At 36.4% G+C, this 144,179-nt stretch overlaps 10 protein-coding genes, 2 long non-coding RNA genes and 1 pseudogene across 25 annotated transcripts; 6 read left to right on the top strand and 7 right to left on the bottom strand.

Moving 5' to 3' along the window:
• Window positions 1-5,067: 5,067 nt before the first annotated feature.
• On the bottom strand, window positions 5,068-8,174 carry LOC112287527 (acireductone dioxygenase 2). The gene is made up of 8 exons (XM_024530573.3): window positions 7,926-8,174; window positions 7,607-7,723; window positions 7,180-7,306; window positions 6,895-6,992; window positions 6,668-6,782; window positions 6,394-6,518; window positions 6,018-6,094; window positions 5,068-5,867 (listed from the first exon to the last, which is right to left on the bottom strand). The coding sequence occupies exons 1-8, from the start codon at window positions 8,049-8,051 to the stop codon at window positions 5,576-5,578; spliced, it is 1,077 nt and encodes a 358-aa protein (XP_024386341.1). The 5' UTR covers window positions 8,052-8,174; the 3' UTR covers window positions 5,068-5,575.
• Window positions 8,175-18,924: 10,750 nt separating this feature from the next.
• Window positions 18,925-20,945, bottom strand: LOC112287424 (uncharacterized). Its single transcript, XM_024530377.3, has 2 exons — window positions 20,703-20,945; window positions 18,925-20,553 (listed from the first exon to the last, which is right to left on the bottom strand). The coding sequence occupies exon 2, from the start codon at window positions 20,178-20,180 to the stop codon at window positions 19,224-19,226; it is 957 nt and encodes a 318-aa protein (XP_024386145.1). The 5' UTR covers window positions 20,181-20,553; window positions 20,703-20,945; the 3' UTR covers window positions 18,925-19,223.
• A 1,295-nt stretch (window positions 20,946-22,240) lies between these two features.
• LOC112287522 (uncharacterized) lies at window positions 22,241-23,179 on the top strand. The gene is made up of 3 exons (XM_073536547.2): window positions 22,241-22,380; window positions 22,540-22,861; window positions 22,950-23,179. Exons 1-3 carry the CDS (start codon window positions 22,372-22,374, stop codon window positions 23,000-23,002), a joined length of 384 nt encoding a protein of 127 aa, XP_073392648.1. The 5' UTR covers window positions 22,241-22,371; the 3' UTR covers window positions 23,003-23,179.
• Window positions 23,180-25,727: 2,548 nt separating this feature from the next.
• Window positions 25,728-29,970, bottom strand: LOC112287903 (4-hydroxy-3-methylbut-2-enyl diphosphate reductase, chloroplastic). Its single transcript, XM_024531510.3, has 11 exons — window positions 29,544-29,970; window positions 28,894-29,268; window positions 28,441-28,637; window positions 27,993-28,172; window positions 27,694-27,825; window positions 27,488-27,562; window positions 27,215-27,320; window positions 26,892-26,986; window positions 26,514-26,699; window positions 26,245-26,331; window positions 25,728-26,103 (listed from the first exon to the last, which is right to left on the bottom strand). The coding sequence occupies exons 1-11, from the start codon at window positions 29,968-29,970 to the stop codon at window positions 26,038-26,040; spliced, it is 1,926 nt and encodes a 641-aa protein (XP_024387278.2). The 3' UTR covers window positions 25,728-26,037.
• A 1,609-nt stretch (window positions 29,971-31,579) lies between these two features.
• On the top strand, window positions 31,580-34,829 carry LOC112287904 (PI-PLC X domain-containing protein At5g67130). Of its 12 annotated transcripts, none has more exons than XR_016505249.1 (8): window positions 31,580-31,966; window positions 32,302-32,502; window positions 32,645-32,839; window positions 32,970-33,068; window positions 33,194-33,497; window positions 33,614-33,837; window positions 33,979-34,125; window positions 34,333-34,392. XR_016505249.1 is itself a non-coding variant. In XM_073536865.2 (8 exons), the coding sequence occupies exons 2-8, from the start codon at window positions 32,275-32,277 to the stop codon at window positions 34,474-34,476; spliced, it is 1,284 nt and encodes a 427-aa protein (XP_073392966.1). In that variant the 5' UTR covers window positions 31,584-31,966; window positions 32,048-32,274; the 3' UTR covers window positions 34,477-34,829. The 12 variants fall into 12 exon arrangements, 10 of the variants coding, with proteins under 10 accessions (XP_073392966.1, XP_073392970.1, XP_073392965.1 ...); XR_016505248.1 differs by having other exon boundaries at window positions 34,323-34,382; XM_073536865.2 differs by having other exon boundaries at window positions 31,584-31,966; window positions 32,048-32,502; window positions 34,036-34,125; window positions 34,333-34,829.
• A 4,521-nt stretch (window positions 34,830-39,350) lies between these two features.
• Window positions 39,351-44,803, top strand: LOC112287647 (uncharacterized). 2 transcript variants are annotated; one of them, XM_024530871.3, is made up of 9 exons: window positions 39,397-39,528; window positions 39,660-39,746; window positions 40,068-40,378; window positions 40,663-40,771; window positions 41,172-42,091; window positions 42,283-42,532; window positions 42,726-43,314; window positions 43,528-43,744; window positions 44,364-44,803. In XM_024530871.3, exons 3-6 carry the CDS (start codon window positions 40,100-40,102, stop codon window positions 42,316-42,318), a joined length of 1,344 nt encoding a protein of 447 aa, XP_024386639.1. In that variant the 5' UTR covers window positions 39,397-39,528; window positions 39,660-39,746; window positions 40,068-40,099; the 3' UTR covers window positions 42,319-42,532; window positions 42,726-43,314; window positions 43,528-43,744; window positions 44,364-44,803. The 2 variants fall into 2 exon arrangements, with proteins under 2 accessions (XP_090110004.1, XP_024386639.1); XM_090253878.1 differs by having other exon boundaries at window positions 39,351-39,746.
• A 487-nt stretch (window positions 44,804-45,290) lies between these two features.
• On the bottom strand, window positions 45,291-48,378 carry LOC112287649 (glycosyltransferase BC10). Its single transcript, XM_024530874.2, has 10 exons — window positions 48,236-48,378; window positions 47,475-48,014; window positions 47,116-47,232; window positions 46,798-46,970; window positions 46,541-46,622; window positions 46,325-46,405; window positions 46,157-46,192; window positions 45,983-46,039; window positions 45,703-45,852; window positions 45,291-45,602 (listed from the first exon to the last, which is right to left on the bottom strand). Exons 2-10 carry the CDS (start codon window positions 47,742-47,744, stop codon window positions 45,438-45,440), a joined length of 1,131 nt encoding a protein of 376 aa, XP_024386642.1. The 5' UTR covers window positions 47,745-48,014; window positions 48,236-48,378; the 3' UTR covers window positions 45,291-45,437.
• A 7,708-nt stretch (window positions 48,379-56,086) lies between these two features.
• LOC149988305 (uncharacterized) lies at window positions 56,087-57,965 on the top strand. The gene is made up of 5 exons (XR_016505251.1): window positions 56,087-56,595; window positions 56,778-56,832; window positions 57,045-57,140; window positions 57,297-57,355; window positions 57,469-57,965. It is a non-coding gene; the product is annotated as an uncharacterized LOC149988305 (long non-coding RNA).
• Window positions 57,966-80,818: 22,853 nt separating this feature from the next.
• LOC112287388 (ABC transporter G family member 11-like) lies at window positions 80,819-84,935 on the top strand (annotated as a pseudogene). Its single transcript, XR_016505252.1, has 10 exons — window positions 80,819-81,445; window positions 81,634-81,714; window positions 81,847-81,929; window positions 82,059-82,348; window positions 82,515-82,686; window positions 82,853-82,975; window positions 83,108-83,431; window positions 83,552-83,638; window positions 83,774-84,154; window positions 84,248-84,935. The product of XR_016505252.1 is annotated as an ABC transporter G family member 11-like (transcript).
• A 46,203-nt stretch (window positions 84,936-131,138) lies between these two features.
• LOC112287269 (ribosomal RNA small subunit methyltransferase, chloroplastic) lies at window positions 131,139-135,085 on the top strand. The gene is made up of 10 exons (XM_024530126.3): window positions 131,139-131,947; window positions 132,348-132,497; window positions 132,717-132,773; window positions 132,858-132,956; window positions 133,090-133,185; window positions 133,369-133,453; window positions 133,742-133,794; window positions 134,021-134,104; window positions 134,246-134,356; window positions 134,615-135,085. The coding sequence occupies exons 1-10, from the start codon at window positions 131,759-131,761 to the stop codon at window positions 134,687-134,689; spliced, it is 999 nt and encodes a 332-aa protein (XP_024385894.1). The 5' UTR covers window positions 131,139-131,758; the 3' UTR covers window positions 134,690-135,085.
• LOC149988306 (uncharacterized) lies at window positions 132,924-134,315 on the bottom strand. The gene is made up of 2 exons (XR_016505253.1): window positions 134,225-134,315; window positions 132,924-133,847 (listed from the first exon to the last, which is right to left on the bottom strand). It is a non-coding gene; the product is annotated as an uncharacterized LOC149988306 (long non-coding RNA).
• LOC112287389 (uncharacterized) lies at window positions 134,348-136,846 on the bottom strand. The gene is made up of 2 exons (XM_024530326.3): window positions 135,818-136,846; window positions 134,348-135,716 (listed from the first exon to the last, which is right to left on the bottom strand). The coding sequence occupies exons 1-2, from the start codon at window positions 136,709-136,711 to the stop codon at window positions 135,300-135,302; spliced, it is 1,311 nt and encodes a 436-aa protein (XP_024386094.1). The 5' UTR covers window positions 136,712-136,846; the 3' UTR covers window positions 134,348-135,299.
• On the bottom strand, window positions 136,760-138,751 carry LOC112287270 (B3 domain-containing protein Os01g0905400-like). The gene is made up of 3 exons (XM_024530127.3): window positions 138,130-138,751; window positions 137,511-137,684; window positions 136,760-137,410 (listed from the first exon to the last, which is right to left on the bottom strand). The coding sequence occupies exons 1-3, from the start codon at window positions 138,190-138,192 to the stop codon at window positions 136,760-136,762; spliced, it is 888 nt and encodes a 295-aa protein (XP_024385895.1). The 5' UTR covers window positions 138,193-138,751.
• Between the last annotated feature and the right edge of the window lie 5,428 nt (window positions 138,752-144,179).

Consider the following 144,179-nt stretch of genomic DNA (forward strand, 5'->3'; position numbering starts at 1 on the left):
TGGTGTTGCTGCAACTACCATTCACATAATTATGTTAAATAAATTTCAATAAAATGCACTTTTAGAATAATATGCATACTTGTAAACTTTCTCTTGTTGATTTCTGATTGACGTGCTTATAGAAGAAACGTGTAAACTTGTTCCTTTTTGAAATTCACATGACAATCATTTGTTATCAAGTATCCATTCACATTTCAAGAGCTTGGAATTTGTCTTGTGGAAGAATATATTTCTTTTTTTAGTAAAAATTATTTTCACATTTAAATATATGATTTTTTAAGAATAAAAATAAAACTCAATCTTTTGTAAAGTCCAATACACAATACAAGCAGTAAAGTTTTTTTTTAGCAAGTGCCTGTTTCCTTCTTCATTTTATCTATCATTCTTCCTTCTTGCTCCTTTTATGTGTTTATTTTATTTTATTTTCCCTTTTATTTATTTATTATTATCCTTGTTGTTCTTTTCTCTATGTATATATTCAGCCTTTTGTGATGGGCTCTGTCCTCTTTATGAATAGAAAACTAGCATTTGTCACACCTCTACTCCAGCCAACATCCCATTGTAACAACCCTATGCATGCCAAAATAGGCTTTTAAGGGAAGAGAATCTAATGATATGCCATGTGGGGCTGCAATGTGTGATCTTCTCTACAGTTGCAAATTCAAATGAAGAAAACACAAACAAAGTGTAACAAAAACAAAAACAAAAAAACAAAAACAAAAAAATCCAACCAACTTTGACATGGATGTTGCATACAAGAATTACATAACATTTGCTTACATTCTCTTTTGCTCTTAGAACCAAACACCCAACCATTTTCTATGAGAGCAAGTAAACAAGAGCTTCCAAAAATATTGAAGCTTCAAAGCTTCAATATTTACACACTTACATTCATGTGTGTATATATCTATCTATCTATCTATCTATCTATCTGTACACACATACATACACATACATATATATATATATATATTTATACACACTCACACACATATAATTACAGATATATATATATATATATATATAACATATTCTTTTGGGTAGCAGACCAACTGTTGAAGAAGAGGCATTGCTTTGTCTTGTCATGGGCAGAAGAGGAAGAAGGAAACATTTGTTATTGTTGCTCTCATTCTCTATTATAAAATGCACACTGTTCCTGTTTTGTACTAAGTCCTTGTGTTGAATATGTGTGGGCAACTATAATCTGCACTTCATGGCTAACTAACTTTGTACCTATTCAGCCATTGTAGCATTTTGGCATTTAGCACGTTTGCATTGGATTTTGAACCACAATTGCCCTTCTGGTGTTACATGCCCTACAAATGTAAAATGGGTCTTTCTTTCTACCCATGTCAACAAGTCTTGTAGGGAATACAGATGAGAAATGAAAAGAAAAGAATAAGTGCAACTAAAACATGTTTACATGGAAAATGGTCAAAAAACTCTAGTTTCTTAAACCTATGTGTTTGTGTGTTTGTGTGTGTGTGTATCTATATATATATATGTATATATAATTTTCTCAAAGACAAGTTTACGACTGAGTTTTAAAAGCCAATCAGAATTGTGCTTACAGATTGCTTATCAATTGGGAATACTTGTTGAGATAGTTTCTAGCATCTGAACAAATTTGCAAAGTTGAAGCCATTAGTTTTTAAATCAGGTGATAGTAGCAAAAAACTCTAGTTTCTTAAATCTATGTGTTTTTGTGTATATATATATATATATATATATATATAATTTTCTCAATTGTTAATTGCTTATCAATTGATGTACAAAAAATTGCACCTGTTAACTGAAACCCTGTCTTTTGCAAGAAATCTCTTGGGTAGTTTGTCATGACAACATTTTCAACACAAACAAAGATCTTCAACCAATTGTTTATATTTTTCAAAAATATCATATCCATTGATAGTTGCAAATCCTTTTCAAACAAAATCTAACAAGATTTATAGTCCTAAGCCTTGCTAAGTTGAACACTAATTGCTCCAAGTACAAAACTAGTCACATAAAGAGTAGTTGCACAAGAAATTCTCTTGCTTCAGCAAATAAAGTAAAATGAAACAGTTTTTAATTTTTAATTATTTTTTCTAATTTAGGTTATTTGGGATGTGCTCCTTTTGAAGTCCTTTTTGACAATATGAGAGAGATCAGTCCTGGCCTCACACTTTTAGGATTTGCAGTGAAGTGGCCAAAGTCAAAAAGGCTACATAATTTTAGATGCTTTGAAGCAGCCCATAGGCCATTTCTATGCATTGGATGCAAAGCCAATTACGCCACCAATTGCAATGTCCCAACACAGATTCGGCAATAGAATCCTGTAACAACCCTACTGCTTCTTTGCAGCAGTGCCTTGTCAGCCATGCTGATGTGGCACTGTGGGGTGGTAAAAGAAAGTTGAATTATTAAAAAAAAAAATTAAATTTAAAAATAAATCATGAGATTTTGGAGAGCATAAAAACTCTCCATTCAAAAGGTTGCAAATGCATGCAAATTTCATGACTTTCTTTAAATTTCGCTGCAATATAGAATTGTCACAATTCTTTTGTACATAAATGTAGCATTACCAAAAAAAAAAAAAAAAAAAAAAAAAAAATTGAAGAAATATGAAGCATTTTCTTTTTTGAAAAGTAATTGATAATTGAGGACCAATGTTTTCAATACTTACAACATTCTTTTAAGCAATTTTTGTGTAGCAATTGAAGTTTTTATTTTTGGTTTTTATTTATTTTTGATATTTCAAAATATTTAAACTAATACATAAATTGTTAAAATAAGTGGCATAATAATTTGTAAATATTTATATTATTAAATGAGTTTTTAAAGCTTTGTCACTTTAGTGGTGACTCTTAGTTCCATTGCAATCACTTGTTTCACTCTCGCAACAACTTCTAGTTCCATTGCAACTCCTACTTCTATTGCAAATCCTTTTCATATTACACACTTTATTAAAGGAAGTTGGAACTTAGGACCTAATGTGAATCTTAACCTAGTTTTAAGTAGACAAAATTATTTTTATTAAAAAAATAGTATAATTATTAAGCAATCAATGTATTTTTTAAATTAAGAAAATAATATAATCTGTACTAGTATATTTTTACAATATTATGTACTCAAAATAAAAATAGTTCATATACAATTACAACTAAACATATTAATACATGTTTTTTTTTAATAAAAATCAAATATAAGATTTATTATATTTTTATTTCTAAAAAATACTGAATATAGAGTCAAAGATATAGAATTTAATAAGATTTTAGAATTATATATATATTAATATTTTAAACCAAAAAGTTAAGTCTATGTCATAAATTCTAAAATATTTAATCCCTAAAGCTCCTTAAAAGCCAAAATGGCTTTTGGGCATTCTACATGAAGTATCAAACTTTGGTGTTTTTATCATTTCTTTTTTTTAAGAGTAGAGAATCTTATGAGGTTTATGCCCTACTAATGTTTTTAAAAATATATGTTTCTGGAATTAATTATGGTGTTTTTTAGATTTAGAATCCAACTGGAGCAATTTGTATAGGGACTTGCATCAATCACATGATAACTATAATTGTGAATAGATTTGGAGGCTATATAAAAATAATATTATAAATCAATTAGTCTAATATTAGGTTTTATTGTGGTAGATGGCTACTACAATATGAATAGGCCAATTACAAAGATTTACTATTAAAACAAGGATGTCATCTTTGTTGGCAAGAGAGACCCTATATTAGAAAGCTGCCTAGTGCATTTTAGAGCTAATAGTTGTATATGACCTTCTAAAATTCATATAAATTAAATTTTTAATATTTACATATGTATATTTTTTTTACTCCCTTTAAAACCTATAAGAGTGTCTTCTATTAATTTTTTTGAATAAAGTTATTTTTCAAATAATATGATTTTTAAAACAACTTTTTTGTTACTATTGTTTTAACTACTTATTTCTTGAAAAAACTTAGTTGAAGGTGCTATATATATCTCTTTGCTCCAAGATTTTGTGTGCATGTGCTTAAATTGAGGACATATTTGGAAAAAATTCCCTCAAAAATTTTGAAGTTACATGTATGAATTGTGCCTAAAGCAAGTTTCACTATGCCTTAAGGGCAACACCAAAAAAAACCTCTTCTCTCAACTTTAAATGTGATGATCTTCTACATGCAATGACTTCAACTCTTAAGATTTGGTGGACTAATCCCAACATAAGTTAAAAACAAGATCTTATGATTGAAAATATTGAAAATGCTAAAAAATATATATTTTGAAGTTATTTTTCTAGAAAGGGGTGTTTTTTTGGTAGTTTTGGAGTTTAGAAGGCAAGATAACATAAAAAAACTTTGGAGATTAAAATGATTTTATGTTTAAAAAAAATTCAAAAATCTATCATTTTTGTTAAAAATAATCACTTTAATAATTAATAAAATATTTTTAATATTTTAATGTATATATATATATATATATATATATATGATTTTTTAAAGAAAAAAAGACACTCAAGAATCTATGTATGTGTATATATAAAAATAAGTAACCATGTTCTATTAAATTTTATTCTTGAAAATTTTAAAATTGGATGTATTTATATTGTTTGGTTTAAATGCACACATAAAATAATTTTTATCCTATGTTTTGATTTAGTTGAATGTAATCTATTTTTAGAATAAAATACACACAACATAATTTTAGTTACAATCATTTATTTAAAGTGTGTCCAATATTGCAATCACCTTAAAGTCATCAAAGAACCAGATCATATCTTTTAAGATCTTAAAAAAAAAAAAAAAAAAAAAAAACAATATACATTGCAGAACTATTCAAATTAACACAAATTTTCCATTATTGTCAATTTCAAAATTTCAACATATTGGCTCAGACCATACCATAAAGGCTAAAAACGTTACTTTATTTTCTCAATTAAAATTTAGAAAGTTAGTTATGATAGCATGCAATTTTTTACATATCTATGTTTTCATAATTTATTTTTCTATTATCAATGTTTTGAAAAATAACTCCAGTACCAGTGATCACCCAAAATAGCAAGACATAAAAACACAACGATAAGTATGAACACTGATATCATCATATATAACCTTACACAAATTCACTTTATATAAAACTCACAGAACATTGATTTGAATTACAGAGTATATTCCACTAAAGTAAACTGTAAAACAAACGCAGGAGGTTGCATCCAAACTCTATGCTGCCTCAAATCTAATCACTAACTAAAACAACGACGAATACAGTCGATTTTTTTTTGTTTTGTTTTTGTCTTTGTAGATTTTTTTTTGGTTTACAATGTTCAATGTGCTTGTCGGTAGTTCAATTCTCAAACCCTTGAACAACACAAACACACAAACGCTGTGTTTATTATAACACACACGCACACATCTATATATATATATATATATATAGTATTCTAGACGTAGAATTAGCTTAGATATGGTTATATCATCTTAACGTAGCGCTCAGAGCGGTGAGACTATTGTCGTAGAACTCGTGGAAAGCTTCAACAGACATGCTTGGAACTTGGGCAGTAGTGATTCAGGGGTGTCGAGATGATGGCTGATGCGGCATCTCTCCGTCACTGGACAACAGTCATGTGGTGCTTCAAATTGACAGAGTCGAGCTCCATGGAATCAGCCTCGTAGGGGTCCATGCAGTCCTTCACCACTTCGGGACCACACTGAGTTTGCTTCTGCGTTGCAACTGAACCTGCACACAGATCTGCTTCACTCAGTGTCGCGTCCACCATATCTTGCCGAGCTCTTATCATCTCGACCTCGTCGTCCAGCCCCTCCAGCATGCTATTCAGGTCGCTGCTGGTTAGTTTCAGGCTGGTGTCCCGGTTCAGTATGTTCGCTTTGTATCGCAGCCTGCAAGTTGGTGCCGCCACCAATACGGTGCAAATCAGAGATGGTTGTGTTGTCTTGTTAACCAATGACTGATATGTGTGAGATAGGTTACAATGAGTTCAAAACTGAATGGTGCTCAGTTCATTATGTGATCGAAATTGGGTTGATCACCTGACTTCCATGATGTCGGTCCCATCGTTGCGATCGAATTGTATCCGAATTGGATTCTCCTGGTAGAGCAGGACTGCCTGCAAGTTTTGAAAGAGTTTTAAGAGCATCCGGTTAGTGATTCAAAAAGCATGATGTTGATGTCTCAGCTGTGACGTTAAATTCAAGCTACATGGGAAAACTGGGACGAAGAAGCTGTAGGAAAAAAGCAAGTCGGATGGAACTTGAATGATGCAGTGAGTTAGAGGGAGTCTCGTCTTTCAGTTCAACAAGATTGAAGTATACCACATCCGAAACTGCCAAGTTCCATGATCATTAAAGTTCAGAAGAACGTTTTCTACCTTGTATCCTATGGGTCATGAGATCATCCAAACCAAACCTTGAGGTAGTTGGTGTCGTCAAGAGTGAAACGATGATACATTCCCCTGGGTAGTTCTATGAGAACCCCTTTCGTAATGTGAATCCGAATCCAACGTCCCTCGAAGTCCCGGACGTCCTCATAGCCTGCACCCATAGTTCAGAACATCATTCTCTCTCTCTTTGTATATGTAAGATAGAATTTTCCACACGAAACTCCAGATAACGAGTGGTAATTTTGTCCACGAAGTAGACAACGTGGTAGTAGTTGTCGGATGACTTCAAGAAATGCGTACCACCGCCTTCGAGGATCAAACGGACCTCCTCATGCTCATGCAAATGCTCATTGAAGAATTCTTTCTTCTTGAGGTCATAGTCTGGTAGGGAGCCGGGTGCTACTGTCACCACCTCCTGCAACAGGATACTGGAGTGAGAAGTCCAGTTACACAGATGATTAGAGTTGTCAAGAAATATGGTTACACAGATGATTAAAGTTGTAATTCGCGTAAAAAGAGGTGCAAACCTCGTAATGATATCCACGGTCAGACTTGACCAGGTTAAATAACGGATTCTTCGTGTAGTTGCTGGTCTGAAGGCCTGTCCACACCAGTACACCCAAAGCTACCCACACAAGACAACTATGTTTAGCATCACAAGTGTCTGGAACATCATAAAAACGGATTCACAGGTTTGAAGAATGAGAAGAACTATGTAGTTTCTGTCAACAAGTTCATGAATCTGTGCATGAACTTCATCTTAAATTAAGGTAACCTCAGGAACGTTGATTTTATGAGGCAATGGATTTTACATTGGAGGTGCTCTTGAGTGACGTGTTGATCTGGGTTGAAGTGGTGCGGCAGAGTCGGGTCGTTCTCCTCGGAGTCCTCTTCCGAATTGGGATTGTAGTACCATGCACTCACGGGAGGGATCTTTGCCTGCCACAGCAACAACAACGTCCAAAAACAGTCCGGACCCAATCATGCACTGCAATGAAGCTGGTGCTCAGTGATAGCCATAAAACTAATTAATATGGACGCCCACAGTACTTATCCACATTGACAACAAACTATGCCGCTCCCATAACTACTACGAGGCCACCTCCGACGAAGCCTCGACATCAGCCTAGCTAGTGCGGGACGTTGCACAGTTTTAGCAGCACACACCATCTGTGCTATATCTATAAAACTACCAATACAATTGTATGTAGAGTTAAAGCAAGAAGATAGGCACTGTACTTCTGTGCAGGCATCTCTGTATGCGTTGATAACACCACTTTTACTGAGTTTCTTGACTGGGGAAGTTAAGTCAATGGGTAGAAGCTGTCCGCTGGGAGGCGGAACTCCTGCAACGCCCTGCGACACCGGCAACACCACAAAAACCAGCACAACGTAACTCTAGAATTACTGTACAGTCTAGCTAGGGCACTGTGTGTAGATTTAGCACATGCCCAGACCAAAATGCTGGGTTGGGATCCAGTACCGATACAGAGGCAATAAAGTGAGCATGGAAAAACAAAATCCCATCGATGAGAAGTACGTAGCTACACGCGGGTACCTGGCGTGGTAGCTTTGGCTTGGCTCCCATTGTGATAGTTGCAGACGGCCCCATTGCTACAGTACAGTTGGTTCCTGAAGTGTGTGTTGGAACTGTCAACTCGGAATTGCAGCAAGTTGAGTCCATTGTAGCAGAGGTTTTCGAGACACAGAAGTCGAGGAGCTCGCGATGTAGTACAACGTTGATGGAGGGCTCAAGCTTGGACTCAAGACAAGTAGTTAGCTATAGAAGGTGGCTGATTGCTCATGATTTTATACGTAATGTTGCTAGATAAAGTGGTGCCCATCGGGCCCGACGCAGAATTTCTTGAAAAACATCCAAGATGAAGGAATGGCAGAGAGTGAAGCCACGAGTTTCAGATTTGATTGTGGTGGGAATCTAATGTTGTATTATGGCGCTGCTCACCAGATATCCGAAAACTGCTTCAGGGTACGGAACCCGAGAATATGATGCACCTTTGCAGGCGAAGGAATCTAACTTAGATGATCATCAATGGCACCCACCCAACGGACGACCATAATTTTTTCATGATCTATGGCATGAAATCTTGGAGTTCAATAGCTCAAAAACGACCTTCAAACATGTTTCTGACCTTTCCTTTCGACTTTTTGACAACAATAGAATTGTTAAACGTTCTACCTCCATGGAGCTATCTGTGGCGCGTATCACATTCAGAAAGTCTCAATAGTTCACTTAGGAATACTTATCAATGATAATACTAATAATAACAATAATAACAATTTACAAATCCGAGCATCCGAGTTGTGTACACACTTGCGGTAAGCATTAGCCTGATGGTCAGTCCTGTGCTTCCTCAGAGACCTTGCCTGTGCGAGCTTGGTCTTCGTGCGCATTAGATCCCGTTCAGTCAATACGCTAGTGGACAGTTACATCATCTGGGAGAATATGATGACCGAGCTCTTGGACGAAACTCTGTGGCTCTATACTCGAATGTGGCAAGCCTCTCACGGCTGCCTACGTGTGAACAAATCTTTGGAACAAAATTTCGCATTATCACTCTCATGCGGTTTAGGGTTTAGGGGTGTATAACTGTGAAATGAGTGTATAACTGTGAAATGATAGGACACACCCCCCACATTTTTAACTTGTCTATGTGACCGGCTCTTCCGGATGGAGTGAAAAGGCGCCTCGTCCAAACCAATAGTAAACGCGGCGCACGTGCCCTCGCCCAACGGCCTCTACCCAACCAATATGTACATTTTCTAGCTTTATAGAAATGGGTTTGATATCCACTCTGGTTGGGTTTTTTGTACGTCGGTCGGTCGATCCATCATGCGGCCTCATAAGGAAGGCCTCTGTGCAGAACCACAAACGAACTCAAGCATGCAACAAGAAGAAGAAGAAGAAGAAGAAGAAGCAGCAGAACTCCTCCAGTTGGACTTACTTTTTACTTTTATTTTCCGGTTTTAGATCTGATCAGAAGCGGCTGAATGTGCACACACTCTGCGACGTAACTGCTGAAATGATAATGCGAGGAGCCATGAGCGCTGCCGTATGATGACCACAATGAATCAAATACCAGGGCCCAAGGTCGCAAAGGTTCGGTGCTGATAAAGGATTGCCTGTCATCCACGCGCTTGATGGTCGCTCGCTCGCTCGCCAAGTTGCAAGGCAGATACACACACACATATATTTGTATATATATACAGACACACACATGCATATCCACGAAAGAGCCATCACAACACAACTGATCACAACGGACACCTGGATATCAAACCACTATTTTACCTGCAATAAAAACTGTATTCAAGTAAGGAAGGAGTCATAAAAGCTTGCCAGAGAAGACGGGGAACCCATTCAATCCCACAGCAGTTCAACGAAGAAGACCAAAAACACACTCAACCCAGATGCTTTTTGAACACCCACTCTCTGCCCATGATTGCTGGAGAACTCCAGTCTACTATCATAATCTTAACCTATGTTAAATTTTAATCAAAAAAACGGCTTTTATTCTCCACCCCAAGTTGCAGTAAGTAATAGCATAAAAATCCAGCATCAGGGAACGCCCTAGTTTCGCTTCGCACAGTGTCGACGCCAAGGGATGACTCGGGAGGGACTGCTGCAGGGATTGCATGAGCCCTGAGTTGCAAGATCTAGACCCCCCACAGACACGTCGAATGCTAGGGTTGTTAGACGTGATGATTGTTTTGCAGTGCGGCTCCGACCACTTTACTCACCAGACTCATCTTCTCGCATCGCAATTTTTCACATCTCAGGGTTCGCTTTGATCCACACACCCAGTTTTATGTTGCAAAAGCCAAATCTTTCTCATTCCTCTCGCCGCAAAACCGCAACCAGCTCCATTCACTCACTCACTGCGGACAATATCGTATCATAAGACAGACACCATCTGAATTAGTTGCCTCGGCGGTTTTTTATTGTTGTGTTCTGTTTCACACCTCGCAAGTACTGTTGTGGTCTCATCACACCGTTTGTGTTATGATGTTGTAGGGCATAGTTTCTTTTAGTTAGTTACAGATGTCTTGTTTATACCATCGCCTTTGTCTTAAAGAATGAATGGAGTTTTTGTTTGTTTACAAGTATGAGAATAATATTTTAATAACAACAATAAAAAGCTAATACATAACTGTAATACAAAAAAAAATTCCTTCATGGGAGAAAGTAAAGTAGTAGTAATTATTTAAGAACATTGAGTGGTAAATCTAACATTTTCTTTAATTGCTAAAGACAAAACCTTTTGTTTAAATTATTAATGATGATTATTTTTTTAAATAATAAAATTTTAGTCTTTAGGTTTCACAGATAAATTTTCTTAGTATATATTTTTTCACATCATTTGTTGATATAATTTCAATTTTCTTTTCTTTTTCTTTGTATTTTTAAAATAGCAATTTTGACAGCTAGTGTGTTTTGTAAAATTAAAAAATAGAGCCATTTACATTCTTATTCATTCTATTTTTTATTTTCTTTTTGATTCTATTATAGCTTGTTTCATAAAATCCCAACTTAAAATGAAATTAGCATTGTAATGTATTAAGTACTTAAAAGATCAATTTATAAGGATTGATGTTTTGTTCTATACTAAGTTAATCTTTTGAGTATTTAAATTCAACACATTCTTTAAATTCAATGTTTGTAATGTACCAAATTCTTTAAAAATAAGATTATGTTTTTAAATTTAATATTAAAATCAATAAATATAATAAATTATTAGAAAAACCGATATTTATATCTCTTTTTATTTATTTGGGTAGGTTGAAAAAAATTAGAAAAAAAAAAACAAAACAAAACAAAAACCAAAAACCAAAAACATTTACTTCAGAGTAGTTTTGTGTTGATGCCTACTAAAAGAAACATTTTATATCATCAAAATCAAAAATATTTTTAACTGTTTGTTGTTTCTTACTTAACCAATATTTTGAGTTAATTACATAATTTTTAATTAGTATGTGATTTTTTAAAAATAATACTTAAATTTTACATAAATTAAATAAGATTGTGTGTTAATAAGTTTACTTGCATACCTTTAAAGGTTTTATAACCTCCCAAAAAGAATAATAAATAGATATTTTATAATTTTTAAATTATAATTTTTTTTTCTAAATTTTTTAAATACCATAAGATTTTGATAGAGTAAAGAATATTATAACTTGCTAACTTTGATAAATTAAATATTATAACTTAATTAAATTTGATAAATTAAAAATTATTAATAATATTAAAAATAAGTAAAGTATAAATGCTTTACCTAATAATGGTAAGATAAACACAAAAGCGACTCATCATTTTTTAAAATATTCTAATAACTACTGGATAACAATAGTAGATGCCCTTATATCCAGTAAAAGGTACTATTTTATTAATTTTAGACATCTTAATTACATTCTGCTGCTCAACTTTTCCTACAACAGTTTCAAAAGTGGTAACAATAACTCATCAAGTGGTAATAATCCACAACACAAGTTGTGTGGGTACATTTCAAATCTGAGTTTACAACAATTCACTATTGAAGCAATTTTTCTTCATAAAAACTTTGAAAACCTTCACAGCATCAGACATCGCCGAGGTAAGTTTTTCAGCAGGCCTAGACGTCGCCGACATTGCCTTGCACAGATGAAGCCAGCACAGATCCACATCAAAACAGTACACATTCAACCAACCCTATTAAATCCAAACTCTAACTGGAACAGACTGGAGCTTTTGCTATGGCATGTATTACCGTTTCCTGATGTTGAATTCACGAGAATGGTTCAAGTGAGGAGCTAGAGTGGCATGTTTCTCAATTCCACTAGTTTCTAAGGTACAAGTAGCTATATTAAGCATTGTAGCTTCTTTGGTCTGCAACTCTAAGGTGAGACCACGAAAGGAACTCAATCCTGCTTCATTTTCTAGTCCGCAAGTGAACCCCATCGTCCAGAAAGTGTTGTTGGCAAGTTCCAAAACATGCGTCGTGAGAAGGATCACTAACGGGTACTAGTTGCCAATCAACCAAGGCCTGAATCAGGCTTGCATGCATCGAATCAGAGCTTTTGAATTTTCGATCTGGAAGTACATGGTCCATTGCTGAGAGCTGATTTTTGGCTATCATGCGGGCCCTGAAGTAAGTCGAGTCTGCGAGTTACTAGTCATCCAATTTCTACATAGTTGGAGGCTCCACTAACTGCAGGGACGAAGATGTCGTCCTGTGCATTGATGTTTCGATGTTTAAAGATCCGTTGAATTAAGTAACACTCCAAGGTCTCGTCATGACACTGCAGATCTTGTTGCGTCAACGGAGGATTCCATGACTAACAGTAACATATATTTTCCATGAAGCCAGGAGCTCCAGATGTGGTGAGGTGCACCTGATTTCGAAATTGAAAAAAGCATTCGACAGAGGATTGCGTACCCATTGGCGGCGATGACGATGCGATAACACAAATTATCACAAGTTCCCTAGCAAGTAAACCAATGCCACAAACCTAAAAGATGGGACTTGCATAGCAATTCTAAATCGATGGCTACACTCTCTCTCTCCGATTGGACGACCCCAAGGGCCTTGCTCCTCTTTCCTTTCTTCCTAAAGCGCCAAGTAACAGCACCTTGGATGTCGAACCGAGCACAAAAAGCCGCACAAATGCTCTGTCTCTCTCTTTCTCGCACTGCATATCGTCACAGCAACAGCACTACCAGCGAGATCAGGCTTGCGACAGATGTGATGACAAGCACAGGCGTGAAAACAAAACCGTGTAGGACGTTGACAAGGCTGCCTAGGCCAATGACTACTGACAGTCACGACCATCGCCACATCCCATCTTTCGATGTGAGCGCGAGACTCCGTATCCACAAAACACCCACAAATTCACAACAGTAGACATCACTTGCACATCAACAAATTCTACCGTTGAAGCGCCGTAAATGCACATAAGACTGAACGTGTGACGGATATTGCAGTTGAGATTGAAGAGCAACGGCTGAGGAGCTCATCTACTTCAGTGTTTTTGTCGCAGTTTCGCGACTAGATCGTGATTCGAAGCAGAGAAACTAACATTGTGAAGGATCTCACAATAGACTAAAGCAGCTGTTTCGATGACTTGGAGGTGGAATGTGATGTGTTTCGAAGATTGCGAGATGAAATGCCGCGCGATGTCAGTGATACCGCTGCTTGACGCAGCCAACGCTGCCGCCGCCGCCAGCTTCAATGTTGGGCCGTCAGTAACTTGACTCAGACTTGTTAAATAGCTCTTTTTAAATTTTCTCCATTATGAAGATCTTTACACTGATGCTGATTGAAGTTTGAAATTAATGAGGGTTTTGTGAAATATTTAATTATAAATTAGCTCTAAATATTAGAGATTTGAAGGGTGTTGGCCGCTTGGTTGTTTCATGGTACATTGAATTGTTTTAAGGTAAGAAAGTGGGTTTATTCTTTCATTTATCATCTCCTCCATGTTTTGGTCTTTCTTGGTTTTATTGTTCATTATGTAATTTATAAATTAACATCTTTTTTGATAATACATGAAATTTTTGCACAAAAAGTGTTAAAAAAGATCTCTAAGATATGTAATACTTGCAATTATTATAATTTGAAGCTCTATCAGAAGTTTTTGTATTTTTCTTTCTTTTTATTTAAAAACATCTAAATTTGAAATAAAAAATACTTATTAAATTTATAAATTAGATTAAAGAATGATGATTTGTAAATTCAAAAAAACAAATGATAATTTCTATATAAAAAATAAGAATTTACTTACTTTTAAATAAGATTTAATGAAAGAAACTAAAATAATTGTTTGAAGTTGGGAAATCTACAAAATTTGCACTTATATTTCACAATTAATGGGATAATCTCCTTTCTTTCTAAATATAATGTAAAATTGTACAAAAGCAATAATCTTATCAAAATTATCAAAGATACAAATTTAGAAAAACTTGTAAAAGATAATATATTCATGAATTTCTCAAAAAGAAAAATAATATAAGTATTAAACAAAAGATATAAGATCAATAAGAACTAAAATAGATATTGCAAAATACAAAGAAACTAGAGAGTCTTGAACTAAGATTGAAATACAAGAAAGTCATTTACAAGATTAAAAACAATCTCAATCTTGCTTCTATATATATACTAGCTAATAAAAAGATCTTCTTGAAACTTATTAAGAACTATGAGACTTGTGGCCTAAGTATCAAGTTACAGATTGCTTCCAATAAAAAAATTTAAAAGTAAAAAACTTAAAACATAAGTTTTAGTAGCAACATGGAATATCTAAGGAAGTCAAAAGATCGAATATGTATCTAATAAACTCACTTGAAGTTTTTTAAGAAACATATTATTGACCTAATATGTTTCTATCTACTTTTAGCTACTTCTATATATTTAAGTAATATAGAAATTTATTATAAAATGAGTAGGTGGAAAATATTTTAAAAATATATATATTTAAATTATATTTCTCATATTACTTGGTGTAATATATTCTCATATTTAAAGAAATATTAGAGTAAATTCCAGCAAATCAAACTATATTTATATTAAAGTTTGTATTAAATTATTATCCAATATATTAATAATAATTTAATAATTCTCTTTAGATAAATGAAGTTAATTTATATGATCATATAAACTTTCTAAATATTTTAAGAAGATGGCTACTAATTAGTCTAAATCAAATAATTATAAAAATTACAATTAAAACTTATAACTAGAACAGACCAACTACTAGGAAATAAATTAGACAAAACAAGGAAATATGAATAAACTACTTGGAGTTATATTTGACATCTTTTTTACAACCAATTTATTGATAAATTTTTATTCTATGATATAAATAATAAAAATTAACAAACTAGTGTAATAAAATAAAATATATTATGGTTAATAGTATAAAAATAAATAATATTCTATTGTAAAAATGTTTTATTTTTTATTTATTTAAAATAAAAATAAAATGTATTGATGTGTTTCAAAAACTTGTACATAAGATGCAAAGATGGTGAGCTAAAAATATAATTGATCTAGAGTTACCAAACTTGAGAATAACATGAAATTAATTTAATATAATATATTTATTAATTTGACATTATCATCTATTTATATATGACCAACTTGAGATATATATATATATATATATATATATATATATATATATAAATTTCTAAATAAATTTTCTAAATTTATTAACTTTTTTATATTATATATAAAAGTTAATAAATTTAGAATAGCCTTAGTTTTAGAATAAATTCAAATAAATCTTCTATGTAGAAAAATATGTTAAAGAGTTTTTTTTTTTTTTTTTTTTTTTTTTTTTAATACTAAGAACTAGGATTAATTTGATCAGTTTTTTTTGAAATACTTGGTATTAGAATTATATAAACTTAGTTTATTTACTTACAAAAACTATTTAAATCTTAAATCCTTTTACATGATTGAAACAATATCAAAGTTATTTAAGTTGCTGTCTATTGAGTGCAAAGTATAAAATGTGGCAATTAAATCAATCTGAGATTTTTAATAGAAATGCAGTTTAGCTTAGAAGTGAATTGCAATATTTCTTATAGACATGCAAGTAGGTGGCTATCTACTAAGACAAAAACTCTTTATTTCTAATATAAATTTGTAAAGTATAAAAAAAATTCTAACTAAATACTAAGAAGATATTGTCTAAAATAAACATAATGCATCCATTTGTTTGAAAGTATATTTTATACACATAAATTTTAATTATCCAATAAAAATCTTATAAGGACCATGGTTAGTGTTATGTACAAAAACCAACATAACAAAGACAATATGTATGTATGTATGTGTATATATATATATATATATATATTGACTAAAGAAGGTGTGGATGATCAATGATATTTCAAGTTTAAAGAGATAATATTTTCATCACTTTTATACAAGATTAGATGAAATCAAGAAGAATTTTGACCACTTTATCTTGTCAAAAAGAAACACTTCCTCTATAGATATCTTAATAAAGTTAAAATTCATTATTCTTAAGGAAAAAAATACATATGAATTTCATTAATTTAAAAAAATGATATACCACATCTTTGCCATCTTATAATTTATGATGGATAAACATGTAGAACACAAAAGTGAATAGAAAGATGCATAATTATTTTGGCAATTGTCACACAAAGTGATGGTTATCATTTTTTAACAAAACAGAATTGTGTTAGATGCACACATACATAAAGCCCAATTCAGTGATGTAGGATGTGTCGCATAAAAGCTTAAAAATAAATAAATAAATAAATAAATAAATAAAATCTTTATTATTTTTGGAAATACTTGTCAATACAAATATTATGTTTCAACTTTTTTGTATTATTTAGTCAACAAACCAAAGTTTTAACTTTTAAGATGTAGTTATCTATAAAGTGTAGATTGAAAAAAAAAAAAAAAAAAAACAGAAAAATAGAAAATAAAATAAATTAAAACATGGTGTGAAGTTAAAACATGCAATATGATGCAATGCAAAATTTGACTAGGTATAATCACGTGTAGAGGAAATGTACAGCGTCAATTTACAAAGAAAATACAAAACATATAAAAATTCCCAAAAAATAAGATATATATGCATATAAACATATATATATATATATATATATATAAGACATCTTTGTTGGATGAATTGATGACCAAATACATTAAAGACTAGTAGTCCCTACACAATAAGGTTAGATATTGATGAGGGCTAGCACTCACCTTGAGTTCTAATCCATCTCTTGCAATGCATGCAACTGGTTGATGCATACTCTCGCTTTCTTGTAAAAGAATTCACCTCTGGTAGTATCAAAAAATGCAAAACAGAATCTTATCTTCCAACATCCCACCCTCCCTATCAAAGCCAACCTTTTTATTCACCAAATCATCCGGGATTGTGGGAGCATTTGTCGGTGTTGTCCAAATCTGCGATTGGTGCTCATAAGCAACGGCACGTCGGTGACCAATGGATCAGCTTCGACGCAGCGTCGATTTCACTAGACAATCAACTCTTGTGACTAGAAATCTGATTTACCAGTTTGCAGATCATCATAGTTTCCACTCCACCGACAGATTTTTATCTTTTTATCGATGTGCAATACGTCGCTACTTAACAACTAGGTGAATGTATCGGATTCAATCGATGTAGATCAAGCTGATTTCACGGCAGGATGAAGCCATACATGCGATGGAACTGATACTGTGAGCCTCGCAGGTGCAGCGATAGAAACGAGATGAGTATCTGAGTGTAGGGAGAGAGAGAGGTTTGTGAAGCAAGCCCCGGATTGTTGCGAGATCTGATATCTATGGTAACAAAGCTAAGATTCAATTCGTGTGGGGCACGGGGCGCTGGTCGCGGCGAGAGCGATGCCGTGGGTCATGAACCGAGAGTTTCCTAGGCAACGAGGGGACAGCACGGCGAAAGTAAGACAAGGATCTGGACGAGCAAGCATTAAAGTTTCCACCCGTTTTCATCGGCGGTAGGGAGGCGGGATCGAGCAGTGGTGCCAAATGCCACCGCCTCAGTCATGCTTAACACGCCACAGCCCAATGAGTTGCTCCGAAAGGGGGACACTTCTCGTTCCTTGCACTTCGATGGCACCTTCGCTGCTTGGATAGGATTGCCTGGGATTGTGGATTGGAGAGAGCTGAACACGTTGGGGTGATATTTCTTAGCGCACAAGCTTTTTCGGTGCTTGCAGATGCGCATGATGCGAGAGAGAAACGCGGCTGGGTTGAATGACATTTAAGAGATGTCATTGTGTTTTTGCCGATTGGGGGAAAAATCTACAAATGGAGCGCTCAGGAAGTGCTTGTGGGGTGGAGCATTCCTGAACTCGGAGAAACTAGTTCGGAATGGGATGGAAAATTTGAATGTCACAAGTGCGCTCCGCCCTTCGGAAGGCTGCGCGACATTCTGTTGGTTTTTACTTTCTGGAAAATTATGCCATGCAAGAGGATAATCACCGCAACAGTATTTCTGACAGTAGCAAGAAACGGGTCACATGGCATTACCACGATAGACTGACACAACTAAACCAGCTGGAGCACGGGAAGCAGGGGAGATTTCAGAACGGCACCGACGTGGTCAAATCAGGTAGGTAGGGTTATGGTTGACTAACTCACAGATCGGGGAGTGGCAATTTCGCACGGGATTGTTGAGGGACGGACATTATGGTAGGTTTCAATTGGGCGCGGCAACCTCATAAAGTTTTTGGGAGAGACTTTGTAATCCACTAGATAACAACGAGAAAACGGCAATACCACAAGGTCCTCTTGATTGATTTGTGTAAGACTTACTGTGATTCTGACCATGAACTTGGTCGTCTGCTTACTTCTGACCCACTGACTGCACCCCCACTCAAGCTGATCATACTGCACAGTTCAGACTCAGCTCAGCACTTGTTGTCGATTTCTCAACTTGCAACAGCCGCATGCATCTAAATCCTCAGACAGGGAAATTGTTTATGTAATTAAAAATCGCTTTTTTCTTTTTTTTCTTTCGGGAATCTGGATATACAATGGGCGGCTGACTTGAACTGGAATGTACAACACCCGGGGCGAGTATAACCTTGTTTCTGTATCTGTGATTTACACCGACTGAGCGGAACCAAAAACTCGTATCACTAATCTTTGGAGATGTTAATCCTAAGCTGCACTCGTGCATAATCTACCATGTCCAGACGACGTCGTACAACAGGCAATGTGTGGATTAAAGGACACTTGGGTATCCGTGTAATGATTCACTTATATAACTCTATGTAATTCTAACGGAGACATGCAATAGGAAATATTATAAGGATCAAGCTTGAAAGAAGGAGAAACTATTCTGTTTGTATCTACATGCTAAGCTTCGTTCGACGCTTTGGTCTCATTGTGGAAGAACTATCGTGCGTAACGTGAGTGACCAAGTGCTTGCAACTGCATTTGGTAATGGATCTACCCGTTGCTACATATAGGTCCCAGCTTTTAAACTTAATGTTCTGCTTCACAGTGGTGGTGACCGGATATCGATCTTCTAAATGCCCGTAGCGCATCATCCTCCATTCCTGCTCGTTCAAAATCTCTTCCTCGGGTTGGTGCCAGGCGGATTCTCGAGGACCGTCTAGGAATTCCTCGTCATCTTGAAAGACTGCCTTGCCGTCTTCCTCTAAGAGCTCCTCGTTGTTCAATGCGGTTAAAGAGAGAAGCATGTTGGCCATTATCTGTGAGCCAGATTTCGAAGAGGCAGGAGCTGCCAGTGGTGGAGTGCCGCTCGATGCACTGCAAGAGGTGCTTAAGGCAGCCAACGACTCGAACGATGCGGAACTCATGCTCGACGACGAATTCGGTGTACCTGCTTGATCGCCGACGCTAACAAACCCCGCGCTGTGCTCGTCGGAGTCGTAACAACGCTCCACGTCCACGTCCAATGAGCTGCAACGCCTTCTGTGCTCTTCCATCACGACGCGAGATGTGCACTCTATAGGGAAGCAACCAGACCCGCAGATGACAGACCTCGCCTTCAATTTCATCAGCTTCTTAAAGACCTTCCCAGCCAAGTGCAATCCTGAAGGCCGAAGAACAACATCAGGTGCTGGCTCAAAGCCATTGGACAATGGAGTTGGATTCGCCATCGCGCCTGCGGATACCTGTGAGCTTGAGCAGTCGAGAAGAGGGTGAAGAGGAGCTCTTGACGGAATTCCTGTTCCAGTCACGGAATCCGGATACGCACGACCGGGAGTCGGTTCATAACCGTGTGGGCTTCTTGGGGATGACCTGCTTGGTCGATCTGTGACTCGCGATGATTCCAACATACCCAACGCCCGAGATTTTCCTACGAGTCTATACACGGGCTTCTACAAAGTGGGTCAATAACAGACAATGCCCACGAGTGCGTCTCCACAGTGAACTACAAGTTTACCAGAAATATTTCCAAAATCTAGCTTCGCTAATCTGCTTGGGTTTGCGGTAATCTCTGCAAACACTTCCAGGGAATACTGAAGAGTGATCATGCTAGGAGAGAGGGTAACACTAAGAAATCATGACTTGGGAATCACACGTCTTGCGGCCTGAGGACATTTCGGGATTACCCACAAGACCCGAAATTGCAATGTAGGCAAGGAGTGTAGTTCAGGGTTCCGAACTTGCCAGAGTAACGATCTTCAAATGTTGCGAGAAGGGATTCAACTGGACGACAAGGTAACAATCAATATCGTGCGGAAAAGAGAAAATGGTCACGACGTCCAAGAGTTCCACAAATACGCAGCCCATGTGCAACTATATAAACTTTGTCAGGGGGAAGAGAATCGTGTATGGTTGCCCAAAGATCTCCTTACCGCGGCTTGCGGCTTTCTTTACTCATCTCTACAACTCCTCCACGGTGCCAGTCCGACGGGAAATCGTACCTAAAGTTGCAGATTCAGCTTATATTCGATCCTTCGCAACAAACACTTGGAAACATTCGTATGCACCAAAAATAGCCTGATGACTACACAATTGAGACGCTTCACCTTCGATCAAGAGAACTTGCACAAGAAGCAAGAGAATAAGGGGGCTCCCCAACACAAGATTGCGAGAGGTAGGAGGAGGAATAATAAACAAGTGCTACGCGTTCAAATTTACTGACTGAGGTTGCAGGGCTCATGATCCCATGCATGTAAGGAAGTTTGGATGGCCGAATATTCCAACTCGTTGCGGAGGCTTTTGCAGCAACGGCATGGAGGGCATGATGTGGGTAATGATGAAGCCTGACAATCTCTTCACATATCCGACTCTTGGTGAAAAGGAAAATAAAGCGCGAGTAATTCTGACAAGAAACCCTGATGAATCATGAACCGAGACGACCTGCTAGTAGAGCATAGAATTAGCCAAGCGGTATGTCTAAATGGCTGTTGGGTCTGCAAGTAAAAATCTCAACTACAAATTTTGAAATCTTACTGTGCGGTTTAGTGTTAAAATCTGAGGCAGTAATTGAGAACAAGAAACAGCAGGATACTGGTTGGTTATGGATAGCAAAAGATTTTGTCCGGCACTGCCTTTAATTCTTTATGTTCCCTGCCGAAGAAGGAAGGCTATAAGCAGGCACATCACCCACCTCCGGGCGTTTTTCAGTCACCCCCCATCCGTCAATTCAACAGACAAAGCCCTCAATTATCAACGACCACTATTTCCATCAGTTTGCCATGAATTTGAACTGTATCCTCTTTGCTGCTAAGGCTGGCGCAAACCAGACTTTATGACTCTTTGAACGTAGTTTATGGATGCCCCTGCTGCGATTGTTCTTGCCACATACCGGTCGCCGTGTCACTAGAATTTAATCTTGTGGTCCACACGAGTGAGAAATATTATTCAACCCACCCCCCCAGTTGCCGTAAATTTAAACAATCGGCACGAAGCATCCTATCCGATGACCTAACTTTGTGAGCATTTGTGTTGGTGTTTTTTTTTTCTTTTTCTTTTTTTTCTTACTTCGCTGAGCGACTGTGCGACTGTGTCTCATTTTCCCTTACGGCTTTCTGACTTTTTCAGCGCCTGTCGCCGCCCGATTCAAACTGCCAGACGTTAGCGTTTCGAGGAGTTAACCAGCGTACATTCTCGTGACCAGAAGGTACATCCCCGTTTGGAGCTTCTGAAAAGCTTAAGATTCTGGAAGTAGACTTCTCGGCTACTAAGCAGCAGACAAGGTGAATAGGGTTTGCAGTGCCAGAGAGACACGTGATCGTGTCCTTGCGCTGAGCACCGGACATGGCCTTCGATGCCTGAGCAGATCCTAGGCCCCTATGTCGCACTACTTTCAAGCCATGTACTGCATGGGAAGTTATCCCGAACCTACTAAGATCTTGTGCTCCCCACGGTTAACCTCTGCTACAACCCTCTGTTTAGGATACTGCTTCAGAATGCGCCCCACATTTTTGTTTGTTAAAAACCATTATCAATGCTGCTCTCTAAAAACCCTAGAGAATGGCATTGGAAACAATGTAATTGAGTCTCGATCATTCGCTAAAGATGACTTGGGTATCGCTGCTCTCTTTTCATTATTATTATTATTATTATTATTTATTTTTTTGGCTGTATCAGAGATAACTGCGAAAGCTAGACCGGACAAAAAACTGGAGTTGGCAATTGCAACAGTGGTTGCGTTTTACAACCGAGACCCGTTTGGATTTGTGGCAGTGTGGTGGAAGGCGGACCTCGCCAGCGCTACTCCACCTCATGGCAAAACCCTGGAGATTCTCATTCAATCCACATTGCAGAGGCATATCCGCAAACCACCGCAAGTTGCAAGTGACGATGAATGCTGACGATCTTAAATGTCTTCGGGGTTGTAAGATTGACCAAGTTCACCAAGAGCTTCTTACAAGCGGTGCAATCATCGACTCCGCAGCAAGTAACTCAGATGTAATACCAAGAGGCACTGAAGAGATTGGGCAGCACAGGAGAAGCATCGACACTTTCGGACCAGATATTTCAGCAGAACTTACAGCGGAGCCCATGTGTAAGTTTCGATAGGAGTGAACCATCTTCTTTCATGCCGGTTTTCTTACAGCGCGAGTGCTAAAATCCTTTAATAAATTGATGAACAGGGTTGGTGCGAAAAGCGAGTGTCCATGATCCATTGAATTGCACTGCAGACTGACAATTTTGCTTATGGAATTGGGTGTCTGGAACCGTTGTATCTGGAATTTCAGAAGTAGGTGAACAATGTCGGAAATAATTTTAAAACGAAAAAGCAACAACAACAACAAGGACTTAAATGCCGACTTGATGCGACTGAATATATTTCGCTAACAAGGCTTACCATTTACTCATCAAAGGGGCCTAAACTACAGAAAACAATGCCCGTTGCTACATTAGATAGAGCAACATTTTCTCGACCGCAGCAATGGCTGAAAACAAAGCAAGGTATCCTGTCAGTGTTTGTCACCGTTGCCAGTACAAGTCAGGATACAAAACGTAGGGTTTCCGTAACGGTTTCTTGTCAAGACGCCACGCTCTAGAGGCAACATGGAGCTGCCAGAAGTGATCACAACGTCGAGTTTCTTCTTCGTCTTAGTGTTGGTGCAAGTCCGCATTGTCATAAGAAATCGCGACTAGTTGTTGTTCTTCGCCCCTTCCCACACAGAACCGCTACCCAGCAAATTGCACGACAACTGAGCAATATGAACGGAACTTGCACACATACACACAGACCCACAGACCAAATAATCGAAGACATCAACAGTACTAAAGGGAAGCGACATTTCAGTCGCGAGGAATCACGATGCTCGAGAAAACTGTGAGCTTTAGCGCGTCGAAGGCATGAGCGTCGCGGTTGCCAAGCATAAGCAGGAGTAGTAAGTTGATTAAGTCACTAACTGACTAGTTAGAGTGAGTTTGACGAAGTTACTAACGGACTCGCAATCGTAAGTTAATGAAGTGACTAATCGACTGGTTGTGGTAAGTTTTGTGAAGCGACTACCTGACTAATTGTCGTGGGTTCTGTGTGTGGTGAATAATTAGGGTTAGGATATTATAGCTTGGTTTGTATAGAGAAACATTGTGCTAAATTATAAGCTTTGTGTTGTGGACGTAATGGTATGTGATTATTTTAGGATAGGTGAAGTACATTCATAAACATGTTAATTTTTGTTAATAATTGTTAATTAAACATGCTAATTCTAGTTAGTTGAACATGTTAATTTTTTTTAAAAAAATTGTACATTAAATTACGTGTTAATTTTAAGTTAATTTTTGTTAATTTTTGTAACTTGTGGGTTTTTTATTTTATTTTATTTTAATGTGGGTATGTGTGTGGTGTGTATGTATATACTATTTTATTGTGCTTTTTTTTTGTCACTAAGAGAGATTACCTAAATACCCAATTAACTCCTGGGGTTTTATTACTTTACCATATTAAATAAAAAGCTGCAATTTTTATACAAAAAAATACAAATGAAAGAGTAAATAATGAAAGCTACAATATCATAAGATTTAATCAATGATTAAAATGTTTGGAAGACGACGTCTAATGATTTGCATGTATAAGCATCAATTCATTAAATATTCATTGAATAATTCAATCATGGAGAAATCTTATTATTGTCTCCCTCTAATCACACTTGAATCTATTGTTGTAATTATTTTTCATCTTAAAGTAAAGTAAAGAGGAAGGATTTGTGTGATCATATTATGGACCATATAGTGGCAGATATGCCTGCAGAAACACTTGCAGTTCATTTATTAAAACAATGTAAGAAAATATAGACATTTATATAAAATAGAATAATTTATTTGATGTGAAATCATGCTTGATTATACTGTTCCTTATTTTTCTAGTAAGTCTGGTTATTATTGTTATCTATTATCAGTAATACCTACGCCAGATTATCAAGAGATTTTAATTAAATTTCGCAGTGGGTAAACATGATATTGTTATTTTGAATGTAGGTAAAAAAAATCATACATAGTTGTAGTATATATTGTTTATTAGTAAAACACGAGCTTGTATGTGTATTTATTGATGTTGTGAGTCTACATAGATATTCTAGTAGACATACTGATTATCATAGGGTTTTTAAAAATAAAACATTAAAAAAGGAATAAACAAGGCTTTGAAAATAACATTAAAAACTTGAACAAGTCAGTTGATGATGAGTAAAAAAGATAGAAAAAAAATACAGATTGATTTACATCAATAAACAAATGAGTTAAGGAAGATCATCTTTTCGCTGATTAAATTAAATCTGTGGAAAAATAGTAAGTAAGTAATAATAGTAATAATAATGATAATAAATAAGATATAACAAATGTAAATATCTAGATACGATTGTGTCATTAGAACATTAAGGAGAGAAGTGAAACAATTTAATTCAGTCTTATCATTTCTGTTACTGTTGTTACACCTTGTTGTCGACATTTACTTCTTTGAAGTAGAAAATATAAAATCGTCTTTTGAATTCATTAGCGTGTATGTCCTTTGAGTGATAGAGACACATATTTCTGGTAAGTACGACAGTGAAATTCATTAGCAAAATTCTATCCATTGGATAGACCAGGGATCGCAGTGAGAGTTACATAAAAACATGAAATACATTTCATTTGCATCTATTGTATCCTTAATCTTTAGATTCAACTGCTTCGTTTCTGGCCCTTAATTTGAAGCTCATAACCTAAACTAATCTACGTTCAACAAAATGTCACATTTCAAAATGGGTGTGTCGAATAACAAAAATATACATAGTTGCAAGGACTAATAGGGAAGAAAAAGATCGTTCTCCTCACCACCGCTAGAAGTGTGGCTTATAAATAACTATTGTTGGTTCCATTCAGTATTCATTAGATCCTGGTTTTCATGTTTAGGAGAGTTTTCCTTACACCCTTAGTGAGATTCATGGTCTGTTTATTGCCTTGAAAAATTACAGTCTACATCATGTTTCCTATGTGCTATGTCAGCATCTTAAAGGAACATCAAGTTATAGTGATCTGGAGGAACTTAACATGAGTACTTTACAAATATTGTCAAATCTGTTGGAGGTGATCAAGTTCAATAATGAGGCGATTTTCAGGTCAGATCCTGAAATGCTAGCTAGGCTCTAAATCTCATCTAGGAATACAAGTCCGGAAAGTACCCTCCATTAAGCACTAGAGTTGTCAAGAACAAGTTTCGGACATAGCTTCTACCCTACAGATTACTTAAACAGATTGAAGTACCTCTTCGCGCTTGAATTGGAACAGGCGCTGCAGTACATCCTCCACAACCTGTTCATAAATTGCAAGGAGATCGCATGAGAAACGATAAGATTGTCCAAACAACAACATTACAGTAAGAAGGACGAGGTCTGACAGGACTTAACAATCGGTTCAACAGAAAAAGGAGCAATCAGGAGTAGTAATAAGCACCTTGTCAGGAGTGGAAGCACCAGAGGTGATACCGACTGTAATGGGACCCTCAGGGAGCCAGTCGTCCTTCTCAACGTATTCACCATGCTGTACAGACAATGTAAGTTAATAAAATTTCGTGGAAAAACTAAAATTTCATAAAAATGATAAATAAGAAATAATCCAAACTGAAAGGGGCGTTCTAGACATTCCCAATTGTTTCAGTGTCGGCAGGTCTCACACAATCCCAGACTGGGGGCACTAATGATAATAAGTTGCAAACAGCTTACGTTCAGCTTGAAGGCGATTCTTTTCCCGGATAGCATCCGCTCCTCTGTATCTATCCAGTAGGAGGGAACTCCCTTGAGTTCTGCAATTTCTTGTAAATGAGAAGTGTTGCTGGAGTTCCAACCTCCCACCACCAGAATCAAATCCACTTTGTCTTCTACAAGCTTGAACATGGCATCTTGTCTCTCCTAACATCCAAACAAGATTAAATCATGACAATGAGAGGATAAACTAGAGCGACTTCACATCGACAACCAGCGCAGAAAAAGATAGATGAATCATAAAAAGCATTGCTATGTAATTTTTCCAGCTGCCCTTCTACCTAAGTCAGATTCAAGCTATTTCTGCCAATTCAGTAAGAACAGAACAGGAACACTGACCTGGGTTGCATCACAGATGGTGTTAAAGCTCATGAAATGATTAGTGACATTTTCTACACCATACTTTTGCATCATCGTCTTCTCCAGTAGTTTTCCTGCTCATTGAACGCAAATGCAATGCGCAACACAATTGTTTAAGCTTATCTTTCGCATGATTCCATTGCTAGGTTACAGACTGAACATTGAAAACCCACGGAGAACCCCAGCACAGAAGTCAAATAAGAAAAGGCCACTAATTTTAAAAAGGACATAGAAAAAGATTGAAAAGCTTTGCAGAAATCCTGGCAATTAAAATATGATTGAATACAAGTGAGGGTTCTCACCAATTTCTTCAGTCTCCCCCTTCAGCATTGTTGTTTGATTAGCAATTCCAACTTTCTCCAAATCTGTATCTGGGTCAAAGCCCTTGGAAATGGCATACTTGAATTTCTGGTAAACAAAACAGAACAGTCAGGCATTTATTACAATATCTTTCATTGTAACGTATTCATCCCCAGGAAACACTTGTCATTGGCAACTACAGCACACACACAGTAACCACATTAAACAGAAGACGCTACCAAGAATTTTTCAACAAAGGAGCGGTGAACACGTACTTCAAGAAAATCTTCTTTCGTCCCACTGGAGCCATCTAGCTTTCCACCCAAAATGTAATCGCAAATATAGGTTGCCTACAAAATGCCAAGTGGGTCAGCGCAATACCCCTTTTGAAGAGTCAAGATCTATGAGTCCAACAGTCTACAAAATATGCAATGAACGCGTAGCTTATTGCACGACTGTATCAGCGGCAAATCATGTTCACCTCTTTGATGTTCTTCGCAATGATGTATTTTCCAGCAAAAGAAGCAGTGGCAACAGTCTCCTCGTGAGCATATTTCCCATGAATTACAGACGTGTAGGTGCCCTTTTTGTGCTTCTCCACTGTGTTCCAGACCTATTTTAGAAATAACGCACATGTCATAGCAGCAGGAATTGCAGCTCCACGACTACACTGACCATATAAGCCTTCACAGATACCAACAAAAATACTAGCAAAAGAACCATGTCACTTTTGACACGCATCGAATAAAACGATAGCTCACACAAGTTACTAGAGTTTACCTTCGACACCCACGGGCAGGTCGTGTCTACAATTTGTACTTTTTTGTCGTCAAGAATCTGCATTTCCTGAACCGAGGCACCAAATGCTGGCAGAATAACAACATCACCTTGGTCTACGACAGAGAAGTCCTTTCCATTCTCAGTAACTGACAATTCGCTTATGCCCATATCAGTCATCTTCTGCTCGCAGCTCGCAAAACGGTTTTACCTCAGTTAGTGACAGTTACTATTCAAAGAAAGAATGGGCATTGAAAACAAACATACGACAATCTTTTTAGAACTGTACACGCATGTTCCAGAAATTTCGCTCAACTGGAAAAGTTCTTGCCGGAAAGAAAATGCTCGCAGCATCATAAAACTATGAACATCCACTTTAGATCTGTAGTTATTTTGCAAAATCATGTCCTACCCACGTAACTTAATTCCGGATTGGGGAGAAGGTTCCAACCTGATTGACTGTTGGATTGTGGATGATCTCATTAGTAAGCCACAACTTCTGCTCTGGAAACTGCTTGCGAGCCTCATAGGCGATTTGCACGGCCCTCTCCACTCCCCAACAGAAGCCATATGAGTTGGCCAGCTTCACAGTCACATTCCCCCAAGTATACTCGAAGTTGTTCTCCTTCAGCGTCTTCACGAGGTTGCCTGAGACAAAAACCGAGTCAAATGTTCCATCAAAAACCAACGAATGATAATATCATCCGACAGAATTCACGATATCACAGACTATCCGGACGACTTCCTGTTATTGGTGACTATTTGAAGACCTCGTAGGGATGATCTACTCTGTTCGCCAAATTCAATTCCCCACACTATCTCAAGATCTAAAAAAAGAATAAATTCGTCGCGTTGTTCCAGCTATTGTAAACCCTGATTGCGTTTAGAGATGAAGAGAGCTTACTGGTGTACTCCACGCTCATTTTATCAAGCATCTCCTTCTTGTATCCATATCCAGTCTTGTTGTACTTCTCTCCCCTCGTCAACGCCTTGCGAAACTCTCTCGTATCGATCTCTTGAGCACGCTCTTCGGCTGCATGGGAAGCGTCGCACCGGACACGCTTACATACATGCCTTAATCCGTTCAAGCGTTTTCCCCGAGGATGAGTTCTAAGGGATACCCCACATGCGGACAAGGAAGAATCGACTCGTTTCTCGGACAGACCTCCGGAGAGGGCCAGAGGAGCCGAAACCTTGGCTGCCCCTGTCAAATTACACACCGTCGCCATAGCAGAGTAGGATACCCGGTCTACAAGAAAATCACAAGAATTGTTCCACCCTGCACACCCACAATCCCAATTCAAGCTTCTACTCACTTACATACCAATGTAAATGCTAGTAAAGCGACCAAACCACCAAATAAAAAACCTGATTACGAGAATGAGAAATTGACCCAACCGTGTAAAGCCAATAGAATGTCCTAAAAAGGTATCACACCCCAGGTCTCTGTCACTAAATTACCCAAATTCCCCCTTTCCAACGAGGCCAATCACACACGCAACCATTCCGCGAATCTACACTCCTCAACTACAATGGAAGCGTTGTAACGCTCACCCACAATGCAGAGCAATAGCCACGACAAGCCGGTGCGTAAAACTCGCAAAGCTGAATTGAAACTATACCTGAGAGGACGTTCGTAAAGGTGAAAGAGAAAGGGAGAGCGGAGGACAAAGGCGATGGAATTCTGGAGGCGCTGGACCTGAGGTTGCGCAAAGCCAACGTAGGGGATGGATGGCACGCGCAGAAGCAGAGCCAGGAGAAGGAATCCAGGGGAGGGGGAATGCGGGGTCCGTATGGTGGTGAGATGATGACGAGGAGGAGAGGGGATTGCGAAGGAGATTGCGCATCGAGCCTGGCCATACGACGACGACGACTGCGTGGATTGTCGAGGTAACGCCCCCGTGACTCCGCGCCTCCCCCCTCCCCGAGGCCTCAGCGCCTGGGTCTTGTGGGTTCCGCCGAACGAATGCGTTTCATCCATTCAAATCCCATTCGTCTCGTTCGTTTGTGGATGTTTTCTGTAGGGCGTTCAGGTTTGTGTAATGAATTGTTGCTTTTCCGTTACATGATAACGCGTATTAAGAGATTTATTTTTTAATAAATAAACATATAAAAATATAAATATAAAATATATAGGGGAATTTTAAATAGGCCCATCCTTACCATCATGAAAAAAAATGACCTCTAGATTCATTTCTCTACTACTACTAGATCCAAAACCAATGAAAATTAACCAAATTTATCATGATTATCATATTTTTCATTATGGCTAGATTGATTTTGTAAAACATAGATCTATTTAATATTCATATATATATATATATATATATATGTATATTTTTCATATATTTCACCAAAACGAATAGATATTAATATGAAATTAATCTTTTGTTAATAGATTTGTTCAAAAATATTGGAATTCAAGATTAACAAACTTGGTCCTATATTATGTAGAAAATCAAAACCATATATTCAATAAAGTGTACAAATTTTTTATATTGAGTATATATGTGTTTCTTTTTTGTAATTTGTTTTTCAAGATTAAAATAAGATGCATGTTTACAAAGTGAATTAAGGTTCATTTTGTAAAATTCACAATTACATATTTGGATTCTACAAAAACCACTTCTAAATATCATACATAGAGAGTTTAACATAGAGAGTTTTGTCCCACATATTGTTTAGATGGATGTCTTGAAAAAAATCTTACATTAGTAATTTAATTAAAATTTACCAAGTTTACATTAATTGTAGAGATAAGAGCCAAGGATAGGATCTCTTTACTAAGACCATCAAGTATATGGGACAAATATTAGTGCATGTAACTTCATTTGTTAATTTGTAAATTCACGTCATATAATTTTGAGGCATCAAGTCTTCTATTCTTTTCCTTTACTTTCTTTTGAACTACTCTCCCTCTTCATCTATCTTTAGGTAAGTCTTCTCTACATATTGTCTTTCCTTGAACTATTCTCATCACTTTTAAACTACAAACTTCCAAAGTAAGCAAGCATGTTGAGAACGTTTAGATCTACCTAAATTTTTTTATTAGATAACTATTATTTTCTAATAATTATTCTTTTTAGAGGTAGATTCTAACATTGTTGGCTTTTATAAAGAGTGTAAATTTGATCTTTTTATTGTTAGTTACAAACATCACAATTGCCTTATTTAAGTAGAAGAAGATAATAATATTAACAAGATATTTTTAAAATCACTTAAAAAAAACTCAAATTAGATTATATATATATATATATATATATATATTCATTTCTGCACAGCACCATCAATCAGCTCTCAAACTATCATAGTTTCAGCTTCTAGAACAGTTGATAATCCAGTTTCAAGAGCAACAATCCTGCAATGAATCGATCAGCTGCAAGGCTGTGGGCAGTGTTAGATCAGGCAGTGTTAGATCAGGTACCTTGTTTCCTAGATCAACAAGGAAAAGAAAAGAAAAGAAATGAAAAAGTATTTCTGAGGGAGACGATGGCATGAGTCGACTTAAATCCAAGCTAGTTTTTCCTGTACAAATCTGGGGGGATGTACGTGTTGATGTCTTGTAGCTCCGGAGGAGCTGGTGAGCTCGTGATGCAATGCAGCAGACTCCATGTGCTGCCGGAATACTGTTCATTTGCTCATGAAAAACGGTTGCGAATCGATGCTTGTGGGGGTCCAGAGCGTGTGACAATGTAGCCTACGAGGATGATCACGGCTATTGTCATATGCTAGAAGAAAGTGACGAGAGTGAAGAATGCCATGTGTGAGGCTGATCCAGTCGGGTGGACCTCTTTGCGTCCTTTCAAGGATGCGGTTATGATAAGTTGGTTTGAATAGTTCAAGACCTAGTCCTTAGCTTCTGTTCTGCTGGTAACTGATCGACTGCTAGATCTGTACAAGGGATGATGTTGTCACGAAAGACGCTGTTGGCGCTCCTGCTTCTGGTTTTCTACAATTTGCAAGTTCGTAACCATGAGGCAGGTGGAGCTGCCCCTTCGTTGATTGTTTCTGCTGTTAAATATTTCCAATGCTGATTCTGATCTCACTGGTTTGCGCAGGTGTGTCTGAACTGAGCATTGTTTTGAAGCTCTCCCCGATGACCCTGCTGCCGGTTCAGATGTGTTCTACATTTGCATTTCTAAGGGAATCGTGAAAGAAGCTATCGCTGTGAGCTAAAAGATCGATTACTGTAGATGATTGTCAGCGCAAAAATTGAGTTCTGGGGGTACAGTTTCATAAGGATTCGAAGAGCGTATCGTTTGTCTCGTCGTCAAAGTGTCCTCTAATGATATCCTGTTGTCCTTTGCGCCAGGATCCCACAAGTGCCGCTGCACTTGGCAACCCTCGAGTTTTGTCAAAGCTTCAAGGCAACGGATCACTCCTGAGCACCTGTAATTCAGACTTTGAATGTGGCTCAGGCTTGTATTGCTTCAGTTGTCTAGCGGGAAGAATAATAGAGATTCAATTCAAGTGCATTCGGAGAAGGGTGAAGCCAATCTATGCCTTTCCAAAGGTCAATCAATCTCTACCTACGACTTGCTAATCAGCAACTGGGATCCAAAGCACTCAGCTACTAACCCTCGGCGATAAATTTAATAATGTTCACACTCAACGAGGGACCCACGAATTTGTACTGATCTATGAAGATGATGCAGGGTACGTCTCTGCCGTTCAATAAATACTCGTGGCTCACAACACACAACTCCTTTTCCATTTTCGGATCTTCTCCGCAAACTGGCGCCCCAATTGTCACCTTCTTCAACCAAGAGGACAGCGTGCTAGATCAACTCAATGTACTTACTCACAAGTCTGTGCAGTTGGCCAGTTCCGAACGGAATAGAATGTTTGTGGTAAAGTTTAGAAAGACCAATACGAAACAATACAGTCTCTTTGCAAGTCGAACGCTCTGTGACTGTACTAACAGGTTTGCAAGTCGTATCCCCCAATTACCCTCTAATTCTAGACAGAATGGACTTGCAGAACGGAGTACGAGGGTTGATGCTGGATATGTACGACTTCCGGAACGATGTTTGGCTTTGTCATTCCTTCGGAGGACATTGCCACGAATTCACCGCATTTGTAAGCTAATGTATTGTCGCATAAATGAGAATTCAAGGGTAGGACAAAATCCCTTCAGGATTCAGTGCACAGCTGATGGTAAACTTGACCCCATCTGACTGCCTCAACACCCAAATTGGATGCAGAGGCCGGCAAACGAAACGCTGGCAGAGATCAGGACGTTTCTGGAAGCAAATCCGACAGAAGTTGTCACCATTTTCATAGAAGACTATGTGCTCACTTTAAACGCCATTACAAAGTTGTTCACGAGCGCGGGCCTAACGAAATACTGGATGCCGGTGGCCGTGATGCCATCTAATGGTAGTTTGTGGCCAACCTTGGAAGAGATGATTCAACGAAATCACAGGTTGGTTGTCTTCACACAAAACGAAACGAAGGAAGCAACGGAGGGAGTGGCGTATCAGTGGCGCTACACAACTGAAAATCAGTGTAAGTTCTCGTAATCCTAATGACTTAACTACAGTGATTCATTGTCGTTTGCTCCTTAATGGTGCTAATTAGGAGAAAAAAAGTTGTTAAAGATGATGAATGACTTATTTATGCAGATGGGGATAGCGGGCTTTGGAGCGGCTCGTGTCCAAGACGGATCAATTCCACAGTTCTGAATGATACGAGCCGGTCTCTCATCGTACAAAACTACTTCCCCACCAACCCCAATGCTATCAATGCGTGCCGAGACAACTCCGAGGGACTCTTCAACATGTTGAGAACGTGTTACATTGCCGCTGGCGACAGGTGGTCCAACTACGTCGCTGTGGATTTCTATAAGGTACACACACAAGTTGCTCTAACTCTTCATTGCTATCTTGTTACACATGCTTAAAAGCCTCTTCAAACCTCGAATTAGGGCAGTTACCAATGCACAGAGGTCGCAATGTCAAGCTCAAAAAACACAAAATTGAATATGCAGAAACCCTGACTTGAGTCGATGGATTTAAACCTTCACCGGTCGCTCGTTTCACTGCAGAGGAGCACTGGAGGTGGAGCGTTTCATGCTGTCGATTTCTTGAATGAGCAAATGCAGTGCAGCTGTCAAGATGCTACCAAACCTTGCTCGGTAAGCTTCCACCCTAGTCCGCTTCATAGTTCCTAAACCACACCGTGATTAAAACATCTCGGTTCCTCAGCTTCCAGTACTCTCCGTCGTGCTTCGGGATTATGCAAATCATCTGGGTGGACTGGATCGGGACCCACATTGGTAATATGGTCGTCAGCGGCTCCGCGTCTGACTCTTGTATCTTGTGCGTGACGAAGTGTTTACCAGGCTGATGTTGGGCACGAATTCAAGGGCCAGAACAGGGAACGTTCAACCAAGCTTGCCAACACTATACGCACACATATTCACACACACAAACCAGTGGATGGCTTCCGAGGAGCATTCTTCCTCGTGACCACCATCAGCACTTGAAGCCTTTCTCCGAAGTGTAGATAGCAAATGATAGCTAGAAGAATAACCTTTCCTACAAGGGCTGAGACAAATTGCTTGAAACTGTGCACAAGTACCTCAAAATAGGATCCAGAGAATACACAAGTTCTGTATGTTATACAAAAACTGTTCCAGGGGATCTGTTACAGATTTATGGTGCAACGAGAGAGTAGTAATGTGGAATGCACGAAGCTCAGCAACTTGCACCGATTATTGCAAGAAAGTTACAAAAACAGACAAACAAACATATGAGGGTGCGTACATACAAAAAGAAGTCTTTGCAATTGGGTATCACAGCAGACAATGAGTACAATGAAATGAATGGATTTGATGTAGGAGTGACTTCTTCTGAATGCCATTGCTGATGTGATAACTGTCGTTTTAAAGCCGATATGAAACTGACGTTGGGTTGTGCTTGAATGCTGCTTAGTTCATCTTTGTTGTCTCTTCATGTTAGTTTGCATTGGAGATTTGAAATTGACCACTAGTTTCATGTGCACATCTTGGGTTTGAAACAACATTAAGAGAGTGGTTCTGTATTTGTTTGAAGTGTTTACTTTTTTGAAAAAAAAAACTGATTATGTGAAGAGTGTATTGTGATTTAAGTGAGTTTATTTTATTATTATTATTTTTTTTTTGTCTGTGTGCGTGTGTGTTTTTGTTTGTTTGTTTGTTTGAAAAGTTGATTTTTGTGATTACATTATTCTTTTGTGCGATTTACTCTGACATTGTATTTTGGCAGTTAGTTCTTTTGAGTATTTTTTTAATAATTTATTCTAAATTTCAACTAGAGCAACATTCCTTTGATCTTGAAAAACATGTTAAATAATAAAATTTAAAGTGTCAAAGAAGCAAAATTGAATGTAGTTAAATTGACACAACAATATTTTCTTGGAAACTATCATATTTTATATTTTATTTGTATAAAATTTAACTAAGTATTTAAAAAAATATTGAACAATCAAATCTATGCTACCAAATGTACATTTGTGTATATTTATGAATGTCTACATATCTACTTTATATATAAAAAAATAATATTTGTTTGTATATTCACAAAAAACACTAATTTTTTGAGGTTATTAGCATTGTTTCCATATATATATATATATATATATATATAATTATTTATTTTTGAAAAACCACAACTAATATTGTATATTGTGAAATGCTTCAATAACAACAAATGATTTAGTAGCTAAATGATTTTCACAATCATTTAGCCTTTTAAATAGATTTCTTCCAGTGTATATGTATGTGTATATATATATATATATATATATATATATATTCTTTTTATATATCTGATTTCAAGAATTAAATTTATTTATATAATTTTATTACTTAAATTATGTAAAATTTAGTTATTACATAATTTAATTTGAGCTATATAAATTTTATAAATTTTAAAAAGTGAATAAAGTTTCTTAAAATTTTAATTTTTAATTTAATTTTTAAGTTTTTTGTTTTTTATCTTTTATGCATTCTTTTTGTTTTTTTTTTTGCCTTTTTGTGTATTTTTTATAAATTTTACGTGGAAAATAAATATATAATAAAGTTAATAATTAGTGAATATAATTGCTTAAGGGCTTTGTTTTATATAAAAAAAATTGCATTAATATTAAAATTCTTATTTTTTTGTGTTTTAATAGAACATTACTATCTCAAAAGAATGTTGCATCCAAAAATAAAATAAAATATATAATTTCTATGCATTGGGATACATTTTTTGAAATTTAATCTAGTAGACCTCAATATCAGATTAAAAGCTTTATCAATAAACATTACAATCTACTAGCAAAAGAAATTAATTGCATTATACAACATAATGCATATTCATTTTTTTTTAAAATCAATATAGTTTGTAAAATAAAATATACATTGCTACTATAATTTTTAGTCAATATTTCCACTTCAATAATTTATACACTTATATGTTTCATAACTAGTCAAGTTCTATTACATAAACTATTTGCAACATTACTAGAATATCAATTTTCAAAAGAAGCTAATAAATTAACACTGTGTTCATTTCCAAAAGATTTAGACACTATACAATAACCACTTAAACACCAACTTAATCAATATTATTCATTAAAACACATATATATATATATATATATATATATATATATATTTTTTTTTTTCTAAAGAAAAATCTATCCTTGATCAACAACATAATTATTTATTATTAAGAATTTCTAAATTATTTATTTTTATAAACACAAACTCCCAAATGATCAATATCCAAACTCATATTACATTTTTTATTGTAATTTATATAACTTGGAACAAGATAAAAAAATTATGACATGTTTCTAATGATAATAAATCAATAAAAAAATGAATTTTTATTAATAATACTACAATATCTACTCTAACATTGTTCAAAATCACTTCAAATACTTGTTGAGAAATTAGACTTGAAATTGCACAGATATAAAGAAAACACATACACTTAGGTGATCCTATGATCCAATCAGTGCATTTACCTTCAATTGATTTTATATGCAACATATATAACTTCGATTAATTTTAAATACAAAACATATACTTGTATCATGTCCACTTAATTTTAGCTGAGGCTTTATAGGTTTGCATGTTGTTCAGGATTGCCAAGATAAGACATACCTACAACATTACTTGTCAAAGATTACCTCAAAACATAACAATAATATCCTCAAATGGATTGATTCTTGTTGGTCATATTGCAAAAAATTTGGTCCAAAGTCTTACACAATCCACAGAAATTGGTATCCAAGAGATGGAAAATGACAAAAGCGTGTGGTCTCCGAAGGATCATGAAGCCACCGACAATGAAACTGCCGCTATGAGACACGCAGATTGATGAACAAGGTTTTGATCTTCTTTCCGTTGTCGTCAACTAGGATGCCGTCGATGGAATCGCTCACGTTGTCGACCAGTGCCACAGTCTGGCCATCGTTAAGAAAGAAGGTGATCACGCTGTTGTTCATGCGGTTGGTCACGGTGAACCAGCCACTCCTGCCGTTGCTAGTGCATGTGTGGTGCATCCACTGATTTGGCTGGAGTTCGTCGACGGATTCGTTGGGGGTTCGGCGTCACCACTACCGTGTTGTGCGATGTCCAGTTCCGGATCTTTACGACATAATTGACGTTGGTTAATGTTGAGACGACCAGAGCAAGTCGCAACAGGAATGTGAAGCATGAATGAAGTTGTGGCAGAGATGATTTAGTTTGTGCCATTCCGGTTACGGCCAGTGGCTACGCACCCGCCAACCGTGTGATGTAATCACAGGTGAAAGCTCAAATGGTTTTCGATGCGTCTAGCCGGCTCAGTTTCAGAGATCAGAACAGGAAGTTTGGCGGACTCGGGGCACTTGGAAACACAAATTCCCATGGTTCCTACTAACCATTGACACAAATACAATAGATATATATATATATACACATATGCTTCTATAATCGACTCTACACAGAAAGACAAGAACGCGTCTGATTTCAAGGAAGTCAGATTTTTAGTTCTGCGTTTCTCGATGTCAATCTTTGTCTCAAACTCATCAACGTGGCCACGATCTAAAAAAAACTTCACAGATGTCAAAAAAGAAACTCAGGGTACTACATCCTACCTCAACGAAACCCACGAAATCGTTCTGTACCCGATCGTATCGAGTAGCACAAAGACATCAATCTTCTCGAAACGTTTTTAACGACGAGTGTGGCATAAATGTAATGACCGCGGCCACGTAACTCATCTCCACACCGTTCCTTCTTCGCAGTCCGGTCACAAGCTGGGTACTAAAATGCAATAGAGCAAGCGATTGGATAGATGGACACAAACAAGAAGCACGAGTATGTGAGTGAGTGAGATGAGGCCGTGTGGGTGTGCACGGAGGAGGAGGATTCCGTCCCGTGGAGCCTGGATTGGGGATTTGCAACGCAACGCAAGCTCGGCGAAGTAGTAGTTGTTCCACTACGACCATAACTACTACAATTGCATGCAGATTAGGTGATGTGCGGGTGGGGATATGCTCTTGCCGGACGAGGAATTTGCGTGATGCTTTGTACAGAGGCTCATATACCGGTTCTCTAATGGGGAATCTTCGGGCCTGTTTCGGAGCCCGGCATATTTCCTGACGCTTTTGAAGGAGCCACGTTTCTCTGCCGCTGCTCAAGGGCTCGTGTGCATGTATTCGTTCGTTGGTGGAAATTTATGTTGGTATAGTTCATTTTTAGTTGGTATTGTTTTGTGACGAGATTATTTTATTATTATTATAAAGATCATTGTGTTTTTTTTTTTTTTTTTTTTTTTTTTCAATATTTTTGTTGACAAAGTAAGAGCAAAATTTTGACCAATGAATACGTTTGTTAATATTCTTCGTTGATTATAATTTTTAATTTTTAATTTTTATGTTGTAGCTCTTGTATTTATTTATTTATTTTTTACTTTCTTAATTTACATGATGAAATAAGTAATTTATTTCCCCATCACTGTGAAAAAGTGTAACTTGATTGGTAATTGTATTGGAGAATGAAGAGCACTTTATGACATTGTTGTAGTTTTCTTTTTGTTCTAGTTCCACTAGATCATGTTCATGTGCAAAGACTTGCACATGTCTCTTCTGTCTTTGGATTCAAAGTCTTTGGTTAATGAAAACCAACATAAGTTAATAAAATTCAAATGATTGAATGAGTATTGAATGAGTAATAAGTAAACGAAGAATAAGTTTTCTCAATGAATGGCTCTATGTTCACAACATGTCTCTTTTGTTAGTGAATAGAACAGAGGGGAATTATCTGAAAGTTCACGTCGGCACCGATAAAGTAAAAGGCAAAATGAAAATGGTCGCCGTGGATTAGGGTTTGTGATTTTCCCCGCAATTGATTCGTGAACACCTAGACGCACAATATTTGCTTGTGCACGTGCGGGATTCACGATTGAGGGAATGGAATCGAAATTGCGGTAAACTCGATTCAAAGGATAATAGATTCTGTGTTCCGGAAAGCTTGGTTTTGAAGACAGACGGCGAGCTTTCAAGCGAACGGAAAGAGCAGGTTGAGCGACAGACTAGACCTTGGTCTCGAATTTCGCGGGGTTTGAGTAGGTTCAATTTCGAGCGATGGGAGGTTCGTGCATGCTTGGCGAATCGTATCATTTTTAGGATTCGCTGGATTGAACATGGCAGGTTGCGAGGGGCCTTAAGAAAGTGAGGCGACTTTAGAGAAGACGAATTGTAGGTGAATTGTTTGCTGAGCGTGGGCTTTTCACTCAGGTAGCTTCTCTTTCTCGTGAGTGTGTTGCTTGAATTTGCACGTGAATGAAACTGTCTGGTTACTGTTACGGTCTACTGAATTGTTCTAATTCCTAGGAGAACGGAGAAGCTAAGCATGATTATAAAAATTTGTGTTTTCCAATCGATTGAAATTGCGTGTTCTCCAGGATATGTAAGTAAAGTTGGCCGGAAGAATGTGGCTCTTTCTTTATTAAAGCGTAATCAGTCCTGGAGAGATGGTTTTATCAACTCCGATAACAATCCCAGACTCTTTAGCTCAAGATCATCCTAACTATGTTGGTCCATGGCTTGTGGAAATAGGTTCTGTTGAAGATAAGCTCGCACGTTAAGGGATGGAAGTAAGGCCTGAAGCTGGTGATGCATCTCCTGCGAAGAAAATGAAGAGGGAAGTCTTGGGAGTAGAGATGATTTTGAAGCAGACCGCGGAGATAGGGATGGTATTGGTTGGCATGGCAGCCCTTCGAGACGGTGCTCCGCCTACTTCATTGGAACGCCATTTAGCGATCAAGGCTTATTCGAATTTGGAAGGGCTGGTAGAATGTGTGGCACCTAATGATTTGGTGTCGAAGAAATCCTTGCAATCCTTGATTCAGCAATTTAGCTCGCCACAGGTATTGATGCGTGTGGTACGAACTTTTGTTGTGTATGCCTGTATTTTGTTAATCAATGATTGAATCAATTATATTCCAATCCCTTTTTTGATCTGTTTCTGTGTGTGCACAAATACTGTCCTTGGCAATGCCGAAATTATAAATTATTGAATCTTATTACTGGGAGAGTTTCAAAGTTAATGTTTTCACGGAAGTTTCACTGCACTGATAAGCCTCTACTAGCCCATGTGAGTATATAAACACTGAATGAGTTTATATACTAATTTTCGTCTTTTGTTGTGAAGGATTCCACCTTGCGACCTGTGTCGTTACCAATACCAGCGCAGGATGTTTCGACCCCCGCCTCGGTAACTTTACCAGCACCAGCATCTACGAAGGCTGCAAGTACTTCTGGCAAGTGCCTTCCTAGCTTCTTGTGTTCTAGATTTCTGAGTAACCATTTTAAAGTTTTTGTGTGTTTAACTTTTATATTGTAGTTTATGAATGTGAATATGCACCTTCCCATTCATGAACATTTTTCGTGTGATTGAACTTAATAGAATCTACTCTTCAAGTTTGATCTCAGAATTTCCTTTATGTGAGTCTGCGTCACTTGGCAATTTTACAAGTTGCTCGTTGCTAATTGCAAGGGATTTTGAGTGCTGTCGTTTTCGCCTTGGTTTCCCATTTGCCATATTTATTTCGTATTTATCATATGCATAATGTCAGATCTATTACGGTTGTAGTTTATGTTGTGATCATTTTCTTAGCAGTATTTTATTATCTTATTAATTTATTGCGATTTCTCTCTCAGGAAAAAAATCAAGTACTACCTCTATTACCGCAACATTGAAGCCTGCAGATAAACTAGGTGCCTCCAAAACTCCCATGACTCCCTTAAAAGATTTTTCAAATGTTTCGATTGTTGCCGTAGAAGATAGAGTTGAGAAAGGACCACCAGCCCTTGTCTTTAAAACTCCCTCAAAAGATTCTTCAAATGTTTCAATTATTGCAATGGAAAAAAGTGTTGAGAAAGTACCAACGGGCCTTGTCTTTAAAACCCCTATTTCTCCCTTAAGAGATTCTCCAAATGTTTCAATTACTGCCATGGAAGAAAAAGTTGAGAAAGGACGAACAGCTCTTGTCTCTAAAACTGCTGTGTCTTCCTTAAGAGATTCTTCAAATGTTTCAATTACTGCCATGGAAGAAAAAGTTGAGAAAGGACCAACAGCCCTTGTCTTTACAACTCCCATATCTCCCTCAAAAGATTCTTCAAATGTTTCAATTACTGCCATGAAAGAAAAAGTCGAGGAGGGGCCAACAGCCCCTGAAGCAGAGATTGTGGAACGAGCACGTGAAGTAGAGGCTGTTGAACCTCAAGTTGACCAAAAGAAATATCTCCAGGAGATTGCCCTCGAAGTAGGCTTGTTAGAATCGGAAGTTGTCACGACGGTGTTACCAGAAATGGCGAGTGCATATATGAATTCGCCAATCACATGTGGCATTTGCAAGGTACTGGTAAATGATTCAGCAAGTGTCTTGATTTGTGATGGATGTGAAACTGGGTTCCACTTGATCTGCCTTCAAGCTCAAAAGGTCTTGGATATTCCTGGAAAGGACTGGTATTGCACAAAATGTTTGACGGCTAACGGGGGTCGACCAAGGCAGCCTATATATGGTCCCATACGCCGAGGACCAGGAAGGCCTGGTTCCAGAACTACGTGGATTTTGAAGGTACTACATGTCACGAATATGCTCTCTTATTAATAGATGGTATCATATTGAATTACTGTGTTATATGGTTACTTCGAGCATTGTATGAGAGGATGAGTAAGGATAGAGATGGTCTACAATTTATTCCAGACTTTCAGGTTGTATGTGATGTACTTTATCGCTGGTTTATCTTACTTTAGCTTTGGCTGCAGAGTGCCTGTGGTCACCACTCAACGAAAGTGTCATGAAGACCTGATGTGCTTTTAAAGAGGAGAGTTCGTAATACTGGCGCATCTCACGAAAGGGAAAGTCTTAATTTCACAAAGGCATCACTGGAAGTTCATACTGCGAAGGATTCTCATTTGGATTCGTCAAAGGCATCAGCAAGCCTTTCATGAACAGAGCATTCAGTGTGAAGTTCAATTCTTTCTTTTGGTCTGATAAATTATTATCTATTTTCAGGTATGTAATGAATCATGCTGGGAACTGCATACATAATGAGGTGTCAATTGTTCCACGTATTTCAAAAAGTAATAGAGTTCCTCCACGGGTGCGTTTCTCTTCTGTCTTCAAGCAAGTCGGAATTACTGATTTGTTAATCTCTCCCAAGAACCTACTTATCTATGTTTTCATATGTTATCTGTCATGGTTGCAGGCGCATAGTTGAAGTCAAACCAAGCTCATTTCAATACTACCTGAAAGTCTCGAACAGAACGTAGTGTATCAGTCTGAATATGAAATCATCTCATTTTTTAGTGTTAAGTAGTACTTGATTCTGTTTATGTAAGTCGAGTGTATATTTTGTAGAAACATAGGCTTAGATCATTCAATGTACAATTTAGTTTTGTGTTACTACTGCCGGTACCTGTTTATAGACGTGAAAACAGCCCATTGCTGTCATTTATGTGATGTGTCCAACCTTCTCCTGATAAAAAGCCTACCTTCGCTGTGAGTTTTTTCTGCTCGAGCGTAATGGGCGGAGACAAACCGATATGAAGACTGATTCTACTCCAAACCTGAAGTTGAGGTTGCATGCCTGAATATTTTATTCCAATTATTGCCAACATTATCAGTTGACATTACACCTGTGCAACTCTTCTGATCCCATCCGTCGAAAACCTTCGGGGCAGACTGGCTGGCCATTGATAGTATATGAAATTGGTATGGTGGACGACTTCGCAGCTGAAATTATTTTCCTTCCCTTCCATCTATCGACGGCACATTTTTTAGAAGAAAAAGCCTAGGTTTGATCCAAGCACACCATCTATACTAGTTTTGAGATTTTTACATTGCTGTTTTGGTGATATATCCCTCTAGCTGTTGATCTTAGTAATTCGGTCGTGGTTTTAAGCTGTTATATATTTTTTTTTATTGTCTCTAGATCTCAAAGTGCTTTATGCAGCTTTCCGCAAGGTCAATAACCAACTAGCCGCGTCGACCTGTTTTGATAATTGCAGGGGAGGTCTTCCAATACGTTCAAACGACCAGTAGCGTAATATGCTGGGAAGTACTTACGAAATGTTTTTGCAGATTGGTGCCGCAGTTCCTCGTTCTAAAGTCGGTTAGAGATCAATCAATTGCTTACTTCAAACATAACTCTCGGTATTGCTGTAGTGGAACATTCGTGACCAAATCTGTCGAAGGGCAGTGATCCACCTCATTCAATATCATTAGGTAATTTTTGTATTCTAATCTCACTAGTTAGTCTCTTCTGCTCTGAGAGTAATGTCCTTGGGATTTATATTCGGGTTCATGAAGTCACTAGCTGAATGATTGAGCAACAATATAGCCGTCATAAGATCAGTTGGAGAAGTAACTACGAGTTCAAATCAGATAAATTTGAGTAGTTTCTAACACAATTTCCGAGATTATACGTCAACTTGTGACTCATAGTTGCATTTATATTGTTAAAATTTTGTCGCATTAAAGTTAGACACCATGGAAATAAAGTCCTTGTTAATTATTCTCATGTCAATGGAATGTTCCCGTAATTTGATGCTATATTTCTTGCCTAAGTGAAACAGGAGTGCGTCACATAGATCAAGTGTTTTGTCTTAATTCAAAGTGGACCTTCAGAACATGAGATTAGACAACTTTATGGAGAAGAAATCAATGAGGAGAACTCGTTAACAATTAATCACCGCTTTCTATTTGGCTTGGCGCTGCGACTTGGTCTCGATTTCTTGGCACTCTTGGAGCGGTTTCCGACCATGTTGGGAGCAGCAGTAACGGAAGGCTTGAATTTATACAATTTGGAAGTTGGATGTTTATGGATACGGCCTTTGCTGTGCAGACGCTTCACGGCAGACTGCAGCATTTTCATGGTGGTGGATTTGAAGGGTGTGCCGCCATACCGCTTCTCCATGAGGCGCTTGAGCTTCACCATGCTGGCTCCTCCCTCGTGCTTGAGTGCATGTTCTACGTCTTTCAGTAGTGAGAGGTAGGTAGGGGTACGGCGACGATGTTTAATAGAGGAAGATTTCTTCTTTGTGATACCTCTCGATGACCTTATTGCGAAAGGCTTGCGACATTGTACCGAACGTCGCCTTTGGGCATTTTGTTTCATGTCTGAGTGAGTTTAACCTCGTTTTTCCTCCTAAGAAGCCCTTGAAGTCCCAGGGATCAGCAAAGCCTATTGCTATTTGAGCACGATTGTTGGCTGGGGCTAATAAACTATGATTGTAAAGAAATGGATTAGTTTGTGCAAGGAACTGTAATATCTTCTTTATTCAAGTTTGCGAATAGCTGAGTAATCTAGTCTGCGAACCGACAATAAGCTTGGATCACCACAAGTAATACACAGCCTTAGAGCTGGCGTGCATACTCGATCAAGGAAATGAAAGTGCTCCAAGACTTTTCAACAGCGTTTCAACTCTCGTGTTTTTCGAGAACGTTCTAAATCTAACTTCACCCATGCCTCAAACTCTGGAAGAAGTCCAACTTGCTTGAAACCTTCCGAATCCCTTATTACAATCAACCATGTATCGTATTGTACGTTCGTATCTTGATTGTTGATGATCCAATGCACGAAGGAGAAGGTAGAGAACTCACGTTCTTTCTACCCGGCGTCTTTATTCTTGAAGGAACGGTTACAACACACTATTCACATCATGCACATTGTGGATCAAGAGCGTACAAGACAATTTGCCTAGTGGGTGACACTTGGGTCACGTTGCATTCAGAAAAGGTGACCATCTCACTTCAGCGGGACATGGAAGCGTTTGACATGAATTCTCAGAGATTCTTATTTAGCACAACAATTTTAGAATTGGGAATTCGGGTGCATGGTCATGCAGCTCGCCCCCTGCAAACCTCCTTATTTTACTGACATGTGAAGTTGTCTTGAACTGTGTAAACAGGGTGATAATCAGTAGGGCAAAACTCGTTTCTCATATTCAGGTGCTTGCTCAAGGAGGCGAGCGCCAGCACCTCGAGTGAATTTCCTAGCAAACAAGTAGCACGGAAGCGCTTTGCCATCAATGCCACAACGTTCGCGCCGTGAAGCTGCCACGAAGTGTATCTCATTAATGCCCTGACAAGACGCAATGCTTCATCGTCAAATTTCGAACTTATGGTGGAGTATATGTATATATCAATAAGATAAAAGACTTCATGAAGAGAACTAACTATACCTGGATGCCTTTAATGGCCTCTAGAGTAGTTTTTGCGGCGTCGAATGTGATGGGATGCCAACCTCGTCTATCCATGGTGTGTTGATGAGCACTTTTCCATTGACTGTACGTCACACCTCGCGGCTCAATTTCTTTCTCCAAATTCCTCATCTTAACAGATCACCCACAAGTTTAGTTCGAGTCTTCCCTCTCCATACACAATTTCGGTATAAAGCAACTAGAAAGCTCAAGTTCCATGACAATACAATTAAAAGAGAAGACAAAGCTGGTCGGCACTAACAGCTAAGAGCGTTTGTAGGTAGTGCTCATCAGGGATGCAGTTGCTGTTCCAATTGTTCTGCAATGACATGGATCTGGTCAGATACAATGCATCAAATCTACACCGCAACGGCATTGTAAACGAGATATGCGTTTCATGGTGAAATACTGAAGGCATGGGTGAATCTTGGCTTACATTTGCAGATGCAGCAAACTCAGGCAATGCTATTCTCTGCAGCAAACCAAGGATCAAATAATCAAGAGAACGACGTCATATCGCTGGATAACGGCTTAGTATCTTGTACAGAAAAAGGAATTAGGATGCGTCGGGAAAATAAGGTCCAGGCAGAGAAATAAGTCCTACCTTGCAGTAACGTTGAAACACCGGAAACACGGTGGAGTCTTTGACAACTGCAACTGCATGCTTGCGAATCAAGACAAACCACTGCCATATCCCACCAGCTCGTGATCATTTCCTCAACTTACAGAACATCCTCTTCTAATTGTGTGCATCACTACCTTTGTTCACATCCTTCGTGAACACGAGGAGCCGTAAGAGAAAGACGAACACAACATGTACCTGCGAGCCCTTGCGCCACTTCTCCTTCCAAATAGCTGGTGCCATCTTGTGATTGTATCGCACGTCGTGAGCGTCCTTAAAGCTGGTGTGCGGAGGGAAACCACCATATCAGTGATCACAAACAAAACGGCATCTTACAGAATTGACTCTTAATCAAATCGCGTGTGCCCTGTGCTTGGATGGACGGTTCATCAAGGCTCAGCAAAAGTATCTGAGAACAAGTGACTCCATGAGGGAGAGTGACATGGACAGTGCACCTGTCAACAAAGCTCTTCTGGCAGAACATGACATAGTCATAGATGTAGCGGAAATTGTACAATGGAATACAGCTGTCAGATAGCAGAATGAAGCGCTGGTTGAGAGGGTCTCGGAGAGCCTCCTGTAGGAGCAGACGCTCCGCTTGTAACATGCTGGCCTCTCCCCACTCTACCTGCCAGTTGACATCCTGTGCTCTCAGCTTTCATTCTCCAACAAAATCACAAACAAGAACTCGCAAGAAAAGGCATGCGAACATTCTTACCTGCAATGTACAGCGCCGGATTACCGACAACTTGCAGTGATCTTGCTGAACTTACCAGAACAGGTTTTTTTAGCTGCCTGTTGATGAAGGCCGAGCACTTGGTGTTGTTTTTCGTGTACATAAATCCAGGTCTTGCGTGTATGTAGACTGTGTACTTATCTTTCCCTGCTCCCTGAATCCCCTCCACCTCATGAGTAAAAGGAACGCATCACTCAACCTAGAAAAGTAAATGACACCCATCAGGAGTCTCTGGTCTTTCTGTGACGGAGGGGTATGATCTCCGTAACTTGTGAGCAGGTACACAATATCGCTGCATGACTGCCGCTTCAGCAATCAAGCCATGGAGCGGGCACCATGGATACAGACTCTAAAGCAGGCACCACAGAAACAGGCATGGCCTTGAGCCAATTGTACCTGGAAGAAATGCTCCCACACGAAGTCCAGAGGCAGCTGGTGGCGCACAAGAAACAGAAATGCAATTTTGGAAGGAGGCTCCTTGGGTTGCTTGCTAGTTGTAGGAGTGAGGAGGGGAATGGAGGTCGGAGGCTCCAATTCAGATACTAGAGAGTGTAACTTGTAGAGAACTGCGAGAACGAGTAATGTAACGACTACTGGCGTGAGCATCCAATTGTAACGGCCGGGCTGCGCACGCGTCAGCGGCGACCCGTGTGATCTAATCTTCATGGCTGCGATTGCGGAATGTGCGTCATCGCCCCGCTTCTGCGAGCCTCTTGTTCACTATCACGGTCTCAAATTTGAACCAGCTATGGTGGTCATGGCTGCCGCTCCACAACCTCTGGAACCGGAGCACTGGCCCAGTTGCCGAACTCAGACACGCTACCGATCCCACCATGAGCTTCTAATTGACACACCTATGTTGCAAACAGGTAGCGGATCTTGCTTACTAACTAAAATCGCCTACAATGGCTCCGCTGCCGCAGTTTCGTCACCTGGCTGCACCACGCAAAAAATTAGAAGCGATTTCCTCAGTACGAAAAAAGGAATGCTATCCATAAAAATTCGAAGAACGCAGTATCACAGCAAATATGTAAGAGGATCACTACCACGGCTGAGACAATGTGGGTTAATATAGTATAACAAATTTTATTTATTTCACGAGATAAAAAGGTGTGCAGGAGCCATTTGGATTCAAACCCATAGAGAATGTTGCTCACCAAAATTAGAATGTCGAAGGAGGAGAGTGCTTCGCAGCCTGGCGTTTGTCTGTTCGAAGCAACGACCCACGCAGAGAAATACCAAAAGGCAGAAACCCTTACACTCGGCCATGGTTCTCTTCAAGAACAGCCATTTTCAATGTGTGAGATTAGTTGCGATGGGGCGATACAACCCATCGTTGAAAACCGAAATGCCAAGCTGAACCTCACGAATCGAAGCCTGCTCGCGGCGGCAGGTGCAGCGCAAGAATCTGCCAACATAGAAATTTCCGAGCAGAATATTAAGCTGGATGAGGCCGCCATGTACCACTCAATCTGCAATCAGGGAGCTCGCCCAACAGCCACTTCACTGGACCCACACTTGGCGCTTCGATCGATCAGCACCGACTTACCACCAACTCACGTCAACGACAAGCTAGTATTGGGTCAACAGCCTTTCTCTTCCCCTCCATCACTCCCTCTTTCACTCACTCACTCACTCACTCACCCGTGACCCGATTGTCACTCTGCCACACTCCAAAGTCGAGAGCACCATCAAAAAGCCAACAATCATCATGAAGAGTTTTTATCCACCATCGCTGGCGAATCTTCGACAACACTGGACGACTCTTCCAAGAGCTCAGACTCCACCACTACTACTACTACCACCACAACCGCTTCTGCCTGCCTGCCTGCTACTGCTGCTGCATCACTGGGGCCATACTCGCGGCGTACTATCAACCCTGGGCACACATGCTCCTCCAAAAGCTGACACATACCCATGTGGAGACGCCACCATCAGGCTTGTTTCTCTCTCGCTCACCCCATCATCATCATCATCACCACACTCCTGCTCACGGACGATCGTGAGTTATCTATCCTCCGCCTGTTGCCGAGCTAAAAAGATTTTTTCACTTCAATATACCACTCACACTACCCGCTCGTACACTGGCTAGATCTGCAGCCCCACCTGCAGGGCCTGAGCTATCGGCCGCTGATTTTCAGCCTGCAGAGGACTATGTCGTTCTGATTCTCCAACATGAGGAATGTTACAGCTTGGCGATTAGCTCAACTGCCAATCGGCATGAGCAATTGTCTCGAGAAGTCACTTCACCGACGAAATAAGCCACATCAATGAACCATCCGGAATCATCGGAGGTCGGGGGACACTCGCTGGTGCACATTGTGATTGACTACATCGATGATAAATAAATAATTTAATAAATACAACATTTTAAAAAAAAATGTTTATTTATAAAACGGACGCTACCTCTCCAGCTCCCATTCCCTGCAGTTAACGTCGCACCCAGTCTGATGTGATGCAATGCGATGAAACGAAATGAATGAGCGAGTGCAGCGATGCTTGAATGCACGCATGTGATCACACGCGCGGCGATTGTCGCCATCGCGCTAAACTTACATCTTTTTTCTCTCTAGCGTGTGCCCGCCGCAGCATATCTTTGACGCGCCTCACATCATTCGCTTCAATTTATGGCACCACACCCTCCCAAATCACCACCCCTTGACGAGTTTTATTTTTCTTCTTTCTTTCTGTCTTTTTTCTCATTTTCTATTGTCTCCACCAACGCCGTGTACGACAAAGCTTCAATTCTCATCTCGATGTTTTATTTTTATTTTTTAGAATACTGCAGACATTGAATATGCGGTGTTTTGCATCATTGCAGTGAATGGGTATTTTAACTATAGGGCCATCTCACGGGCCCTATGTATGAAATCATTCGCTTCAGTTGGCGTTGCTTTTGTAGCCTAGAATGGCACTTCCTCGGCCAGATCGGTATAGAACAAGATTCACTGTTTCCTTCGCAACAAAAAAATCTGATAAGATAAAAATATAAAATAAAATAAAATAAAATAAATCCACTTTTCACAAATTATTTGCAGCTCTGAATTGAGTTTCTGTTTTTTGTGGTATTTATTTATGGGAGAAATGGAGGAAATGAGTGAGAACTTCAATATGGGTTCTGAGTGCCAGGTCAGAGAATGATGAGGTGGATGTCCACGTCATCCATGTTGGCTTAGGCTGGGTGGGAGGTGGATATGCAACAAAGAGTCCTTGAGAGTGGATAGGCATGATAGTTTTTGCTCTTGTTTGTTCTTTTTTATGTATGTATATGAATGATTAGACTTAAATTCAATCGTTCTTTTGCACTCTTTAATATGATAAGTAGTTTTGAGACGAAATCAACAATAGATAGATAAGTTGTTATAAGTAATAAAGATTATACATTGTTATTTTTCTTACTATACGATTGGATACTTGTATAATACTTTGGCTTTATATCTTTTAGGAATAAGTAATTATTCTAATCTTAGTTTACCTCCCATTAAATATGTGATGATCACATTGCTTGCAAAATATTAGTAATATGCTATTAATAACTATAATATTTTTTAAAGAATTTTTAAAAAGAAAAAACCCGTATAATTACATTATAAGTCATCACAAAGTAAGTCATCATCAATAAAAATTGTGATATCAAGGTTGTATCTCTTTGTAAATAGGATGTCTTATCTAGTCCCCTTATACTTCAAATATTTAGTGATATTATTCATGTTTGATTTGGTTTAAATTTTGTTTGTAAATGAAGTTTTCTTTTTAAGAAACTCCAATCCACAATTAACCCTTACTTAGTTTCAATCTTTGTTGCTAAACACTTACTCCTTTAGTATAAGGGAGTAAGAAATGGTGCAATTGTGTACGTGCCTAACTGACTACTAAAGCAATGCACCAACTTCTTAGCCAAGGCTCAACCATCCTCTCTCTCCAAGCACTCCTCTTACATATATATATATATATATATATATATTTATATTCAATCATAGATATATATACATATATATTCAAGATACATTTTGACTCTATGCTATGATCAAATATTGAAGTGACATAATACAGTGCAATAATTTTACTAATTTGCCCAAATCACAAACTATGTTTTCACTTCTGTAATAAGTAGTTGAAATAGTGGTTCTTGCATATTCCTTTTGTTTTGTTTTGTTTTGTTTTTCTTACAGTCCAGTGCACAAGTGGCTGATATAGTCTATTATCAAGGCCCTTTTTTCAAATCGATCATAAAGCTAGCCCAGTCTTTGGAGCTACTTGCTTTATGAGCTTTTGGCAACTATGTTGATTTGCTAGGACAAATGGGCCACTAACTTATGCTAGTGTTTCAAGCAATCCAAACTGCAACACATTTTTGATGGATTCAGCTGACAAATACAAACACTCTGCAACATCGTTTACCAGCTCTTCCACAATGAAAGCCACATTAAAGTCCTCCATTGCAGATTCAGTTTCTTACCCTGGCAATGATGTGAATAGACAAAACCAGTTACAGATACTAAGTACTGTTTGCATGCCAGAAGTAAATGCTGGTGGACAACAAAGGCATCTTTAGAACGACTGTAAACTCGTGGCAGTGGCGCATTAGACACACACTCAGCTACGATGAGTGAAGAGATCACGCTGTTCCTTGGTTTTGCGACACACACCGCTTAAATGATGGGCATCATAGAAGCTTTTGCAATGGAAAACTCTTGTAATTATCTATTGACATTAAGCGAGACGCACGCTACCTGGGACAACTTTCATTGCTCGGCTAACAACAGTAGCAGTGACATGTTAGTTAACATGCCTGGATCGAGAAGAACACCTGTTGCGGAGGAATGGACGGGATGCGGTTCCTGAGCGACATCACTCGACCGGGTCGGTGAAGAAAGTTTCCATGCTCCAGCCAAAACATCGTGAGTCACCCACAGTTGTGCCATTTCAAGCCGGTGACAACCCCGACCTCCAGATTCCGCAGAAACTCAGGGCAGCTCCGTCGTGGAAAGATATCCACCGTGTCACAGACCACGTCGCATCGAGTGATTCGCTCACAAGCGAAGATCTTTCTCCAAAGCCACTTGTCACGACGCTGCAATTCACCGGCCTCGTCAGCGGCAACCATTTAAAAACTCACTACTACTTCCCCGCCACTGCAACAGATCTCGCACAGTAGTTGACAGTAGTTGACAGTAGTTCCAGCAAGTTTGCAATCAAGTTTGAGGTGGTCTGTGAGAGTGAGAAAGTTTCTTTGGAGCGCACACGAAGGGTTTTTTTTCTGTTTCTTTTCTCTTTTTTCGTTTTTTCAGATCGAACGTAGAAAGAGATTTACAAAGATGCATGACAGGAGGGATGGCCAGGGAGTTTACACTCCAGTTGCTCCCGCTGGAGTAGCAGGCACAGGAGGAACGGCAAACTATCCCGCGAGTCAGAAAGATGGGTATGGCTACGACGCAACCAAGGGTGCGAACACGATGCCAACGAAGGCTGGCTATGGTGGCTACACCAATTACGACAACAACAACGTCAACAAGAACAACAACAACTATGTGCATCCGCATCCCCAGCAGCAGAATCAGAAAGGAGACTACGTCGCCACGCCCATGAGCTACGGCGGCGACGGGGTTCCCATTACCGTGGACCGGAAGCGGCACCGGATGCGGAACGCGGTCTTGGGTGCCCTTGCGGTGTGCTGCTGCTGCGTGGCTTTGTAGACACACGACACTGGGCCTATTCCCGTTCGTTCACCGTATTATTGCTTATTAGTTGGTTGGTGCTGTTGATATTAGTTACTTACCACATTCAAAAGGATGGTGATGGTGGTGCTGCTGCCGGTTAGTAAATTGACTACTGGGTTGGTTAATTAATCAGGTATTTTCATGTGGGTGAGAGTGCATTAGTTCTTGAGCAATGGCAATTAGACATTCTCTTCATGCCAAATTGGCCTCTCCCATTTGTATTTTTTTTGTATATATATATATATATATATATATATATATATTTGGTAACAACTGAAATTCTTCAGATTCAATGTGCACATATGTGGGCAAACAATGTCCACTTATTTGTGTGTGTGTTTTTTTTTGGTTTACAAAATGTTACGAGGTCAGTATTTTTTTTGATAGGTTTCTATTTGTCTATGTTGACTGTTTTTCTTGTTAACTCACCAACTACTTTATTATTATTTATTTATTCATTTTTAATATAGTTTTTATCTCATTTTTCAGTGTAGCTATGGCATGATATTTTCATTTTTTTCATTTTTTCAGTTTATGTGTTGTGCATTCATACAGACTGTATCTATGGCCATAAATATGGAGTTAAGTCCATTCCTTAACATTCACTCTCTCACAGAATTTTCTCAAAAAACGAATTCAAGAATGTTCTAGTTTTCTTCTAAAATATCAACAATACTTTTCTTCCTTTTTTCAATTTTTTTATAATAAACTTGGAAAAAAAAACCAATGCACAAACTTCTCTATGAGATATTGCATCATGAAATGTTACAGGTTTGAAATCAAAGCCTTTCCAAACAAGGTTTACAATTGTTTTAACCCTCATTAATCCTTGCACTGATTTTGATCTTTCTAGTTCTTCTGATCTACTTATAATAATTTCAAAATGTGTCTTTGTGATGAGCAATGTCCTCACAAACAAGCGTTGTAGCCATAATATTATTTTTTAGATGATATTTTACTTGGGTTACTTGTTTTGTTGTCTCAATGCAAGACACTTACATGTCAAAAGAGCCACACCATTAACTCTAATTAGCATGCAAAAGCCACCAATAGTAAAACCTTAAATCTACCTTCACTGTCCTGATATCTCTTTAAATTCATATTTTAATTCATACACACAAGAATAAAGAACATGTCTATTGAAGTAGATTGTTGTAGTTTAGTATGTGTTAAAAATTTCTCTTGAAAAAATCAACGCAAAAAATATTCTTTTAATTTGAAAAAAAAAATCAAAAATCAATTCATGATTTTATGGTTGTCTTCCAAGTTATAGTAAATTCATATCACACGCATTTTTTCTTTAAATATTACAAATAACTACCCATTTTAATTCAAATCATTGAACAGATTTTGTTACATTATTTATTTTTTAATTTTATTAAATTATAATGAAGCTCTATCCACTTAAAAAACCTGGCATTCTTAGAAAAATCATGTTATGGCTACCTTTGGTGATATGTAACATCCCACCAACATTTTTGTAACAATCAAATTTAAAACGATTTGTGTAACCTCCAGTATATGAATTTTTTGTTCCAGATATATATATATTCTACTTTTTAATTTTTTTAAGGATTTTGTCTTATTGTAAAATCTTATGTATATTATATGAAACAATACATTAATTGTTAAAGATAGAATTGTATACTTTTCTATTTTTTGAGATTTTGTGACAAATATACAGTTAGATTTTCTAAACATATTCTAAACAAAAGAAGATATTTACATCTAAGTAAACTTATTTTAATAAGTCTACAGAATGTAATGACTTTTGTTTTAAATACAGTTCTTCAAGTATCTTATTGTCTTAAAGTAGTAATCCTCAACCCCTTAAAGCACTTTAATATTTTAAAGAAATAGAATAAAGTGCTCTTTGGTGCATTAAACTAAATTCCAAGATTAATATGATCATTGATACAAACTGATGCAGTTATCAAATACAAGATCAAAAGTCTCTATCTCTCCATATATATATATATATATATATATATCAATATATCTGGTTAAAAGTATTGGTTCACTAAAGTTTTTCTCAAAAAATTGTTCTGAATGATTGCTTCAAAGAATATGTTGGAAATATCAAATTGTGTCTTCTATATATATATATATATATATGTATATGAATATGAAGGATTTTAAGCAAATTCTTGTTACTGAAGCATTATATGAAGGTTTGATATCCAAGCCTTCAACAAGATATTTCATACAATTTCAGTAACAAATGAAGGTCCCCAATGTTGCCCGAAAGAATTCTACACAATCCTGATTAAGAAAACAGGAAAGCAGAAAACCCACCAGGAGTAGTGAATGGATCCATCAAATCTCACACTTTGCTTTTGTTATTGCTTTAGTTTTTTTTTGTTTCCATGAAGGAAATGGCATGCAACACATTCAATCCCGGCTTGTGGGGTTCAAACCTTTAAGCTTGTGCTCGCATACTCCACAGTCCGAGTCGGTGGGAGTGGCGGTGTCGGCGCTGGATCACTGCCGATGCTTGCGTACTGTCGCGATGGCTTCCCTCGATCGAATCCTGAACACTCGTCATTCATTCCGCACCCACAAAAAGCGCATAATGCAGCAGCTTAACCTGGTTCGCATTGCTTGTACCCCTCTGCGGCATTGATGTGAAGCAAATTTCAAGCTGGTTTTCACCGAAGGATGCTCTTATAACGGCCTCGTCCATGTCAAACCAATTGGCAGTGACCGGCGTCTCGAGTTCCACCGCAATCGCGAAATCCATCTCTTTTAACGCAGGCTCATGCGCACCTCGTTTGCGACAACGCATAGCATGTGCTGCTGGCCATCGCGCACTATCACCAACAGCACCAGAAATGGGGCGTTGAAACCGAATACCATATTCTCAATCTCGGGTGCAGTTCAGTTGGCTCTCATTCCGCAGCTTTCTGCTTCGAAGACACGCCATATGGTTGAGATTCTGAGACCCGGCGGCGATTGATGGAAGATTTTGAGAGTGATGGAGGGAATGAAGGCAATGGTGGTGTCGGGGGGATTTGTGGGCGGTGCCACCAGGTCGCAGGTTTCCAGTTCCGCCACTTCGGGTTCGTGGTCCTCGTAGTCACTAATGCCGGCGCTCATTTCGTTTTCCGGGAGAGGTAAAAGACGGGTTGTTCGTTCCCCAACTGGCCAGGGAGCTTCGGTTGGTAACTGCAGATTCCAGGGGAGCTGTGTCGTAAGGCGGTGGACAGGTGAGGATGGAAACTGAAGCCATGAATGATGTTATCATCGATGCAGGTGTGGGCAGCCATGGCGCTGCACTTATAGCTGTTGAGAAGGTAGAGCTTTCGCAACGGTCTGCCGTTAATGCGTCCATCGCGGGTAGAGCGTTGTGGCCGTGCAACAGTATTGTCTGGCTTCCTCCCTTGTTCTCTCCTTCAGACCGATGTTGTTAATTTTTTGATACCTATTGCAAGTATTGTAGTACTTAGGATTTCAAAACCTTGATTGGAAAACTCTAATATGCTTCCTATTTAACCAATGCCTTTGATTGGGAGTCGCCCATGTCGTGATTTTATTATGGCCTTCAGCTTGTACTTTTTCTTGTCGCGTCGTCTAATGCTCGTGAAGTTTTCTTTGTGAGAATTTTGCAATATTAGCACAGTTTCGTTAACCACATACTTGTCAACATGGATGTTTGGGGAAAACCGATTTCACAAGGGTCCACGCTCTGTAGCTGAAGTGGATCCCAGCGTGGATAGATATCGTAGGAATCGGATACATTGGTGCAGAATTTAGTGATGTCTGTACAGTTCTTGAAAGCGACGTTAGTGCCCCTTTTTGTAAGTTAGCTATTCATTTATTTGGCACGGTTTTACATACGGACTTTTATTGTTCTTGTGTTAGCGACTAGCAACTGTGCCTACGGGTCATCAAAAAAAGTGCTTAACGTTGCGTCAATTCTCTTCTTTTCTGCCTCTAGTTTTTCCGGTGGCTCATAATTCATCTTTGTAAAAACGAGCAGGTGGCACTCATAGAGGCGATTGATGGCTTCATGCCCGAATTTGAGCCTCAAACCGGTTAGGCTTGCCCAGAGGAGCTTGATTAATTCTTACAAAATTGATTATCATTTCGGTGTTTAGCGACGAAGGTGTGGGATACTTTACATGAAAAGATAATCCTAGTTTCGAAAGGAACTGTTCTAGTTACAATTCGATTGATCTAACTGTTCAGGTGTTGTTCTGTTTTACTGCAGCATCTCAGTCTTATTCGATGCCTTATTTTGTTGCAGCTGCCGTTTTGTAGATCACGCCAGCTGCAGATGAAGAATCCAGCACAGATTGTATTAGTCGACACAAAGACTAAGAAGTTCAAGGAGATTCTCGAGGTAACTAATATTCCGGGTCATATTCAGCATTACAGGCATTGGATTTCATCGTTTTTAGTATCATATTTTGTAGTTTTTCTTTTTGTCTGAAATACGTGATCTTTTAAGTGTTTCTGGAATCTATCCTCACGGTGGACGCAGCACTGATTGCAACAGGACGCTACCCTTTTCAAGACCCAACACTTTATTGGAATAAGACACTACCATTTGCAAAGGTAAGATTGATTCCTGACATAAATCTTGTGCACGCTATTTCCGTGCGAGTGCATAATTTACCGATTTTCACTTCTCAACATCTGTGTTTTCACCAGTGATACTGATCTGGCAGGTGAAAGTAACCACACAGAGGGGTGTTGTACCCGTGGGTGAGCGTATGCAAGGGCTCGATGGTGAAGGAACAAAGTGAGCGGATTCTACGACGCCAAATACTTTGAAATAGTTTGAAAACCTCACAATGTCATGTTTCCAGCCGTTATGCGTGTGCATCAATCGAACATCGAATGATAAGCGTGGATTCAGAAGACTACTTCCGAAGGATTCCCAGTCTGTAATCATGGTTCTCTTGGGTAGTCATTTTTGATCGATTATAGGTATGAGTAGCTATGACATTTTAGCTGATCTTCTAGATGGACACCATTGATTCCGCCTTTCGACGTGGCTCAGACAATTCCCATCAAACACTTTCTGCCTCTGTTTGTTGTTGTGTCTGCTTTGTACTGTACAGGTGATGCCAATGGATACATAATGCTTGCCCTTGCACCCAGTGCTCAAAGCATTCCTGGTAAATTAATCAGTCCTAATCCGTCTGTGTTAAATCATTTGAAATGACTGGCAATTACATGTGTGCTTCGGATCTGAAATGCCCTGGTCACTTGCAACTGGTTTATCATGCTGATGCGTTAAGTTTGTGTGATCGTTTTGTTTCGATACTAGGTATCATTCAACATATAAGCGTGCATCTAAGTGACCAGTTTTGTTATTTTGAAGTGGGATGTTCTTACTGGTTTGATGATTGTGATCAAATGTTAAATAGCAGATTTCTGGGAGAGGCAATATTCTAAAACATAACAGGGTTCCAGCAGCTTGTTTCACTCTTTTGTAAATCAGCATGGTTGAACTCACTGGGGTGAGCTTCCAACAGCACTCGATGTTAAGGTTTCACTGCACCGAGTTTTTTTAGTACTGTTTTTCACCGTTACAGACTATAACTGGCAGAAGTGATAGTGCTTAACTTGTTCGTATTTCACGGCATCCTCAAGCAAGAGCACTAGCCGAAGAGGTGGTTTTCTAAACAAGCGATTTTATTAATACCAGATTTAAAGCAAATACTCAAGCACTTGCTGAGAACGAAGGTTGGCAAAACCATGGCTGCTCCAATAACTTGCAATTTTGATTTCTTTATATTCATGCAGCCTGTTGATTGGCAATGTTAAGTTTGGTTCTAGGTTGAGGGATTATTATTTTTTTCTCAATCACAGCCATATGATGTAATGGCCATCATATCGAGCAGTGCTTTAGTTCTTCGTGTTGATATACCCAAAAATTTCGGCATCTAAGCAATGGATATTCATTAGCAGAATGCAGCTTCAGCGGGCAAAAACTAGGCAGTTCAGGACGTTTTAAGTACGTAGACCCTTCTTTTATTCTTTCCTTCTTCTTTCTTGTGTTGGATGAGTTGTAGAATACGTAGTTATGTGTTGGATTTTTTTCAGCTGATTTATCGACCTGGAACTTGAGAGATCATAGGATTGCATATCCTTGGTCCTCATGCTGCTGATCTCATTCTCGAAGCTTCAAATGCAAGGCCATTAAGGTTGAGCTATTCCAGTCGGTCGAGGTTAATCTCATCACTCGGTCTGGTCCAATGCTAGCACGTGTTTTTAGTCGCTGTTTGGTCACGTTATGAGGAAACTTATGTGCTTTTGTTATGTAATGGATTGTTATAATCTGATGATCATGGGCTTGAGTTAGAGGAGGCCAAGGCAGCCAAACCAGCAGTGTATTGCTTTTAAAGTCTGGAAGAAGTCAGAATTTGATACAGTTGAGTAGCCTTTAATTAACTCACTAAGGTTTATATATTGGGGTGATTATATATTGGATTGTATAGTAGCAACTTCTGAGGGCTAGTTTACTAATTCGAGAATGTGAAAAATTCACATTTTCACATGTAGATCAAGTTTCATGAGTTTATTGTTTTATTTCCACATGGCAGAATCCTATTTTAGAAGGTTTGTGTGCTTACTTTCATATCTCTTTATTGGAGATACATTCTTCTAGAATCTTAAATAGATGATTTATATATATATATATATATATATGAGTTTTCACATTTAATAATTTTAAAAAAATAAAAAATAATCTTAAACAATATAAGGAAGAGAAATTAATTTTTTATGTAATTTTTAAAAAGCCCACTATAAACTTTGGATGAATGTTATTACTTATTGTATTGAAATAGATTAATTTTTTTTCAGAGTTAACTAAAACATTTAAAAGTGTTTCTAATGTTATAGATTTAATTTAGATAGAATGTTTATTTGGAAATAATTTTTTATTACAATTTTAAGTAATTAAAAGTTAATTTTAAAATATTAAAATAAAAATATTTTCTAAAATTAAGAAGTTATTAAACCCACGTCCTTCTTTGTCATTTCATTAACTCCTTAATTTTATTTCCATCATTCCTTGTTTCCAATACCTTCTCATATTCCTAAGTTTCTTGTTTTGGAATAACAAGAAAAAATAGGAAGGAAAGATGGAGAGAGATTGGAATATATATTTTAAGCTCTTTTATTATTGTCTTTGATTATTTAAAAAAACATTATTACATGATTATCTATTATATTTTTGAAACAGTGATATTTAATTTAAATGATGGCAAAATAAAAAATAAAAAAACATGGATTATTTAAAAATTAATATAAAATAAATATAAAGTGAATATGAGAGTAAAGTTCTAACTTTATTTACAAAAAATTCTTGAAATAAATTTTGATAATTTATATATTTTTAACTATTAAATATTATATTATAATAATCTCAAATAATAGAATTGAATAAAATTAATATAAATTATATTGTCAAATATAATTCTCACTTCTTTTTTTAACTTCTCCTTTCTAATTCCAAAACAAGGGATTAGAAGGGATGATGAAGGTTGGAAATAAGGAAACAAAGAAGTAGGAGAGTTGGAAATAAAGAATTAGAAGTCTTAGAAACAAGAGACAAGGAAAGAGGGTTTGAAACAAAGGACGGTAGAAAGAAGCAAAAAATAAGGGAGGAAAAAAAGGGGCTAGAAACAAGAGATGGAAGAAGAGAGCTAGAAATGAAGGATGGAGGAGGAGGGCTAAAAACAAGAGATGGGAGAAGGAAGTTAGAAATGAGAGGTGAAGAAAATGGATTATAAACAAGGGGTGGAGGAGAGAGGCTAAAAACAAGGGATGAAGGAAGGGAGTTAAAAATGAAGGATGGAGAAGGGAGGCTAGAAACGATGAGACAAGGGAAGAAGGCTAGAAATGAGGGATAAAAGAAGGAGGCTAGAAACGAGGGACAAGAGATGGAGGCTAAAAACAAAAGATGGAAAAAAAAGGTTGGAAATAAGGGATGGGAGAAGAAAGCTAGAAGTGAGGAACAATGGAGGGAGACTAGAAACAAAGAATGAAGAAGGGGAGTTGAAAACAAGAGACAGAAGAAAGAGACTAGAAATGAAGGATGGAAGAAGAAGGCTAAAAGTGAAGGATGGAAAAAGAAGGTTAGAAGCAAGGGACAGAGGAGGGAGATTAGAAACAAAGAACAAGGAAAGATGACTAAAAATAAAGGATAATAGATAAAAATTGGAAACGAGAGATAAGGAACTAAAAAATAAAGGAAAAAAAAATTGGTATTAAGGACATAAATTTTAGAAAACTAAAAAGTTCAATACACTCTTGTGTCACTCAAAAAGATTGAAGAATCACTTAAAGATAGTGTAATATTAAACTAGAATGGCTATTGCCAAAGATAAAAAGACTAGAAAGTCTTAGAAAAAGACTAAAGACTAGAAAGGCATTGATAAGAGTGAAGAAGGCTTCACTCTTGCTTCTATGTATACTATCTAACTAAGAGCTATATGACAATATTGTATAGGACCTCCAACATGTGTTGTCTTCATAAGACACATATCTTAACTTATAATACAAGTTTTCTATGTGTGTGCCACATAGTTAGCTTGTTCTACAAGCTATTATTATGTATGACACATTGTTAACTTGTTGGAAAAGTTTCTAACCTACCAATCAATTATAAAGACATATAAAGTCAAAATTATATCTATAAAGCTTCTAAAAAGCTTTTTAAAAAGATATTATGAAATAAAATCTAATATTACTTACTTTTGCCTAATTATATATATAATTATTGGAATAAATATGTATGTTCATGACATTACCTCTTCTTCTAAGAATAAGTTCTACAAGAAGTAGTCATCATCTTTCATGGATCTTATTATTCTTCATCTTTGTTTTGATGGATGTCACCAATAAAAAGCCTCAATCTTTTTTGCTTCATTTATAAGATATTTTTTTAGTTTCCATGTACATTCATTAATATCACATCCACACCAATGAACAAGATATTTCAACCTATTTCAATGCTGCCTTCAATCTAAGACTTCTTCAATCTCAAATTCTTAATTATTATCTACTTATATAGGAAGAGATGGTATTTATCTTCTTTCTAAGATATTCATTATCTTGTATGGCTTAAGAGAAAATACGTAGAATATGATGTCAAGGTAGAGTGAATTTGCCTTAAGAAAGTACTAGGCTTTTGGCTGTTACTAATTGCTTAACTAAGTCACAACTTAAAAAATCAAAGTTTATATATAAAATTATCCCAATAGGAGTAATTATATTAATACATAAGTCCTAAGTATCAAAGATTATCCAAAATGTCATAAAAATATTCTAAAACCTTATATATCCTTAAAGTAAAATCTTTTCAAACTTCAAGAATTCATATCTCATGATCAAACTGTCCAAATAAACCAAAATTTTACATGAAGTATTAATGTACATTCAAAAACTACCACAAAAAATTTCAACTATAAATTTGTTACGAATCTTGAAATATTACTAAAATCCAAACAATAGCTTCAAATCCTTGCTTACATACACTTGTATGTAATTTTCTTCATATTTCACAAATTAAATATTCAAGTATAATGAATTTTTGATATATAGCTTTTTAACCTAATAACACATACTTGTGGAAATTTTAAACTAAATTTTTTTTTAGAAATTCAAAATATGGTTCCAACCATTATGATTAATAAAATGACTCATTTATTACTTTTGAATTACATTTTCTATCTTCAATGCTCTATAATTCCTTTAAATTCAAAATACAAAAATTCTTTTGCAATAGACGTAGGTCATAAAATCACTCTTATAGCCTCACTTCTTGATTTTCAAAAGTTTTCATAAAACTCCTTGTATCCTTAAAAAAATAATAATACATCTTGAAAAGACAATATACCTTTAAATAGCTATAACTTCGTCACACCAATTCCAAATCCTTTAAAATTTATGCACAAATTATAGTCCAAACTTTAGACCTTACAATTTCTAATTTTGATTCTCAAATATTTCTTTTGAAGTTGCCAAAATCCTTGCTATGGTTGCAAGTAGCCTCCTGAGAGCCTATTGGGCATGGCCTTTGACTAGTAGAGACGAAGATGTCAACTTTTACCTTCATCTATCCATATCTTACTTTCAACCTTTCAAATAAGTTTCTTAGAGGTTTAGACTTTCAACTTTGAGTTCCAATCTTCTCTTTAAATTTTATACAAAATATCTAAATCCTATATAATTTAAACACTGTAATTAAAATAAATAAATCTTAAAATATTTTTTTTTTATATCAATTCTCTTTAAATTAATCTATTAATAACTTATAAATAAATTATATATTTTAGTTAATTTTTACATACAATAAAAAATTACAGCATAATAATCAAATGGATCTTCATAGACTGTTAGGGACATAGTCCTTAGAACCTTCTACAGACAAGTTTCTAGAACCTTCTAGAAGCAAGTCTCTAGAACCTTCTAGAAGCTTTCTAGTTGATGGAAATTGCTTGAGAAGCTTCTTAGTTGGTAGAAGATGTTAGGGACATAGTCCTTAGAATCTTTTAGAGACAAGTTTCTAGAACCTTTTAGAAGCAAGTCTCTGGAACCTTCTAGAAGCTTCCTAGTTGGTAGAAGTTGCTTGAAAAGCTTCCTAAATAGGAGTATATATTGGAATCGAGGCTGAAGAGTTCTTCAGTCTCGACAACACATCTCTTGGAGCTCTAGCTCACTTCTTTGGTGTTGTTCTTGTATTCATCTGATTAATCTAGTTCTTGCTAGTTCTTCTTGAACTTCTTGTTAGATCTCGAGTCTGTATTTCTATGTTCATGACAGTTTGTCGAGACTTCACTCACCTCAGATATCAGAGTTAGTTTCTTCCTCGTTAGAGTGTAGATTACCCCTCTGCTTGGAAGTGTACTAGCATTTTAGAGATTGCGGATTACCCTCCTCTAAATTGATACTTCTTTTGTTAAAATATTGGAGTCTTATTCTTCTTCGAGAGAGTGGATTACCCCTTTTTTTGAAGCTCTTAAGGCATTTTAGAGGTTGCAGAGTACCCTCCTCTAAACCAATATTGTCTTCTTGTAGAATCATTTCTGTCTTTCTCTTAGAATGGCCGGAGGCCAAGACATTAGTATGACAGAAAGTTCGAAGTCCTAGTTAGATGCTATTATGAATGCCCTTGCTATGTTATCACAAAGAACTGCAGAGATTGAAGGAGTCGTGGCAAGGCTTCATAATGATGGAGCATCTGGGATGACACAATCTAGGTTGCACCAGCCTCAAACTTCTGCAGTTGGAGAAGCAACTTTGCCTCAGGTTCGAGAAGCACCGCTGGTTCTACAACATAAGAAGCCCCGAGTTAGCATTCCGGACAAGTTTGATGGTACACGTTCTAAGTTTTGAGGATTCGTCAATCAAATCAGGTTGATAATAGTTTTACAGCCCAAACGCTATCCAATGGAGGAGTCACGTGTTAGGCTTGTTGGAACCTTACTTACAGGGCAAGCTCTATCATGGTTTGCTCCTTTGTTTGAGAAACGATCGTCCATACTAAACAACTTTGAAACCTTTTTGGAGGCGTTTGTAGAAGCATTTGATGAACACGACAAGGTTTGATGGACTACAACAAAGATCCGGTCACTACAACAAGGGATGCGCTCTATATCAGTCTACGCATCAGACTTCAGGCAATTAGCATGCGACATCAATTGGGATGAAGAAGCGTTGATGAGTCAATTCTATTGGGATTTAAGGGATGATGTAAAGGATTTGCTGTTAACTCTTCCTGATCCACAAATGCTCAACGAAGCTATTAGCCAAGCTGTGAAGTGCAATAATCTCCTATTCCAATGCCGCCAAGACCAATGTTCAGGACAACATACGGTTCGCCACACCTCAACTATGTCGGCAAGCAGCGTGAATTCACATTCAGAGGTAGAAGACATGTAAATTGATGCGATACGTGTCAAATCTCTTATTCTAGAAGAAAAAAAGCGACGTATGGAGGAAGGTCTATGCTTGTATTGCGATGAAGAAGGCCACAAAGTTAGAAACTGCCCCAAGAAGAAAAATCGACGTATTGTGAGGACTAGGGGCGCATTTATTCAAGAAAACGAGGATGCCCAGGCACAATAGGAACCGTGTGGCTGGACAGTGAAATATTGCAACAACAACCAGGTTCTTTTCTTTTCGCTCAACCTGCCCTTTGTTTTACAATCTCTTTGCTTATTGGCCCTCAAAAACTAAGAATCTTAGCATTATTAGATTCAGGAGCATCTGCTTGTTTCTTAGATGAAGAATTTACGAAGTATCATAAGATCCCTTTAGTACAAAAATCCAAACTTGTTCACGTTGAGGTTATAGATGGACGACATTTATTGTCTAGTAGTATCATCCATGAATTAGAACATATAGAAGTAACATTTAAGGGCCATAGTAGTCATATTATTTTCAATATTATTAGAACCCCATCAAATCCTATTATTCTTGGTCTTTCCTAGTTGAAAAAGCATAACCCATCCATAGATTGGAGGTTGCGAAAGATGATCTTTCCCACAAAACCACCCAAGAGCAAGCCTAGTAGAAAACCCCGAATAGAAAAATCCTTATTCATTGGAGCAAGAGCGTTTATAAGTTCGTCTAAAGAAGGCACACCGTTTGTCATTTATGCGGCTCCAACTATCGGGGAGAAGATCTCGACAACAAGTATACTTGAGCAATATAAGGATTTTAAAGACATGTTTCAAAAGAAGAATGCCGACATTCTACCAGAACATCGACCATATGATTGTGCCATAGACTTGCAGGAAGGAGCACAACCGCCTTTTGGCCCAATCTATAATCTATCGCAGACGGAATTGGTAGAATTGCGGAAGTACATTGACAAGAATCTAGCCAAGAACTTCATCCGTCATTCAAAATCATCAGCTGGAGCACCCATCTTATTTATAAAGAAGAAAGATGGCTCGTTGCGGATGTGCGTAGACTATCGAGGCCTCAACAAGGTAACAAAGAAGAATCATTATCCATTATCCTTGATTTCTCGTTTCTTAGAACAATTTGGACGTGCAAGGATCTTTACAAAAATTGATCTAAGGGGAGCTTACAACCTCATACGAATCAAGGAAGGAGATGAGTGGAAGATAGCGTTCCGTATAAGGTATGGCCATTTTGAGTATAATGTCATGCCCTTTGGTCTTACCAATGCTCCAGCAGTCTTTCAATATATGATGAATGACATTTTTTGAGAGCACCTTGATGATTTTGTTGTCATCTATTTGGATGATATTTTGATATTCTTCAAAAATGAAGAAGAGCATGAAAAGCATGTTCGTTTGGTCTTGGAGAAACTACACGAGCGAGGACTATATGCCAAGTTGGAGAAGTGTTTATTTCACCAAATAGAGATAAAATTTCTGGGATTTGTTACGACTATGGAAGGCTTGAAGATGGACCCCAAGAAGGTAGAAGCAATCGTGTCCTGGGAGGTTCCGAAGACGGTTAGAGACGTACAATGCTTTCTTGGTTTTACCAACTTCTATCGGATCTTCATCAAGAATTACTCTTAAGTTACTACTCCTCTCACTTGGTTGACATGCAAGGATAAGCTGAAATGAGGTGTTTCAAGACTTGAAGACCGCATTTACTACGGCTCCAATCTTGGTACATCCAGACTTTATAAAGGCCTTTTATTTAGAAACTGATGCTTTGGATTTTGCTTTGGGAGCTATACTTTCACAAATGGGAGAAGACAAGAAGCTCTATCTGGTTGCATTCTATTTTCGAAAGTTCTCTGCTGCTGAAATCAATTATGAGATCCACGATAAGGAACTTCTTGCTATAGTGGATTCTTTCCAAGAATGGCGTCACTTTTTTGAAGGAGCTGTACACCTAGTGACCATATACACAGATCACAAGAAGTTGGAGTATTTCATGTCGGCTCGAGTTCTAAATCGACGTCAAGCTTGGTGGAGTATGTTGCTATCTAGATTCAATTTTGTTATCACTTATTGACCTGGAAAGCAGCAAGGACTATCTGATGCCTTATCGAGGAGATCGTATCTTGTACCAAAGGTTGGAGAAGCAGTGTTTGATCTACAATGTATGACATTATTGAAACCAGAGCAATTTCAGCTTTGCGCTACTATTGTGCCAATTGATGCTGACTTCTTGAATCAAGTACATGCTGTGACCATTGAAGATTTAGTAGCCATTGATATTAAGCAACGTGCCAATGACGACAAGTTCAAGGTGGAGGGAGATCTTTTATACTTTGAGGAGCGGTTATATATCCCAAAAGGACCAACACGACTCCGAGTTCTTCAATCTCGCCATGATTTTCTAGCTGCGGGACATTTTGGATTCAACAAGACCTTGGAGCTTATTTCTCGAGATTTTTGGTGGCTCCAAATGTGGAAGGATGTGAAAGATTTTGTCCTCTCTTACGACATCTGTTCAAGATCCAAGAATCCTCGGCATCGCCCTTATGGACTCCTATAGCCATTACTGATTCCATGTCGACCATGGTCTTCAATTTCCATGGACTTCATCACGAACCTGCCATCCTCGAACTCATTTGACAACATCTTTGTCATGGTAGATCGACTTACAAAGATGGCGCACTTTGTCCCTTGGAAGAAGACATCATCTAGTGAAGTTACAGCAAGGCTCTTTCTTGATAATGTGTATCGATATCATGGACTATTAGATGATATCATATCAGATCGAGGAACCCAGTTCGTATCAAAGTTTTGGAGATCTCTCTTTGAGATACTGAAGATGGATATCAAGCTTTCTTCGGCTTTTCATCCTCAAACTGACGGCCAAACGGAACGAGTGAACCAAGTCTTGGAACAATACTTACGATGCAGCATCAACTATCAGCAAGACGATTGGACCACATATTTGTCGCTAGCCGAGTTTGCATATAATAACACCCTCCATGCGTCGACTCAATACACACCATTCTTTTCTAACTATGGGTATCATCCGAAGCTTGATTTATTGAGTCCATCAACAAATAACAATCCAACAGCTGAAGGATTTGTGAAAGAACTATCAGAGCTTCAAAATATGTTGAAGCTTCAATTACAATCTGCTCAAAAATCCTAGAAGGCGTTTGCAGATAGATTTCGGAATCAAGTACCTACTTTCAAAATTGGAGATAAAGCATGGCTTCTTCAACGGAATATCAAGACCAAGCGACCATGTGATAAGTTGGACTATCGAAGATTGGGACCATTTATCATCCAGAAGCAAATCAATCCAGTGGCGTACCGTCTGGAATTACCAACTTCTATGAAGGTACATCTAGTCTTTCATGTTTCTTTGTTGGAGCCTTATCGAGAGTCGTCTTTTCCTGGAAGAGTGCAATGTCTGCCACCTAATATTGAGATCGAGAACCACGAGGAATACGAGGTTGAAAAGATGATGGATTCATGGCAAAGGTGGGGCAAGTTGGAGTATCTTGTTCATTGGTGAGGCAACGACATTAATGAGCGAATGTGGGAGCCAGCTAAAAATCTTGCCAATATGCCACAAAAGGTACAGGAGTTTCATCAATAACATCCTCATAAACCTAAGTCGGTTCAACGATAGCTTCCTTTTGAAGCTTGCTCACCCAAAAATATAAGAAAGGAGGAGAGCACGACCAACATTCGTAATTGATGTAGTTATTTTCTCCAATATAAAGTAGAATTTTTTCAGTAGCCATAGTTTGGTTTTCTGATATGGATAGCCAAGAGATAGATACTATGCCAGTCAGATTATCTCAACTGACTAGCTCACGAAGGCGACCCCGAGATGAAGAACCGCCTACACCACTACGACGACGGAGGATACCGAGTAACCAATCACTGGTGATTGTATTTGAGTTCGAACCTACTTACGATGGTCAGCCAGAAGGCGTGTTTGCAGGACAATTTGACAATGAGGACACGGAAGTTCATGCTTGGTCAGAAGTCAAAGGCATGGGCCACTACCGTTGGCTTCAAGGGCCAATGAACCACTTGCCTCCTGAACAACAGTTGGAGTTCATAGCAGATGTTATGTGACAGATCTTCATTTTCTTACGTTGGTACTGATTAACAACAACATTGCTTCTCAAAGACCTCAAAGCCAAAGGAGGGGGTGATGTTAGAGACATAGTCCTTAGAACCTTCTAGAGACAAGTTTTTAGAACCTTCTAGAAGCAAGTATCTGGAACCTTCTAGAAGCTTCCTAATTGATGGAAATTGCTTGAGAAGCTTCCTAAATAGGAATATATATTGGAATCGGGGCTGAAGAGTTCTTCAGTCTCGACAACACATCTCTTGGAGCTCTAGCTCACCTCTCTGGTGTTGTTCTTGTATTCATCTGATTAATCTAGTTCTTGTCAGTTCTTCTTGAACTTCTTGTTAGATCTCGAGTTTGTATTTCTATGTCCGTGACATAGACTTTGGTAGATGTAATCAATAAGTAACAAGATTGAATTATTTACAAATAAAAAATGGTCCAAACTTATGGTAATCCAACTTGTTATAAGGATGGTTAATATTGATATTGTGATGAAGTAATCATACCTTATCATCAACATAGAATTGAGATTGCTCTTTGTGATAAGCATATGTATTGGTCTTTTGTCATTCTTGAGTTTCTTTTAAATATACTTTCATTATTATATGTAGCTCAGATAATAATTTTTTAAATCTTCAATTGAGATTCTCAAGTTTTAAGAAATTAAAAATATCAAAATATAGATGATAATCATAATTAGCAAAAAAAGGTATTTATTGTGTAGAAAAATATATCATATTATTATAATTAAACTTTAGAAATGGCATAAGAATTATTTAATTATCTTATTGGTAGTTGATGATACATCTTAAATATTGCTCCAAAACTTGATTTATAACCTTTTTTTGTTTATGAATTTAAAAATAAAAAGCCAAAAAAAGGTTTATATCAATCTTTAAAATCTTAATTTTTTTTTTTTTTTTAAATTTTGATATAAATTAAGTTATCTTATCCAATATAATATCCTTCAGCAATCCATGATAGCAATAGATATTGTCAAAAAAAAGTTTAGCCATTTTTTTACTTACAATAGATTTTATTTATAGTACAAAATATGCCATCTTAATAAAATAATCTAGTATCACAAATATAAAATCATATGAACTTGAGATTGAAAGATTTGTGATAAAATCCATAGAAATAAAAGACTATGATTATTCCAAAATAGGTAATAGCTGAAAAATTCCATAAAATTGTTGAGGAGGAGTTTTTGATCTTAAATAAATGTCACATGATTGTAAAAAATATTTTACTACCTTCTATATTTGAAGCCACCAAAAATCTCTAAATATCAATTCCAAAGTCTTATTATATTCAAAATATCCAACTATAAGAAAATTGTGATGAATTTGAAGAACTTGTAATTATGCCTCACCTTCTAGAATGTATAATTATTCTTTAAAATAGAATATATTATTCTTGAATTCAAACTTAAAATTATCATAAGATGTAAAAAAATTATTCTTAATATTATGAATAAGAAGATCAAAAGACATATTCAATTGAACTTGCTTGATTTTCTATTTGAAAATATACTAGATAACTAATTTTAGAGAATTTAGCTTTATCTTATTAGCTAAGCTTCAATAAGTGATTTATTTTTATTATAAAAGATAAATAAATGCAACAATATAGAAAGATATTCTACTAATAAAACTTTTTATATTCAAGAAGGTTTGTACATAAGATTTTCTAGAGCATCTAAAAATTTCCTAACATCCTTTCTTATATTAAATCATAACTAACCATTTGCCAATAAATTAGATTTTCAATAAGCTTAAAAAAAATCTATACTCTCCTTTTAAAAATCCATCTTTATATCATAATTTTGTCATAGCTCAATATATCTATTTTTAATATATATATATATATATATATATATATATATATATATATATATATAGTCTTGCATCCCAAAAATTCCTTTATTTTACATCAAATATCCAAATTGTAGCAAAATCCTTTCAAAACATTTTTTTCTTATAAAGAATTTTTTTTTTCCTCAAACTTTAGAATTTCATATCTCTTGATTCAAACATTCAATTTTTTTCAGATTTTTAGATAACATAAAATTTATTCTTAATTTTTATCAAAAAATAAAAATAAAAATAAAAAAAATAAACCATAAATCTACTATAGATTGTCTATCATCTTAGAAATCCTAGCAGATGCTCCAAATCCTAATTCACAAATATCTAAATACTATTTTCTTCATATCTCTAAAATCCAAAGCCTAAATACCACAAAATTTGGTATATAGCTTTATAACATAGTAATATTCATTTTTAGAAAATTTTAGCTAAAGATTCATTCAAATGTCTAAGATATGGCTAAAACCAAACCTTCGATAAAATTGGTTCTTTGACAAACCTCAATTTGAAAGAATTGTCTTCAAGCAGCTACTACTCTTCTAAATGAACTTTAAACCTTTTGTTTTTTGCATGCAAAATATAGTCCTTTAAACCAACTTTCTAATTACATAATCTAATCTTCAAAAGCCTTATATACATGTGTGCTATACTCCAAAGAGTGACAATAGGTACAAAATCAACACCTTAATTTTGAGTGCCTATATTTTCTTCACAAAAACTCCAAATCACACAAAATTTTTTCCAAAATCATATCCAAAATTCTTAACTTGATGATCCTAATCTTTGATGTTCAAATGGCCTCATAAAAATAACCTTAATCTCTAAAAAGACCTCAGATAGCCTCCTTGAAGTCTATTAGACATGACTTTTGGCCATTAAGAGTGGAGATTTTTATCATCCATCTCCATTTATTCATATGATTGGTCTAACTACCGCTTTTACACAAAAATCCTTCTCTAATTCTTTTTCTAATAAGTTTTACATAATATGTATTCTAAACATCAAATAAAAAGAACAAAATAAGATTTTAAGAGTTACCAATGTCTAATAAAGATGGCTCTAAATACATAAAAACTATTATCAATACAAAATCAAACTCAATAATATCTCTTTTAAACTAACTACTTCAAAGTAATAATCTAATTGTATTTTGTAACCAACTAAAATCTAATACCATGATTTTTACTATATTATATAATAAATTATGTATTAAATATATATATATATATATATATATATATATATATATACACATTATTTTCACATGGTAGCTAAATTATAATACAAAAATGATGATTAGACTAAAAATGCCTTCTAGATAATAATTCCATTCTTAAAATGATTCTACGATTGCAAAAAACTCTTTATTGTGGATCTTATAGTTAATTTCAGCTACTGAAAACTTCTTGGAATTGAATGCTATCAAATAGAGCTTGTTGTGTACTCTCATTTGTGACAAAATAACACCCATAGTAAAGTCTCATGTATTTGTTTCAATAAAGAATGCCTTGAAGAAATCGACATGATACAAGATTGGTGTAGAAATAAATGTTGTTTTCAAGGCTTCAAAAGATGCTTCACCTTCTTTGCTCCATTCAAGTTTTTCTTTATAGATCAAACATGCAAGAAAATCTACAACTTGAAAAAAAAAATTAATAAAAATTTAGTAATGATTAGAAAATTCTAAAAAACATTGCACATTTTTCACTATTTTTTGGATCTTTTAATCCATGATAGTTTGAACCTTCTTAGGATCTATCATAAGACCATTGTTTAAAATGATATGTTCTAGGAAATCAACTTGAGTAGTGTGAAATATATATATTTTTTATCTTCGCATATAAGCCTACATTTCTTAGTTTTTGTAACACATAACAAACACAAACTTCATATTCTTATGTGTTCTAAGAGTAGATTAAGATGCCATTGTCGTATTATATGTATTCTTGCTTGAGAATGTAGTGAGCACCTAATTGTGGAAGGTAAATAAAAATGCAACAATAATTCTATCAAGTCTAATTGAGCCTTAAATAAACTTCAAGTAATCTCTAATAAATCCAATAAAATTTTAACTTATTAAAATAAATTTAAAAGAATTTATAAAAAAAACAAAAAAAATATATGATTTAATTTTAAAAAAATAATAAGAAATCTTAAAGAAATATAAAAATAAATCTTTAAAGAAATAATAATAATATTAAAGAATTATTAAAAATAAAAATCCTAATATAACTCTAATTAAAATCCTAATTAAATCTTAACCAAATCTTAGATCAAAGTCCAATTGAAATCCTAATTGAACCTTAACCAAATCTTAGATCAAATTTAAATGAAATCCTAATGAAATCCTAAATCCTAGATAAATTCTAAATAAATTCTAATCAAATATTAATCAAGTTCTAAATCTATTCTTAAGTAAATCCTACTCCTAATCAAATCCTAAATCAAATTTTAAATTCTAATCGTAATCAAATCTTAGATCTTAAATTAACACTTAACAAATCCTATAGCAAAATGAAACCTCAACAATTAATGATCAAATTATTGATATCATTTCAAAATTTGCATACTTTTTAATGTCTTAGTTAGAAATAAGTATAAAAAAGATGAAATTTATCACACTTACTAATTGAAAGAAATGCAAGATAATCCAATCAAGTGATAGGCGGCCTCCTACTCCAATCTAAATGCTGAACTTCTCACACCAATATATCCTATTTGAATCATTAAATTTCTCTCAAATTTCATCTAAATATTGAAAATCAAGTCTAATATGCATATAAAAAAATTAACTTCAATCTAATCGACAAATTGTTGAAGATCTTAGAAATACTTATTAACCTTCAAACTCCAATTTTTGAGACCTCAATCCGCAAAAAATTTCATATACTTCAATCTAATCATTTGATTGACCTCAAAATTTGTATATAAATTTATAACCAACACACCAATACAATTTCTAAATTTCACCTATACATACACTTCAAAATTCAAGAAATCATCAAATTTGTAAACATATTTTTATTTTTCAAACCCTAATCCTACAAAGAATATTATTAATTTTGAAAATTCTTCAAAATCTCAATATTGATCCAAATGACATGAAATTAATTCCTAAAAATATCTCTTTAAGATTTTTCTTAAATTTGACTCTTTGATCTATAATAGAACCTTGGAGTCACCATAGATCATGGTTTTGTGCCTCAGAGTCTAATTTCAATCTAAGTTCACAATTGGTCCTCTTTGAAAATCAATTCTTGGCTTCTTAAAGTAAATTTTGCTAAAATCTACTCTTAATTTCCTTCTATACATGCCTATATTATTTAATTCTTAAATCTACTTTATTTTGTCTTATTTTGGCTCTACAAAATAAATAGAAACTCATTTTACAAAAAAGAAGCATTAGCACTTTCTAGTTTTACTATCTTTTTGATTATTATCTATATTTTTAAGATAATTTTTTACAATATTTTAGAATAAGATCTTCGATAATATAATTTTTTCTTTCATTCATTAGCCATAATCCATCACAATATTGTTTAAATAATAGATGATATAATCATCAAGAAACTCACAAAAAATATTGTCTATTAGATGTTGAAAAGTAGTTGAAGCATTTGTAAGTCCAAAAGGCATGGCATTATATTCAAAATATCTATACCTTGTTCAAAATATAATTTTTTATTCATCTTTTTTTTTAATGCATACCAAGATGTATACTCCTTGTAGATCTATTTTTGTATAGATCTTTGTTTGATTTAATTGATCAAGAAGTTCTAAAATCAAAGTTAGAGAATACTTATTCTTAAAGTTGATTTTATTGAATCCTTGAAAGTCTATACACATTTGAAAAGATTTATAATTTCTCTTTAGAAATAAGATAAGAGCCTCAATTTAAGATTTAGAATAAGATATGAAGTTTTTAGCCGAATTTTCATTAATGTATTCCTTGATTATAGCCAACTTGTTTTATGATAGGCTATAAATTGGTTTGAATGGTGGTTGAGCTCTTTCTTGAAGATCCATAGAACAATTATAGAGATGATGCTTTAAGAGAATTTATATTTTTTTTTTCAAAAATAACTTGATAATCTTAGTATTGGCTTAGAATGCTACTTAAATTTTTTTTTCCATCAATAATAAGTATGGCATATACAGCAAAAGTTGACTCTTCTTTTTAATATACATAGAAGTTCTTGTATCTACTAATAATGGTTTCAATGTATTGGTCCTAAAGATTTCTACTTGCCTAATAAAATCTTATGCTAATCTATTGAAAAAATCAATATTATAAGAAATCTAGTCTATTTAAGGATTATATTTTTTTAGTCATGATAATCCTAAAATAATTGGATTAGAAGGAAACCTAATCACATTAAGTATTATTAAATTATTTTGACTACTAGTTGTTATATCTAAAATAATAGTTTCATGTATAACATCTCCAAAAGATAATAAACAACCATCTATTACTTCTACATGCATAAGTTTGGTATTTTTAACTAAAAATATTTATTTATTTTTTGATAAAGTCTTCATTAATAAAAGAGATTGAGGCTCCTAAATCTAACAAGGCTAAGACTTTGTGATTTTTTTGTTCTAAAAAATATTCAATTGTGAAATAAGATGAAGGATCTAATAAAAAAATATAACTTTTATTAGGTATTATATAAAATTCTAGCCACACTATTTCTATTGTAGCAAAAAAAAAACTTATTTTTTTAACACATTATCTTTTTTAGCAACCATGCTTCTCATTTTGTGATTATATATTTTTTTCAAACAATATTGAGCAATGTATTTGGATTCTCTACAATATAGGTAAAATTATTTTTGACGATGATAAGTCTTTTTTTGCTTAGTAAGAGGATTAAAATATATCATGTCAATTTGCATAGGCTTTGGCTTGAACAAATAAGCTTCCAAAAACTGAGAAGGTGTTGCCATGACTTGAATTGTACCTATCTAATAAAATCTTTGTTCATGGAGTCTTTCAAAAAATTGATTGTTGTATGTAATGGTTTGAGTAATAAATTACTCCAATGAATCTACTTTTGCATTGTTAAAAATAAATCTTTGACCTTATCATTCAATTCATATCAAAATTGATTGATAAAGACTTTGTCATTCCAATCCATAATGCAAGCAAGATTTTAGATTTTAGCAATATATATGGTGATTAAACGTGATCTTTATTGTAGAGATACAAGCTTGGTCTCTACTATCCTTTTTCAATCACTTTTTTCAAATGTAGTTGTAAGCACTTTTAAGATAGAATTCAAATCATATAATAGTCATGAATCTTTTTCTATCAAAGATGCAAATCAAGAAAGAAATTTTTTAGATGAAAGTGCTCTTATGAATCTAACTTGAATAAATCTATCAAAATATTAAAAAAGATGCAACCTTAAATAGAACTTTACTTGTTGTTAAAACCTTTGGAAATTTAATCTTATTCCATCAAAATTCTCTAGCATATTTATCCTTACTTCCTTTATACTTATAGTAGCAAGACTCATTGGATTCAATTGTGAACTTAATATACTTGTTTCTCTTAATTGCATAACTATTTGGTACAAACTTTGAATTTCATTATTGACTTCTTCTATGGGCATAGAAATAGTACCTCCATGATTAACATTAGAAATACATGAGAATTTTATCCCAAGAGTGTTATTAAGCTTGTGAAGATAGGCAATAGTTACAAATCTATTCTCACTTCTGCCAAGAGTAGCATCCATAATTTTTACTTCCATAGATAACTCAAAAAAATTCAAAAGATTAAATTAGAAGAGGATAATCCATAACCTCTAATATCAAATAAAAATTTCTATAAAGAGGGATAATTCACTTTCTTTAATGAAAAAAAAATCAATGTTAGAAAATTATAAGTTGATTTAAAGGTGGATAGTACGCATCCTTCAAAATACAAAAATAGAAGTGGAATAATTCACTTACTTCTAAAATAAGTTAAGAATAATAAATTAGCATTTATATTAAACTATCAAAGACTTGAACCATAAAGAACTAAAAGTTCAATACACTCTTGTATCATTCAAAAAAATTAGAAAATCACTCAAAGATGGTAATATATTGAACTTGAATGGCTATTGCCAAAGACAAGGAGACTAGAAAATCATGAAATAAGACTAAGGACTAGAAAGGCATTGACAAGAGTGAAAAAGACTTCATTCTTGCTTTTATATATACTATTTAACTAAGAGCTATATAGTGATGTTCTATAAGACCTCCAACACATGTTGTCTTTGTAAGTCATATATCTTAACTTGTAAGACAAGTTCTTTATATGTGTGCCATATAGTTAGCTTGTTCTACAAGCTTCCAATATATGTGATAGTGATTAATTTATTAACTAAGTTTCTAACCTATTAATCAATTATAAATACATGTAAAATAAAAATTACATCTATAAAGCTTTTAAGAAGCTTCTATAGAAGATATTAAGAAATTAATATATTTTTACCTACTTCTATCTAAACAAATAGGTAATTATTAGAATAAATATGTATGTTTGTGACAATTAGGTATGGAAGAAGGAAACAAAGAATGCATGAAATCAATTATGAGATGGCAAAGGATTGTGGCTATAACAAAATTGAGTTGCAACTTTAATAACTCTCTAAAACTACTATAATTATATTTACAATATATATATATATATATATTTTAAAAATTAAAAATAATTTTTTTATATGAAAAAATATTAAATTTAAGCTTAAGATTTTAAGATATCTTCAAATATATCATATTAAATAAAATTTCATAAGTTTTAGAAATAATTAATTTTATATTATATTATAAAAAAAGTCTAATATTAAGAATTTTTAAAAATAAAACTCTAATATTTTTTATAAAAAAAAATTATGCATATAAACACTTATAATTTAAAATTAATAAAAATACTTAAAATTAATTAAATAATAAAATAAAAGATAAATGATAAAAATTTAAAATAAACATGCTATTTAAAATATTTTATTAATGAATAATTAAAAAAATAATATATCCAATTTTTAAAATATAATTTTTTTTACCAATTTTCACAACTATTATATATAAAAAAATAAAAAAATCCAATACACAATCGTATTACATAATTAATATTTAAATTTAATTAGAATAATTATTAACTATAAGATTTTTTTTAAAATAACACCTGAAATTACATAAAAACAATTTCTTTGCAAATAGCATGATTTTTTTAATTTTCTGAAATAATTTTTTTATATAATAATTTTAAAAATATCAAATTTAAATAGAAAGAAGGTCAAGTGTATAAAAGAATAAATATATATATATATATATATATATATATATATATCTTTTTATTTTTATTTTTATATATTTGTATACTTAATATTCTAACTTTCCCTAAAAATCTTGGAGCATTTTAAAAATAATATTAATGAATTTACTGAAATATTTATTCTTTGTAGATATTCATACGTCATTGATTTTTTTTAAAACTTAAATATTATCATACTTTAGAAGAATTCATGTAAATTTTATATAATTTTAATAGACTAAATAAAATTAGGAAATATAAAATATAAAATCTCAAACACAAGATCACTATTTTATATATCTATGAATGTGCATTATGCAAAAACAAAATTATAATTGTTATTTTAATATGAACATTTTAGTTGGTATTTCATTCTAAAGAAATTTTATGTATGTATACATACATACATACATAAAATAAATAAAAATTAATAAAAGAATACAAATTAATAATTGTAGCAATTTTTCAAATATATCAAATTTCCTATAAAACAAGTGAAGTTGGTTTGAATTATTTACAAATTTATCTTATAAAATTATAGTGTTGCATTATGTAAGGAGTTTTTCTGATGAATTGGAAAGCTTTATATTTTAAATTATTATATCAATTAAAGTTTTATTTCTTTTTACTTATTAATAATTACTATCTAATGAAACATATAGACTCTATTTCAAGCAAATAATTCACTGTTTTTTATCCTTTTTGAATTAGTGATATAATTTTTCCTTCTTGATTACATATATACAGTACATTAACCAAAAATTGGTAAAAATTCTTATATTTAAATAAAATTACTATTAAAAGAAGAGTTTGAATGACAAAAAAAAATTATTAAGACTATTGTTTACAATTGTTTTATAAATTCAGTATAAAAATTCTTTTTTAAAAAATTTCATCATTTGAACCACCTATGTTGAGTGAAATTGAGTATAAGTTAATGTTATAATTAATGTATTGACTTGGTTTATATTTAAATCTCAAATTCTAATACAATTGTAAACATGATTATTACATTTCATTTGGAATAAATAAGTGCTAATAGAACCTTTTTGCTTAAATTGTAAAATGTAGAATGAGGAAATATTGTTAGACATTTGTTTTGAAGATTTTACATTAAAACATTAACTACAAATATATATATATATATATATATATATAAGCCAGTAATTTTAAATCTAAAAATCTAAAAATCTAAAAATTTAAAATGCTTTATTATATTTTTAGAAAAGTGTTATTTTTTCTCAAAAATGATAGAAATTGCAAACAGACAAAAAAAAAAACATACGACTAGATGGTTATGAACAACAAGAATTCAGATCATATAATGCAGCTTGAAGTCAAATTTAAAATAAACAAATATTTCATTGTGCTTCACATCATCCCATATTAAAAAAAAATATTTCATATGAAAATTTCTTTCTTAATCAAGAAGATATATATATATATATATATATATATATATATAATTTATTTATTTATTTATTTATTTTGAGATGTATTAAAAAAACATTTTTTCTCTAGAATAACGAAAAAATAGTAAATGAAGTATACTAAATAAATTTATTGAATAATATGCTTTCAAAGTATTAAATGTGGAATCCCAGACAAAAATCGAAAAATCTAAGATGGATATCTCTAACTCATTAAAGTCTGCTTTTGTTGGTGCACAATATTGATGGATTGGAATTTAGGATGAGTTAGCTAAAGAAAACTAAAGAAATGTCACCAACAAATTATTTTCTATTCTAATTTTTATTACATAATTAGATTAATTTTCTAGTTATGATATCTATATTATTAAAACAGACATGCAATTCTAATTTAAATTATTTCCAATTGATCTATGTTAAGTTGAAATCTCTTTTAATGACAATTTTTAGTCATGTACTCAAAACAGAAATAAATTAATAAATTAATTAATATTGATTGATTGATTGATTTGAACCTTATGCAATTTTACTGATACTAATTTACTACTTTCTTTTCTTTCTCTTTATCTCATAAGCCTCCAAGAACAGATTTTTGTTCAAATATTTACATATGGTGATTAAAATTCTGTGGCTTGATTAAAATCAGATGAAATAAATTGATAAATTTAAAATTTGGTGTTTAATATCAACTCAAATGTTAAGTTTTAAAAAAGAAGATCATTTCCAAGCATGGAAAAATCTCAAATTAAAAGTTTTCTGTCATTCAAAAAAATCACCAATGGATGATTGGTATCACTTCTGTTTTGAGTACATGGCTAAAAACTATTATTAGAAGACTTACGAATGGACATTTAGAATGAAATAAATAAATGTGCATCTATTCGCACTCCATTCACACATGATGTAAAATAAATGGTGTGAGTTGATACTTGACCAGACTTGTCTGGAAAAGTCATTTGTGAATTGACACAGATTAAGACATGCTTCCAGTAGTAAACTTAATCCTAGACTGTGTATAAATATACATATAAATACATCAAGACATACGCACATTCACATCCACAGGACAAAAATACAAATACACACTCCCACAACAAATATATACTGAACAGACAAAAATGTACTGAACAAAATGCATTAAACAACGAATTCCACGAAAACTACACAAAGAGAATGTTGATATTCACATTTTCTGTTCTTCACGGAGGACATCATGAATACAAATCAAAACTCTAACATCAGGTCTGAATTGGATTATTAAGCTCATAAAACAATAAACTCACCAAGTCACAGCACCTGCTACAATGACCCAAAGGTAAGCTGAATCTGTTCAGAATTGGAAGGTCCAAGCACATTGGTTTCAAGCGCACCCTAGCACGTGGTTGTGCAAGCCGTCGCCTCGGCCCGCTTGAGTACGACGCTGAGACCGATTCAGTGTCGGGATCTGAGCTACTCGACAAGCCTTCAGCTGACAACGGTCAACCCACCTCGAACAATTCAACCTTACAGCGTTAGCGCCACACAATCGTGACGTCGAGATCAGGAAGCTGATATACCTCCCTTCAAGGCTGATGAAGGCCTTCATGGTTCCGTCTCTTGCTACGCTGTGTCAGGCTATGTCACATGTTGAACAGCGTTGTTCATATTGTGGCTGTTTGTGTAGCATGGGCATACATCAACATTGGAGGGGGGTTCCATGCTTTACACCGAAACTATGAATCGAGCTACAAGTGCAACAGTAACAGTCGAAGGAGAGATTGCATTGACGGTTTGTTTCTGGTGACTAGAGTAGCAAATGCGTGAAGAAGTAATATGACGAATGCTGACAAGAGTATGGAACCTCTGGGGTTTGATGCGCAGTATCCAGCCCCCGGTACCATGAAGCTCGGCATGAGCCCTTTGAGCCAGACACTGTGCATGGACAAGACCGACACCATGAAGATGGGCGACGTTTCGGCGCGCTTGACATGGGTCGACTTGTGGGTGACCACCAAACGAAGCGGATCTAAGCAGATCATCCTACAAGGAATCACAGGTACACATGGAAACGTTCTTCGGAAAACAGTTTCTCAGTTCATTGAGCTACATGACCTACAGTGAGGATTTTGAGTTAATCTGCTGAGTGTTTCGACGATTGCTGCTTGACCAGTTCGAGTGTTCGAGTGCGTACATTATTCAAGCTTTTAACTGGACTCAGGGATGCATGGTTTCTGGTGCTTTCAGGTTACGCGGAGCCGGGGTCTATTTCGGCTATCATGGGTCCATCAGGCTCCGGAAAGTCCACCCTTCTCGACACATTAGCAGGTGATCAATCAAAGCTTCAATTGCGGCAGCCTCTCCTAACTCCCACTGTCGCCACTGATTTGCAAGCTCGAAGTTGTCGGTATTGGTTATGGTGATTGGTTCTGTGGGGTTGCGTGGGTTGTGATTGTTCAGGAAGACTTGCGACGAACACAGCTCTTACCGGACAAGTTCGACTCAACGGCCACTCGAAAACAACTCTGTCTCACGGAACTGCGGTAACTCCATCACTCTCACCGGCATTGGGTCTATTATTATTATTGGTTTCGTGAGAAGAATAAATGCCTCAAAGTTCACTTACATATCACAGGCATTTTTAGATGAAAAAATGGGTGTTTGCTAACCAGGGATACGTTACTCAAACGGACGTCCTCATAGGAACGCTCACTGTGAAGGAGACGATCGACTATTCCGCATGTTTGCGGCTTCCGAGCTACATGACACCATCTCAAAAGAAAGCCATAGTATACAGCACCATTCAGGAGTTGGGGCTGCACGATTGTCGCAACACGCCAGTGGGTAACTGGCACACCCGAGGGTTGAGCGGAGGAGAGAAGCGGCGGCTGAGCATCGCTTTGGAAATCCTGGCTCGACTTCGTCTGCTATTTCTTGACGAGCCCACCACTGGATTGGACAGGTTGGCAAGTGTTTAATTACGTCTTTCAGTAGACAAAGCTCTCGAATCGTGAGGGTGTGCCCAATTTATTGGTAGAACGTACAACTCATTTCCTAGAGTGATGATCGAATGATCATGTCTTTGTCCCTTCCAGTCACCAATGTATGGTGGATTAACTCCCATGCAGTGCTGCGGCATTTTTCGTGATCACAACACTGCGAAATCTATCACGAGATGGGCGTACCATTATTGCCTCAATCCATCAACCCAGCGGCGAGGTCTTTGAGATGTTCGACAGTTTGACCCTACTCTCCGGGGGCAAGCTAATGTACTTCGGGCATGCCTACAACGCGATCGAGGTACAACCATCCCCGTTGCGACTCTCTCAATATTACGAGCGGACAACATCCTCACTTGCGCCCCCATCTTTCTCTTTGTATATGTAATCGTTGATATATAGCAGAATCTCGGGTGAAAAAGTGATATAAAAACCTGAAGTGAGGAAAAATTTCACTGTGCAAACAGCATTTCAAGGCTGCAGGATTTCCCTGCCCCTCGCTGCGGAACCCCTCCGATCACTTCCTTCGTGCTATTAACGCCGATTTCGATAAAATGAAATCCAATCTCAAGGGATCCTTCAGAACGAAGGTGAGGGTCACCCTTTTTCCTGTGACTAGACGATTAAACTGGTCACAGTTTCCTGCCTTGAAGCTTAGCCTCATCACATCACTCACATTCGATTCACAACTCAGCCGCGGAATCCTATACTTGTCATGGCAGGACTTGGAAAGCGTGGATCCGATTGACAGGACGAGAACCAAACAGGTGACAAGGATAATTAGTGAGGCATACCAGAGCAGCGAGTACGCCAAATAAACCATGTCACGAATTCATGAAATCCTACAAATGCATGGGACGGTTCTTGAGGCCGGTGGAAGTCAAGCTAGTTTCTTCAAGCAAAGCTTAACCCTCACACGCCGCTCGTTCGTCAACATGAGCCGGGACTTCGGTTACTACTGGCTCCGCCTCGTAATCTACATTATTATATCTTTTTGCGTCGGCTCCGTCTTCTTCAACCTCGACAACAACTTCGGCGACATTTTGGTCTATTTCCACTCCACTCTGCAAAAATAAGTTGTGCGCTTAGAAACCCATACATCCTGCATGTAACGTAGCAATCTTTGTACGTCAGTGACTGTTTCTCTTGGGTGATTGTTTTGTCAGGGAAGAGCTGGATGCATCTTCTTCGTGAGCGGGTTTCTGACCTTCATGTCCATTGGAGGTTTTCCATTCTTCGTGGAAGATATGAAAGTAACGACCCTGACTCTCTTTTGAAGATTAAGATTCTCTTCTTCGATGTTGAAGAACCCATTCCGAAATTGGCAATGAGAATGCTGTCGAGCAGTTGCTGCTAAGTGAGTGATGGCTGCGAGTGCGATTGTGCAGGTTTTCAACCGGGAGAGGCAGAACGGGCACTACGGGGTGGTAGCCTTTGTGGTGGGCAACACTGTCTCCTCAATTCCTTTCCTCTTCCTCATCGCTCTTGTTTCCAGCGTCCTCGTGTACTACATGGCCGGATTGCATTCCGGCCTCGACCACTTCGCCTACTTCGTCATCTCACTCTTCGCTCAGGTGACCATAGCGGAGAGCCTCATGATGGCCATCGCAAGTCTGGTTTCCAACTTCCTCATCTGCATCGTCACCGGTGCAGCAATCCAGGGCGTTTTCATGCTGTTGGGGGGCTTCTTCATGAGAATAGATAAAATCCCTAAGCCTCTGTGGCGGTACCCGCTCTCCTACATCAGCTTCGACATGTACGCCCTTCAGGTAACCATAAACCCTAAACCCTAACTTGCTCGCCCAACTCAGTTGTGATCGGTCTCCAACAATGGCTGATTCGCAAGTGTGTGGGTATGGCAGGGAATTTACCTCAATGAATTCACGGGGTTAACGTTTGAGAATTACGTGCTGGACGGTAAGAAGATCAGCCCCCCAATCCCAGGCTGGTACGCGATCCGAGAGATGTACGGGATCAAAGGCGAGTTCACGAAGTGGCAGGACATCTCGGTGCTGTTCGCCATGATCTTATCTTACCGCATCATCTTCTTACTATGTATTAAATTGCGCGAGAAGCTAGAGCCCTTTGTAAGGTTAAAGTTCACGCAGTACCGCACCGACAAGAAGCTTTCTTCCAAACACTCGGAGCTCTGAGACATCTTCCGGCCCGTGATGCCACCCACCGTAACATCACAACACGATGCCGTGTCCTCATCAAATGACTACCGATGTCTCTGTGCATGATCTGTTCTTACTGAAGGAACACAACTGATATAAACTTCCCCCTAGCACACTGAACTCCTTCACTCTGAACCTTGAGCCTCTCAACCTCAAAACCCTAAACCCTTGATGCTCTGATTCACTATCTGTAGCCTTCTTTTTCTCTGAACTTCTTTTTTCTTTTTTTTCTTTTTTTTTTTCGACACAAATAGAGAGTTACTCTGTAGCAAGTAAAATGCAGTTACAGTACCCGGCCTGGCGTATTAGAGTTACTTATGGGTTATTATTTACGAATGGGTTAATCGGACTAAAAAGCTTACATTCTGGTCTATTGCGTTCCCACTTTGCTAGAGTCTGGTTTGTGCACCATTGCATGCAGAAAAGCCTAATGAGTTCTGCTGCTTGTTGCGGCTTGCTTTTGGCGCTCCTTTGCGTATTGAGCCACAAGCTTCTGCCATAGTTGACGAGTTTCAACCAAATTGTGTGAAGAACTTATTCTTGCAACCATTATATTCCGTTAAATGCAGCATCATTCCTTTCGATCCTCAAAACCCACATAATGATTCCCCGAAGTAGCAACCAGAATCTGCTCGCCTTCTTGAATCTTCTCGGAATCCTACATGCAAATACACAATGCTTCCGAGAAGCAGAGAATCGTGTGAGCCTCTGGCTTTGTATGCATTCAATCTGCGACATGTATTGGATCCCATTCCGAACTTCTTGGTGTCCCGTTCCTCTCGCAGTACCCTTGGGAACCTGTCGCAATTGAATTCCTATGTTAGGAGCTGGGGTAAGGAGATGAAGAATGTAAATCCCCCATCTCCATGCTCTTGATGTATTGCTGCATTTCCTGAATCTGTGGAGTACAGATTCTTGGGCTTTCGTTGTACACACTGGGCACCCTTGGTCCGTTTCAGCACAGGTTTGCCCTCTCCAAGAGTTCACCGCGATGGCTCTATGCCAGGTTAACCATATGAGGCCTGCTTCTTTCCTGGTTCGCTCAGGATCCTACGTGAGTCCATTTCAACTTAAAATCCTCCGGCAGTATGCCACCCCACTTCTGTGTTAGCACATTTGGGATTGTATGTCGTTTTTTAAGAAGGGAGCGACCAAGGTTGGCAGAATAATCCATAAACGGCACTTGGCTTCTCCATTGTAAGCGTCCTGGGTCCCTGGTGAGTTGGTTAAATTTGCCATAGCAGAAGTGGGTGATCGCTCTGTGCTTGCCTCTCTTGGTGGAGAGGACTCGTATCCTTCTTGGGGTCCCTTCTGTGTAGGTCCCTCCGAGATCGACTGTGGCTGTTCCTCTGTCCTGGGCTTGGCGCCAGCTCTGTGAGAGCTCACAGATGGTATTTCTGTGCCCCTCCACTGTGAATGGCTTGGTGTGAAGTGGGATCCGGAATGTTGTGGATCTTAAATGTGTCTTATAGCTCGTCGTTGTTTGCCAACATACTACCTGCTGCTGGGAGTCCTCATTGTTGAAAAGACCAATCCACTCCCCCTCATGTAGCTCTTGGTTTAGACGTGGGATGAGATGGTGTAGATGAGCTATTACATTGGTAAGAGCCTGCCACGCTCCTTCCTCATGTGATTGTAAATCAACACAATTTTTGATATCTTTGAAGCTTGTGAAGTTGTAGTTTAGCCATATACCCCCCAATTTTTGTAGGCCTTGTTTGTGGAGTTCTGCTGCCTTTATCTTTGAGAATCCTAATCTTATTTGACTGTTATTGGGAGAAGGCTGTAGGCTGCAATTAATCTTTTCCTCATGACATGTTGGTGGAAGGTATGTCATCTCTGGAAGGAGGATCTTCCGGGCTAATGCAATTCTTTTCCATATTTTTAAACCTTTTCTACTTTGGTGCTTTGGTATGGTGAAGAATTTTAAACTTGGTTGCCAACTAGCTCTTATATATGGTTGGTACTCCTTGAGATGGTGTTTTAGTAATATGTGCAGATTTGATTCAAGTGGTTCTATTGCTTTGAAAATCCATTTGCCTAGAAGGGTCATTGTTGCATCCAAAGAATTGATAAGATTAACTCCGCCTTTGTTTAGAGATTGACAATAATGAAGTTATGCCACTTTGGTGCAAGTCCATTCCATTGTACTTTCAGCCAAGTAGTTGCTTAAAGAAGCTTTGATCTTTGATATGCCTTTCTTGGTTCCTCTCCAAATTGAAATAAAATAGAACATTATAGAGAGTAAAACTATATTAACAATTATTCTTCTACTCATAGTATAAATTAATTATAAGCTCTAATATTCTAGTTTTTTGTTAATTTTTTTATTGTAGGAAGGAGTCGAAGTTTGTGAAAGACAAAAAGATACCAAATAGAGTTCCTAATAATTTACTCACTTCATTTTCTTCTGCTCATGTGATGCCTAAATCATTTATTCGTAGAAGTTGGTTTGGCATAGCATAGTTCTTCACATATCTACTTGATTTGTTCTAATTTAATATTAGGCATGAGTCTAGACAAAAGGCTTTAAGTATATATATGTCATAACATATATTAGACTCTTTTCTAAGCGAAGTCAAAGATGTATCATTTACAAATTGAGCCATAATTTGTTGTTTAGAAACTATGAAGAATTGAATTTTTTTTATATGAATCTCAAGCTTACTTCTTTAATGAACATTGTGTAGAAGACTTCTAATACTATAAGGAATAGATAAAGAGTTAGTAAACAACCTTCTCTTATTTTTCTGTCTATTGAAAAAGATTTTAAAAGAGATCTATTAATCTTCATACATACTTCAATGTCTTGAAGAAGTAGCTTGATCATGTGACTAAACTCCTTAGGTAGTTCTATAGCCTTTATAATAGAAAAATAAAAATTTCCAGTCTACTTTGTCATAAGGTTTTGCAAAATCTAGTTTTAAGAAAAATAAGCAGTTGTTTTGTCTTCTCCGCCCATGCTATAGTTTCTTTTGTCAATAATATGTTATCGAGAATAAACAGATTTGACAAAAAAGTTGATTGATTTAAGCAAATTTATTTCATAATATTTTCTAGAGAAGCTTTATAGATGCTGCTTTGACTTTACATATGTTTGTAGTTAATTGGTAGGCTAGAAACTTAATTAATAAGTTAATTAAGTATTGATAGCTTACAGAATAAGCTAACTATGTAGCGCACATATAGAAAACTTGTCTTAGAAGTTAAGATATGTATCTTACAAAGTCAACATGTTTTAGAGGTCCTATAGGACATTACCACATAGCTCCTAGATAAGAGTATATATAGAAGTAAGAGTGAAGCCTTCTTTACTTTTGTCAATATTTTTTTAGTATTTAGTCTTATTTCAAGTCTTTCTATTCTTCTTGTCTTTGGTAATAGTTGTTACGGACATACATTTGAAGAAGATTTTTGAAGGTTCTAGGAGGTTTCAGAAGGTTTTAAAAGATTCTAGTAGATTTTGAGAAAGTTTTAGAAGGTCATAGGAGGTCCTAGAAGGTTCTAAGAGACTTTAGATGATTTAGGAAGTTGTTGAAGAAGGATCTTAGGCTTACTTTGTTCTCAAACCTCATAGAAACTTCTCAAAAAGCTTCCTAGGACCTAGTATATATAGGAGTCGAGGCTAAGGGGATCCTTAGTCTCAAGAACTTACTTCTTGTGGTCTAACTAAGACCTTCTTGCCTTGTATCTAGTTGTTCTTTTAATGTCGAGTTAACTCCAATCCTTAGTCTTGAATACTTATCTTGTATATGGTCCCTAACAGTTTCTCAAGACTGCCATAAAATAATATTAGGAGCTTAGTCTTTCTTGATAGAGAATAGATTACCCCTCTTCTTGGAAGTAATAAAGTATTTTAGAGGTTGCATATTATCCTCCTCTAGACTAATATTGTTCTTTTCTTAATATTCTTTTGGTTTCTTTTTTTTATCTCATAGATCAAGTTTTTTTCTTATGAAGGCATGTATTTTTTTAATTTTTTATAGCAGAAGGTAAAAAAGTCAGTATGATAGACTTAAAAGAGATCAAATTAGATTATATTATTAATGCACTTGAAGCATTGAGGATAAGGATAGAGACTTTTTCGAACCAGAATGAAGAAATATATATGACCATACATAATGGTCAAAGAGCCGAAGTGCCTCAACTACCATATGAAATTGTAATAGAGGTTCCAAATTTTCAAATGACTATATCTACTTCAAACATGGGAGATGCATCTACTCAAGGCAATGATTTGACAACAATAACAATAAAAGAACCAAAGTTCAGCCTTCCAAAAAAGTTCAATGGCACTTGCTCAAAATTTTGTGGCTTTATAAATCAAGTACGACTAACTAACTTGCTTCAACCTCAACAATATTCTACTAAAGCCTCTTGTATTGGTTTGGTTAGAACCTTGTTCTCAGATCAAGCTTTATCTTAGTTCGCTCCATTATTTGAAAAGAATTTTCTTATGTTGCACAATTTTGAAGCATTTTTGGCAAAATTTGCAGAAGCATTTGGTGAACATGATAAGGTTCATTCTTCAACAACTAAAATTCGAAGCCTTTGAGAAGGAACCCACTCTGCATCAATGTATGCCTCAAATTTTTGATAATTAGCATATAATATAAATTGGAGAGAAGATGCATTGATGAGCGAATTTTATTGGGAATTAAGAGACAATGTCAAGGACTTATTATTGTCTATGACAGATCCTCTAACATTCAATGAAGCCATTAGTCAAGCTGTAAAGTGCGATAATCATTTATTTCAATGACGATAAGATAAACAATCTTCAATTATGTCACATGTATACACCAATTATTCTGCAGCTTCTTCACCACCTAATTCTAATAAGTAGTTGGAAGCAGAAGATATGCAGATTGGTGGAGTTTGCTTCAAACTTCTTTTTGAACAAGAAAAATAGCATCAAAGGAAACTTGACCTATGATTATATTGCAAAAAATCTAATCATAAGGTTAATAATTGTTCAAAAAAATACTAGTGTACATATTAAATCAAGAATGCTACCACATCATCAAAAGCGTTGTAAGAAAACAAGGGCATCCAACCATAGTAGGGAGCGTGTGGCTAGATTCTTCACTATCACAAACCAAAAAAGATCGTGTACTTTCTACTAGCCCTTCTCATTTTTTTACTATACCTATATAATTAGGAGTCACAAAACTAGATTGTCATGCATTACTTCACTTAGGAACCTCTACATGTTTTATTGACAAAGAATTTTTTAGATCACAAAAAATCTGTAGAATCAAAAAATCCAAAGTCATACATATAGAAGTAATAGATAGTCGACCTTTGTCTTCTAGAGACATCATTCATGAAACAATTCCATTAGAAATAACCTTTGACAATCATAGTAACTAAGTAGTATTCAACGTCTTTAGATCACCATCAAGTCCAATTATTTTAGGACTTTTATGACTCGAAAAATATAATCCATAGATAGATTGGACATCACAAAAGTTAGAATTTCTTCTAGTAGATTATGGAATCTCTAGATCTATGAAAAAGCTTCTAACATCCGACAAGCTTAAATTTAAATAACATTTATTTATTAGAGCTAGAACATTTGTGAGGGCAGCCAAATAAGGTATTAGGTTTGCTATCTATGCAAATCCACAATAAAAACTTATGGTTATTACAATAATAATTCTAGAGGCATATAAGGATTTTATAGATGTATTTGAAAAGAAAAATGCAGATATCCTAATGAAGCACTATCCTTACGACTGTGGAATTGTTCTTCAAAAGGTACTCAACTATTATTTGGACCCATCTATAATTTATTCCAGAATGAGCTTGCGACTTTAAAAGAGTACATCGAAGAAAATTTGGCTAAGAGTTTTATTTAACATTCTAAGTCACCAGTTGATGCTCCGATATTATTTTTGAAGAAGAAAGATGGATCCTTATAAGTATGTATTGATTACCACGGTCTTAATAAAATCACGATAAAGAATCAATATCCATTGCCGTTGATATCCAGACTTCTTGATCAACTCAGCGAAGTAAAAATCTTTACAAAGATTGATCTATGAGGCATGTATAACTTGATATGCATTAAAGAAGGAGATGAATGAAAGACAGTATTTCGCACCAGGTATGGATATTTTAAATACAATGTCATGCCTTTTGGACTTACCAATGCTCTAGTCATATTCCAACACTTAATGAATGGCATATTTCATGAGTATCTTAATGAATTTGTTGTGATTTATTTCGATGATATTCTGATCTTTTCGAAGGATTTAGAAGACCATAAAAAATAGGTCTGCCTTAAGCTGGAAAATCTACAAAATACTCGGTTATATGCAAAATTGAAAAAGTGTATATTTCATGCATCTCAAGTCAAATTTGTTGGATATATTATTTCCAACAAAGGCCTTTTTATGGATCTAAAGAAGATACAGCAATCATCAATTGAGCAAAGCCAAAAACCATACGTAATGTCCAATATTTTTTTGAATTTGTAAACTTCTGCATGATTTTTGTTAAGAATTACTCCAAGACTATTGCTCCACTTATGTAATTGACATACAATGACAAACTAGACTAGGGCCTCAAGATAGAGAAAGCTTTTCAAAGCTTAAAAGATGCATTTATAATAGCTCTAATTTTGATACATCCAATTTTCAATAAACTCTATTTTATGGAAACCAATGCCTCAAAATTTGCATTGAAAGTAGTTTTTTCATAATATAAAGAAGATAGCAAACTTCATCTAATTGCATTCTATTTTAAAAAATTCTCAGCAGTAGAAATTAATTACAAAATCCATGATAAAGAACTACTTAATATCCTATATTCTTTCCAAGAATGATGCCACTTTCTTGAAGGCTTGTCTCATCAAGCAACTATAAATATAGATCATAAGAATCTTGAATACTTCATATCAGCCTGAATATTAAACTGTCGCCAAGCACGTTGGAATATATCTTTATTATAATTTGACTTTTGCATCACATATCGACTATCAAGGACAAGAACTCGATGAAAAAATAATTCAGACAAGTGAGTCTTCACTCAAAGAAAGGTAACAAAATATAAATAAACAAGTATGTATATTGAAAGAGAAACTGGAATGGCTATTGCCAAAAGACAAAGAAACTAGAGACCCTTGAAACTAGATTGGAAGCAAAAAAAGAGTTGACAAGAGTGAAGAAGCCTTCACTCTTGTCTCTATATATACTATCTAACTAGGGGCTACGTGGTGACGTTCTATAGGACCTCCAATATATCTTGACTTTTTAGAATACATGCCTTGACTTACAAGGCAAGTTTTTCTACGTGTGGGCCATATAGTTAGCTTGATCTTGAAGCTAACAACATGTGTGGCACATGGCCAACTTGTTGACGACGTTTCTAATCCAAAAAGTCAATTAAAGACACCTATGAAGTCAAAGCAACATCTATGAAGCTTCTAGAAAGCTTCCATATCAAATACTATAGAATTAACTTATTTTTACTTACTTTTACTTACTTCTACTTATTTGTATATGTAATTACTAGCTTACATGATTATGTCCGTGACATTATCCCCCCTTCTAGGGACGAGTTCTACGAGGAGCGGTCATCATATGTTGAGGAAATCTATGATGCCACGAATTGTATTCGCCACATACTCTGATCTTTGTTCTCTTCGAAGATGATTGATAGGGCCTCTCAACCATCGGTAGTGTCTCATACCAGGGCGAGAAGACCAGCCAGTTATTTGATCATTGTTGAGGCCTTCGTAACTTCCTTCGAATATAATATTTGGAACACCATCAAGAGTTGTTCCTACCTCTAGCACAATCACCAAACATCGGAAGTCCCTTCCCAAATCGTGATATCAAACGCATTGTATCTCGCCATCTATTCCAGGAAGAATATGTCGTTCTTGAAGATCTTCATCTCGATTGCGTCGTCTTGAAGGTTGTGACAATCGTAATGTTTCATCCGACAGGTCAGCAAATGAAGGCTCTTGAGTCGAATCCACTGGTTGTTGGTTCTCCATCTCCTGAGCATCACTACTACAAAGAAGCTACGAACAAGAATTGAAAGTAGAATGTTATCTTGCCTAGATGTTGTTTTTTTTATAAAGAAGGTTTTCATCTTGATGGATGTCATCGATGAAAAGCCTCCATCGCCTTTACTGCATTTGCAAGATTCTTTATTGGCTCCCATGTGCATTCACTAATATCATATCCGCGCCAATGGACAAGATATTCTAATTTATTTTGGTGCCGCCTTGAATCTAAGACTTCTTCTACTTCAAACTCTTCATTATTGTCCACTTCTATAAGAGGAAGTGGAGCTTGTCGTCTTCTTGGTATGTCCACTGTCTTGTATGGTTCAAGAAGAGATACGTGGAATACTGGATGGATTTTCATTGACTCTGGTAGATGTAAACGATATGCAACTGGATTGATTTGTGCAAAAATAGAAAATGGTCCTAGCCTTTGATAGTCCAACTTGTCACAAGGACGAGTGATCTTGATATTGTGACAAAGTAGCCATACCTTATCACCCAAGATGAATGATGGTTGTTCCTTTCGATAGACATCCGCATTGAGCTTTTGTTATTCTTGAGCCTCTTTTAACTACACCTTCATTGTTGTATGTAGCTCTGATAAATGAATTGCTAAATCTTTGGCAACAGAAATATCAACTTTTGAAAAGTCAAAAATATCAAGTCATGGATGATAACCATAATTAGCAAAGAAAGGTGTTTGTTTTGTAGAAGAATGTACCGTGTTATTATAAGCAAACTCTACCAATAGTAAAAGAGTTGTCCAATCATCTTGTTGGTAATTAATGGTACATCTTAAATATTGCTCCAAAATTTGATTAATACGCTCTGTTTGTCTATCAGTTTGGGGATGGAATACCGAAGATAGTTTTATATCCACTTTAAGAATCTTGAAAAGAGTCTGCCAAAATCTTGATACAAATTGAGTTCCCCTATCTGATATAATATCCTTGGGTAATCCATGATAGCGATAGATATTGTCAAGAAAGAGTTTAGCTGTTTCTTCACCTGTGATAGATTTTGTACATAGTACAAAATGTGCCATCTTGGTAAAACGATCTACTATCACGAATATAGAATCATAAGAACCTGAGATTGGAAGATCCGTGATGAAGTCCATAGAAACAGAAGACCATGGTTGTTCTAGAATGGGTAATGGCTGAAGAAGTTCAAAAGGTCGATGATGAGGAGTTTTTGATCTTGAACAAACATCACATGATTGTACAAAGTCTTTAACTGCCTTCCCTCAAACAAAAATCCCTAGATATCAACTCCAAAGTCTTATTATATCCAAAATGTCCTGCTGCTAGGAAGTCGTGACGAGCTTGAAGAACACGTAAACATGCTTCTCCTTCTGGAACATATAGGCGTCCTTCGAAATAGAGTAGGTTGTTCTTGAATTCAAATTTAGAAAGATCATGAGATTTAGAAGAATTATTCTTGATATCATGAACAAGAGAGTCTAAAGACATACTTAACTGGACTTGATTAAGAAAAGTTAAATCAACAGTCAATGTTGATTTTATTACTCGAAGATGAAATTGCTCCGGCTTCAAGAGAACCATTCTTTGTTGCTCAAAAGCTGCATCTCCTTCTTTTGGTGCAAGATAAGAACGTCTAGACAAGCCATCAGACAAACCTTGTTGTTTTTCTGGCCGATAAGTAATGATAAATTCGATTCTTGATAAAGACATGCTCCAACGAGCTTGGCGACGATTTAATACGCGTGTTGACATAAAATATTTAAGGTTCTTGTGATCCATATATATGGTGACTGGACTAGAAGCGCCTTCTAGATAATGACGCCATTCTTGAAAAGAATCCATAATTGCAAGAAGTTCTTTGTCGTGGATCTCGTAATTGATTTCTGCTGCTGAGAATTTTCTTGAATGAAAGGCTACAGGATGAAGTTTGTCATCTATTCCCATTTGTGATAAAACCGCACCCAGAGCAAAGTCCGATGCATCTGTTTCCATAAAGAATGCTTTAGAAAAATCAACATGATATAAGATTGGTGCAAAAACAAACGCTGTCTTCAAAGATTCAAAAGCAACTTTCGCTTCTTGATTCCATTGGAGTTTGTCTTTACAAGTCAAATGTGTAAGTGGAGCTGCAACTCGAGAGAAATCTTTGATGAAGATCCGATAGTAGTTGACAAATCCCAAAAAATATTGGACATCTCTTACCGTTTTTAGGATCTTCTAGTCTATAATAGTTTGAACTTTCTTAGGATCCATCATAAGTCCATCATTTGAAATGATGTAACCTAAGAAATCGACTTGAGTAGTGTGGAATACACACTTTTCTAACTTGGCATAGAGTCCTGCATCTCTTAATTTTTGTAACACATGACAAACATGAAGTTCATCTTTTTCTAGATTCTTAGAATAGATCAAGTTGTTGGCTAGATAACAGACCACAAAATCGTCCAAAAACTCTCGAAAAACATCATTCATTAGATGTTGAAAAGCTGCTAGTGCATTTGTAAGTCCAAAAGGCATGATGTTGTATTCAAAATGTCCATACCTAGTTCGAAACGCAGTCTTCCATTCATCTCTTTCTTTGATGCGTACTAGATTGTATGCTCCTCAAAGATCTATTTTTGTATAGATCTTAGCTTGATTCAGCTGATCAAGAAGTCCAGATATTAAAGGTAGTTGATACCTGTTCTTGATGGTAATCTTGTTGAGTCCTCGATAATCAAGACACATCCGCAATGATCCATCTTTTTTCTTCACAAATAGAATTGGAGCTCCTGCCGGAGATTTAGAATGGCATATGAAATTCTTGGCTAGATTTTCTTCAATATACTCCTTGAGTTCAGCCAACTCATTTTGTGATAAACTGTAGATTGGTCCGAATGGCGGTTGTGCTCTTTCTTGAAGGTCAATTGAGCAATCATAGGGACAATGTTCTGGGAGTGTATCCACATTCTTTTTTTCAAATACATCTTAAAATTCTTGATATTGGCTTGGAATGCCACTTGAAGTCTTTTCACCAATAGAAACGGGTGTGGCATAAATAATATATGGTGATTCTTTCATAGCAGCTGTCATGGACATACATTGGAAGATTCTTCGAATATTCTTCTAGAATATTCTCTAAAGATTCTCTAAAGATTCCTTTAGAAGGTTCTAGAATATTCTTAGAATATTCCCTAAAGATTCTTTTAGAAGGTTCTAGAATATTCTGATAGATTCTAGGAAGTTGCTCGAGAAGTTTTCTAATTAGTAGAAGTTGTTGGAGAAGCGTCCTAGTTAGCGGAAGTAGCTCGAGAAGCTTCCTATTCAGTAGTATATATAGGAGTCGAGGCTGAAGGGTTCTTCAGTCTCGACAACACATCTCTTGGAGTTCTAGCTCACCTTTCTGGTGTTGTTCTTGTACTCATCTGATTAATCCAGTTCTTCTTGAACTTCTTGTCTAGTTTTCTTGTCTGTATTTTGTATCCGTGACAGTTTGTCGAGACTGCATTTTCACTGGTATCAGAGCTAGTTCCTTCTTGTTAGAGAGTGGATTACCCCTCTTCTTGAAGGTGTGCTAGTGTTTTAGAGGTTGCGGATTACCCTCCTCTAAACTGATATCTCTTCTTTCTCAATATTGGAGCCTTATTCTTCTTAGAGAGAGTGGATTACCCCTCATCTTGGAGTCTTAAGGCGTTTTAGAGGTTGCGGAGTACTCTCCTCTGAACCAATATTGTCCTCTTGTCAAAACTCTTTTTTCTTCTTTCTGAAGGTTAACCGAAGGTTAAGACGTTAATATGGCTGAAAGTTTGGAATCCAAACTAGACGCCATCATAAATGCTCTTGCCTCATTGTCACATAGGACAACAGAGATCGAAGGAGTCATGGTAGGACTCCATAACAATGGAGCATCTGGGATAGCGCCATCTAAAGCATATCAGCCTCAAACTTCTGCGCCAGAAGAAGCAGTTCTACCTTCAGTTCAACAAGATCGAGTAGTCCTACAACGAAAGGAGCCTCGAGTTAGTCTTCCGGATAAGTTTGATGGAACTCGTTCCAAGTTTCGAGGTTTTGTCAACCAAATCAGGTTGATAACAATTTTACAGCCCGAACGTTATCCGACAGTGTCGTGTTGTAACACGAGTATACAGTGAAAATAAAAAGAAAGGGGAATTTTATTAATATTCAGTTACCTTGAATATTGGGAGCATCGATCAACTCGAGTACAAATACTGAGTGGTCAGGTTCAGTCACTCCGTTACAGTCAGCCGGGGCATACTGAAATGCTCCATTCAATTCCAATAACAGGAGTCAGCAGGAAGAGAAGGACCAATTCACATGACGGGTTCGAGGAGCCAATTGGATCCAATTTCGATAATCCAATCCGGGTCCTCTTATCCAATATGAGACCTGAATTGGCCGGTCAACTCAATGCAGTCTAATTACGGAAAATCCAGGTCTTACTACGGGTCTTAGCCAATCTGATGCGAGGACCAATTTGACCCAATTACGGGAACATCCAGGTTACTACGGGCATCTTTCCCAATATAGGACCTGAATTGGTCGGGCGACTCAATGTGGTCCCGATTACGGGGTTCGATTCTGTTTCAGGCTGTCCTGTTCTCTGTGCCGTTTCAGGGAACGTTGTTTTCAGTAAATGGATTTCTTAAAGGTAAAAACGGAGGAGAAAGCTTGACGGCGAGAGCCAATTTCGGATCCAAGCTTGAGGTGGGAGCCAATTCCGGATCTAAGACGGAAGATTGAAGAAATTCAGAGGATAAGGTTAGGGGGGAGATAGTTTTGAGGGGAGGGTTTTTTTTTTGGAGGGGAAATCGGGGGGGAAGGATTTTTCAAGCTTTTGTAAGGTTACCAGTTCGGTTTTTTTTTGGATGTTTTTGAAGATCAAGGGAATTAGAGAGAGGAGCTTCATGCTTCGGGTTGGGGAAGGAAAGACATAGAATTTGGATTTTTCTTCTTCGTAGAGTTTTGGGGAAGACTGAGGCAATCGCTGCTGAAGTCAGTGTTGTAATGGTGAATCGGGATTTTTAAATGAAGTGGGTTTGAATACTCTTGACTGTTTTGTAAAATCGAGTTACGTCTGTGATTGAAGGATTAAAAGGGTGTCTATAGGATTGAGTATGCAGAGTGAATGAAATTTATTGGGTTAATCTAACAAGACAGTCAGTGGATACAAGATCGTAAGTACAAAGCAGTATTGAAGGTTAACAGTTTGGGTTGTACGGGGTTCTCTGTAACGTCTAGAGACCTACCGGCTGGGGCAAAAAGGACTTCGACAAGCAGTCGAAAAGTACCCGTATAGATTTACGGTACATTGTTGCAGTCGTTTATATTCCAGCAGTCAAAAACTGATAGACTGCTTGACTATCGGCGAATCTCCATACTACCTTCTACAGTCAGACGCCCGGCGCGTTCTCGAGCAGGAAAGCACGTAATATGACATAAGTGGTGAACTCGACGTGAAAGCTTGAGGTGGAAGGTATTGGATTTCGGTAGATTTTATCTTTATTTTTATGGAAAACAAAAATAAAAATTTTGAAGGATTTTTGGGAGAAGTTTCTGGTGGGGAGTCTTCTAAAGGACAAGGTATGCACATGGATCCGTCTATTGCTAGTTTGTTTCAAGCCTTCTCATTGTCAATGCAGCAACAGCAAAGCAATGATCAAAAGGAAGCTTTGGCAACCAAAGCATTGCAAGCAGTGGTCAATAAAATTGATCAATTTGATGGGAGGAATATTTCAAGGTATTTAAGATGTTATGTTCGTGAAATGGAATTAAATCGGGTTTTTGAGAAAAAAATGGTTGCACTATTTGGACTTGCCATGATACCGGAGATAAGGGACCACATTACATCGACTACGGATCGTTGTGGGAATTCATGGGAGGATTTTTCACATGCATTGAAAGACGAATATTTCTTGGAAGATGCTGATCGCGTTACTAAGAAGCTGTTTCTGGGATGGATTGAACGGCCCAATAAGAATTTGCAAGCAACAGAGCTACTAAGGGAATTTGAGAGGCAGTACTCTCAATTATCGAAGGTAGAAAAATTGACATTGGAGCCGAACAAAGTTGATCTATTTCTTCAAGCTGCTGATGGAGAATTGCAAGAGAAATTAGAACCCCTTCTTGAAGACAAAGAAGAAGATGAAGGATTGACAACGAAGTGGAAGAACGTTGAAGATGCGGTGGGGTTGCTTACAAAAAAAGAAAGAAGGAAGGATAGGAGTAATATTCCGAAAACAGTACAAGCACCCAAAGCTCCAGTACGTACAACACCACCGACAATGCCTACAATTCAACCTTCGACATCCTTGTCAAAGAAAGCAGATATGGGTATGGAAGAAATTATACGAGGAATGCGAGATCTTCAAATCAAATTGGCAAGACTTGAAGAGAATACTTCTATAAACAATTCGAAGAATGTTTCAAAACAAGGATATGTACAAAGATGCATTTGGTGTGATGATGCTTCACACACTAGAAAAGATTGCAATGAATTTAATAATATGATACGGCAGGGAATTATTTGCTGGAAAGATGGGAAGATAGCATTGAAAGATAGGGAGGATCTTCTTCAAACCAATTTTGGCAAGGGAGGAATGAGAGCATTGGTTCAAGATTACTTAAAAGAGCATGAAACAGTAGTACGAGAAAGTGCAAGTTATGGTGCTAGAGTAGATGATGAAATTGGTAGAAGTACGGAAACTAGTGAGTTTTGGGCTTCTGCCGTTTCTACAATGCAAGAAGGGAAATTACCTCGAGAAGCGTTATTGAGAACTGCAGCTACAATACGAGGAAGAACAGGTTGGGAGGATCCCGTTGAGTCTCTTTCAGTTCATGCATATATTGCTAAGAGCCAACATGAAGCTTTGATGGAAGAAAAAAGACGAGGAAATTTTGATGATACTAGAGAAGGAAATTCTTTTAAGAGGCAAACTCGAGGAGACAAGGCTCGGGAGGCAGCTTCACAAGAATTGCCTGTAAAGGATACCTCAGCATCATTGGGAGAAAAAACAACGGAGACAAAAGATAAGGGCAAATCAATTGCTTATAAGCTACTTTCTGACATTGAAGCGGCAACAAATTTGAAAGGGGTGTTGGAAGAACGTATATTAAACGCTAAGGTGGAATTCACATTGAAAGAAGTCTTGGGAATTGCAAAGAAGGAATTTCATGATGTTATCATTGACAGCATTAAGCGAAAGAGGCAATTAATGAGCGAAACTGGAATGAGTCATGCTATTGATGCAAGAATATGTAGAGATGAAGAAGAGGTTGATATTGGTTACAAGCAACCAACAAATGAAAAGAATGGGTATAATCAGCGAGTACGTTTCGAAGATTCTAGTGACAAAGAAATGGAAACTTTGAGCCATTATACTCGAAAGCATTGGGCAAGGGCAACTACTGAGGTATTGGTGAAGGTAGGAGATATAGAAGAACCAATAGTTGCTTTGGTGGACCATGGTTCTGAAATAAATCTCATGTCTAAAGATCTTTATAAGAAGCAAAAATGGCCAATTGATATGGAACATGGATGGGCAATACGAGCAGCTAATAACACACGAGGCGAATTATATGGAGCTTATCCAGATGTCAAAATTCGGATTGGGGATGTTGCGACGGAGCAACATTTCTTCGTTCAAGATACAACGTCTTATCCGTTGATTTTAGGACAACCTTATATCACGGCAACACGGATGGAAACAAAGGTACTTGACGATGGTTCTGCTTATGCAAGGGTACGGAGCGAAGATGGGAGGAAAGTTGTACAATTTCTAACAGTACCTCCTAACCATGAACGGAATCGAGATAAGTTGAGGGAGAAACCATTGCCAAAGATTGTTGAAGGATTTAAGGATTTTGGGGAGGTACCACTGTAAAGCGAGATTATGGAGGTACAAAAGAGGAGGTACTCTCGCGAGATGAAGGTGCCTTTGATGCGAGTTTTATTGGTATATTGAAGAATGGAAATATTATGTATAAGAAAGTTGATGATTTTAAAAGAAAAGAAAGAAAAAGATTATATGATATTGAAGGACAATTACGCAAGATAGGTACATTGCAAGATGATGAGAGGATTTTGGGTGTTTATGAAGAAAATGGGCTGGAAGATTCATTGGAATTGATTACATCTATTGGGTTAGGGGATAATGATAAGATTGTTGAGATTCATTCGAGAGAGGTTTATACCATGCTTAAATCTTTTCAAGCACCAGAAGTCACAGTAGAGACGAGATATAAAACGGCAGATAAGAAGGTAAAGCCTGTTGCCGGACCATTACCAGAGGATTCTAAAGAACAAATGGGAGAAGCATCAAAAGAAGCAAGTTTAAGAGATCCAATGAGTATTGGACATCAGTTTACTGAAGAGACTTTTGAAGAATTGAAGATTGGTTCTGATGGTTCTTTATTGCCGGAGGAAATTACTTGCTTCAAAAAGATGTTGGCTATACAAGGTAGATCGTTTGCCTTCGAATCTCATGAAATTGTGTGTGTGGATCCAAATATTGTAACACCTATGGTTATCTTCACTGTACCACATGTACCTTAGAATCTAAGACCGATTCCAGTACCGAGGGTACATTTACCTAAATTGGTTGAGCTATTAAAAGAAAAGATAAAGATGAAAATATTGGAACCTTCATTTGCGCCGTATTCTAGTCGATGGTTTACGGTACCTAAGAAGAATGGATCACTACGGTTTATTCAAGATATGCAGCCGGTGAATGCTGTAACTATCAGGAATGCAGGAATTAGACCTATTGTGGATGAATTTGCTGAGGCGTTTGCTGGAAGGGCGATCTACTCAATGGGTGATTTGTATTCAGGTTATGATCAATTTCAACTTGCCGACGGAAGTAGAGATATGACAACGATGAGGACATCGCTTGGATTGGTTAGAATGTGCACTCTTCCTCAAGGCGCGACTAACTCAGTTGCGCATATGATGAATGGGATGAATAAGGTATTGAGAGATTTTATTTCGGAAAAGACTATGCCTTTTCTGGATGATGTTCCTATAAAAGGGTGCAAAGAAGGAGACAAGGATGAAACTTTAGATACGAGGGGGTGTCGCAGATATGTTGTTGATCATATACAAGATTGTGAAAAGATTTTAACTCGGCTTGGAGAAGTTCATCTTACATTATCGGGTATGAAGTCCGTATTTGGAGTGCGAGAGGTTGTAATTGTTGGACATTTATGCGGATCTTACGGAAGAAAACCAGATCCGACTAAAGTTGATGCAATTGGAAGGATGAAAGAGGATTGTGGTTCTTTAACAGAGGTTCGTAGGTTTTTGGGTGCATGTGTATTTTATCGAATCTGGATCCTTCATTTTGCTCACATAGCGGATCCATTATATGAACTATTACGCAAGGGTTACTGATTTGAATGGAAAGAAAGGCATATTCAGGCAATGCAAAGATTGAAGAAATTATTGATGTCACCTCCAATATTGAGGAAGGTTGATTATAAGTACAATAGACCAGTGATTCTTACTGTAGACGCTAGTCCAATTGCCGTTGGATGGATGGTGGGTCAAGATGATTTGAATGGGAGTAGATTTGCAGTTCGATTTGGGGCTAAAGTTTTAAGTATTCGTCAGCGTGCATATTCGCAAGTCAAAATAGAACTTTGGGGAGTCGTTTCAGTTATGAAAGCTGAAAAGGACTATTTGATTGGAGCAGTAGTAGTAATTGAAACAGATTGCTTGCCATTGCTTGGAATGATTATTAACTGTTCAACGCCAGATATTGCAATGTTGAGATGGATTGCTTATATTAAGTCACTAAATCCAGAATTTAAGCATATCACTGGAAAGGACAATTTAGTAGCAGACATGCTATCTCGAGTAAGATACGAGAGGGAGGACGAAACGGTTGAAGACATTGATGATGTCGGATTGAAATTCTATTCAATATCAAATCTCAACAGAGAAGACAAGCTATTTCTTGAAGAATCTTATGAAGGAGAATTATTGGATATTGGTCATTATTTGAATACCTTGTCTAAGCAGGGGAATTGGTCTACAGAAAAATTCAAACAAATAAGAAAAAAAGCATATGGATTTTTACTTCGAGATGGATTCTTATAGAAGAGACCGAAGAAAGGAATTGGGATGCCACAACGAGTGATAGGCAAAAGGGAAGAAAAACTAAAATTATTAAAGGAGTTTCATTATAGTTTATGGGCAGGGCATAGAGGAATCTGGGCTACTTTTGCTAAACTCAAGGAACGATATTGGTGGAAAAATATGTATCGAGATGTGCTCTCATTTGTAGAGTCATGTGAAATCTGTCAATCGTATTCTAATATCCGACATCGAGATAGTCTTCATCCTACGTATCCTCTGGCTATTCATTTTAAATGGGTTGTTGATTTGGTTATTATGCCGGTTGGGTTATGGCAGATGAGATATTTGGTTTTAGCTCGTGAAGATTTATCAAATCAAGTAGAAGGAAGAGCATTGAGGACAAAATCTACAGAGGGGATTTGTAGGTTTTTGCTTGAAGATGTCATTTGCCGTTACGGGTGCATAGGAAAAATCACTGCAGATCGTAGAGAATTAAATGCACAAGAAGCTCGTAAGTTCTTTGAAAAATGTGGAGTTAAACTATCACTGACTACTGCTTATAATCCGGAAGGGAATGCAAAAAGCAAACGCGGTCACCCGCCGATTGTGAAAGCATTGGTTAAAGCTTGTAATGGGAAGGTTAAAGAGTGGCCACGGCTTTTGTCATTTGTATTATGGGCTGATCGAACAACACATAGTTCGGTGACAGGATATATGCCAGTAGAACTTATGACAGGTCAAAAACCAATTATGTCGATTGAAGAAAAGGTACTTACTTGGAGTATGCTACCATGGGAAGATGGATTGACAAGAGAAGAACTTCTGGCTATTAAGATTTGACAATTGGAGCAAAGAATGGAAGATGTGCAGATAGCATTGGAAAGGTTAAAAAGAGCAAGGTTACAAAACAAGGCGCGATTCGATGAGCAACATCGATTGAGACCAAAAGTAATCGAGGAAGGTGACTGGGTACTTGTTTATGACAATAGTCTGGATAATCAACATAGTACCTTGCGGAAATTTTCAAAACGTTGGTTTAGACCATATGTTGTAACAACTATTCATGATAATGCGACTTACTCATTACGGGAGTTAGATGGTATAAAATTGAAAATACCAATTGCAGGGAAGCGAGTAAAAATATTTAAACAAAGACACGCAGAGATGAATATGGAAGACCTCAATGAAGGTATAGAGATTCCGCAGCAAGAAGATGAAAGTGATATAGATAAAGAAGGTGACAAAGACGAACTGGACAAAGACATAGGGGATATATTTTGAATCAAACAGCAATTGGGTAAATTGGTGCATACCGGAGGATGCACAGGTTCAGAGGGGGTGGATGTCGTGTTGTAACACGAGTATACAGTGAAAATAAAAAGAAAGGGGAATTTTATTAATATTCAGTTACCTTGAATATTGGGAGCATCGATCAACTCGAGTACAAATACTGAGTGGTCAGGTTCAGTCACTCCGTTACAGTCAGCCGGGGCATACTGAAATGCTCCATTCGATTCCAATAACGGGAGTCAGCAGGAAGAGAAGGACCAATTCACACGACGGGTTCGAGGAGCCAATTGGATCCAATTTCGATAATCCAATCCGGGTCCTCTTATCCAATATGAGACCTCAATTGGCCGGTCAATCCAATGCAGTCTAATTATGGGAAATCCAAGTCTTACTACGGGTCTTAGCCAATCTGATGCGAGGACCAATTTGACCCAATTATGGGAACATCCAGGTTACTACGGGCATCTTTCCCAATATAGGACCTGAATTGGTCGGGCGACTCAATGTGGTCCCGATTACGGGGTTCGATTCTGTTTCAGGCTGTCCTGTTCTCTGTGCCGTTTCAGGGAACGTTGTTTTCAGTAAATGGATTTCTTAAAGATAAAAACGGAGGAGAAAGCTTGACGGCGAGAGCCAATTTCGGATCCAAGCTTGAGGTGGGAGCCAATTCCGGATCTAAGACGGAAGATTGAAGAAATTCAGAGGATAAGGTTAGGGGGGAGATAGTTTTGAGGGGAGGGTTTTTTTTTTGGAGGGGAAATCGGGGGGGAAGGATTTTTCAAGCTTTTGTAAGGTTACCAGTTCGGTTTTTTTTTGGATGTTTTTGAAGATCAAGGGAATTAGAGAGAGGAGCTTCATGCTTCGGGTTGGGGAAGGAAAGACATAGAATTTGGATTTTTCTTCTTCGTAGAGTTTTGGGGAAGACTGAGGCAATCGCTGCTGAAGTCAGTGTTGTAATGGTGAATCGGGATTTTTAAATGAAGTGGGTTTGAATACTCTTGACTGTTTTGTAAAATCGAGTTACGTCTGTGATTGAAGGATTAAAAGGGTGTCTATAGGATTGAGTATGCAGAGTGAATGAAATTTATTGGGTTAATCTAACAAGACAGTCAATGGATACAAGATCGTAAGTACAAAGCAGTATTGAAGGTTAACAGTTTGGGTTGTACGGGGTTCTCTGTAACGCCTAGAGACCTACCGGCTGGGGCAAAAAGGACTTCGACAAGCAGTCGAAAAGCACCCGTATAGATTTACGGTACATTGTTGCAGTCGTTTATATTCCAGCAGTCAAAAACTGATAGACTGCTTGACTATCGACGAATCTCCATACTACCTTCTACAGCCAGACGCATGGCGCGTTCTTGAGTAGGAAAGCACGTAATACGACAACGGAGGAAGCGCGTGTTGGGCTTGTTGGAACCTTACTTACAGCACAAGCTCTGTCTTGGTTTACTCCCTTATTCGAGAAGCGATCGCCAATCCTGAGCAACTTTGAAACGTTCTTGGAGGCGTTTGCAGAAGCATTTGGCGAGCATGATAAAGTTCGATGGGCTACAACAAAGATCTGATCGCTACGACAAGAAACACGCTCTACATCAGTCTATGCCTCGGATTTCAAACAATTGGCAAGTGACATTAATTGGGGTGAAGAGGCGTTGGTGAGTCAGTTTTATTGGGGCTTGAAGGATGATGTGAAGGACTTGCTGTTATCTCTTCCTGATCCTCAAACGCTCAACGAAGCCATTAGCCAAGCTGCAAAGTGTGACAACCGCCTATTCCAGCGTCGCCAAGACCAACGTCCCAGACACCAAATGACTCGTTACGATGTGACTATGTCTGCAAATAGCTTAAACTCACATTCGGAGGCAACAGACATGCAAATCGACACGGCGCGTGTCCGATCTTTTACTCCAATAGAGAAGAAACGGCGTATGAAGGAAGGGTTATGTTTGTACTGTGGAGAAGAAAGTCACAAGGTTGGAAATTGTCCAAAGAAGCAAAATTGGCACCCTGTCAAGACTAGAAGTGCGATGATTCCGGAAAACGACGACGCCCAGCCACAGTAGGAACCGTGCGGCTGAACAATCTAATATCACGACAACAATCAGGTTCCTCCTTCTCTGTCCAACCTGCCCGTTGCTTTACAATTCCTTTTTTTTTAGGCCCTCAAAAACAAAAAACTTTAGCTTTATTGGATTCGGGGGCATCTACTTGTTTTTTAGATGAAGAGTTTGCTAAACGCCACAAGATCCGTTTAGTACAGAAGTCCAAACTTGTTCATGTAGAGGTGATAGATGGACGACCCTTATTGTCAGGCAACGTTACCCACGAATCAGAACCTATAGAAGTGGTGTTTAAGGACCATAGTAGTCACGTTGTTTTTAATATTATTAGAACCCCATCAAGCCCCGTTATCCTTGGTCTTTCTTGGTTAGAAGATCATAATCCGTCCATTGATTGGAGGCTACGAAGGATAACATTTCCTGAAAAAAATAATAATAAACCTGTTGGTAGAACCTACATGAAGAAATCCATGTTTATTGGAGCGAGAGCGTTCCTAAGATCGTCCAAGGAAGGCGCACCATTTGTCATTTATGTAGCTCCAACTAGCGGCGAGAATATCTCAACATCGAATATACCAGAGCAATATAGGGATTTTGAAGACGTGTTTCAGAAGAAGAACGCCGATATACTGCCAGAACATCGACCATATGATTGTGCCATAGACTTGGAGGAAGGAGCGCAACCACCTTTTGGTCCAATATACAACCTATCGCAGACGGAGTTGGCAGAATTACGGAAGTACATCGATGAGAATCTAGCCAAGAATTTTATTCGACATTCAAAGTCGCCAACTGGAGCACCAATCCTATTCGTGAAGAAAAAGGATGGCTCACTGCGGATGTGCGTAGACTACCGAAGACTCAACAAGGTGACCAAGAAAAATCGCTATCCCTTACCTTTGATCTCCGGCCTCTTAGATCAACTTGGACATGCAAGGATTTTTACAAAGATTGATTTAAGAGGAGCCTACAACCTTGTGCGAATCAAAGAAGGAGATGAATGGAAGACAGCCTTTCGTACAAGGTATGGCCATTTTGAGTACAATGTCATGCCTTTTGGTCTTACCAATGCTCCAGCGGTCTTTCAGCATATGATGAACGACATCTTTCGGGAGTACCTCGATGACTTTGTTGTCATCTATCTGGATGATATTTTGATATTTTCCAAGAATGAAGAAGAACATGAGAAGCACGTTTGTTTGGTTCTTGAAAAACTACGCGAACGAGGACTCTACGCCAAGTTGGAGAAGTGTCAATTTCACCAGAATGAGATGGAATTTTTGGGTTTCATTGCGACTACAGAGGGCTTGAAGGTGGATCCAAAAAATGTAGAAGCAATTATATCTTGGAAAGTTCCGAAGACGGTTAGAGATGTTCAGTGTTTTCTTGGATTTGCTAACTTCTATCGGATCTTCATCAAGAATTATTCTCAAGTTGCTGCACCACTCACGCGTCTAACAAGCAAAGACAAGCTCGAATAGAGATCACAAGCAGCAAAAGCATTTCAAGATCTCAAGACGGCATTCACTACGGCTCCAATCTTGGTACACCCTGACTTTGCAAAGGCTTTCTATTTAGAGACCGATGCTTCAGATTTTACTTTGGGAGCTGTGCTTTCACAGATGGGCATAGACAAGAAGCTTCATCCAGTTGCGTTCTATTCACGGAAGTTCTCTGCTGCTGAGATCAACTACGAGATCCACGACAAAAAGCTGCTTGCTATAGTGGATGCCTTCCAAGAGTGGCGTCACTTCCTCGAAGGAGCTACACATCCAGTGACTGTTTATACGGACCACAAGAATTTGGAGTACTTCATGACAGCTCGAATTTTGAATCGTCGTCAAGCTCGATGGAATATGTCTCTATCACGATTTGACTTTATTATCACCTACCGCCCTGGAAAACAGCAAGGATTATCTAAGGCATTATCGAGGAGTTCGTATCTTGCGCCAAAGGCTAGAGAAGCAGCGTTTGATCAACAATGTACAACATTGTTGAAACCAGAAAAATTCAGGATTTTTGCTACTGTTGCAACTATCGATGACGGCTTCCTCAGCGAGGTACGTACTGCGACCATTGAGGATTCTATAGCTCTTGACATCAAACAACGTGTCGATAATGACAAGTTTAAGGTGGAGGGAGATCTTCGATATTTTGAGGAGCGGTTGTATATCCCAAAAGGACCAACTCGACTCCGAGTACTTCAATCTCGCCACGACTTTCTAGCTGTGAGACATTTTGGATTCAACAAGACTTTGGAGCTCATTTCACGAGATTTTTGGTGGCCCCAAATGTGGAAGGATGTGAAGGAATTTGTCCTTTCTTGTGATGTTTGTTCAAGATCCAAGATCCCTCGACATCGTCCATATGGACTTCTCCAGCCATTGCCTATTCCGCACCGACCATGGTCTTCAGTTTCTATGAACTTCATTACGGATCTACCGCCATCGAATTCATTTGACAGCATCTTTGTTGTGGTGGATCGATTTACAAAGATGGCGTATTTCGTGCCTTGCAAGAAAATATCGTCAAGTGAAGACACCGCAAGACTCTTTCTTGATAACATATATCGTTATCATGGCCTACCAGATGATATCGTGTCGGATCGAGGTACTCAGTTTGTATCCAAGTTTTGGAGGTCCCTCTTTGAGATATTGAAGTTGGATATTAAGCTCTCTTCGGCTTTTCATCCTCAAACTGACGGTCAAACGGAGCGGGTGAATCAAGTTTTGGAGCAATATTTATGATGCAGCATCAACTATCAACAAGATGATTGGACTGCATATCTACCGCTTGCTGAGTTCGCATACAACAACACTCTTCATGCGTCAACTCAACAAACACCATTCTTCTCCAACTACGGATACCACCCCAAGCTCGATTTATTGAGTTCTTCAGCAAATAACAACCCAGCAGCTGAAGGATTTGTGAAGCAACTATTGGAGCTTCAAGCGACGTTGAAGCTTCAATTGCAATCTGCCCAAGAGAGTTACAAGGCATCTGCAGATAAATATCGAAATGAGGCGCCTATTTTTAAAGTTGGAAGTAAAGTATGGCTTCTTCGACGGAACATCAAGACCAAGCGGCCATGTGACAAATTGGACTATCGGAGATTAGGGCCATTTGTTATCGGGAAGCAGATCAATCCGGTGGCATATCGTCTAGAGTTACCAGCTACTATGAAGGTACATCCAGTCTTTCACGTGTCTTTGTTGGAACCTTATCGAGAGTCAGCTTTTCCCCAAAGAGTACAAAGTCCGCCACCAAGTATCGAAATTGAAAACCATGAGGAATACGAGGTGGAAAAGGTACTAGATTCACGGCATAATAGGAGAAAATTGGAGTATTTAGTGCATTGGAGTGGATACGACATCAATGAACGAACGTGGGAGCGTGCCGAAAATCTTGCCAATGCGCCAAAAAAGGTACAAGAATTTCATCAACGATATCCTCATAAACCTAAGACGATTCAACGATAGCTTCTTGCTGAAGCTTGCTCATCAAGTAGCATAAAAAGGGAGGAGGGCACCTCCAAAACCCATAGTTCGATAGTGTAGAACTTTGTTAGCAACTATAGTTTGCTCTCATCATTTTAGCCTTTAGACATGGATAGTCAAGATACTACACTTGTTATGTCATCTCAAGCGACTAGTTCACGAAGACGACCGCGAGATGAAGAACCGCCTGCACCACGATGACGTCGGAGGATACCGAGCAACAGATCGCTAGTAATTGTATTTGAGGTCGAGCCTGCCTACGACGGTTAGCCAGAAGGTGTGTTTGGAGGACAGTTTCACAATGAAGACACAGAAGTCCACGCTTGGTCAGAGGTTGAAGGTGTTGGTCACTACCGTTGGCTCCAAGGGTCGATGAATCATTTGCCTCGCGAACAACAATTGGAATTCATAGCGGATGTGATGCGACAGATTTTCATTTTCTTGCGTTGGTATTGACTGATAACAACATTGCTTCTCGGAGACCTCGAAGCTAGAAGAGGAGGTGATGTCATGGACATACATTGGAAGATTCTTCAAATATTCTTCTAGAATATTCTCTAAAGATTCCTTTAGAAGGTTCTAAAAGATTCTTAGAATATTCCCTAAAGATTCTCTTAGAAGGTTCTAGAATATTCTTAAAAGGTTCTAGAATATTCTTAGAAGGTTCTAGAATATTCTGATAGATTCTAGGAAGTTGCTTGAGAAGTTTCCTAATTAGTAGAAGTTGTTGGAGAAGCGTCCTAGTTAGCGGAAGTAGCTCGAGAAGCTTCCTATTCAGTAGTATATATAGGAATCGAGGCTGAAGGGTTCTTCAGTCTCGACAACACATCTCTTGGAGTTCTAGCTCACCTTTCTGGTGTTGTTCTTGTACTCATCTGATTAATCCAGTTCTTCTTGAACTTCTTGTCTAGTTTTCTTGTCTGTATTTTGTATCCGTGACAGCTGCATGCAAGAAAGCTTTTGCACCTATAAATACGGGTTTAATTGAACTGAACTTATGACTCTCTACTTGATTAACTACACTGTTAGTTATACTTTTAAAGAAAGTAAGAGTTTGGAAAATCCAATCTATTTGAGGGTTGTATTTTTCTAACCACAATAAACCTAAAATGACTAGATTAGAGAGAGATCTAATGATATTAAATACTACAAAACTATTATGACTATTGATTATTACTTCTATAGGAAAGATTTTGTGAGTAATATCTCCAGAAGACAATGGACGACCATCTATGACTTCTACATGAATAGGTTTAGTTTTCTTTATTAAAAATATGCTATGTCTTTTAGTAAATTCTTCATCTAAAAAACACGCTAAGGCTCTTGAATCTAACAAGGCAGAGACTTTGTAATGTTTAGGTCCTAAAATAACATTTAATGTAAAACAAGGAGAGGGCTCTGAGGAGAAAATAGGACCTTTACTAGATGTTGTGCAAGGTTCCAGCCGCACGGTCCCTATTGTAGCTGGACAAACTCGTTTTCCAACATATTGTCTTTTTTTACAGCCATACTCCTCATTTTGTGATTACGTCATTTCTTTGGACAATGTTGAGTAATATCCTTTGATTCTCCATAATATAAACGTAATCCTTCTTGACAACGATGAGTCTTTTCTTGCTTAGTAAGAAGTTTGAAACGTATTGCATGAATTTGCATATCCTCTACTTTCGAATGTATGTATTTAAGAGGTGTTGGTGTTGCCATTGAATTATAGTAATGTTGAGGTCCACTTGTACGGTTCTCAGATCAGAATTCAAAAAGATAATTGTCGCACTTCAAAAGAAAGTCAATTGCTTGACTCAATGTTTGATGATCAGGTAAGTTGAGCATTAATTTTTTTACTTCATATTGTAATCCGTAGAGAAATTGACTAATAAGTGCAGCATCATCCCACTTGATATCAGTTACAAGTTGTCAAAATTGTGAAGCGTATAACGTTACTGATCGATTGCTTTGTCGTAAAATACGGATCTTATCGGTTGCAATACGAATTGCATCATGTTCTCCATACATGGATTGAAACTCCGCCAAAAAAGCCTGTAGATTATCCAATATTGGATCTTGTCGTTTAAGAAAAGATGAAAACCACGATAGTGCTGAACTTGAAAGAAGCATACCAATGAATCTAACTTGCGATCCTAGAGTTGGATAGCTTTGGGGTTGAAGTTCAATCACAAGTTGCACTTGATTGATAAATCCTCGAAATTTGGATCTAGTACCATCAAACTTCTTGGGTAGGACAATTCTTGGTTCTCTAACATTTGAAGGGCGTTCCACAATAAGAGAAAGGACATGATTTGGTGCAGATGTTGAAGCAGCTCCAACCATTTCTATATCTTCACTTCCTGCCAATCTTGTTGCTCCTTGTGGTGGTAAATTGAGTTGATGCATTGCAAGCATTAACTCCTTCAATTGCTCTTGCATTTGTGCCATTGCACTCTTCATTTCAATAAGTTCTGCCATGATAACACTTAGAAGAGAGAAGATGTCTAATATCGCTCAAGACAAATAGAAGAGAGGACTTGAGAACAAAGAAAATACTAAGGACAATATCAGTTTAGAAGAGGGTAATCCGTAACTTCTAATATGCTTATATCTTATCAAGAAAAAGGGGTAATCCACTCTTAATCAAGATTAGACAAAGCTCTGATATTGTAGGTGTACTCTTGTCAATCTATCAAGGACAAGAACTCGATGAAAAAATAATTCAGACAAGTGAGCCTTCACTCAAAGAAAGGTAATAAAATATAAATAAACAAGTATGTATATTGAAAGAGAAACTAAAATGGCTATTGCCAAAAGACAAAGAAACTAGAGATCCTTGAAACTAGACTGGAAGCAAGAAAGGAGTTGACAAGAGTGAAGAAGCCTTCAGTCTTGTCTCTATATATATTATCTAACTAGGGGCTATGTGGTGACGTTCTATAGGACCTCCAATATGTGTTGACTTTGTAGAACACATGCCTTGACTTACAAGGCAAGTTTTTCTACGTGTGGGCCACATAGTTAATTTGATCTTCAAGCTAACAACATGTGTGGCACATGGCCAACTTGTTGATGACGTGTAGAACACATGCCTTGACTTACAAGGCAAGTTTTTCTACGTGTGGGCCACATAGTTAATTTGATCTTTAAGCTAACAACATGTGTGGCACATGGCCAACTTCTTGACGACATGTAGAACACATGCCTTGACTTACAAGGCAAGTTTTTCTACGTGTGGGCCACATAGTTAATTTGATCTTCAAGCTAACAACATGTGTAGCACATGGCCAACTTGTTGATGATTTTTCTAATCCAAAAAGTCAATTAAAGACACCTATGAAGTCAAAACAGCGTCTATAAAGTTTCTAAGAAGCTTCCATATTAAATACTATAGAATTAACTTATTTTTACCTACTTTTACTTACTTCTACCTATTTATACATGTAATTATTAGCTTACATGATTATGTCCGTGACATCGACCTGAGAGCCAACAAGGGTTATCAAATGCATTATGAAGACGCTATCGTATTATGTGTTGTTTGCTCAAGAATGCACCGGGTACCTAGCTGTAGAAGATGACATTGTGTTTCACAAGTAGTCAAGAAACCTTAATAGATTTTACCCATACAAAAAGAATATAATCTGAATTTCAATTCAAAAGTGCTTAAAACACTCTTCTTAATAGTCTTAACCATACATAAATCCCAATTATCTTGTTACTTTCATATTTAAGCAATTAAGATTTTTCTTATAAGCCCCAATCCTAATCAGTGAGCTTTAACAAGTTGTAACATCTTATCTGACCATCTACTTGATGTGGAATTTTGCATGCAATTGTCAATGTAAGTCTTCTATATGCTTAAGAACTTTTAGCCCAATTCAACTTATAGATTGTGAGAAAACTTCCAAAAATTGTACTAATGTCACTCAACTGCCAACTTAAAAAGTGAAGAAAAAATCCCAACAATGATTTCTCCCTTTTCAACCATTAACTTTGTTTCAAAATTGGTGTGTAGCTTGATCTTCAAGTCTTGTAACACTATGTCAATTTTCACCTTAATCCGAGTAATAGATCTTTAGATATCATAGAAACCCTACCCAACCTCAAACTACCACCTTCTAAAACCCTCTTATGCCAAAAACTAAATATCTCTAAACCACACTATTAGATTATCACAAAATTCTGTATAAACTTAGCACATTCAATAATCCAAAAAATATCAAATTTTCAAATATAGAAGTTATACCAATTGCACGAACTAGCTAAAATTGCTAGCCCTAATTATATTATATAAAATCCAAATCATTGATACAAACCCTAACTTTGAACAACAATTGCTAAGTCTTCCAAAATCCTCTCAAAACAATTTTCACGTCTTTGGAAAGAACTTCAAGCTAGCTTTGAAATCTTAACCTTTGATCTTTGAATGATTCCCTAACTTGCCCTCGGCAATTGTTTTAGTGACTAGAGGTCTGATTTTGACCCTGTCTCACAAATGGTCGACCCTTGGGTATCAATCTAACTTATCCTAAGAACTTTTTAGCCCAATTCTATCCTTAACTTGACCTTAGTATCAATCATATCAACCATTTATCTCTTCTATCCTAATTTTATCAATTTATGGTCTTTTTAAGGTAGTAGAAGAGTCTCTACAACTTAGAAGGTAAAATTACTAACTAACTTTCAACCTACTAACTATTAAGATAAGAAAATAACCTAAGAAGCTTTTATAAAAGCCATGTTCAGATACTTCAAGTTATAATCGAAATAAGATAATTATATATTAATTAGAAATTCAATTTTAATTATAATTTCACTATATAGTCGTATTACATCACGACAATATTCTTATCTTGAACCAAAAGAAGGCAAGACAAGATATGATCAACAACGGACAACCTTGTTGAAACCTGAGCAATTTCATCTTCAAGCAACCAATATATCAATGCCTATAGATTTATCATTTATTGATCAAGTTCATAAAGTTTTAAATATGGACCCGCTTCTTCTTAATATCAAGCGTCTTTCTAACAACCTTCCTAAAAAATCTTCTAAATTCAAGTATGAAGACAACCTCTTATTTTTTAAAGAACATTTGTTCATTCCTGAAGGACCAACTTGCCTTTGCATTCTTCAAACATGCCATGATTTTTCTACAGGCAGACATTTTGGATTCAACAAGACCTTGGAACTTTTATCTAAAGACTTTTGGTGGCCTAAAATGTGGAAGGAGGTTAAGGAATTCGTACTATCATATGATATTTGTTTAAGGTCAAAGAATCCTCAACATCGGCCATATAGACTTCTTCAACTCCTTCCTATTTCAAGACAATGATAGTCATCTATCTCTATGGATTTTATTATAGATCTCCGACTATCAAATTCATTTGACACTATCTTTGTAGTTGTTGATCGGTTGATCAAGATGGTACATTTTATACCTTATAAAAAGTCAATTACTCGTAAAGAGATGGCAAAACTCTCTATTGACAATGTCTATTGTTACCACAGATTGTGAGATGATATTGGATTAAATCATGGGCTTTAATTTATATCAAAGTTTTCAAAGATACTTTTCAAGATTCTTGTGATTGCTCGTTTTACTTATTTCGGAAGAAACCTTCTAGAATAAATTTGTATAGGGGGATTCGAATACGGGAAATGACTAGTTGCTTAAGCGTTCACATTAGGGTCACACAATCAATTACCTCCTGAATGTATCATCTCTATTTCCAATATCTGAACACACAAGGAAACTATAATCTCCTCCTTCACCTTATCGGTCTCTTCCTTACAAGAATTCAGTCATACCAATAACTGCTATTTCTACCAATATATTCACCTTCATAATCTCCAACTGTAATACTGCACCCTCACAGCTTTCAGCACACAATTATCCTCATTCCAATCACTGAAATTCTTCACACAGAACTGCCATTCACATTACAGTGTTTCACACAAACACAGACTCATTCTCTCTGCTGAACTACAATCAAATTTTAGCATTCAATCTTTCTTCTTCTCAAATAATACCAATCACATTTTCATTCTATAATTCACTTCAAAATATTTAGAAACTCTCAATCCTCTTATTCAAAGAAAATAACAAACAAAAGAAAAGAAGTAGCACCAAGCTTACCTCGGCTCACACTATCACAGCATTGGCCCTCGGCTCACGACTCTCATAGTCTGGCCCTCGGCTCATGACTCTCTTAGTCTGGCCCTCGGTTTATGACTCTCACAGTCTGACCCTCGGCTTACAACTCTCACAGTCTGGCATCCTAATTAACTTCTACAACTCCTATATACTTTCTCCTGATTCTCTAGATTTTAATCATAATTCTGTAATTAATTGCTTTTAATAACTAAATTACTCATCCGTCCTCTTGAATTTCTTATTATATGGATTATTAATATATTTTACCAATATCTTTCAAAAACGAATTAATATCTATTCTACAATTCTTAAGGTTGACGTTAATTTTTCCTCTATCTTCTACCCTCAAACTGATGGCCAAATGGAGCGAGTCAATTAAATTCTTGAGTAATATTTGAGGTGTACTATCAACTATCAATAAGATGATTGGACTTCCTACTTGTCATTGGCAGAGTTTACATATAACAACACAATTCATGCATCTATGCATCATATGCCATTCTACTCAAACTACATTCATCATCCAAAGTTGGATATCATAGAGCCTTCAAAGTCGACAAATCAAGCAGCAGAGGAGTTTGCTACAAAGATGGCTGAACTTCAAGTAACCATGAAGATTCATCTAGAAAGAGCTTAACAATGTTATAAGCTACTAGCAGATGAATTGAGAAAGGAACATCCTCCATTTCAAGTTGGTGACAAAGTATGGCTTCTTTGGCACAATATAAAAACCAACAGCCCATGTGATAAGTTGAACTACCAAAGGCTAGGACCATTTGTGATTTAGAAACAAATTAATTACATAACTTATTGCTTGGAATTACCTTCATTTATGAAGATTCATCCAATTTTTTATGTTTTACTTTCGAAAAGATATAAAGAATCAAACATATCAAGTCGAAGACAACTACTACCTCTTATAGTTGAAATCAATGATCATGTTGAATTTGAGGTAGAAGAAGTATTAGATTCAAGGAAGGCTTGAATATCTAGTCCATTGGCATAGATATGATATCAATGATTACACGAGGGAACTAGCTAGCAACCTTATAAATGCACAAATGAAGATTCGAAGGTTCCATCAATGATATCTATTTAGACCAAAAGTGACAAAATAAAGAAAAATAGCTTAATAAGATGACTTGACCATGAAGATTTTTAGTTCTTGGCCTCATAAAGAAAGAAAGGAGGCAACCTTTGAAGATGTAGTTGTTGTCAAATATTTAGAATAGTATAAGTCAATCATTGAATTCACGACCATAGCATGCTTATATTCTTTTGGTCTTGTCTATTTTATATGATATGGATAATTAAGAGATAAACGCCTTGTTGGTCATACCATTTCAACTAAATAGCTCGCAAAGATGATCCTGAGATGAAGAGTTGCCTGGACCATAAAGATGTTGAAGGATATCTAGTAATAGGTCACTAATAATTGTGTTTGACGTAAAACTTGCTTATGAAAGATCTCTAGAAAGAGTGTTTGCAGAAAAATTCTATAATGAAGATACTAAATTTCATGCTTGATCATAAATAGAAGACTTGGGGCCTTATCAATGGCTACAAGGGCCTATGAACCATTTACCTTACGAAAAACAACTCAAATATATAATAGATACCATGTGATAGATCTTCAACTTCTTGTGCATATACTAGCTTGCTGCAACATTACTTCTTAGAGACCTCAAAGCTAAAAGAAGAGGTGATGTCACGGACATACAACTAAAGAAGATTCTTGAAGATTCTAGGAAGTTCTAGAAGATTCTAATAGATTCTAAGAAAGTTATAGAAGGTCATAAGAGATCCTAGAAGGTTCTAAGAGGCTTTAGATGATTTAGGAAGTTACTGAAGAAGGATCTTAGGCTTATTTTGTTCTCAAGCCTAATAAAAACTTTCAAGAAGCTTTCTAAGATCAAGTATATATAAGAGTTGAGGCTGAGGAGATCTTTAATCTCGACAACTTACTTCTTATGGTCTACTTAGGACCTTCTTGCCTTATATCTAGTTATTGTTTTAATGTCAAGTTAACTCTATTCTTTAGTCTTGAATCTTTATCTTGTAAATGGTCCCTAACAAAAGCTATTCTAATTCAATATATTACTATTTTTGAGTGATTTCTTAGTCTTTTGAAATGATACAAGAGTATATTGAAAATTTCTTTCTTTAAAATTTACGTCTTTGATACTTTAGAAAGATCTTATATCCTATATTAAGCAATGTGATTGGTCTTTAATTTGAGAAGTCATGTCTTGTTCTTTCTTTGTGGATTTGTACTACAAGCCCTTGAATCATTTCTAGAAAGAGACGGATTTTCCATATATTATCTTATAATATAGCTAAATAATCTTATTTCATAATATTTCAAAAGTTTAAATAAAATTCTAAAATAATTCCATTTGAACAAAAAAAATATCTTTGCTCATTTTTTTGTAATACTTTAAAGAATTTAGCTAAAATAAGAAGCATCTTTAAATAATAATTTTTTTTTTAATTTTAACTTGTCAATGGCTTCTTGATTAGATTAGTTCATTATTTTTTGTGAGGTTGTTATAGGAGTGTACATTCAATATAATTGGCTATACATTTTTTGATAAATATGAGTTAGAATTTTTACATGATTCTAGAATTGGCTACTTTTTTTATTTAATTCCATTATGTAGGCCATAGCTAGCTTCTCTTTATGGGCCCTGAAAAAATCTTGGGATCATTTATTTGAAACCTTCATCCATTTAATTCTAAACCGGACTTTATATCCTATGACCTTCTATTACTCTAATTATTGGAGGTAGTGAATGCATATTGTAAGGTAAGTTTGGCAAGCAATATCACTAGAGCAAGCTTAAAGCTGAGCTATTGTTGAAAAGAGTTTCCTTTATAATATATTTTCTTAATAATTATAAGCTGCAGCTTGATTTATACAAAATGCTCTATAATAGTGAACATATTGTTATAATTTTTTGAACAACTATTATTATAGATATACATATATGTTGTAATGAATATCTATATATTTAGGTAGAAATAGATCAAAGTAGATAAAAATAGATTAATTTTATAATATCTTCTAGAAAAGCTTCCTAGAAGCTTCATAGACATTATTTTGACTTTACGTATATTTGTAGTTGATTGATAGATTAGAAACTTTGTCAATAAGTTAACCATATATTAATAGCTTATAGAATAATTTAACTATGTGGTATATATATAGAAAACTTATCTCATAAGTTAAGATATGAATCTTATAAAGTCAACACATTTTGAAGGTCCTATAGGACATTGCCATGTAGTTCTTAATTAAGAGTATATATGGAAGCAAAAGTGAAGCCTTCTTAACTATTGTCAATATCTTTTTAGTCCTTAGTCTAGTTTCAAGTCTTTCTAATTTTCTTATTTTTAGTAATAGGTATTCTAGTTTAATATTATATCATCTTTAAATAACTTTCTATTTCTTTTTAGTGACATAAGAATGTATTGAGGATTTCTTTCTTTGAGATTCATATCTTTGACAACTACTTTATTGGATGAGACTCTCAAATCTTACTATTTTGAGATTAGACTTCAATGTTCTTAAGAAACTAAGAACTTATTGTATATAGAGATCTTTTCTTTGATTTTACTTGAAACAAAATATATTGTCAAACTACAAGGTGATCAAAATGTAAGCTATCTTTAAGTATAACATATTTTGAATTGATGATAATATTCTCAAGGAAGCTCAAGACATATTTATAATGTAATTATACCAATATAAAAGAGTTATGTACCTACTTACTATCTAAACTAAACCTCAATATGTGAGAGGCAAAGAATCTGTCTTTAATTTATAGGTATGTTATGAGGGTACTAAATAATTTCCATTTTAAGCCTAACATTACTACCTCTTAAATGTTTGATTTATCACATTGAGTTTCTATTACTTTCCAATCTCTTCTTAATATCTAATATAATCTATTATTAGATTCTCTAATAGTTCTTCTTAAAGATTTTTCTTCTCTCATATATTATACAATTATCAAAGATATGAATCTTGAAAAAAAAACTTCAATACACTCTTGTGTCACTGAAGAGAACTAAAAAGTTACTCAAAAGGTGATGTAATATTAAACTAAAATAGCTATTGCTAAAAATATGAAGACTAGAAAGTATTGATATTATGAAAAAATATTTTGTAAGTATTGATATTATGAAAAAAAAAAAAAAAACTATGTAATAAGATTGGAAAAAAAAAATTAATAATTTATAAAACTATGATAAGTTGATGCCTCTTGATCCTAGAGTGAGGTGAAGTAAGGTGTTCATTAAAAAAAAACTATATTAAGAATTTGCTTGTTTGTTCATCTATTTGAAACATAAGTGAGATTAAATGGCAGAGATTTCTTCTAATAGTAGCACTTTTCTTCTAGCAAATAGTTATAAAATTTTAATGTATCATTTTATAATTCTAATTTTTATTTATATCAAAATTATGTGATATAATTTATAATAACAATAATATTTGGAATATGATTGAATACAACTATATTTGAATATATTCTTATAAATCTTAATTGAATCTATTTGAATAAATCATATTAAGTACAAAAGTTTAAAGACTTAATAACCATATATCTTAACAAGGTTGATTCATTGTAGATCTAATCATGTTTTTTATCACCACTTGATGTAATATTTTAATTCTTTAATTATAATTGTCAAGAATCATATATAAGATAAGGATTCAAGATCAAAGAATAGAGTTAACTCGACGTTAAAACAACAACTAGATATAAGGCAAGAAGGTCTTCGCTAGACTACAAGAAGTGAGTTGTCAAGATTGAGGATCCTCTCAACCTCGATTCATATATATACTAGGTATAAGGAACGTAGTCCTTAGAACCTTCTAGAAGCAAGTCTCTGGAACCTTCTAGAAGCTTCATAGTTGATAGAAGTTGCTTGAAAAGCTTCTTAAATAGAAGTATATATTGGAATCGAGGCTGAAGAATTTTTCAGTCTCAACAACACATCTCTTGGAGCTCTAGCTCACCTCTTTGGTGTTGTTCTTGTATTCATCTGATTAATCTAGTTCTTGCCAGTTCTTCTTGAACTTCTTGTTAGATCTCGAGTCTATATTTCTATGTCCGTGACAGTTTGTCGAGACTTCACTCACCTCGGATATCAGAGTTAGTTTCTTCCTCGTTAGAGTGTAGATTACCCCTCTGCTTGGAAGTGTACTAGCATTTTAGAGATTGCGGATTACCCTCCTCTAAATTGATACTTCTTTTGTTAAAATATTGGAGTCTTATTCTTCTTGGAGAGAGTGGATTACTCCTTTTCTTGAAGCTCTTAAGGCATTTTAGAGGTTGCGGAGTACCCTCTTCTAAACCAATATTGTCTTCTTGTAGAGTCATTTCTGTCCTTCTCTTAGAATGGCCGGAGGCCAAGACATTAGTATGACGAAAAGTTTGGAGTTCAAGTTGGATGCTATCATGAATGCCCTCACTATATTATCACAAAGAACTGCAAAGATTGAAAGAGTCGTGGCAAGGCTTCATAATGATGGAGTATCTAGGATGACACAATCTAGGTTGCACCAGCTTCAAACTTCTGCACTTGGAGAAGCAACTTTGCCTCAGGTTCGAGAAGCACCGTTGGTTCTACAACATAAGAAGCCCCGAGTTAGCCTTCCGGACAAGTTTGATGGTACACGTTCCAAGTTTCGAGGATTCGTCAATCAAATCAGGTTGATAACAGTTTTACAGCCCGAACGCTATCCAATGGAGGAGTCACGTATTAGGCTTGTTGGAACCTTGCTTACAAGGCAAGCTCTATCATGGATTGCTCCTTTGTTTGAGAAACGATAGTCCATATTAAACAACTTTGAAACCTTTTTGGAAGCATTTGCGGAAGCATTTAGTGAATACGACAAGGTTCGATGGATTACAATAAAGATTCAATCACTACGACAAGGGATGCGCTCTACATCAGTCTATACATCAAACTTCAGGCAATTAGCATGCGACATCAATTGGGACAAAGAAGCGTTGATGATTCAATTCTATTGGGATTTAAGGGATGATGTGAAAGATTTGCTGTTAACTCTTCCTGATCCACAAACGCTCAACGAAGCTATTAGCCAAGTTATGAAGTGCAATAATTGCCTATTCTAACGCCACCAAGACCAATGTTCAAGACAACATACGGTTCGCCACACCCCAACTATGTCGACAAGCAGCGTGAATTCACATTCAGAGGTAGAAGACATGTAAATTGATGCGGTACGTGTCAAATTCCTTACCCTAGAAGAAAAAAAGCGGCATATGGAGGAAGGTCTATGCTTATATTGCAGTGAAGAAGGCCACAAAGTTGGAAATTATCCCAAGAAGCAAAATCGACGTATTGTGAGGACTAGGGGCGCATTTATTCAGGAAAATGAGGATGCCCAGCCACAATAGGAACCGTGCGGCTGGACAATAAAATATTGCAATAACAACTAAGTTCCTTGCTTTCCGCTCAAGCTACCCTTTGCTTTACAATCTCTTTGCTTATTGGCCCTCAGAAACTGAGAACCTTAGCATTATTAGATTTAAGAGCATCTGCTTGTTTCTTAGATAAAGAATTTGCGAAGTATCATAAGATCCCTTTAGTACAAAAATCCAAACTTGTTCATGTTGAGGTCATAGATGGACGACCTTTATTGTCTGGTAGTATCATCCATGAATCAGAACCTATAGAATTGACATTTAAAGGCCATAGTAGTCATATTATTTTCAATATTATTAGAATCCCATCAAATCTTGTTATTCTTGGTCTTTCCTAGTTGGAAAAGCATAATCCATCCATAGATTGGAGGTTGCAAAAGATGACCTTTCCCACAAAACCACCCAAGAGCAAGCCTAGTAGAAAATCCCGAATAGAGAAATCCTTATTCATTAGAGCAAGAGCATTTCTAAGATCGTCTAAGGAAGGCACACCGTTTGTCATTTATGTGGCTCCAACTACCGAGGAGAAGATCTCGACAACAAGTATACCTGAGCAATATAAGGATTTTAAAGACATGTTTCAAAAGAAGAATGCCGACATTCTACCGGAACACCGACCATATGATTGCGCCATAGACTTGCAGGAAGGAGCACAACCACCTTTTGGCCCAATCTACAATCTATCGCAGACGGAGTTGGCGGAGTTGCGGAAGTACATCGACGAGAATCTAGCCAAGAACTTCATCCGTCATTCAAAATCATCAGCTGGAGCACCCATTTTATTTGTAAAGAAGAAAGATGGCTCATTGTGGATGTGTGTGGACTATCGAGGCTTCAACAAAGTAACAAAGAAGAATCGTTATCCATTACCCTTGATTTCTGGTCTCTTAGAACAACTTCGACGTGCAAGGATCTTTACAAAAATTGATCTAAGGGGAGCTTACAACCTCATACGAATCAAGGAAGGAGATGAGTGGAAGACAACGTTCCGTACAAAGTATGGCCATTTTGAGTATAATGTCATTCCTTTTGGTCTTACCAATACTCCAGCGATCTTTCAACATATGATGAATGATATTTTTTGAGAGCACCTTGATGATTTTGTTGTCATCTATTTGGATGATATTTTGATATTCTCCAAAAATGAAGAAGAGCATGAAAAGTACGTTCGTTTGGTCTTGGAGAAACTACGCTAGTGAGGACTATATGCCAAGTTGGAGAAGTGTTTATTTCACCAAATAGAGATGGAATTTCTGGGGTTTGTTGCGACTACAGAAGGTTTGAAGATGGATCCCAAGAAAGTGGAAGCAATCGTGTCCTGGGACGTTCCGAAGGCAGTTAGAGACGTACAATGCTTTCTTGGTTTTGTCAACTTCTATCGGATCTTCATCAAGAATTACTCTCAAGTTGCTGCTCCTCTCACTTGGTTGACATGCAAGGATAAGCTGGAATGGGGACCTCTAGCGGAGAAGGCGTTTCAAGACCTGAAGACCGCATTTACTACGGCTCCAATCTTGGTACATCCAGACTTTATAAAGGCCTTTTATTTAGAAACTGATGCTTCGGATTTTGCTTTGGGAGCTGTACTTTCACAAATGGGAGAAGACAAGAAGCTCTATCCGGTTGCATTCTATTCTCGAAAGTTCTCTGTTGCTGAAATCAATTATGAGATCCACGATAAGGAACTTCTTGCTATAGTGGATTCTTTCCAAGAATGGCGTCACTTTCTTGAAGGAGCTGTACATCCACTAACCGTATACACAGATCACAAGAAATTGGAGTATTTCATGTCAGCTCGAGTTCTAAATTGACGTCAAGCTCGGTGGAGTATGTTGCTATCTAGGTTCAATTTTGTTATCACTTATCGATGAGGAAAGCAGCAAGGACTATTTGATGCCTTATCGAGGAGATCATATCTTGTACCAAAGGCTGGAGAAGCAGCATTTGATCAACAATGTATGACATTATTGAAGCCAGAGCAATTTCAGCTTTGCGCTACTATTGTGCCAATTGATGCTGACTTCCTGAATCAGATACGTGCCATGACCATTGAAGATTTAGTAGCCATTGATATTAAGCAGCGTGCCAATGACGACAAGTTCAAGGTGGAGGGAGATCTTTTATACTTTGAGGAGCGGTTATATATCCCAAAAGAACCAGCATGACTCCAAGTTCTTCAATCTCGCCACGATTTTCCAGCTGTGAGATATTTTGGATTCAACAAGACCTTGGAGCTTATTTCTCGAGATTTTTGGTGGCCCCAAATGTGGAAGGATGTGAAAGATTTTGTCATCTCCTATGACATCTGTTCAAGATCCAAGAATCCTCGGCATTGCCCTTATGGACTCCCGTAGCCATTGCTGATTCCACGTCGACCATGGTCTTCAATTTCCATGGACTCCATCATCGAACTCATTTAACAGCATCTTTGTCATGGTAGATCGACTTACAAAGATGGCACACTTTGTTCCTTACAAGAAGACATGGTCCAGTGAAGTCTTAGCAAGGCTCTTTCTCGATAATGTGTATCGATATCATGGACTACCAGATGATATCGTATGAGATCGAGGAACCTAGTTCGTATCAAAGTTTTAGAGATCTCTCTTTGAGATACTGAAGATGGATATCAAGCTTTCTTTGACTTTTCATCCTCAAATTGATGGCCAAACGGAACGAGTGAACCAAGTCTTAGAACAATACTTACGATGCAACATCAACTATCAACAAGACGATTGGACCACATATCTGTCGCTAGTCGAGTTTGCATATAACAACACCCTCTATGCGTCGACTCAATACACACCATTCTTTTCCAACTATGGGTATCATCCAAAGCTTGATTTATTGAGTCTATCAACAAATAACAATCTAGCAGGTGAAGGATTTGCGAAAGAACTATCAGAGCTTCAAAATACGTTGAAGCTTCAATTACAATCTGCTCAAAAATCCTAGAAGGCGTTGTCGTGTTGTGGTTCGGCTACTATATGAAAATAATGTAATTATGTACTTAATATATAATTTATTAAATAACATGGTAAGAGCCATGTTAGTAGATTTTAGTTGGTTGTAGGATATAATTTGATTATTACTTTGAGAAGAGGTTGTTTAAAAATATTACTATAGAATTTTTATAACTTTAATTTCTTTTGATAGTGGCTTTTAAGATTGGTTTTGGTTGATAGTAACTTCTAAATATTTAGAGTCACCTTTGTTAGACATTGGTGACATTTAAAAAACTATTTTGGTTCTTTTATTTGGTGTTTAGAGCATCCATTATGTAAATCTTATAAGAAAAAGGATTGAAGAAGGATTTTGGTAGCAAAGGGAGGAATTAGGGCACCAATATAGATGAATGGAGATGAAAAATAAAAATCTCCATTCCTATTGGTCAAAAATCATGACCAATGGGCTTTGAGGAGGCTGCCCGAGGCCATACTAGGCATTAGGGTTAGTTTCTCGAGGCCATTCGAGTTTTTGAGGCTAGGGTCAGAAGGTTTAGGTTTTTGGATATGGTTTTGGTGCAAAATTTGTGTCATTTGGGGTTTATATGAAGAAGTTATAGGCGCTCTAAGTTAAGGTGTAAGTTTTCAACGTACTGTCACTCTTTTGAGCATACCGCACGCGTACGGACGGCAAACGAGGATCGGCGACCGGATTTGAAGAGAATACTTTTTCGGCTACAGTTTATTCATACTGTTTATCGAATTCCAAGCTTTTATGAAGGAGATATGGGCAGTTGAAGTCAGCGCTTGATATCTAAGGGTAGTAAGTAGCCCGAATTACTTGTGCTTGTGATTTGAGCTATATCTTAGACAATTTGATGAGGTTTTAGCTCAAAATTTTCAAGATTGAGTGTAATCTTGTTATAAAGCTTTCTATACAAGTTTTGTGTGATTTGGAGCTTGGGTTTAAGAGATATAAGGAAAATAGTTTTCGGGTGCTTGTAAGTTAGGGTTTTGTGCACCTGCTAGGGTTTCTTAGATGCCGAACGATCGGTGATAGATGTACGGTTCAATTTTTTTGTGGTAAAAGTTAAGTATAGCATCTAGCTTATGTAGAAATTTGAAACAAAGTGAACGGTTGGATTAGCTTTTATGAATTTTCAAAATCTGATGTAAAAAGGTCCTTGGCGGGAAGAAATATATTTTGAAGAATTTTAAGATATTTTGAATTTTTATACAAAGCAAGGAGTTTTTTTTTGGGAGCTAAGGCATTATATAAAAAAAAAAAAACTTAAACTCTCTACAGCTAGATACCCGGTGTATTTCCAAATAGAAAATCACGCCATATGACAGCGTCTGTAGATAGATTTCGGAATCAAGCACCTACTTTCAAAATTGGAGATAAAGCATGGCTTCTTCGACGGAATATCAAGACCAAGTGATCATGTGATAAGTTGGACTATCGAAGATTGGGACCATTTATCATCTAAAAGCAAATCAATCCAGTGGCGTACCGTCTGGAATTATCGGCTTCTATGAAGGTACATCTAATCTTTCATGTTTCTTTGTTGGAGCCTTATCGAGAGTCGTCTTTTCCTGGAAGAGTGCAATATCCGCCACCTAGTATTGACATCGAGAACCACGAGGAATACGAGGTTGAAAAGGTGCTGGATTCACGATGAAGGTGGGGCAAGTTGGAGTATCTTGTTCATTGATGCGGCTACGACATTAATGAGCGAATGTGGGAGCCAGCTGAAAATCTCGCCAATGTGCTACAAAAGGTACAATAGTTTCATCAATAACATCCTCATAAACCTAAGCCGGTTCGACGATAGCTTCTTTTTGAAGCTTTCTCACCCAAGAATATAAGAAAGGGGGAGAGCACCACCAAAATTCATAGTTCATGTAGTTATTTTCTCGAAGATAAAATAGAATTTTTTCAGTAGCGATAGTTTGGTCTTCTGATATGGATAGCCAAGAGATAGATACTATGCCAGTCAGATTATCTCAACCGACTAGCTCACGAAGGCGACCCCGAGATGAAGAACCACCTACGCCACGACGACGATGGAGGATACCGACTAACCGATCATTGGTGATTGTATTTGAGTCCGAGTCTGCTTACGATGGTCAACGAGAAGGTGTATTTGTAGGACAATTTCACAATGAAGACACGAAAGTTCATGCTTGGTCAGAAGTTGAAGGAGTGGGCCACTACCGTTGGCTTCAAGGGCCGATGAACCACTTGCCTCGTGAACAGCAGTTGGAGTTCATAACAGACGTTATGCGACAAATCTTTATTTTCTTGCGTTGGTACTGATTAACAACAACATTGCTTCTCAAAGACCTCGAAGCTAAAGGAGGGGATGATGTTAGGAACATAGTCCTTAGAACCTTCTAGAGACAAGTTTTTAGAACCTTCTAGAAGCAAGTCTCTGAAACCTTCTAGAAGCTTCTTAGTTGGTAGAAGATGTTAGGGACATAGTCCTTAGAACCTTCTAGAGATAAGTTTCTAGAACCTCCTAGAAGCAAGTCTCTGGAACCTTCTAGAAGCTTCCTAGTTAGTAGAAGTTGCATGAGAAGCTTCCTAAATAGGAGTATATATTGGAATCGAGGTTGAAGAGTTCTTCAGTCTTGACAACACATCTCTTGGAGCTCTAGCTCACCTCTCTGGTGTTGTTCTTTTATTCATCTGATTAAACTAATTCTTGCCAGTTCTTCTTGAACTTCTTGTTAGATCTCGAGTCTGTATTTCTGTGTTCGTGACACTAGGTCCTAGGAAGCTTTTTAAAAAGTTTTTATGAAGCTTGAGAATAAAGTAAGCCTAAGATCCTTCTTCAGCAACTTTGTAAATCATCTAAAGCCTCCTAGAACCTTCTAAGACCTCCTATGACCTTCTAGAACTTTCTTAGAATCTACTAGAACCTTCCAAAACCTTCTAGAATCTCCTAGAACTTTCAAGAATCTTCTTTAATTGTATGTCTGTAACAACTATTGACAGACTCAAATAAAATATTTATTATTTAAAACTTATAGTATTATGTAATATGATGTCTTGTTTAAGAATGTTCTAAGCTTTTGATTATAAAAAATAAATTAGAAATTAAAACAAGCAAAGATCTTAATAATCCTAATAGAATCCTAAATAAATCCTAATTGAATCTTATAAATCTTAGTCAAACCTTAATCATATCTAAAAGAAGTCTTAAAGAAATTCTAAAAAATCATAAAGAAATCTTAAAGAAATTATAAGTAATCTTAAAGATATATAATAAAAAAATCCTAAATAAATATTGAAGAAGACTTAAATAAATATTAAAAAATAAATTCTAATCAAATCCTAAATAAATCCTAAGTTTTTTTAATATAATCCTAACAAAACCTAAAAATCTTAATCAAAATTTAATTAAATCTAATCAATTTATACCTATCTAAAGTCTTCTTTCTAACCTTGATCTTTAATCAAAAAAAGAACCTTGAAATATTTGTAGGTATATAATTTTATGTCTTAGGATGCGATTTTGAATTTAGTTTATAGTTGGTCCTTTCTAGATATCAATTCTCAGTTTTTTAAGATAATTTTTGCTATAAATTACTCTTAACTCCTTCTTAAAATTATTTATATTATTCATTTTTTTAATCTTTTTTTTCTTTATATATAGCCGTACAAAATAAATAGAAGCATTTTTTACAAAAATAAAATATTAATACTAAATATTTTTACTACCTTCCTATCTTTTACTTACATTTTGTTACTATATTTTTCAATGAAGTTCTTCTATAATAGAATAAATATTTTATTATTTCACCATATAATTGTATTATAATACAACAATGGTATTATATTATATAAAATTTTTCTTGGAAATGCAGCAAGCATCTTGTTGTAGAAGAATATAATCTTATCTTAAAATTAAATTTATAACTAAAAAAAACAATATATATAAGATATTTAAAAATATCTTGGAAATCTTGAACAATATTAAGAATCTTATCACACTTTATTCAACTTCAAATAAACTTTAACAATCAAAAAACAAATCCTAATTAAATTCTAAAAAAATCACATAAAATCTTTAAAAAAATTAAAAATTAAAAATCTTAAAGAAATCACAAAAAATATTTAATTTTTTTTAAAGGAATATCAATCAAGTCCTAAATAAATTCTAATAAAATCCTAATTCAATCCTAATATAATCCTAAAAAAATCTTTAAAACCTTAATTAAATCTCAAATAAATAATAACAAATCTTGGTCAAATCTTAAGTAAACATCATAGTAGATTTCAAACCTCAATAACATTTAAATTATTATTTGATCTTAATTTAAACTCACCATACATCTCAATTTATTAATTGATAATAAGCACACAAAGTTAGAAGAGAATCTAATCTATAAATTAAGATAAAATGTTCTTCATCTACTTAAGTATTAACTATTTTATTTTTCTAATTAATATGCAAAACTTTTAGCTCCAATATCTCCTTCTTGAATTGTTAACATATTCTCAAATTTTTCATGAATATAAATGAAATAGTCAACCATGAGTACATAAAAAAATTATTCCAATTCAACTAATAGAATGCTCAAAATCTAAAAAATCTTCATTCATCTTTAGAATCTAATTTCTAAGATCCTAACTCACTTGAACTTTAATTGCTTTTGATGTAACTATTAAATTGTGCTTAAATTAACAACTTACTTTTAAAATATTTACAAATCTATAAAATTTCATCTATGTATTTACTTCAAAACTTATAAAAACTACCAAAATAAAATTTTCTTTTTATTCTACAAAAAACAAAGCCATCCAAAACAACCTTGACTTTGCAAACCTCTCACAAGAATAATATGCACTTAAATCCCTCAAAACCAATGTTTATAGAAAAAATTATTAAGTTTCATCTCAAAACTTGTACTTCAATCAACAAAAGAGCCTTCTATTTGCAGTAGGCACATGGTTTGGTGCTTCAAGATCTAATTTCTACATTGGTTCATAAATCGCCCTTCTTGGATATCATTCTAAGATTTATTTGGCTATTAATTATACCTTATTAACTTAAAAAAAATCTTTAAAATATCTTGTTTGATTTTAATAAAAAAAATAAAAAATAAAATAAAAATCTCTTTAATAATCTTAATTAAATCTCAAAAAAATCTTAAGAGATGACAAAGAAACCATAAATTAATCATAAAAGAACTTCAAAGAAATTCTAATCAACCTTCAAGAAATCCTAAATAAATCCTAATTAAATTCTAATTAAATTCTAATTAAATCCTAATTAAATCCTAATTAAATTCTAATTAAATTCTAATTAAATTTCAAGAAAAATTTTAGTCAATTCCACAATACTCTAATCAAAATCCTATCCAAATTTCAAGAAAATCCTTAAAAAAACCTAATCAAATTCCCAGTAAACTTTGTAGTAGATTTAAAATTTTAATAAATCTTAATTTAACCATTAATCTTTATTCTAAATTTTAAGAGTTCTTTGTCTACTAATTGAAAAGAACCATAAAATTTTATAAGAAAATTAAACTTACAAACTTAACTTAAGTATCTTCTACACTTACCATTTTTTGGCATATGCCAATTATTCTTCAATATATTGATGTAAGATCTTTATCTTGGTTTTTAATTTGTTCTACTACTTTTATTTTAATATAGCTTAATAAAAATTTTAAAAAATGAAACTTTATCAAATTAAGTGCATCCACTTCTTTATCTAAATGAATTGATTTACTTATTTATTTTAGATATCTTTAATTTTATACCATCAATTGCTTATAAAAAATATGTGGCATTGTTATAGACTTTCTTCACAATACATGGTCCAAATCAATGTTTAAAAAACTTTTATAATATATTTAGTTGGTTATCCAAACTATTATCATAGGCTAAAATCCAATCGCTTTCTTCAATTGCCTTAGGTCATAGTCAATGTTTTTAATAAATTTTATATATTCTTTTTTCTTACTTCTTTAAGTTATTTCATATTTTTTATTAGTGACACATGGAATACAAAAAGAATCTTCATTAACTCTAATAATTGTAACGGATTCTATGGCTCTACTTTTTCTTATCCTTCTATTGGAAATACAGTGAAAAGAATCCAAACTCAAGTGATCATTTCGAACCTTTTTCCCTGTTGATTATGTCTTTCCGAACCCATTTGCCAGCACCAGAAAAACAAACTTGTATCAAAAGTTTGCTTTTCACTCTTTTTCACTCTTTTTTGGATGAATAACTCATATGATGTTTTCCATCACTTTTTGCAAGCTTTTTTGCGACCGGTGCCGTGGAGTTGCTTAAACACACAACAGCCATGGCGTAGGGTAACTATTCAGTGGATTGGGTTCATGGTGATGTGAAGCTCCTGGTTGTTTGAGGGTCAAGGGTTTTTGAGGGGTTTAGTAAATGCATAATTTTCACAAGAACAACCATCTTCTGCGAGTATCATACTAAAGAAGGAGATTCTTCAGTTCGCAATTGTTGTGTTTTTCAGGATCTTGGAATTGTTCTCAGTTTTGAAGTTATTGTGAGTTGAAGCAAGTGGGTTTTCAGAGGAATTTGCAGCTCTTGTCAATTCTACTTAAAAGTTGAATCTTGTTCTGAACTGGGGCAACGACGAAGTTTGGAATAGCAAACCTCATGAAAATGTAGTTGCGCTAGATTGAATTGACGGGTAGTGAGGGGTGAAAATCTTGACCCTGATACCAGGATGGCGCTGTGCGTGGGAGTTAGTAGCTGTGCCCACATTCCTGGTGGAGCCTTCTCCTACAGCGACGTCAGGTATTGCGGCCCCAGGTTGAGAATTGTGTGCGCGATTCAAAGCCGAGAAGATGCCGCTCGAAATACCTTGAAAGCTCTCAAATCTCAGAATCACCGCCCTAAGAAATGGCTTGGACAAGTAAGTGCAGTGTTCATTAGTCTCCATTCTTCCTTTCACTGTGAAATTGATTTTCCAATCGAAACACAACCTCATTTGTGCTACAACAGGACCGGTTTCCTTGCCGAACACGCTCTAACACAATTCAACACAACCTTTGAGATATCTTCGAGTGTTTCCGGCAGTGTAATTTGCATGCGCCCACACAAACCTACACCAGGAGCCATATCCCGCTCACTTTCATGAATCCATGTTGGGGTCAAATAATTAGGGTTTATGCCTGCATAATTCGTGGCAGCGCTCTCGTCTTTTGTGTAATTTGTTGCCTCTCTAAATTGAGATTCTCTTTGGAATTCTGTTCTCTCTGGACAGCTGGTTATTTACGGGAACCAATCTGTGGTTGTGTTGTTTTGGTGTACAGCATTACATGCTAAACGACCAAGTGAATATTGACATGGTTGAGGCTGCGAAGATTCAACCAGGCGATCTTGTACTGGAAATAGGTCCTGGAACGGGCTCTTTGACCAATGCTCTTGTAGAGGCTGGAGCCGACATTATTGCTGTAGAAAAGGTTTTCATCCTAGCCATATTCTTGAAAGCATTTTCATATCATTGGTTTTAATATCAGTTTGTTCGCTGTAATCAAACAGATGTATGCATTAAATGCATCTCTCTCTTCTGAATTCGCAAAATGTCAATAGCATTTGATTTTAGGCAAAGAACCTGAAGGTTAAGATTCAGTCTGTCGAGTTCACAATAAAAGAGATGACGGACTTTCCTCCACCTGCAGGATCCCGACATGGCTGCGTTGATTACTGAACGGTTTGGGCACTGTGGTCAAGTTGAGGTATGCATCACAATCAAGTCATTTCAAATTTCTTTAGCTTGCATCAATAGTTCCTGGATCTGACTGGTTCCATTTGGAGGACAGATCATCAATGAGGACTTCGTGAAATGGCCAGCGGCCCTGTACATGCAACAAGCTTTAAGAAAACGCTTTGGAGAATCAGAGCCTCCTCCCAGAGCCAAGGTACCCAATAGGGAACCGTGCCGTTCTTAATTACTCAATTTTTCAACAGATACAGGGTTACATTGACACTTGGAATTTGTTTCTTTCAAGACTTTGCTTAAACTTAGGGAATTGAACAAATGCATTTCTGCAGGTGATAGCCAACTTGCCTTTCAACATCACCACCCAAGTTGTGAAACAGCTTCTTCCTCTTGGATGTACATTTTCCCATATTATCCTTCTTCTGCAGGTACGCTGATCTCTTGGCCCTTAATGTTGAACTTCTTGTGTCTATATTCTTAGTTGTGAGTTTCAGTATATTTCTCATAACCCACTGTTGGGAATGATGTATTTGAAATGCTCCTGGCGTACATCATGAAGCATATCGATTTGCAGATGTTGTTGTGAAGGCTTATGTTAAACAACTCTTCAGGACGAAGCTGCGATCCGGCTTGTGGACGCCTCTCCTGATGCTGAGGAGTATCGACCCATCAGCATTCTTATCAATTTCTTTTCAGGTTATTACAGTACAATCTGCTATTGCACCTTCTCTTGACATGCTAATGACTCTGTACTTCTAAATTTTTTGGGGGTAGCATGTGATACTATCAAAAGGGCTGTGTTCATCTTCGCTTGTGAATTGTGTTGGGTTTCGCTGGAGTGCTGCATTGTATGTTAGCAATTTGTTCAACCAGGAGTTGCGGCTACTTGGCATAAAGCTGTTATTGATCGAAATAGTTGAAGCGTGAGAGAGAGGCTCACCTGATATTACAGCGCATAACCATGATATCGATGCTTTCTTGCAGTTCCAGAATACAAATTTAGAGTTGAGCGCGACAATTTTTTGCCACCACCAAAAGTGAGTTCTTATCTAGCAGCTCCATTCTCCACCTTAGCCATTTGATGAGATTTCTGGAAGAGAATCAAATTACTGGCTGAGAGACAAGCTGTGTGTGGTTCAATGCTTTGTGATGAAGTATTGACAACTCCAACAAAGACAATCCTGTGTTTATTCGATGTATGCCAATGTTGCCGCTTCTATTCTGGGCTTCATCACTAGCATGTGTTGGCACCTCACTTGCCAGGTAGATGCGGGTGTGGTGTCATTTGCCCTTAAGCAAGAGTCAGAATACCCTCAGGTCTCATCAATCAAATCTTTTTTCACTATGGTACGTATACATGTCGGAGTTGGGCGTTAAGCATTCCAACCCAAAACCTACATTATTCCTGTTTATTACAAGTTAAGTTATTTTCAGAACAGAAGTTGAAGTGCCTAGTGTTTAACATACCTTTTTGCGATACATTTTCAGGTTAACTCAGCATTCAATGGGAAGCGTAAGATGCTCCGAAAGTCGCTGCAACATCTTCACAGCCCTGAAGCCACAAAGTCTGCATTGACGTCAATAGGCCTCTTGGAAACTGTGAGTAATGTTTCTTTTAACTGTTTTTTGTTAGATAATACACATAAACATCTATTGGCTTGCAATTATTTGTGCAGAATGTGTTTCTTGTTTTTCCGCCGCGTTCTTATTCGACAACTATTTTTGAACTGAGGCCACATTTCAGCCATTGATATGGATAACCCATTTCAATCTGGTGATTGATGATATTTGCGATACCTTCTACGAGGTAGACTGCTGGATTGCCCTTTTTAACCATGGTTGGTGCTGTGACTGTAGGCGAGGCCAGAAGAGCTGACGTTAGATCAATTCGTGGCGCTGCACAATACCTTGAATGATCCAGAGACCATTTAATGGATCTCGCATTCGTAACAAGCTTTTCGCACAGCGACCACAAACGGAGATCTGCACATAAGGTCCAATTTTACTCGGGGTATTATCGCTACGAAGTTGGGCTAGATGAGGATTGTACTTCAGATACGATTTGGCGCCAGAAATAGAGATATGGAACTTGAGCAGTGTACAATGATTTTTTTATTCTAGCTTCCTCATTCTGAAACTCTCTCCTCGGATGTAGACGTTTTAACCCTTTTCATGCAGACTGCTTTTTTGCTTTCGATACCTTGCGTTTCGTAATAGAATATTTGTTTGATACCCCAATCTCCCGTCCAGGCCGGGGCTTCACCAATTATGACAAAGTAGAGCTGTGTGCTGCCCTTCGTCTATATATTTTTTCTCAAGAGTTTCACATGTGTTTTGTGTCTGTCTTACCTGAAACGCATGTTTCAGTCACTGTTGGTGAGGGTTGATTCTTGTGAAGGACCAAAGGTACCACGTCGAAAATGATCAATGAAGTTCGTCTTGAAAATGAAGCTGTATGTACAGGTTTTTAAAGTTTCGTGCCAAATCTGGTTGCACACTGTCAAGGAGGAACTGGTTACCAACCAGCTAATTTAATCCAAGGCTAGCTCCTGAGCGAGTCCGTCATCGCGGAGCCTTCCAGTTTCAAGTCTCGCTCTTGTTGTGTCGTCAACTTCATGCGAGGGATTGGCTGGATCAAGAGCCCGGAGTGTGTCTCTACGAAGCAATCCGGTGGACAGATATGGGATTGCCATCCCGTCACCCCATCGGGAATGGCCACAACGCGGAAGATGTGCGCCATAAGTGTGACCATGGTCTTGCTCTCGGCGATAACCTCGAATACGACCGTGTCGTCCTCCTCCAGACAATGATCCAGAGCGAAGTTGCGCCAGCCCCGGCCGGAGAGGTAGCCACAAGCCGCGTTCCAGGAGCAAAACCACACCTTCCACTCCGTATCACATATTCTTGTTTCCTTGTTCCCCGCTGGCATGTAACACTGTCCAAATTTCTTCGGCATTCCCTGTTTATTGCGGTCAAAACCAATCACGGCCACAGCTCAGTACCTTGGCGAGATTGTCAGAGTGACTTGGCTCCCACCATGTGAAGGGAATCGAAGCTCACCATGACAAAATTGCGATAGACGAAAGATTGTCGCATGACGATCACGATGTTCGTGGCTTCGATTCCGGAAGCGAACGAGTGGGCCGCAGTGAGCGCGTCGTCTTTCTCAGCCTGGGTCACGGGTTGTCTCCTGGAAATGAAGATGTCGCGCATTTGTCGTGAGGGGCCGTTGAGAGACGTAAAATCTTGGGGGAGAATCTGATGCTTGAAGGGACGTCCGCGCTTGCGCTTCGCCAGAGGTTGGACTTTATCTCTCTGCGCATGGCTGTTTACGTTGAGAGGGGTTCTTGGTTGCTGAGCTTCGCCAATTGGGTATTTCCGAGGTCGCCCTCTCTTGCGAGTCGGAGCATTCTGTAAATGATTTTCAAGACGGTTCTGCTTTTCCTGATTTAGATGGTCTGTGAGAGTAGGTATATCCTCAGCGAAGAAGCCATTCAGGTCGACGTCGTTGCTGCCGGGGTAGTTCTGGATTTCATCGGCTATAATCGTCTTGCCCGTCGCTGTGTGGCTCAAGTTTTGGAGGCTCACATCTGTGTCCTCTTCTTCCTCCTCGGAAACATTGTTGTGTCTGTCACGACAGTAAGCACCCCGCTGCAAAAGACTAAGAGAACGACCTTCATCGCTGCCGTAAATCGCTCCGCCATCTCTATCGAAGCAGGATCTCTCTTCAATGTAGTCACTGCTCTGCAGCGGCTGTGCCCGCGGGCTCTTCGTTATGATACTTTCTTTGCAGAGAGGATTCTGGCTACCTTCCGAAACGATGCCATGCACTGGCAAATCTGTGAGATTTGTCTTACGCAGCTTCGCTTTCTCCACATATGCTCGAGCCAGGGCCCGGGTTTGGGTTTGGCGCCGCTTCGGTGATTGCTGCCCTCGGAGATTACCTTGTTTCATCTTCAAGGTAGAGCATGTTCTGTCGTGCCTCCCGATCTCCAAAGAGTCTTACTCTGAATCCACCATTCCTGTCCAAGAGGGCGGTGGATGGATGTTTCCCGCAGGCATCGACTTGCTTCTCTCGTGTGTATCGAGACTCGTGCCCTTCGATATTTGTGTCTCTCTCAATTGATTTTGGAGTACTACGTGGTTGTCATCGGTCGAATGATGTGGGCGTCGCAGGTGCACTCCAACAGTGTCACGAAGTTCCTCTGGCGGAACTCCTACCCTACCTTCTCTCTGCTCGTAGCAACTTCCGAACGAGAGATTTCGCGGCTCTTCCAAGCGTTCTTCAGATTCATTTTCTCGGAATCTAGAAAGGCCTTCCAAGGCCGGCATCGAGTGAATTTGTTGCTCTGTCACCGCTCCTCTTCTCGGTCTCAGGACCTTGTTCGACGGCGCCTTGACAATTCCTGCAGATTTCTCACATCCTGACGACTTGCTGAACACGTGCACTGTGAACCGTTTAATTTCCACGAGTGAGAAAAAGAGCATGTCGCCAAGTATAAGGCTGTTGTCGTTGGAAAACTCTCGCCATCCATAGTAGAAGCCGTCCACCGAGTACATCACAGGCCATTTCCAGCCGTCTGCATTCTCGAGAATCATTCTCTGACGATCGACGTTGGGCAAGTAGCGGCGAATAAATGCCTCTGGCACAGTCTGTCCCACCGATCAATAAACCTAGTATCAGAAAATTCCCAATCCATGGAAACATTGCGGAAACAAGGTTTTGAGAGGAAAAATCACGGAGGAAGATCACCATCCAGCAGTCTTGTCCCCCATCGACCGAATGCTCGTCCACCGAGATGTAGAAACAAGGATGGAGCAAGGGGGTGCGGCTCCTGTAGTTGCCATGCACTCTCATGCACGTACGTACGCAAGGTTGACATGCGATACCTATGGAATCTTCCAACGAATTCACTGAAAGGCCGACCTGCAAAAATGAACACCACATTTTCGATAAGACAAGATGTCGCGCATTCGACCTGAATGTCAAAATTCTGACTTTCGATCCGGAGTTCCATAACGTAGCTTCTGCGTGGGAGGTTTTTGATTACATCCGCCGTCATGAATTGGCGAGGGTGCTCCAGTGGTCTACGTAGTTGAAAAATGTAGAAATAAACGGCGGACATGTAGCTCGCCCGGAGGCGGTTGTTCCATGCTACAAAGATCCCGACTTCAGGCTACAACTCTATCAACGACAAGTTCATACACTGCTCCATCCCAATGTTTCCCTGACCGCAGGCAATCCGGAAGCGATCCAGTTCGACCCTGAAAACCATGACACAGGAAGCACGACCTTTCTACAACTCTATCGTTGGAGCCAGAAAATCACGTTACCAACGCAATTGCGTCAAGTGAAGAAGCCGTAATGGTACCTGATCGCTGTGCGCAACTAGTCTCTCATGAGGAGAACCAGCTTCAGCACCGCCAGGCACCATCGATGTCACAGGCACAGGTGTATTCTAGCCGCCAGCAGCTCAACACTGATCGTCGCACCACCTAATCCTAACACACTTCAGACCTGACTAACGATCACCTGGAAAGCGATGCAAATTGCGAAGGAATCAATCAACGTCAAGACGCTCAAGAGCAGATGCAACTAACCTAGCACATCCGACTGCATGTACCGAAAATCAACAGCTCAACAGCAGCAAGCAGGTGAGAGAGTGAGAAACACAGCTATCTGAAACCGAATTTGGCATGTCGTAGCCAAATGGATCCACACTCTCCCGAGAAAGAGAGAGATCTAGAAGCCTTTCTCTTCTGTAGTGATTGATACTAACAACAATCAGTCAGTCTCGATGCAAAACTCAACGACCACAACTCCCATGAAGCTGGTCCAGGGCTGTTAAGTAAAATATTCGGTGGCAGGATCCTTCAACGAAGCGGGAGAAGCGAGATAGGGAGAGAGGGGGGGTGGGATAAATATGCTGCAAATAGGGTTGCAAGACGGAATGGATGAATAGGGGTGGATGAATGTGAGTCTGTGTGTCACCTCTCCCCCACCCCGCCCTCATCGCCCCATCAGAGCAGACATCAGAGTGAGTGCGAGAGTCCTTTTCAAATGGAGCGCGCCGCAACATCATCATCATCATTGGGCGGGGGCGGGCTTCTTCGCATCAATTCATTCAGCCAGCCTGTCACATCATCATCGCCGGGAATGTTGACCGCCTGGATGAATGAATGATACTCGTTTATGGATGATATTCGTTGTTGGATGATGGTGGATGGATGGGTTTTGGTTGTGGATGGACGTTATTCTATGTGTTGTTCTATTTCAGACATTAATTTGATTATTCTCAATGTGAAAAAAATGAAATATATTTTAAAAAATAATTTTTTTTTAATTATAATTATATATATATATATATATATATATTAAAAAACTATATATGAACTGTAAATATTTACAGCTTTTACTCTATTTTTCACTCTGACATGTTTAAAATTCAGAAATACGATATTTTTGAAATCGAGGAAATATATAAAATTATATTCTTTATATTGAAAAATTATTGATGAGGATAAAAATCTTATGCTTTGTTTAATTTGATTTGATTTTTCTTTTTTCTTTTTTCTTTTTTGCTTAATGAGAATCCTAACCTAAAAATATGGCTTCAGATGTTTCTATTTCATTGCAGAATTTGAAGTAATTTTTTAAATGAATAAAAATTAAAACCAAGACGAAAAACAATTCACTAAATTATTTCCTCAAAAAGTATCTGGTGTTGTCCACGGTTACTATTTTTAAAGCCATAATTTTGGAAATATTTAATTTTTTTCCCAGTACATCAATAAAAAATAATTATTATATAAATTATCTGGCGTAATTTTTTTCCATTTATTCTGAATGTTTGCTTATCGTGACTTGTATAAAAGTTTGTACAACCTTAATATTTTTTATAATGAGATTTAATGGATCACATTGATTTAATTCTTAAATGGCTTAATGTTTATCAAAGATTTTATATTATTTTCTTTTCATTTAGATTAAAAATCTATACGAATCTTGTATAAATTAAAAATGTGATATTGTATTAATCTGATTTATATTATTAGCATGAAAGACTGTGATTATAACACCATAGAACAATAAATACTTTCATTGGTACTGTACATGAAAAATTATACTCTTCCAACTAATAAATATTAGATCTAATCAAATTACTGGTTTTTTTAGTTTTTTAGCATTTTCTTTATTATAAAAAATATTTTGAATTATTTTGCTAATCGTAGTAGAATGAATTAACTGTTTTGAAGTGTTCTTTCAATGATAGTCTCCTGCAATATTGTATATTTCAATAGAGTTATTGCACTTCAACATAAATGAGAATCACAACTTATTCTTGAATTCTTTAAATGCTTTGAAATATGATTTATTCCAATCTTGACTAGCTTTTCATATTAATTCATTTCATGATTAAAAACTTTCAAAATATGTAAATTAACATTTTACCACAATTTCTTAAACGCCAAAATAACGTTTTTCTTATTTAAGAAATTAAAATTTTAAAATTTGACAGGTTTATTTACTCTTAATCTTAAAATGCCTTTATTTTTCATCTTATATATATATATATATATATATAAGAACTTCATCACTTGTTATGACATTTCTCAAGAACTTCATTTCAAGTCACATAATTTTTTTCTTGACTTAATTGAAAAATAAATAAATAAAATTTAAAAGTTTACTAATATAAAACACCACAAGGTTTGCAATAATGTTAATAATTTTAAAGTCTATAAATTTCTTTAAAAAGTTGAACAATTTTAAAACAATCTGTATAAAATTTTGAGATTGTTATTTTGTACAACACATGGTTATTTTTAAATATTTATTCACAATCTAATTTTGGTGGTATCAAAGCCAATACAATTAAAGCACCGAAATGATGAAAAAATCACTAAAAGAATAATAATTATTAATCCATTCAAAACAACCAGATTATTCTATACAATTTCTTTTTATAATTTTAAATTCTTATAGAGATTATTAGAGCAATGCTATTTCTTCACAATATGTTGAAATTAGATAAGTGAAGAATTCATTGGCCATAACTTTATAGTTTAGTAACTAGAATGTTTTGTTTCATTTAATAGAATTCATATTTTAAAAAATTAGCCAAAGGTGTTTTACATGGTTACTAAAGGTAGGTTGGATGCCCCATTCCTAGCCATTATTAAATTTGTTTTTAAACATGAATCTCAAATTTGAAGCCCTTTTGAGCATATCTCTTCATCATTTAGTACATTTTTATTTCCTAAATGAATCAAACTCTATTGATTTTGATATGGTTTTTATAGAATTAAAAAAAAAAAAAAAAAAAAAAAAAATTTTACAATACAAAAATATTACTATTACTTGTCGAAGATTTCCAACAACTCAGAATGAACAGAAAAACGGCGAAGGATGAGAAGGAGGACGGCCATGAGCCCTTGGGACCGTATTCTGCGCATAATACTCTACGCTCTATCGGTATACGTCGTCACCTCCTCGTGCTGCCGATGTCGGTACGCCATCTTGGTTCGGTCTCTACCTCAGCTTCGGAGATTTCGTTCGGTGGAGGTGTGGTACGGTAGGTTCGTAGCTGCCTCGGTTTCCAACCCACCCGGATTCCTCCCCTCCCGAGGTTTCAAGCACTTCTCGTTTAAAGCCATTTGACGCATGGTTTAGGATTTCAGGTTCTTGGGGTTTAACGGCGCAATGTGTGATGTCATGAATTTTGCACAATGAGTCCGATACGGACTGAACAGTACACAATAAGTTTGGGTTTGGATTCTCGGTGCTGGAGATGGGAAGTGGTTGGAGGAAGGAGCTGATATCCTGGACCTGGAGTCGAGTTTTTGGGGTGCTGAGGAGAATTTTGAGGTTTCGCACACATGTCGCGGAAGGAGTGGAAGAAGCGGACACGGAATCTGCTTTGGCGGTCGGTCCCTGATTCTCGACTCTCACAGATATGAGTCATGCCAAGATTGTATCAGTCCAGTGGTCGACGGGAGTCTGATCGAAACTTGATCAGAGACTAGACTGTGGACTGAAATCGTGTTGCTGAGAGCTGAAACAATCTAAACCTCAATGAACGTGACACCCGCTCATCCAAACCCTTTACGGTGACGATTCAGCCCTCGAGATCTTGCAAGTGTGATGAAACAATGAAATTAGTTGAATCGTGGTTGGAGCAGAAACAGCTGCATTGAGTTGGATCGTTAAAATGGGTTTTAATTGAAGTTGGGAGTGAGAATGCATAATGATAGGGATTCGTGATTCATACTCATCTTTAAGCACTCCACAGCTTCAAGTGTCCACTGATCAGAAGTTTGGCGTCAGCGGGACTGTCGATGCGGCGCCACGGTTTAGTTAGTTTCAGTGAGCAAATTCGCTAATAAAATTGCAGTTTCAGGTTTTACTTGCTCCGTTGATGCCCATTTTGCGTGCGCTTAGACGAATATAATCTGTTTTTCTAAGTGTTTTAATTGTGTGTTTGATGTTGTTTTGATAGGTGTTTGTCGTGATTTTTTAAGAAAATGTATGCTTGGTTGAAAGAAGTATCCATTTTCCATAAAGGTTAAAAACTTGAATGCTTTTTTTTAGAAAACATTTAGAAACTTAGATTTTGTATGCAAAACATGTATGAATATATATATATATATATATATATATATGTATTACATTTATTGATAAATTACTTTTTAAAACATTAAAAAGACACACAAAGACAATCTATTAGAATTATTTGTAATAAATTAAATAATTCAATTATATAAAATATATTTTTAGTATAAAAATTCTATACACTTGTTTTGTAATATTTATAAATAATTACTAAAAACCATAATCTTATTTAATTTTCTTATTTTATGTTAAAATTTTCTTGTGTACAATACAAAAAATATTTGTTTTATTTGATCAAATTAATAAGATAAAAACCATTGTGGATCAAATTAAATTTAAACTTTCTTTTAGTACTTATTGAGAATATAATCATAATTAAATTTATAAAATATTAAATACTAATATATACATATATATATATATTTGAATTACATAAAAATATTATTTTAATAATTTTATTTTTACTTAGTATTAATTAAGAAAGTTACATAAATAAATAAATTAAATTTTTAAAAATTATCAAAATATAGATATAGTAATAAATCTTATAAAAAAAAGAAATATTTTTAATAATATTTTTTTCAAAATAAAATAAAAATAAAATAAATATTTTAACATATTACTAATTAAACAAGATTAAGATTTTTTCATTTATTTTTGAGCTATTTGAGTGTTTGATATTTATTAGAAATTTTTAATATATATATATATATATATATATATATACAATAAGTATGTTTTTTTTAAATAAGTATATTGATAGATTAAAAATTATTTAATAAATAATCAAATATTAAAAATTAATAGTAATATATATATATATATATATATATATATACATACAATCATTCTAAATTATTAAAAAGTTTAATTCTTAAAGATTTTTATTTAAAAACGTATATGTTGTTTTAAAAATTTATTCTATTATCACATCAAAAAATACATATATTTTTAAAAAAATTAAGAATTTATTTTTGAAATCTAATTGTATATTTATTTTTATTTTTTCATTGAAGTATAAATGGTGTTCATTACAATGGATTTTAATAAATATTAAAGAATTATTCTGATATGTTGGTATAAATGTGATATTTTTAGACTTATTCTTTTAATAATAAATACTTTATAGACAAATAATTAGCCATATAACATTCAATACTCAAATTACATTTGTATCTATTATTGTAAGTTAGTATAATATAGATCACTATATTTAATAGAGTGAAGCAAAATCTACCTCTAGATTGGAGCCATAAATGATTATTTTTTATTATTTTTTATTACTTTTATAGTAGATAATGTAGTAGGTCATGATTTATATAATTTTATGAATAGATATAATCAAGTATCAATAGCTTAGTATAAGAGTATATTTATATCATCTTGAAAAACTTTTATATATATATATATATATATATATATATATATAGTAATACATTTTGGCTTATACAATATTTCTTTAGCTTTTCAAAAGATCATAATTTTTGCATTCTCAAATCTTCTCCAAAAATCCATATAAATATTTATTGATATCTTAAGTAGTCAATCATCAAAAGATGATTATCTTAAAAGCCTTTAATTGTGCTTCCAATATTATATAAAAATAAGAATTTCTCTCAATCTAAAATAATTTACTTGGCATTTAAAAAATAAATTTTATTAGAATATATTATTTTAAAGAAGAGAAAAGAATCTAATCTTGAAAAAATAGAGGTTGTTGCAAATTTACCACCTTTAAATGGAGTAAAAAGAGTTCAGAAGATTTTGAAATACATGGATTGATACTACAACCTTATTGAATCATATTCT

Source organism: Physcomitrium patens, chromosome 10 (genome assembly GCF_059467195.1).
Source record: "Physcomitrium patens ecotype Gransden chromosome 10, ASM5946719v1, whole genome shotgun sequence".
Classification (NCBI taxonomy): domain Eukaryota; kingdom Viridiplantae; phylum Streptophyta; class Bryopsida; order Funariales; family Funariaceae; genus Physcomitrium; species Physcomitrium patens.

Coding starts and splice junctions, on each gene's coding strand:
- LOC112287527 (XM_024530573.3), bottom strand. CDS start 8,051: ATGGACTCAACTTGCTGCAATTCCGAGTTGACAGTTCCAACACACACT. Junction 6,993..7,179: donor CACTCAAGAGCACCTCCAAT/GTAAAATCCATT, acceptor TTGTGTGGGTAG/CTTTGGGTGTACTGGTGTGG. Junction 6,783..6,894: donor ACCGTGGATATCATTACGAG/GTTTGCACCTCT, acceptor ATCCTGTTGCAG/GAGGTGGTGACAGTAGCACC.
- LOC112287424 (XM_024530377.3), bottom strand. CDS start 20,180: ATGTTGGAATCATCGCGAGTCACAGATCGACCAAGCAGGTCATCCCCA.
- LOC112287522 (XM_073536547.2), top strand. Junction 22,862..22,949: donor ACTTACAGCGGAGCCCATGT/GTAAGTTTCGAT, acceptor ATTGATGAACAG/GGTTGGTGCGAAAAGCGAGT.
- LOC112287903 (XM_024531510.3), bottom strand. CDS start 29,970: ATGGATGAAACGCATTCGTTCGGCGGAACCCACAAGACCCAGGCGCTG. Junction 27,321..27,487: donor CGAAAGAAGATTTTCTTGAA/GTACGTGTTCAC, acceptor TTTGTTTACCAG/AAATTCAAGTATGCCATTTC. Junction 26,987..27,214: donor GGGGGAGACTGAAGAAATTG/GTGAGAACCCTC, acceptor TTCAATGAGCAG/GAAAACTACTGGAGAAGACG.
- LOC112287904 (XM_073536864.2), top strand. CDS start 31,892: ATGATGTTGTCACGAAAGACGCTGTTGGCGCTCCTGCTTCTGGTTTTC. Junction 33,069..33,193: donor GCCACGAATTCACCGCATTT/GTAAGCTAATGT, acceptor AATTGGATGCAG/AGGCCGGCAAACGAAACGCT. Junction 33,498..33,613: donor CTACACAACTGAAAATCAGT/GTAAGTTCTCGT, acceptor TTATTTATGCAG/ATGGGGATAGCGGGCTTTGG.
- LOC112287647 (XM_090253878.1), top strand. CDS start 40,100: ATGGAAGTAAGGCCTGAAGCTGGTGATGCATCTCCTGCGAAGAAAATG. Junction 40,379..40,662: donor AGCAATTTAGCTCGCCACAG/GTATTGATGCGT, acceptor TTTGTTGTGAAG/GATTCCACCTTGCGACCTGT. Junction 42,092..42,282: donor GAACTACGTGGATTTTGAAG/GTACTACATGTC, acceptor CTTTGGCTGCAG/AGTGCCTGTGGTCACCACTC.
- LOC112287649 (XM_024530874.2), bottom strand. CDS start 47,744: ATGAAGATTAGATCACACGGGTCGCCGCTGACGCGTGCGCAGCCCGGC. Junction 46,971..47,115: donor AGCTAAAAAAACCTGTTCTG/GTAAGTTCAGCA, acceptor GTCAACTGGCAG/GTAGAGTGGGGAGAGGCCAG. Junction 46,623..46,797: donor CAGAAGAGCTTTGTTGACAG/GTGCACTGTCCA, acceptor TCCGCACACCAG/CTTTAAGGACGCTCACGACG.
- LOC112287269 (XM_024530126.3), top strand. CDS start 131,759: ATGGCGCTGTGCGTGGGAGTTAGTAGCTGTGCCCACATTCCTGGTGGA. Junction 131,948..132,347: donor CTAAGAAATGGCTTGGACAA/GTAAGTGCAGTG, acceptor TTTGGTGTACAG/CATTACATGCTAAACGACCA. Junction 132,957..133,089: donor AGCCTCCTCCCAGAGCCAAG/GTACCCAATAGG, acceptor GCATTTCTGCAG/GTGATAGCCAACTTGCCTTT.
- LOC112287389 (XM_024530326.3), bottom strand. CDS start 136,711: ATGAAACAAGGTAATCTCCGAGGGCAGCAATCACCGAAGCGGCGCCAA. Junction 135,717..135,817: donor TCTATCGCAATTTTGTCATG/GTGAGCTTCGAT, acceptor CGCAATAAACAG/GGAATGCCGAAGAAATTTGG.
- LOC112287270 (XM_024530127.3), bottom strand. CDS start 138,192: ATGGTGCCTGGCGGTGCTGAAGCTGGTTCTCCTCATGAGAGACTAGTT. Junction 137,685..138,129: donor TAGTTGCGCACAGCGATCAG/GTACCATTACGG, acceptor TCATTTTTGCAG/GTCGGCCTTTCAGTGAATTC. Junction 137,411..137,510: donor GGGGACAAGACTGCTGGATG/GTGATCTTCCTC, acceptor TCGGTGGGACAG/ACTGTGCCAGAGGCATTTAT.